Raw genomic sequence first — 144,179 nt, 5'->3', positions numbered from 1 at the left:
TGAGCAACCTCAGGGCCATCACTAAGAGGACATTGTTCGAAGAGAGCCCAGGAGGTTCGGCTAGGCTAAGAAGACTCAGGAGCCCCCCGAGCAATCTGAGAGGGCCTCAAGAGCGAGAATATGCCTGCACAGGCTGTCATCTACGGGAGCGGACCCCCCTGGAGTTGTACGGAACACAACTGTGAAATCACACCTGTTGCCTTGCACTCATCTCTCCATCTACTGTGCCCAGAAGAGCAGCCTCTTGATAAATGTTTGGTGAATAAGACACAGTGCTATCTACAAATAGGTGAAAACCCGCTGTGCGAAAGATGGAGCTGATTTGTATTGTTTTAGTTGCTGCCTAAGATGGCAGAACAAGGCTAGGGGATGCAAAGGCAAGAGGAAGGCACAACGTTTTTCAAACTTTGAATAATTTTCTATGAAGCAGAGTAGTCTAACCATGAAAATGACTGGGGGCAGCTCTGAGCTCCCTCTCATGGACACTTAACAAATAGAGAGGAGATGAGTGGCCTTCAGGATTTGGGGTGAATATTCCATTCTTAGAGGAGGAAGTGGAAGTTGGGCTAAAGCCCGAGGCTGCCTTTGGGTCCTGACAAAGAGCAAACCATTGTGAGCAGACCACTGGAAACTCCCAAAGCTGGGCAGGAGGTAGCACAAACCGACCTGGGAGAGTTAAATTTCTATTTGGCTCCAGAACATTTTAAAAATTATTTCTTGTCAAATCAAAACATTTCCAAACAACTCAGGTCAGATAATGCCAAGCTTACCACGTGGGTTTGCTCAGCAAGCAGAAGGGCCTGCAATGCCGTCCGACTGCATTCTGCACATAGGGGAAGAACTTCCCTGTCCGTGCCTCCTAATCTGATGAATCCTTGTCATAAATTCTGCCCAGGCAGTCGGCCGGGAGGCTGCTGGCACTGGGCTAAGGGGAGGGGCTGCTTTACGAGGGCCAGAGGAGACAGCAGGCCGCCAAGCCCTCTGTGAGAAGCTAGTAAATCAGCAGTCAGTGGAAGTTCTGTGAAGAAGAGGCAGCCCCACCTCGGAGTGCCAGGGGCCCAGAGCACAGGTGACATGGGCAGGAGCAGGGAGAGTGCTCTGGTCAGCTTATAGCGGTGGCGAGGGCACCCTGAAGCATGATTCCACAACCCCTGAGCCTCTCACATGCCCTGCTTCCAGGCATTAAGCTCCAAGTTGGAGGTTGGGAATTCAGGGCCAGTGACAGAAAGGATCTCCACCAATCAGTAGCTCACATTCCAGATGGGAGAACCAGTTGGGAGAAAAGAGCTTCCATTTGTCTGCTTGAGCTGCCCTAACAAAATACCATAGACTGGGTGGCTTGAACAACAGAAATGCATTTTCTCACAAGTTTGAAGGCAGGAAGTCTCAGATCAAGATCCCACAGGACCAGTTTCTGATAAGGCTCTTGTCGAGAAATGAACTAAGCCACTCCATGGAGTTACTGCCTCAGCATCCATCTTGTGTGGCCAAGTGGCCTGCGGGGACCTTACACTGACACTAGCCCCTCACGTCCTAGGCTGCAGCAGCAGAGTCATGAGCAAATGTGAGTTCCTGATTGGACTTCCTAACAGCGTTGTGAGCAACAGTCCCCCTGCCTCCCAGCGTCTATTTGCCTCGTGTGCCCCTTAACTAGGAATCCCGTGGGGCTTACCAATACCCTGTTCTTCTGGCTTGAATTGACGAATCCAGCCCTAGCCTGGAAAACAGTGTGCTCCACTCACAGACCCTAATAAAGATAGGAGCCCCAGGCCCCCCATCTCTGCACTCTGCCTTGACATCCCCATGTGACCCCTCAAGGCATGCCAGTTTCTTCCGTTAGGACCTGAGAGTAATAAAATCCTCTTTTTCAATTTCTCTTGTGGTCTGTTGTTGAACTGAGGGCCACTATTTAGCACCCTGTGCTCCACTCGACAAATGTTAATTTAACCCAGTCATAACAGCTCACGCCCTGTCTCGTAGATGCCTGCCTACTTACCGTGCCCTCACGTGGCAGCGAGAAAGGGAGTGACTTCTCTGGTCTCTTCTGATAAGGACACTACTCCTACTGGATCAGGGCCCCAACTTTAAGATCTCATTTAACTTTTTTTCCATAAAAGCCCTATCCCCAAATATAGTCATGTTGAGGGTTGGGGCTTCAACATATGAATTTGGGAGGGACACAAACATTCAGCACAAAACAGAGCTCTAGAAAACAAAGCCTGATAGAAGAGGTGAGACATGCTGTTAGAGAATTGAGCAGAATCCTGTGGAGTGACTCCTCTGACGGAGGGACTTGGGGCTGAGAGAGAAATCAAGGAAAGTACCATAGAAGAGACATCTGATCGGGGCCATGTAGAATAAGAAAGAGCCCATCCCTTGAAAAAACAAAGCAAGGAGATCACACAGGATCACCATCCTATGTGTAAGGAGTACAAGCCTTGGGATCAAGCTGTCTGGGCTGTAATCCTGCCTCTGATCCTACTAGTTTCTGTGACCCTGGACAAGAATTTTAATCTCTCTGAACCTCAGTTTACTCATTTGTAAAATGTAAATTAAAGAGTCTGTTTGACAGGTTGTTGTGAAGGCTAACAAATTAATTCCCATAAAGGGACTGAGCCAACAACACTAGTGAATAAAACATGGCATTCTAGGCAGAACATGGGGGAGAGCCTGTCAATCACACGGAGTCTTGAAAACAGATATCCTGTTGAAGGAAGGGTACGCAGTTCAATGTGGCAGCTTCAGGGACACCAACAAAGGAACAAGGATGTGGGATCAGTACAGACTGGAAAGTTATTTAATGAGGCACGAAGAGTTTGAACTTTCTTTGAGAGTTCTAGGCAGCCATTGGGAGACTTGAAGCAAAGAGTGACATGAAGAGGACTAGAGTTTAGGAAGACCACTCGGATGTCCATGTGAAGCAGGGGCTGAGGAGGAGGGAGTGCAAAACTAAGGAACAAGGCTAGGGTGCCCAAGGGTGGCAGCCAACAAAATGTCCTGGCAGTTAATTCCCCATCCCTTCAAAAGGTGTCTGCTGAACTTCCACAACATGCAAGGCCCACTGCCAAGGGCTGGCACTGTGACTCTGGTCCCAACCCCAATCTACTCGGTATTCAGGACCCTCCACAATCTTTTCCAACTCACCTTTCCAGTCTCTCCCCAAGCATTCCTCAGCAGGCTCCAGAAAAATGGACCGAAGGGCCTTTCCTAGTGGAATGAGCTTAAACTGTGCCTTCCCTTCGTGCCCTTTTTGTGGGAACCTTCGTCCCTGGGTTTGAAACACTCCTTTCCCACTTACTAGCACTGTGTGGCCTAAGGCAGATCACTTAACTTTTCTGAGCATCCATTCTTTCATAGGTGTAATTTAGACAGCGAGAGTACTTACCTCAATTGCATATTGTAAAAAATAATGAGTCCATTTAGCACAAAATCTGGCATAGTTGCTGCTACTTGCCTGCAAGACTCCCAAAGCCCTTGCCCAGAATCTCTTTTTCCAGGAGCCAGTTCCTGATCCACGAGTCTTCAGGCCCCACCACTGACCTCTATTAGTCTGTCCCCTTGCTCTGCTCTCAGAAGCTAACGCACGTTACAGCTTCTGGGCACTTTGTTTTCTCCACTCCCAAACACTCACGGATGGAGAGGTCTCACAAGGACCACGTCTTTCTCATCTATGTGTCCTCTCAACACTAAGTGTAAGAGATAGTGCACAAATCTGAACTGGGCAGATATCTATATGTTAGGCTATGAAGGATTAACAGCACAACACCAAGAATCCACCCCCACCCCACCCAACATGCCATGTCCACACTCCCTTGTATGTATGGGTTTTTTTCCTGCCAACAGTCTCTGATAATGTACCAGAAGAGGGCACAGACTCAACGGAAGCCTGCTAACAAAATGCCAATCACTGTGACATGACCCAACCAAAACTGTGAGCTGAGACAACCAGAGTCTCTGTTAAGGACAATGTTGGAAATGAGAAGATATTCAGGCATGGACAAGAAAGTGTAAAATTGAAAGGAGTTTGAAAGTCCTGATGTCAAGACAGTGTCATCGAGGGGAATTCAGAGTTGGAACCACAGGAGCCAACAGCAAGTAAAAATTACGAGAAACCAGAAATTATCAATAATAATAGAAATTACATGTATTGAAGATCTTCTGTGTGCCACCCACCAAGCTAGGTAATTCATGGATTATCTTCATGGATTATCTTATTTATTCCTTTTACAAAAAAAAAAAAAAAAAAAAAAAAAAACAATGCGTGGGCATTAATATTAGTCCCATAAGAAGAAGAAATCAAGTCACAGAATGGATATCCATTACCTTTATTGTCCCTCAGTTCCTTACAATAAACCCTCATGCTATCCCCCATGCCCAATGCCCATTACTTAAAGTAACCTGAGTAAATCTCTTCTCCTTGTAAGTAACAGGAACAGAAAGTTCTATGGAAAGAAGGTCTATACACAAGACATGAAAAATGTGCAAAAAGCAGAGGAAACAAAGAAGTACCCCAACAAACTCAGCCCAGACCAGCCGTACTATCCAGAGTGACTTCCCAGCCCCCAGCTTGCAGGAACCATTCATTCTCCTGGGCCTCAATGGTCTGTGCCAGGCATGACTATATGCTATCTAGTACTATTGTGCCTTTTCTTCCAAGCGAGCTGGTGAGCTCCTTGAAAACAGAGATCATGCCTTCTCATGTTGTTTGTCCTTTGGCAAATGAGGGTGCCATGAACACTTTCAGAAATCATCCCCCTGGCTCTGTTCAAAGTGCCAATGATTCCACCCATGTACACAGAATCCTTCGGGGCTCTCCAAAGTCATCAGAGCCCTTAGGTGTAATCTGAGAATCACTAGCAGAATAAATAAATCCCTGCCCTGGTGGCAAATACTTCCCTTTACTTCTTCCCCTATAAAAGCAAACTTCTCCAACCCAATCTCACAAGTGCTCGCTAATGGGTTCTTTGTTTTGTTTATGCCACTTAGTTCAAGCCAGAAGCAAACAAGAGAAAATGCACAAGGAACCACCTAGCACAGTGCATGGCATAGAGTCAGGAACTCCGTGTTTCCTCCAATACTGCCTTATTTGAAGAGTGCAAACTTTCGTGTTTTAAATGGACCAAAAAATGGTTAGGCAATAAGTGGTAGGTACCATTGCCAGGAAGCCTGCTTCTCAGCACTTGTGCAGACTTGCTACGTGTGAACAGGAACAATATAAACTTCAGGCACCCATCTTTGAGGCTTCCAGTTGGCCCTCTCAGCAATCAACAGAGTTACACTAGTCCACACCTCTCAAGAGGGGATCCAGCTCAGGATCATTTGCAGGATCAGCCTCAGAAGAAGCTGCTTCTGCAGGGCTAGGCTGGAAAATTAAGTCCTGTCCCCAGAAAATGGCAGATGCTTGGACCTACAAAGCTGAAAACCTCATGCAAGGTTCAAAATAGCATGAAGGGAATTAAGAGATCCCCACTTGCTGGGGTCAAGAACTAGCGATGAAGACTGGAGTACGAGCAAGAAGGCAGAGGGTCTACAAGGGCAGGGACGGTGGAAGCGAGGCAGAAGTGAAGGCTTTCAGAGGAATGGACAATGCAGCGTTTTGCAAACATTTTGAGTAGGTGATCTCTTTAAATATATGCAATCCTAACACACAGATGTTTTAATCAGTAATTAGGAAATTAGTACATTTACTAATTACAAAGACAACTGATAAGAACAGGAAATTCATTTTATTAAGATAAAAATCTAAAGTAGAGGATGACAGCTGCAATTTTCTATCATCCTCTCCATCTAATTTATTTCAGTATTTTGTCCTGGTTCTATAATTTCAAAAGAAAAAAGAAATTCTGGTCACAGCAACAAATTGTTGCAAGCGACAATAGCAATCTTTAACCAATTGTTTTATAATGAAGATAATCTTCAGTTAGCCAGCAATGGTAAGAAAAGCTTTATTCTGAAATCTGAAAAAAAAAAAAAAAAAAGAAAGAAAGAGTAAACGTGTTGAATAACAATTGCATAATCACTAAAAGAATGAATCCTTTAGTTTAAAAATCCCCAGCCAAGAACATCTACGAACATTTGCCACTTGATTTCACAGATTGGCATGGGCTGGAAGCATGGGCCAGTTGGCCTGTCTTAAAATTTTCTTTCTGTGTGGAGTGGACATAAGAGCCAAAGAGGCCTCTGGTGGGGAACTGATGAACAACCCCAGAATCCAAGTTACAAAGAAAGAAACTACCTAAATCCATACCACCAAATAGCTTAAAAGGGAAGTAGAGAGAAGCAAAAAAAAAAAAAAAAAAAAAAAAAAAGTAGAATCTGACAGGTTCAAGACTTAACCCCAGATATGTTATTTATTTGACTTTGGGAAAATTATTTACAACTTCTGAGCCTGAGTATTCTTATCCATAAAACTGGGATATTAATGCTCTTTAACTGAATTGTTATAAATATCAAACGAGATGCAATATGTACATGTACGGGCCTGGCCAGTTAGCCAAATAACTAGGAACAAGGATGGAGTAACCCTGATCCGAGCAAGGGGACACAGAGGCCCAGTGGTTAGCTCTGGAGATCCAGATGTGGAAGTGTCTCAGGAGAAGATCCTCATCAGGTGGAGAGGAGAGGGAGGAGACGGTGGAACTCACTTGGTTCCTCCTGCCACCATGGGGATTGATACAGGGGACAGAATCCACTCCAAATGAAGACTGGAGGATGTAGAGGCTGAGGGCCACAAAGACGATGTTAGCAATAAACACAGGCAAGTCCAAGGGAGGATACTTTTGTCCCAGCGACCACTCGTCTGTGATTTCCTGTGAATGCAGATTTTTGCAGATAGACACACCCTATTTGCCCTCCACCCAAAGTCTGCAGAGAAGGAGAAATTTCGGCACCCATGCCAGACTCTACAGCAGACCAGACAGAAAGGGGCCATGTGAGGGCAATGCTACTTGGAGGTGTCAACCCTAACCCTGCTCCCCGAACTTACACACTTCATCAGTTAAAGTTCTGGGTACCTCTCCCTGTTCAAAATCAAAGTTCTATATTCTCCTCTGTCTTCCCAAATTGAAGTAGCTGCTTGTCCCCATCCACATATATGAATCCCAGAGAAATTCCTCCTGTGTTCAACTCCATTGGGATTTCTTCTTTACATGGGATCCTCATTTTTCCTTTGCCCTATGATATTTACCACCACAACAGCCAGCTGACTCACTTAGTCTATCTCCACCTGGGCCAGGTCTGTCCAATCCTGACTAGAGATGGACCAAGACGAGATGCAAGGTAGATTCTTCAAGGAGAGGAAGAAAGCAAAGCCCCAAACACTGTAGTCTTCCCCACAATGTGCCAGAAGGAAGCACCCTTCAACTCAGGCAGGATTTGTTTAATCCATCTTCACTCCCATACTGCCAATCTGTGACTCAAAGCTTCAAGTCCTGTGAGTGAAGGCCTCGTAGACATGTGGCTTCTTGTTGGAACAATATACTGAAGGAGAGAGTCCATTCTCCCTCCTAATGGATCTCTTAACAAGCTTATGTAAAGATCTCAGAGATCATTGTTCTAGTGACACAGAGGTATAATTGATTATTATGAGTTGGATGCCTACAGAGTGATTCATTAGGGCCCCATCATCTCTGTCATTTTTAATGGGAAGGGTTGGGTGGTATGTAAACATGGTTATGACAAGCAAGGAAGAACAAACAGACCAGAAAGAAAGAGAACCACAGAGGTCCCTGTAAGGTGAAGCCTTTCTTTCCCAGAAGTTTAAGATAATTCTGTCAGAGATGCTCTTCCAACAGATGCCTTGGCCCAGTGCTACACCAACACCTAAACGATGCAAGCCCACACCTCCTTCCCAGACATCTCTGAACACCAAGCACAGAGCTCCACAACAGATACAATTAAATGACTGACTGTGGTATTACGGTTGCACTCTATCTGAAGTGTACTTGATTTGCCTAGAGGATATCTTACAGAGGACTTCAAGGTCATGCTAACCTTTATAGAGGGTGCACTCCAGGTCAACAACTGATGCACTCCATTCTTTATCCTCACTTTATAAATAAGATCAGAATGAACCTCCAAGGAGTTCATTATTATAAGGTTAGCTTTAGGGGTTAGGAGATCAATGAGTCAGAAATGGGCATCGGGGGGGGGGGGGGAAATAATTAAAGGAGAATGTGTATACACTGACAAAGATAATCTGCTCTAAACTGTGGAAGCATGGTTAATTTAAAACTTTAGATATTAAAAAATGAAGAAGGAAAAAGCAAAGAAGTCTCCATTGATTATATGAAATCATTTCGCTGTGATTTCTAGAAGTTATGTCTTAGTCATCTTGAATCCATCCCATTTTCTAGCATTATGCCTAGTATATAATGGTTACCAGAATTTTCTTGTGCAACTGGTATTATTACCAATTTCACTAAGACACTGTCATTTTTCTTCTTAACATTCAAATTGACCATTTGAGTCTCTATCCTATCCAAACTATCAGCATATCCAGTTTCTTTTTCTTTGGATTTCCTTTGCCTAGAATTGTCGATGAGTCCAATGTTTATTCAGACCAAAGGGGCTACTTCAACTTTCAAACTAAATGGAGAACCAGAGAATCAGACTTGTCCACAACTAAAAGCCCAGACTTTGACTGCCATGGCTTTTGTCTTTGCCACACTGATTTCTTTCAAAAATAGATACATCCTGCTGCACAGCAGTGATAACACCCTGTCTGGTCCCTATGCTAACAGTAGTTTCTTCAAAAGGCACCATCCCACCTACTCCAGAGTTGGGCTTGGCCAAAGATGTCCCGAGCTTGGCTTCCCAAGGTCTTTGCTTGACCCTCACATGCTCAACTATTGTTCCCTGTGACAGAAGGAGCTAGATAAAGGGAGGAGCTCCTAGCCTTAGCCTAGCTCTATGCCAGATCCAGCCCTGCCCCTCTCCTCCCTGTAGCACCTGGCAGTCTCCTCGCCCTGGCATTGAGCCTGGGTCAACAGACCAGACTCTACTGAGTTCTCCCTGGGAACATATGGTTTTGAGGAAACTTAGTCAAAACACCCTCAATCCAATCTCGTCCCCAAAAAGAAAACTTAAGACTTTCAATCCTTTCCTCCCGAAGGAGGATTTTTGCCCCTATACAAATTACCCCACAGCAACCCTATCTACCGATGCTAGGAGGGACTGACTTGGTGAAGCCACAAGAGTTGACCTTACATTTATATGTAAGAGTTGTTAGATGTTAGAGTTGTCACTCAAGTGACAAGGAATATGTATTTCCTATTTCTGAAAGGAATACGATTTGCTCCAAAATGTTTTCCTGATTCCACTTAGAAAGAAAAGCAGAGGAGTTGGTGACTTTTCAATGGAGACTCCTTTACTTTTTCCTTCACTTTTTAAGATCTGAAGTTTTAAATTAACCATGCCTCCCAGTCTAGGGCACATTATCATCATTAGCGTGCACATGTTCTCCTTTAATTATTTTTCCCCCTAATGCCCATTTCTGACTCATTGACCTCCTAACCCCTAATGCTAACCTTCACCCTAACCCTTCCCCCACATGAGGATCATTCTCATGTGTTTAATGCACATCCCCTTGTTTATGTTTTCTTGTAAAATATGCATTGTTTTATACACACATGGTACCATGCTATGGATCTTGCTCTGTTTTCTACATTTTAACTCTGTACTACATTTTAAGGTCCACCAATATTTAGTCCATCGTTTCTAACTTACAGCATACTACCACATCATACGCAACCCCACATTTTAACTCTCCATTCCCCCAGTGACGGACACTAGGTTGCCTTCAACATCTTCCCCCATGAGCAACACTACAATGCCTATTCCTCATGTAGTCACCTAGAGACCTGTATGCACATTTCTGTGCCAGATTACAGTATGTGTGTATATAACTTAGCCAACCACTGCCAGACTGCTCTTCTCAATGTCTCTCGCAGAACATGAGTGTTACTTCATATTCCTACACTCCCCAACACTTGGCATTATCACATTTTATAATTTTAGCCAGAATAACAAGTATAAATTTATATCTCATTACTGTTTCATTTTCATTTAATTTGAATTTCTTCATTTACTTGTTAGCTTTTGAGGTCTTTTCTCTGTTACATTGGTGATTCATATCCTTGGCCCATTTTTCCACTGAGATTCCCTCTTTTACATATTGAGTCATTTTTAAGAGTCCTTTGTATGTCCTGGATGTTAATATCTTGTCTATATAATAAGAATGCTATCTTGGTTATTAAACTGTTATCAACTTTATTCATGATGTCCTTAGATTTTACATGATCAAATCCATCAGCTTTTCTGCCTTGTGCACTATGTTTTAATGGTTTCATTTAAGAAGTTCTTCCTCCCTCCTAGGCCTTAAAAGTATTATCTTATATTTTCTTCAAGTAACATACAGTATTTCCTTCCATGCTGAAGTCTTTAATTCATCTGAACTTCACCTTTATATGTTATCACGTTTACTTCTCTTAAAATTGTGAGGCCTTTTTCCCAAATCCAACTATTAAACTATTTATCTTCCTGTCCCCACCCCTGTCCTTCACGTGTTGTGACTGTTTTATGGAATATTAAGTTTCTAGATGTAATAAATACATGTATAGGTGAATACATATACAATACATATAAATATACATGATATAGATATGCATATATAGAGAGAGATGATACAGATGTTCAAATACAGATGTTTCAGATAAATATAGATACATAAATATATAGATACATGTCTGTCTCTGAGTTCTCTAATCTATTTCATTGGATTATTTGTTTCTCTTACATAAATATCAGTCTTTGTAACATGTCTTAATATCTGGTAAAATAAGTATACCCTTTTCTCTATTTTTTTAAAGTTCACTTAGCTATTCATGGACGTTATTTCTTCCATATTTCTTCCATTATTTCTTCTATTTTTAAAAACATGTTTATCAAGTTCTTCAAAATATCCCATTGGAATTTTCAATGAAATTGCATCAGATCTGTAATTGAATTGGGGCAGAAAACAGCTTGATAATATTAACTCATTCCATGCAGGAATAAGGATTGTGTCTCCATTTAAATAAATCATCTTCTATGTACTCTAATAGAACTTAACGTTTTTCTATAGAAATCTTGTATACTCTTGAGTAAGCTAATGCCTGCATACTTTAGTTTTTATTGATTTATGAATGTTACCTTCTTATGTTTTTAAGTGATAGTTGATTATTGCTGATGAAAAACCATGTTAAATATACTTAGGCTGATTTGGGATCCAGGAAGCTTTTCTTAGTACTTATAAGCATTTGTTTTGTGGGGTTTTTTTCCTACTTTCTTTAAATGAAAGCTTCTTTTAATTTTGTTGTTGTTGTTGTCGTTTATCTTAACAACTACCTCACTGAGTTACAGCAAATATTCTTTCTTGGAATCTTTTTTTTTTTTCCTTCTTCCCATATGAAGATTATACATTCAAAAAGCTGAATAAATCATGTTTTAAAAAATAACTACATGGTGAATAACTGGAATCAAGAAGAAAGATACAACTGTATTTTAATAGGGAACATGTCCTTCATAGAAGCTAAAACTGGAAGTAGATACTCTCCTGGCTCTTAGAAAACCTGTGAATACTGTTTAGGGTAAACTTTTGTTTAACAGTTGTAGCGATGATGTTACAATTCAGTGAAAAAATTAAGACATAAAGTTTATAGCAGGGTTTATAAACATAGGTCTTTCAACAGCTTGTGTCAGGAAAATGTCCTGTGGAAAAATGATGCAGTTACACTCCTTATGCAGTAACACTGACAGTTGTACGCACAAGGACAGTCACTCAGACTAAGTCACCAGGGAAGGGTGCTAACTACTCCCAGAAAATGTCTGATGACACACTCTTTCTTCTTCCTATGTCCATAGTTCCATATCTTTCATCCTCTGTCCTCCTTACCCCTTTGGCTACGGTACATACAGGTTAAATTTATCCTGACTGGAAACATTTATGAAAAATGTTCCCAGTTCATTGAACTTTTGTCAGTTTTCAAACAGCAACAGATGTTTCCCCTGTGCTATTCATAGCCTTCTTCATGTTTCCACAAGCAGGAAGAACCCTCAAGTAAACGAGAGCTATCTCTCGCTAAAGGCAGGAATACTATGCACTGAAAGCAAATTCAGTTTGGAAGGAATATGTCAAAAGTTCCAAAATCCTTCTGTGGACTTTGAAATGATGGTAGTAATCTTGATCACATGGTGGTCATTTGGAATAGTCACATTATTTCACACCACCCAAACCTTTTCCTGATTCTTTACTTACAGCCTATCCAGGAGCAGCTGGAAAGCATCCAGGGCTCCACCCAACAGCAAACATGAGATCCCATTCCCATCGTGAATGAGGGGCTGAGGATCACCCCACTTTGGAATGAACTGGGTCCACCATCACCAAAGCCAACTCCCTGAGGCATGAGCTGGGGCAAGAGGGAAGGAGCAACTGGAACTGGGACATGAATCTTGCTCAGCTCTTTTAAGACAGACACATGCTGCCACCTGGTTCCCATTACTGCCTCGAGACAGGGAGACTTGCCCACTGAGGCACCCAGGTGGAAGAATGAGGCTGAGGCCCTTGTGCTTGGAGCCCAGAGAATGTTCCCAGCATATCACAATTACAGAAACATCTGTGCCCAACAGCTTTCAGCTGAACTGCTGTGAAAATTTACAGTGTTCGATTGCTTTCAGAATTTCTCACTTCTCAGCCTGAGGCAGGGTGGTCTCAAGGCTGCCAGTGAGTTGCTGCAGGAAGTGAGAGAGATCACAATTTCCAGTGTTTGGATGAAATGTGGCATAAGGGTGTGAGGGGTGATCCCGGAGCCCGGAGGGCTGTGGACCTCCACCAACTGAGCATTTCTTTCTTCCTTTCTATTCAATCAACATATACTTCCTGAGCATGAGGTGAACTGACCTTATGATGGATCCAAATCTGTGGAAGAGATGGTCCTCAAAGAACCAATAACTTAGTGAGAAATAACCAATGGTTAAAAATAATTCAAATAATATTTATGCTGAAACAAGATGAAAATAAAAAAGCTATACTAAATGTGAACATATTTGAGAGTACCATATAGAACAGCACTAAAGTCCTCAAATAAGCAACAATAGCATCACTTGGTATCTTGTTAGAGATGTAAAGTCTATGATCCCCTCCCCAGACCCACTATCTGGGAACAGGGCCCAGGAATCTGTATTAAAAAGTTCTGCAGGTGATCCTGGATTAACCTTCAGAAGCAATGATCTAGAATACAGACAAAACCAAAAACAAATTCTAGGCAAATAAATTACCCAAAACAATCCAACTTGGCTTTTCCAGGGGACCAGGGGAAACAGGCAAGAAGGACAGACTGCCTAGTGCAGTGTAGCAAAGGGTCACAGCACTCAATGGTGAAAGTGGATAAGGATTCATGGGACTAGTAGCAACAGCTAGCCAAGGGAGGAATCAACAAAGTCTTGGAAAATTACAGAGATTGCATGAGGATATTTTCTTAAAACACTTAGACATTGCTAATATACGATGTCATGCAAAGACCTCTCAACGACTAGAGGATAAACAACCAGAGGGTAGGACTGTGCACAGTTGGGAAAATTGGCCAAGGCCTCTCTCACAATTTATACAACACCCCCACAACCATCACTACCACCTTCTATGCTATGAACCAAGGATTTTCACTTTTTCCGAGTTTTAAATATTGTAACCCATATGACGGTTAACTTTATATGTCTACTTGACTAGGCCACGGGGTGCCCAGGTATTTGGTTAAACATCATTCACGGCATATCCACAAGGATATTTCTGGAGGAGATGAACATGTGAATTGGTAGACATAGTAAAGCAGATTGACCTCACTGACATGGATGGGTCTAATCCAATCAGTTGAGGGCCTGAACAGAACAATATATCAGCGTAAGAGAATTCTCTCTCTGCCTGTCCTTGAGCTGAGCTATCAGTGTCTTCTGATGCTTTTAGACTCAGACTCCTGGGTATTCAACTTACTGACTGAAGACCTTGGGACTTCTTAGTCTCCATAATCACTTGAGCCAATTCCTTATAATAAATCTATTTACGTACAAATATATATACATATAAACACATACGCATATATACATACATATACATATGTACATACTTATCTGTGTATGTATCTATATATGTATGTGCATGTTTGTGTGTGTACGGATGGATGTGTGTGTGTGTGTGTGTGTGTGTATATATATATATATATATATATATATATGTTTTTCTATTGTGTCTGTTTCTCTGGAGACTAATAACCTTTGTTAAAATATTTTACCTGAGATCAAAATGCACAGGAGACAGGTAAGCCAGCTTTTCTAGTTGAGAAGTGTATTGGGCCTTGAGAGGATTCTACAGAATTCCCAGGGATTTTAAACCATTAAGTTAAAGAAATGTGTGTGCTCTTCATTCTAGTTTATGGTCTTCCACAAGCTGACACATACTCCCTACCCATCCCAGGTCTATCCTGGTCAATCCTGTGGAAATGAAGGCTACCAGTTCCAAAACCATTTAAACCATCTCATAAAACCTCCCTATTAAAGCCAAGTGCTGCTACTTTCAGTATATTCATGTGCCTCCTTGGTAGAGTTCAATAATCCAATCTTGTGAAGACTGGGCTCAATTTTCTTACCTGATCCTGAGCTCTTTCTGAAGCCTGTAGAAGGCAGAGTCAAGACACCTCTGTGATGCAGGGAAGAAACTACACAAACTACACAATGTGCTTTCAAGAGTCTTCTACAACCACCGCTGCCACTCTTACTCAGGCATTACTCACTACCTATGATGCAAAAGTTCTTATCATAGCCACATGGCAATTTTATATTGAGTTGAACCTCTGACATTAGGGCAAAGTTGGATGCTTAAATAAGTGGCCAAAACTTAGACCTTCTGATTTCCCATTACAACACATTTTTCCTCCCCTACCCCTGCTTTATTAAGGTACAACTGACAAAAAATGTATATATTTAAGATGTACAATGTGATGTTGGGTTTTTTTAATGTCTATTTATTTTTGAGAGAGAGAGCACAAGCAGGAAAGGGGCAGAGAGAGGGAGACACTGAATCTGATGCAGGCTCCAGGCTCCAAGCTGTCAGCACAGAGCCCAACACAGGGCTCGAACCCACAAAACGTGAGATCGTGACCTGAGCCAAACTTGGATGCTTAACTGACTGAGCCACCCAGGTGCCCCCAATGTGATATTTTACATATGTATACACGGTGAAATGATTACCACAAATAGGCTAATTAACACATCCCTCACTTCACATAGTTAACCATGTTTTTTTGGTGGTGAGAACACTTAAGATCTACTCTCAGGAAATCTCAAATAGCAATATCATATTGACTATAGCCATCATGCTAATTTTAAATGACCTATCTTCAAGTTAGCTCATTCTTCTGTATGATCAAGTCTGTTATTGAAGCTCTATATTGAATTTTTCAGTTCAATCATATATTCTTCAGTTTCAGGATTTCTGTATGGTTCTTTTTTATGGTTTATATTTATCAAATTTCTTATGTTGCTCATATATTGTTTTCTTGATTATGTTTGGTCATCTGTGTTCTCTTGCATTTGCGTCCAACTTTGGCTCAGGTCATAATCTCACTGCTCCATGAGTTCGAGCCCCGTACCAGGCTCTATGTTGACAGCTTCAGAGGCTTGAGCCTGCTTCAGATTCTGTCTCTGTCTCTCTGCTCCTCCCCTGCTTTCTCTATCTCTCAAATGTAAAATAAAACATTTTTAAAAAGATGATTACTTTGAATTGTTAGGCAATTTGTAAATTTCTATTTCATTGTGATAGGTTACTGAAGCTTTATTCATTTCCTTTTATGGTGTCATGTTTACCTGATTTTTCATTATCTATATAGCCTTGGATTGTGTCTTTGGCATTTGAAGAAGGGAACACCTCTTCCAGTCTTTACAGACTGGTTTTGGCAGGTAGAGATCTCCTGTTAGATCTCTTGATGATGGGATTATCTCTGGTTTGCAGCTGAGTGGGTTTGGAGCCAGATCACATGGCTGCTGCTGGGTCTACAGCTAAAAGACCTGTTACCAGGAGCTCAGGGGGGTGTGGATCCTGCCTGGTCCCTAAGAAGATAGGACTGCCTCCAGGACCTTTGTCAGTAGGGTTGGCACTGGGACAAGGGTCTACTTCAGGATCTACAGCTGGGTCCACAGACAGGGGCTGTTACCAGGTATGAAGAAAGGTATGGTTCCTACCACATCCCTGAGAGGGTTCCTGCTGCATCACTGGACGGATCCTCTGGGGTAGGACTGGCCCCAGACCACAGGAGGGTGTGGCTCAAACCAAGTCACAGAGTTGCTTCAGGGTCTATAGTCAGAATCAAAGTCTGCAGATCTGCCTCTAGGGATACAGGAATACATCTCTTGCTGGGTCTCTGAGTAGGCAAGACCAATCTGAGACCATGGCTGAGAGGGTCTGGAGCCAGATCATGGGCTGCTTCAAGTTCCACAGCCAAGACAGGTCATCTGGTCCGCTACCAAGGTATACAGGTGTGTGGATCTTCCCAGGTCCTTTGGCAGGTAGTGCTAGCAGATGGCCTTAGCAGGATGAAGGACAAACAGGGCTGTCACTAAGTCCACAGAAGGATGGAGCTGTTTCTATGACTATAACTAGGACCAGGGTTGGCAAGCCTTCAGCATGAGTGTGTAGCTGCCCTCTCTGAATGGACTTCTTTGGTCTTAGGCTCTACTGGGGTTTCACAACATACTACCTACACCCCAAAGTTCCCACGAAGGCACTTTTGCCCATTGATGGCTGCCAAATTATTGTCGCTTTTGGAGAATATGAGTGGGTACTCTCCTGTTACACCACCTTACTGCCATCCCATTTTTCTGTTTGTTTCAGAGATCCCTAATCTGATAAAAGATAAGGTGAGGTAGGAACTGTTGACAACTGTGCAAGAAATTTTAATTTCCCCTGTGTAGTTCCTGGTCTAAATCAAAGGGTAATATTAGATTTGATAATATGTGTTGGCGTTCTTTTGTGGTGGTTTAGGTTTAGGTTTCCATTGGTTAGTTGGTTCATTGGTTTGGGGGAATTTTATTTTGTTTTGATTTGTTGTTGCTTTTGAAACCATCGACCTGAAGGAAAACATGAGTTAGAAACAGAGCAATGAAGCAGCATGTAAGAAATTATCCTAAAAATAAACTATGATCTTTGTAAAAACAGGAAGAATTTATATCTCCTAGGCTTTAAATTTTTTCTTGATTCTACCACCAGGATGGAATAGCAGAAAAAGAGAAGAGAGAGGCACTCCCATTGTATCTTTGACAGAAAACTATGAATTCTGGCCAGTCAAAAATATGTGTCTGAATTACAAATATTTGAGGAATAGAAATGAGGAGAAAGGAGATCTTACTTTTAACTGTCAACAGGAATTTAAAAATAATCAATGAAAGTCAAAATTCTCTTGTGCTATTCTATGGAAGACTTTTTCTGCATGGTCCTTGACCTAAGAAGGCCATGAACTGACATCAATCCGTAAGACGTCCAAGCATGTTTTAAAGAAAGGAATCCAACATGTGAAAGCAGAGAGTTAGCAAAATAAAAATATCAGACTTTGAGTCACAGAGCATACAACTATAAAGCCCATTAGAGGGCTTCCAAATAGGCTCCCATTTAATACATGGGGGAAGATGAAACTATAAGAGGAGAAATGGACCTAAAAAGCAGGGGGTGGGGCAGGGAGGACCAAACAGGAAGTTTACCTAAGAGGGGACTCAAATAACTATAAACATATATAAAGTTGTTCAATTTCACTAGAAATGAAAGTTGCCAGTTAAAACAATATGAATTTAAGATTCACCATACTGGCAAAACACTTAAAATTTGACAATACCAAGTATTGGTGAAGATGTAAAAATATGGAAACTCTCTACTCTATGAATCAGGCAGTAAATAGGTTACAACAAATTTAGAAAGCAGTTGGGCATAAAGTTGAACACACATAACTATGACCCTCCGATTCTTGGGTGTATACACCCTAGAGAAAATTCAGCAGATGGGCCCCAGGAGAAAGACTAATAATGTGCATGAAAGACTTCTCTGTAATATCAAAAGCTTCAATGACCCAAATGTCCACTGAGAAAAGAATGAATAAATAAACTGAGTTAAAGTAGCATTCCAGGGGCACCTGGGTGGCTCAGTCAGTTAAGCGTCTGACTTTGGCTCAGCTCATGATCTCATGGTTTGTGAGTTTGAGCCCCATGTAGGGCTCTCTGCTGTCAGTGCAGAGCCCACTTCAGATCCTCTGTCGCCCTCTCTCTCTCCTCCACCCCTGCTCCCTCTCTCTCAAAGATAAACAATCATTTAAAAACTAATAAAATAAGTAGCATTCCATTTAGCACTAAAAAGAGGTGAACTATAACTATATAGTTGAATTTCACAAATACAAGTTAAAAGTATAAAAAGCCAAAGAAAAATACCACACAGTGTTTCTCAGTTTAATAAAGTACAAAAACAATCAACACTAATCAACATGTTGTTTAGGAATGTGGTATTTGGGTGTGTATGCATATACAGTGCATGTATAGAAAAATAAGAAAATTTCAAAAAATCAAAATCCAAAATGATGGTTAGCTCTGGGGTTTAGTGAGGATGGCATTGTCAATAGGGGAGGGACATATGGAAAGCTTCAAAAGTATGGGAAATGTTCTACTTCCTAATCTGCCTGAAAGGTACCCAGGCATTTGTTTTATTAGTCTATAAACAATACATATGCTCTTTTATATATGTAATTGTCATCATTAGAAACAAAATTAAACCTGTAACTTTAATACAATCAATATAGACCAGTAGTCAAAGGTTAAGTAGTTTTCCCAGGTCACTCCACAAATAAATCACTAAATCTGGACTTGTACCCAGATGATATAGTTTCAGCATCCAAGCTTGTAATGACTATGTTATTCAGCCTACCATCCCACTACAGGATATATACTACACTCCTTACTTAACCTTGCTGAGTCTCTTTTAATCTGTAAAATGGAAATTAAATATAAGTTTGTAAAGCTCTAAGCACAGGGCTTAGCCCATGTTATGTGCTCAAAGATAATCCTAAGAATGAGGGAAGGAAGGAAGGAAGGAAGGAAGGGTAAAAGAAAGGGAGAAAGGAAGGAAAAACTGAGAAGGAAAGAGAGAAATACCAATGAGGAATGGCATCCTTAAAGAAACTGCACATGCCCAATTTAGAAAATGTACAAAGTAGAAGTGTAAACTAGAAAATCTGTTTTCTCTTCATTGCTGCAGGCCCCAGAGCATCTGGTCTCATTAAAGGTGCAAAAGTCGAATATCCTATTGAAAATTCTCTTTGGTGTAGGAAATTAAGTTAAATTAAAAACATGACCTTTCTTTCAAACTGGCAAAAGTGATCTCGCTCTCTAAGCATGATCGTATCCATCAGCAATACATCAAAACCAGACGTCGCTGTGGGACTTCTATGGCGGAGCCATCAACCTCCTCTGAGACTCCCATTTATTTGGCTCCATTCAGGCAAAGAGGATCAGGTTCTTTATAAAATCCAAAAGAAGAAGGTGATATCCGCCCAGGGAGGAGGGTTTCAGGTCTTCTCTAACATTTCACAGGCCATTCACTCAAAGGGAGAGCTGCTAACAGCCTGGAGGGTTGCTGCCCCCACTCTTCACTTTGGATACAACATTGAGTGGGACAGTGCAGACAGAATTGCTCTCTCTCGCAAAGACTGAGCCATGAATTTGATTGTAATCTTATAAAGCCCAGCTGGGAGAGCCCTGGAGACCCAATGGGGACTCTAAGCAGGAACATGCACTCAGAGACCTGATGTGCCCTCCCTCTCCTTGTTCTCTCCCCATCCATCTCCAAACAGAGACTACCCTTTCCCTACACCAAGATGCCCCAGGGCAGTGGGGCGTTATCAGTCCAGCTTCACCATCCACCCAACAACCCCAAAGCCTATCCTCTTGCAACCCCACTCATACTCGGGCCTTTCTGGAGGTCCTTCTGTGGTCCAGAGAGAATGCAAGGGGAAAGAGCTCTCCAAAGAGCAGAGCAGCAGTGCTGAGAAGACAGAAGCCCAGAGCAATGGCAGCCCTATGAGAAAGTGGCCTCCTGAAGCCAAACTCCAAAGAGATATTCAGAAATGCAGACAAAGAATTTATGCATAAGTATAATAACTGCAGTGTTATTTATAGGCCCAAGTAGTCTGAAACAATTTAACTGCCCAATTTAGAAGATGGTTACATAAATTGTGGTCTAATTATACCATATCACTTAAAATAGGCTATGACACATGAACACTCTGGTCCCCAACAGGAGGATATTTTTCCAATTAAGTTATTATTACTGATACTATAATAATGTGTATATTTAGTAGAACTTTACAATTTATAGTGAGCATTTCTTACATCAAACTTATTCAATTTAATCAGCACGAATGTATGAGCTAGTCATGATGCCTGTTTTTATAGATAAGGAAACAGATTCTCAGAAAGATTAAGTGATTTGCCCAAGGTCAGATACCTAATAAGAGGCAGAGATGAGATTCAAATCCAGGTTCTCGATGGGAGTTGGGGGGAGTAGATATACACGCAAAAAAATGTCAAGCCTTACTTGAAGGGGCTTCAGAGCATTGTGAAGTGCACCGCAAAATGTGCTTGACCAATATGAAGGGCCAAAAAAGACTTGTGACACTCTGTGCTCAAAGAGCAAAGATGTTTACAAGTCTGAAGAGGCTTTCATCTTAGACCCTTTACAGTCAGGGGTCACTAAATAACCTAAAAGGGTGGGGTAGCTGTGTCTACAATAAGTTGTAATAATAATAATAATAATAATAATAATAATAATAATAAGGAGGGGGAGGAGAAGGAAAAAGATGAGAAAGAAAGAGGAAACATGGTACTAAAATAATATTTATTTCATAATTTTCATAATCACCTAACAATTCCTGAAAAAGTCCTCAAGAATTACATAATGGAAAACCAGCATCACACACAGCTTATTTATTTCCTTGATACTTTTAATTGTTTTGATCTCCAAAAATCACTTTTCAGAGTGAAAATAAGTATAGAAAACTCTCCTTAAATATATTAGCTATATTCTGGTATTGTTCCTACTGATTAGCAGGGGATGTGAAGTCTGAGTCATTTGGAAATATGTTTAAAAAAAAACACAATACATATACATATATATTATACATACAGAGAATATTATTCAGGCATAAAAAATAAGGAAATCTTGCCACTTGTGACAACATGTTTGAATCTAGAGGATAATGTGCTAAGTGAAAGAAACCAAACACAGAAAGAAAATACTGTATGATCTCATTTATATGTGACATTTTTAAAAAGTCAAACTCAGAACCAGAGAATAGTTGTTGCCAGGGCTGGGGGACAGGGAAAATAGAGAGGTGTTGGTCAAAGCATACAAACCTCAGTTAGAAGTTGAGTAAGTTCGGGGCACCTGAGAGGCTCAGTTGGTTAAGCATCTGACTTCAGCTCAGGCCATGATCTCATGGTTCAGGAGTTTGAGCCCCACATAGGGCTCTGTGCTGACAGCTCAGAGCCTGAAGCCTGCTTCAGATTCTGTATCTCCCTTTCTCCCTGCCCTCCCTTGCTTGTACTCTGTCTTTCTCTCTCACTCAAAAATAAATTAACAAAAAATTTTAAACAAAGAAGTTAAATAAGTTCTGGGGATACAGCATAGAAGCTATAGCTACTGCATACTTGAAATTTGCTAGGAGAGTAAATTGTAAGTGTCCTTACAACAACAAAAAAGATAACTAAGTGAGGTCATGGGTGTGTTAATTAGCTTGAGGGTAATCATTTCACAATGTGTGTGTGTGTATGTATGTATATCAAATCATCACATTGTACACCTTAGATATATTCACTTTTATTTGTCAATGATACTTCAGCAAAGTTGAAAAAACACACAATACCTTATAGACATATTTCCATTCTCCATCATCATCATCAATTCTGGAAAAAACAAGCAAACTAAAACATGCATGGAAATACAAGCAAAGGGAAAATTATACTGTGGTAATACAACATGAAATGGCACGAGTGTGTATGTGTTTGTACATATAAACTAAAGAGAAAAGGGTAGTAAGGAAGAGAAAGGAAAAAATGAGCACTTAATTCCACCCAAGAAGAAAAAGATTAAAGCTACTGTACAAAACACTAGCAGGTTTCAAACAGACCCCTAATTGCTGGAGGTCATGCTCAATTCATATTTGTTCATCCGGCCCTTTCAATGGATCAATCTGCTACTCACGGAAACCTACAATTGTTGTTAATGAATCCAATGTTCTCTAAGTTTTTCCATAAACGGTTCTTTTAAATAAATGGAACTTGAGTAGCTAAACTGTTTTGAAAAGAATAGACCATAGACTGTGCAGTGTTACTTTCCCCACACTCCACCATGCACTGGAGTCTTAATTAGAGCCGTAGCTATCTGAACTATTTTTGCCTTTGACTTTATAGCACAACATGTAATTCCTATTGGTATAGTAAACCAGTAACTTCAGTATTTGTTAAAACTAAATAAAGTTTATAAGCCTATCAAAATACCTCTTGTTTCTTGTAAATGTTTAGGAAACATTTCTGAAATGTTTCTGAAAGTTAAGGTCTTAAGAGTTAGCAGGAACCAGTGACCTCACTTTGCACTTTTCTTCCTTCTGAATGAAGCAAGCCCTCCACTCTACAAGGGGCAAGGAGAGCCATGGCCGTCAGGGAGGGGAGTCAAAGAGGAGATGAACCACAGTAAGAAGGGTGGACTTCTTCCACAACCACACAAAGCCCCTGATGATAGCACGCTTTGTCTATTAATTGCCTAGCACCATCCATTACAAATGACATCTGTATTCCCAAGACCTCTGAGTAAGAAGTGAAGGAGGAAGAGTGAGGTCTCAATCCACATAGTAGCCCTTGGGGAAAACAGCCTTTACTTATTCCCTACATCACTTCTGAAAAGTTGTGTCACATCATTGTTCTTTGGCAGGGTCCTGAAATAATGCCTATATGCAAAAAAGTAGTAAAAATCAGAGTCTCACTAATATTTCAAAGGACTACACCTCTGCCTATAAACCACTAAGTCTGTAAGATAGGAATAACAGAGATACCAACCTCACTGGGTTGTGAGCATTAAATAAGATAATCCATGACACACATTCAGTATAATGCTTCACAGTAAGAACTCGAATATACTATTATTAGTTGTTGCTACTATTGTGGCTGTTCTGTTATTAAGAGACTCTGCATGACAAGCCTTGAGTTACTTCTAGGGAAGCTATAGGTGATGTAGCCTTTGGCTGACTCGACACCTTCCCAACTAGTTTTGCCGGATACTCACACCTGGATGTTCATTTCTCTTTTAGGCCAATGCAGTATTTGGAAATGTTAAAACAGCACAGCAGTAACAAAGCCATTCATGGTTTATTCATGTGTAGCCCTTTGAAAATCATGAGATTCCTTGAAATATTTCAAGTTACCTTGAAGGAGTTGTCATTATTCTGTCTCATTTCCTCTCTTCTTATTCTCTTTTGAACACGATTTAGTCAGGCTTTTGATTCTATTATTCCACCAAAATAGCTCTTACCAAGACCTCCTATGATTTCCAGAAATCAATTTTCAGCCCTCATCCCACCTTCCTTACTGAAATATATTTTCCCCTTGACACAGCTCACTTGGTTCACTTCCAAATTCTTCATCCTTTCCTATTCAGTCTTCTTCCCAAGGCTCTCCTCATCTTCCCACATTCTAAATGATGAGTGCCCCAGAACTCAGTCCCAAGAACTTTCCTTTTCTCTACACTAGCGATCTCATATAAACTTGTCAGTGAGTCCTGTGGCCAATGCCTTCAAAATATAAAAAGAGAATACAAACTGTGATTGCCTTCACTACTACCCTCCACTAAGTGAGACTGGAAGCTGTCAGGAGACTATGAGCAGAGAAATAACATATGACCTAGGTTTAAAAGGACTTCTGGCTGTATTGACAATGAACCGCAGGAGGTCTTTGGCACAAAAAGAACCAATCAGAAGCCTACCTTAGCAATCCAGACACTAGATAGCACTATTCATTGCTGTATCCCTACTAACTTGAGCAGTATCTGGCTTACAGTAAGTGCCTAATGAATGTTGTTGAACAAGAAATAAATATAGCACCAGCAGATCCTGGAGGGGCTGAGTCCAAGGTCAGGGTTTGTCATGATAACAGGTAGATTAGGCAACCTAATCTACTGGTGCAAAATGCACAACAGAGCACCAGAGTATATAAAGTGCACTAGATGCTCAATAATTACATGTTTGACAATTGGTTAGCTGGTGGATGAATGGATAGATGATGGAAGGAAGGAAGGATGAATTCACTGATGGGTAGACATTAGGAGGTAGGCTAGCCAAGCTGCTCCAACAGCTTGGGCCTTTGTAAGATGGTGCTTTTGTGAGCCTGAATGAGGGCTCACAGACAACAATATACCCAGAATCATCACCAGAATACCCAATGAAAGGAATGTGTGAGAGACATCTGTCCTTAAAACTTCCAATTCTCAAGAAATACTTACTACACTGAGAAGTGTGTTTTGATTTTCAATAGTATATGAAATTGACCACACACATTATAAGTAATACTTTCATTTGTTCTGTGACATTGTACAAATTACAAATATTTTATTGACCCAAAATGTTTAAGTATCTATTAAAATGTTATCTTAACCCAACTGACAATGATACCACTCTTAAACAAGCTCTACCCGCCCCCGCCCCCAGAGTTCTGCTGACTATCCAAACTCATTATTTACATTAACACATGCACAGCCCTCCATCACATAACACATCCTGTAGCCGCATTTTCAGCCCTGTCAGTTTGGAGTTTTTCCTTTGGTAATATAAATATCTAAGAGAAACAAAAATGTTTCTTTCTCTCCATAAGAATTTCCAGTGACTTATCCAAATGCCACTATTAGTCTGCCTCTCTACCATCCTGACCTCTTCATTCTACACTTCTGGCTCAGAATTTCTGGGAGAGACTGAGTAGCCATCAAGTGTGGCCTAGCATTAGGAGCTACAGCCATGCCCCATGCAATGATAGTTCAGCACTATGGACAGCAATGTGTATGCTTATGTGCACCACCCCCCAAGAGATTTTATGTTCTAACTATACTCAGAATGTGTACCCATATCACACCACCTCCTCAAAAAAATAGCAATAACAGGTGAGATTAATTGAATACCTAATGTGTGCCAAGCACTGTACTAATCTATTTTATTTGTTATTATGTTTATTCCTCTCAAGAACCCTACAAGATTATCTCCATTCATGGATGAAGAATCTCAGGTCCAGAGAGATCAAGTAACTGCAAATGTCAACAACTAATAAGTCTTCAGAGTGGGCCCTCGATCTACTTGCAATACCATCGCCACCCCCACATACACACATAATAAGGCTTCCTCTCAACAGCCCAATGAAGCCCCAGTTTAGTGGGCCACCAGGTCACTTCCTGATAATAATCAGTGAGAAGAAGGTCCTATACCAGAAAGGAAAATATAGCAACCATCAGGTGTCACCCAAGGAAAGTCACCATCGTGCAAGGGAGAAGGAAAGGGGCTCTGAAGACATGTTTTCCCCAGCCATATCTACAGGTTACTCACAAGGTCTCTGGGCACATAAACCACAACGATAGGCACATTCCATTTACAAATGCTTGCATGTTTTCATTTTCATGTTTCTGAAATCTACAGTTTTTTCCCAAGCATAGCAGTTTTCTAATCAATCCCGCATGTCTGTTCTCAACCATGTTTCTGAGGGCCAGCCAGACAAGCTGCAAAGTCCTTGGCCACAGAAGCACCTGGCTCCCCAATGATGTGTGCCTCATTGTCTTAAATCTAGGAAAGGCTCTTTGATCTCCCTACTTAGACAAGATTGCGGCCAGGCCTTTTTCCAGCATCTTTCCAGACTCAGCATTCCCCCTTCTCCCAGATCCTTTGCTACTCACTGACATCAAACTCCCTCCCTCCCCTTCTTCATCTCCCATAGCTCTGAGCAGACATATCTCTCTTTGGGTCCTCCTCTTGCCTCTATGAACCATCTCCTATCTTGTGGATATGCCCATGACTCTCTAACTAGACTGTCAACTTATTCAAGAATTACCTCTTAAGGAGGCAGACTTGATCCTGGAACTACCCCAATTTTAAGTGTCATTCCTTTGACTTTCTATGGAGTTATGTTCTTATCATAACTCCATAGAGTTATGCTCTTATCATGTTCTTATCCATGGATCCTAAGTTTTACACATAAAACATGGTCAACACTTTCACAACTTTGTATCTCCCACATTGAGTGTTGCCCTTTACCTTAGGACACTACCTCCCAAAATACACACAGGTGCACACACAGAGACACAAGCATATATGTATATGTATGCATGACTGAGTGCATACGTGTGTGTGTGTAGTACTTTCTCTGCTACTGAACTACTGACTTCCTAAGATTAGGGGATATGTCTAATTCTTCTCTGAATTTCTAAACTCTGATACTGTTCCACATAGAATGTGGCCAGGTATTCAAAAGGTGGATTGAAACACAGAGTATGGGGGCGCCTGGGTGGCTCAGTCGGTTGAGCGTCCGACTTCAGCTCAGGTCGCGATCTCACGGTTCGTGAGTTCGAGCCCCGCGTCAGGCTCTGGGCTGATGGCTCAGAGCCTGGAGCCTGCTTCCGATTCTGTGTCTCCCTCTCTCTCTGCCCCTCCCCCATTCATGCTCTGTCTCTCTCTGTCTCAAAAATAAATAAACATTAAAAATTAAAAAAAAAAAAAAAGAAACACAGAGTATGTGCATTAAATGGCTCAAATATTGAAATGTGAATAACTCTGGCATAAGCCATACCCAGAAGGAGCCTAGCCAGCTAAGTCTAACCTGTCTGTATGTGCTACTCAAGAGCTGGGAGATAGTGCTGAATCTCCAACCCACCAAGGGACTTGGACAGGAAACACCTTTATACTGAGCACCACAAACAACTCACTCCACACACTCCCACTGATCACCTTCTATGTGCCAGACCCTCCAGCTAGGAATAAGAAACTAATTGGTCTATTTTGAATTGCTTTTTAAGAATATGGAAGAAAACTGAATTCATAAAACAGGATATAAAAAAGGAGAGTAAACTGTTTTTACTGAATACCTCTCGTGTGTCAGGTTTATTGCACATATTACCTCATTTAAGTATCACAACCAACCCGAAACAGGGAAATCATTTTATCCATCTCAGGGAGCTCTAGAAATATCTGAGCCCTGATCTGCAGTCCTGGAATGCATGCTTCAGACCTGTAACCCTTGTGGGAGGCAAGATTGATCATGTAGGCATCCCTGCTCCACTCACTCACTATCTGTTTCCATTTCTTCTACAGCTCATCAGAGGTGGTGAGCCAATTTGAGCACATAATACAATACAGTTTAGTAATGTTTCTTTATGATAGAAAAACAGTAAAGATTTCCTGTCATAATATGAAATGCCACTTACAGGAGTACAGATGCTGACTCTGAGCTGATTAGCCAAATTACGGTATAAACTCCAGCTCTCGGAGTTGTGTCCCCAAGGCAAAGTAAAATGCCCAGTAGTGATTACCACATTCCTCAACAAAAACAGCTTTCTAAAATGTGATGCAAATAAAATATTACATTTCTTAAACTATGTTGTCTTTGGGTCAGTTGCATATTTTCTACCAGAGTTAATACCACATATTGAGGTATAGGAACTTAAGACAGGCTTCTAATAGAGTGAGCCATTTTAGGCAAACCCAAATTTCAAACAACAATATGCTCTGCACAATGTAACTTGTGTTACATTGCTTTTGGTCCTCACTGATCCTTTGCTTTGCAGTATGAAATTCTTTACCTCTGACTGCAGTTTTGGGAAGAGCAGAGAAGCATATGTTGGCCAAGTAGATGAACTTAGTACATGTCCTCCAGGCCTTGCCCTTTGGGGGGCCCTACCACTGTCCTCATGACACCACTCTAGTCCAGCTTTGTGTTTCCATCCTAAATCTTTTTTTTCCATCCTGTATCTTGAAAAGACATCCAAAACTCCAAACTTCTATCTTCCCCTGCCACCCAGATTATTCAGCATGCCCTCCCCATGTCAGAGCACGGCAGTTCCAAAACAGACAAGAGTTAAGCCCACTTTCCACTGTGTCTGATCTCCATATAATCAACTGATACTTATTGAAAATTCTGTTATGCCTGGCACTGAGCTAAGCTCATTATACAAATGACTGCATTTACTCTTCACAACTTAATTGAGGATATTCACTTTTTACCTCCACTTTACAAATAATGAAATTGATGCAATTCCAAAAGACAAATTCTATGAGGACTTTATCGTATGTTGCAACAATTCCATGGCCTAGAATAGTGACTAGCATATAAGTACTCAAGAAATAATGGCTGAGAAGAGTGATATCATCAACATGGTGGAATTAATAGTTTTCTACCATCTTTCTGTCCAAAAATACTCATTTAATTACCCATGAAGTAGAATGCCTTTGTGGAAGCCTGGGAGTCCAGTGGAAAGTTCTAGCATACAGATGGAGCAAAAAAAAAAAAAGTGAAATTGGATGCATTGAAGAGGATAAAAGCAACAGTTTCATTATACTCACATCATCCCTCTCTCAAAGTGGCACATCTGAGTGCCTGTGATTTCCCCAACAAGGGAGAGTAAGAGTATCTGAGTGAGTGCCCAGCTTCCCCAGCTGTGTGGAACACCATCAAAGAGATCCAATTCCTTCCCACTTCACCTAGAATCCTGAGATGTGCTGCCTGAATGCAGAGCAGGAAATGTCTGGGAGAACAGCAGTCAGGGCTCTTGGAGGGCACTGAAAAGACATACATCCTACTAAACGTGTTGCACACCCCATCAGGAGGTCCACCAATGAGCCAGTGGGAATATCTCACCTACACATCCTCCCACTGCTCCACAGGCACCCCAAATGCATCCCAACCTCTCCCATACTCTACCCTACCACTCTGTGGCCAGCTCCCAGAGAATAATCCCTATGACAACAAAACTGAGTCTTTGCAGAAAGTTAGTGAGCACATGTGGAAAGCCAGCCCAACTCTGCAGCACTGTGAAAAAGCACACAGTGTGAGCATTCAACCCTGCCCTCAAGAAAGCAAATGGGAGTCTGACAGCCCCAAGTCTGGTTTTGCAGGATCAAAAGAAGGCATGCAATCTTAAGAATTCACCTTGTAAGAGGGGACAAGAACTGTGGAGAAGAAATACAATAGAAAATATCTGAAAAAGGCTCAGAATCCCTAACATGGATGATGGAAGGTGTTTCCTGAAGCCAGTCAGTAAAGACTGGAGGAGGTGAGTGTCTCTTTAAATGTGAATGCAGCAACACAAACTTCAAGGAAAATTTAAAAATTATTAATCATAAAACCATCAAAGAAACAATATTTTCTAATAACCAACCTTAAAAAATGAGATTTCTCTAATAAAAAATACAAATAGTCATTTTAAAGAAACTCATTGAACTGTAAGAAAACACAGAAAGGCAGTTCGCCAAAATCAGCAAAACAATAATAAAATGAGGAGTCTATTACAGATATATAAATCATTTTTAAAAACAAGTTCTGGAACTGAAGAATGCAATGAATGGAATTAAAAATTCAGGAGAAAGGGGCACCTGGGTGGCTCAGCTGGTTAAGCATTTGGCTTTGGCTCAAGTCATGATCTCCCAGTTCATGAGTTCAAGCCCCGCATCAGGCTCTGTGCTGACAGCTCAGAGCCTGGAGCCTAATTCAGATTCTGTGTCTCCCTCTCTCTCTGCCCCTTCTCCACTCACAGTCTGTCTCTCTCTCTCTCTCTCTCTCTCTCTCTCTCTCTCAAAAATAAACATTTAAAAAAACTTTTAAAAATTTCAGGAGAAAGTGTCAGTAGCAAACTGGATCAAATAGAAGAAAGAATCTGTGAAGTAGAAGACAGATCTTTTTAACTTGTCCAATAAGAGGAGAACAAGTCAAAAAGAAGGAAAAGGATAAAAGAAAGCCATATGGACTATGGGATACCATTAAAAGAAATGACCGCGCATTACTGGAGTCCCAGAAGGAGAAAATAGGGAGAAAAGGGCAAAAGCTTTTTGAAGGAAAAATGGCTGAGAAAATCCTAAAACTGGGGAGAGATATGGACACTGTTGGTGGGAATATAAATTGGTACAACCATTATGGAAAACAGTATGAAGTTTCCTCAAAAAATTAAAAAATAGAAATGCCATATGATCCTTCAATCCCACTCTGGACTCATATCTGAAAGAAATGAAATTATCTTGAAGAGACAGCTGCATTCTAATGTTTGCTGCAGCATCGTTCACAATAGCCAAGACATGGAAAAAACCCACATGATAATCAGCAGATGATAAGTAGACAAAGAAAATGTGAATTATATATAATTTAGCCATTAAAAAAAGGAAATCTTGCCACTTGCAACAACATAGGTGAAATTTGAGAGTATTATGCTAAGTGAAATAAATAAATAAAGCATAAGAAAGAAATACTGTATGATATCACTTCATATGTAATCCAAAACTAAACTCACAGAAACAGAGAATAGAATGGTAGCTCCTGGAAGCTGGGGGTGGGAGAAATGGGGAGATGTTGGTTAAATGTACAAACTTTTAGCTGTAAGATGAGTAAGTTCTGGGGAGCTAATAACAGCATGGTGACTATAGTTAACAATACTGTATTGTACACTTGAATATTGCTAAGTGAGTAAACCTTAAATGTTCTCACCATAGGGGGGAAAAATGGTAGTTATGTGAGGTGATGGAGGTGTTAACTAACCTTTTTCTGATAATCATTTTACAACATACACATGTATCTAATAATCACTTTGTACACCTTAACTTAGGTGGGGCTAAGATGTCAATCATAGCCCAATAAGCCTGGGGAGGAGGGGGAAGAAATTATAAGGAAAAAAAAGGAATATTTGAGTATATAAATGAATGAAGATTAACAGAGTTGTTCCAAGATCGCACAGCTAGTAAGCATCGAGTCTAGAGAATACTGTGTAAAGTAGGACCTCCCACATTCCTGTGCTATGCCAATGCTGACATTCTCTAGGCACATCCAAGTTAGAGGTCAGCTTGGTAGCATAGTGTCGAGGACAATGCATGAGACTAGGAAGGACAGAGCTGGGTCCTGGTCCCAGTCCCACAGTTTACCATAGGCCATTAGACAGGTCACTTAGCTTTCCTTAGCTTCAATTTCCTCATCTGTAAAATAAAAATAATATCTACTTTTCATTGTGTTGGCAGTTATTGCATAATAATATTAACTTCACCATGCCTAAAAGGAAGTAGTAACTTTAACTGCACAGAGTTAATATGAAAATTAAGGGAGACTGTAAACTGTGAAATCACTCTTCAAACTAAAAAGATCTGTGCAAATGTAAATCCACAGAAGAAGCAATTATCTTCACAATTAAGAAAGACTGAGAAACAGGGAAGCACATTTCCCATCATTATACATGGTCATTGCTACCATGACCACCTGTCAGAGAAGCTTCAGTTATAAGATCTGCCCTTTGTCTATAGCACTCATTGACACTTGGGCCCACTAGCCAAAGCTTGGGTGAAGGATTTTACCTCAGGAAATTCCAGACATGGGCTTAACACCAGGATCCCGATGTCGCTGCATTCCTATCTGCAGGAGTTAGGAGTCAAACCTGGCACAGGACTTCCTGCTAGCATGCTACCCGTAGCCCAGCCAGCTTTCCTCATCTTTGCTGAAATCATTACACCTGTGTCATCTGCTTTTGGTTCAAGGCCTACCACTCTGGCTGCTCATTCAGTTTCCACTAAGAAAGTCACCGAATATTCTATACCCATTGTTAAATGTTAAATTGCATCCCCTAAAAAAAATACGAGAGTCCTAATCCCCAAGATGCCTCAGAATTTGTCCTTATTTGAAAATAGGGCTATTAGATATGTAATTAGTTGAATTCAAATGAGACTATATTCGAGTAAGGTTGGTCCCTAATCCAATATGACTGGTGTCCGCAGAAGCAGATGTCCATGTGAAGACACAGAGACACAGAGGCACAAGGCCATGTGATGACAAACGCAGACAATGAAGTTATGCAGCTATAACCAAGGAACCCCAAGGATTGCTGGCAAACTCCAGAGGCTAAGAAGAGGCAGCCAAGAATTCTCCTACAGGTTTCAGAGGGAGCATGGCTCTGCTGACACCTTCACCGCAGACTTGTAGCCTCCAGAACTGGGAAACAATGCATTTCTATTATTTTAAGCCACTCGGTTCATGGTACTTTGTCATAGCAACCCTAAAAAACTAATACAGCTTAGTCTACAATCCAGCAAAAGTGCAATAGCGCTACCCCCACCGGACTCATCAACAAGAAGAACTCCCAAACAAAGGTTCAAAGTAGCGTTCTGTCTCATTTACCCAGAAAGCAATGCTTTAGGAGACTCAACTATGTAACTGTGGCCAAGGACCAGAAAGGAGGCAATAAAGTGCCCCAGTCAAATACCTATGACATAGTTCACATTTTTAATTCCTAGAAGAGATTTTTGAAGACTCATTTAGAACCTACTGACCCTTATCTGAGAAACTGCCCTACAGCAGAGTTGACACATAAACTACTGGAGAGTAGGTATAGAGCTGATAGCAGAGGCGAGCAGTAGCTGAGGATGGAGAAGACAGACTTACAGGTGACATTTAAAAAACTCTCGGCATCCCGGGGCCATCTAGAGCAGAGGGAAACATGTCTACATTTTAATAAATGCTTGGGAAAAAATGATGAGTTTGATTCATCCAAAATGTATAAGTGGTTTTTTTCCAGTCAGTTTGGAGTGACAGGGACCATTTTTACGCCCCTGCCTGAAAAGACTAAAAAGCCAGACAAAATATATGAAACAATGGTATTCAGGGACATAGGATACCAGGCAACGAGGGACAGTGATTCCTCAGAGATGGGAAGCAAATGAGGTGAGCCCTACTGTTGCCCAAGAGCGCGTGCAGGCTTTGGAACTGGGGGGGAGGGTCCAGGCAGGGCCCAGGCTCTCCTGAGTGGGGGAACGGAGGGAAACTCCAGTGAGCTTCCAGGGAACTGTGCCAGCGAGGAAAGAGCTGTAGAAGGAGCACTCCTCCAGAGATCTAGGGAGTCTCCCTCACATCCTCATGGTGTCCGGAAACTACCCAAGACTGGGGAAAGAACCACCAGAAAGGATCAGCAAGCACAAGCCCCAGAGTTCACACACACCTGGAAACAATTCCTGTTGCCACAGCAGAGCAGAAAACCTCATAATTCATGAAGTGTCAGGCAGAGCACTAAAAAAGGTTTTTTTCCCTCAGCCATGGGACAAAATTGGCTCTGATATAAACACTAATTCCAGTAGCACCTAACAAGATTTAAAATACTTTAACAACAGTATGGTCTCAAAGTATCTCCCCACAAAATACTTATTAATTACAAACTGATAAAGGGTAAGTTTAGGGTGGTGAAGCTAGGCAGACACAAGCCCATCAAATGATCAAAAGTTGAGTCACCAGTAATGGACAAGTCAATGTGCCTCCTCATAGGATGCATTAACGGCATTCCTTTTGTAATGCTCCTGCCAAGAATGCATTCTCCAAATCAAATCATGGAGATACGTTAGGCAAACCCAAAATGGGGGAAGTTTTACCATGTAACTGGCCTATGACCTTAAAAAGTGGCAAAGTCATGAAAGTCCTGGAAAGACTGAGAAACTGAGTGTGAAAGAGACAAAAGATGCAAGACAACCAAACACAACCCGCAACTCTGGATCAGACCCTTTTTCTTTAAAAACCATAGCTGGGGACCCTGGGAAAACATGAGTGAGATCTCTGGATGACATGACAGTAATAGACAGATGTTAATGGCCTGATTTTGATTTTGACGGTAGCACAGAAAATCCTTCTGTGGAAGAATTACATACTGAAGTCTTCCAGCAACTTACTTTCCAATGGTTCAGGAAAACTGTTATTTGTAATATTCCGGCAAATTTTCTGTAAATATGAAATTTTATTAAAATATAAAAATAAAACTTTACTGAGGAACAGGAAGGAAAAATCTAATAAGTGAAGAGACATTCTGTATTTCTAGAATGGGAAGGTTATATATTTCAAAACCATCATTTCTTCCACGTAAATTTTATGAAGTCAATACGCTTCAAATTAAAATTCCATCAGAAATTTGTGAAAGTATTAGGGTAAAAGAGCCAATAAAATATTGGAAACTAAAGAAAACAAGGAGTAATTTACATTTCAATATATTTAAATTTACTTCAAAATGTAGTAATCAAAATGGCACACTATGGCACCAGCCTGCAAAATATTTGAATAATTGAACAGAATGAAAAGGCAGCAAAAAAGGTCAAGTTAATGGCATTTGAAATCAGTTAGGATGAGTTACTTATCAAATATTAGGCTACTGGTTAATAAATTTGGGGGGAAATTTTTAAATACGTAACATGCCTCATACTATATATCAAAATATATCCCATGTACATTGAAGTTTAAATACACATAATGCATCTATAAAAGTAATAGAGAAATGTAATCAACACATTCCTAAAATCTTGAGGTGCAAAAATTTTCTAAATACGACATCAAAGGCAGGAACAGAAGATAAAAATGCAATTGCGTACATATGAAGTTAAAACCTTTGTACATCAAAAAGTACACAAAGAAAGATAAAATGGTTGTAACAAAATCAGCAAAGAGTTATAATGTCCTTACTATTAATTTTTTTTTAACGTTTATTTATTTTTGAGACAGAGAGCATGAATGGGGGAGGGGCAGAGAGAGAAGGAGACTCCAGGCTCTGAGCTGTCAGCACAGAGCTCATCCCAGGGCTAGAACTCACAAACCGCGAGAACAGGACCTGAGCCAAAGTCTGACGCTTAACCAACTGAGCCACCCAGGTGCCCCTATAATGTCCTTACTATTAAAGAACATTATATATCAATTAGAAAGTAAACCCCAAAAAGAAAAGAAACAATTCACAAAGGAAGACAAATAGCTAATAAACACAAGAAGCTGGGTGTTGAATTTCATTAGAAATAAAGATGCAAATTACAAAATATCATTCTTCACCTATCAAATTAACAGAGGGTAGATGCTCACTCAAAAGCATCTCTTATAATAATAAAAAGTTAGACATAAACCCAGCCCTTTTTAAAACAAAGAAACTGTTAAATAAATTACAATATTATGGTAAGTAGAAGTCTAAGATGGCCCCAGGATTTCTCCACCCTGGTACACATGCCTTGTAGAATCGTGCTGACTATCAATATGATGGTTTACTACCCTGATTAGATCATGTTATATGACATAGTTATCCTTAAAATGAGGAGATTTTTCTGGTAGGCATGGCCTAATCTTATGAGCCCTTTAAAAGGGAAGAGTTTTCTCTGGTCACAGAAGCCAAAAAGTACAAACACAGTAAGGATTCAATGCACCACTAACTTGCCTGCAGATCAAGGGGGCCTTGCTTGCATGTCAAGGAAAACAGGTGGCCTCCAGCTGCTAAGAGCAGTCCTCAGCTAACAACCAGCAAATACAAGAGGACTTCGGCCCTATGACCTTGAGGAACTGAATTCTGCCAACAAAAATGAGCTTGGAACAAGTCTTCCTAGAGTCTTCAGAGAACTTAGCCCAGCTGATACTTTGATTTTGGCCTTTTGACATGTGACCAGAGACCTTAACCATGCCATGCCAGACTTCTGACCTATGGAACTGTGAGCTAATACATGGGTATTATTTTATTTATTCACTTTTTAAATGTTTATTTATTTATTTTGAGAGAGAGAGCACACGTGCACAGAGTGGGAAAGGGGCAGAGAAGAGAGGGAGAGAGAGAATCCCAAGCAGGCTCCAGGCCATCAGCGCAGAGCCTGACTCGGGACTTGATCTCATGAACTGTGGGATCATGACCTGAGCCAAAATCAAGAGTCTTATGCTTAACCTACATGCCCATGGGTATTATTTTAAATTGCTGAGTTTGTGGTAATTTGTTACACATCAATAGAAAACTAGTGCAAATGTATTCACACAAAGTATTTCAAGTATCTGATTGGTATTTTCACTAAAAGTACAAGAAAACTGGCAAATGTTTATGATATAGTATTTGGATTTTTTTTTAAAGGAATCAAGGGGCACCTGGGTGGCTTAGTTGGTAAGCATCTGACTTAAGTTCAGGTCATGATCTCATGGTTTGTGGGTTCGAGCCCTGCATTGGCTCTATGCTGACAGCTCAGAGCCTGGAGCCTGCTTCGGATTCTGTGTCTCCCTCTCTCTCTGCCCCTCCCCTACTTGTGCTCTATCTCTCTCTCTCAAAATTAAATAAACAGTTAAAAAAATTTTTAATATAAAATAAAGGGATCAAAACTAAATATACAATATAAGCACAACTTTAATTGATATGTATAGAAGGGGGATGCCTGGGTGGCTCAGTCGGTTAAGTGTCCAACTCTTGATATCGATTCAGGTCATGATCTCCTGGTTAGTGAGATTGAGCCCCATGTTGGGCTCTGTGCTGACAGTACAGAGCCTACTTGGGATTCTCTCTCCCTCTCTCACTACCCCTCCTGTGATCTCTCTCTCTCTCTCTCTCTCTTAAAATTAATAAATAAACTTAAAAAGCAAACAAACCAAAAAACACTGCATAAAAATACACCAAAATGGCATGAGAGGTTATATCTGGTGAAAGAACTAAGTATTTTAAATTTTTCCCTTCTATTTTTCTGATCCAATTTTTCCTAAATGAGGGTATATTATTTTAACAAGCAGAAATAAAATCAGCAATACTTCAACAACTGCCAAGAACAAAGCTTCTGGTTTTGAGAGGCAACTAAAGTATTTTAGCTAGTTTATCAATAAGATGGAAGAAAGAATCTTTATAGCATCTTTATACTAATATTTGAAATTAAGCTCTGTTGTGAAATAGTAATACACGAACACAGGCAAACACAATGAGACTGTTGTCTCTGACCGCTTCAGGGACAGTCCCCAATGTGACATTAATTCTGAAGCCTGTGCCTCCGCAGTCGCAGATGCTGTGAATGAACTTGGGGAATGCTGCAACATTAGCCTTCTCTGCTAATCCTGCTAATGCACTCACAATCTATTTGACAGGCTGCCCATCACATCCCCTCTGTCAGGGCGAGCAGCCTTCGGAGGTGGCTGTGACAAGCGGATTACAGAAAGGACGCCCAGGAGGACAGACTGGCCCTCCCTCCGCTGCACTCTGACTAGCTTTGTAGATAGGCTGCATACCACAAAGGCAATCAGACTCATCTTCAATACAGACCTCTTGGCACAGAGTACCAGAGGGAGACGTTCACCAACCCAAGGGAATGAGTGTTTTCTGACAGTCACGCCATCCTCCAGCCTCATCGTGGAGAAAGAAACAAGGCAATTGGAAGGAAAAATTCACAGGTTTCTGGATCATTCCTTAATAGCAGAGCCCCCCTCCTCTGCAGAGACCCTGCGTGCTCTAGAAAACTAGTAAAAGTTCTGGCCTCTCGGGATGAGTCAGAACACAGCTCTGCCCCCTCCTTCCCCTCTGGTTACCAGGTTCCTCAGTGAGTGGTTGGCACTCCATAAAACCTACATTTACAGCTTGGGCTTCATTAAATTAGCAGGATCATTTTATTTGCCTTCTAAATTTTCAGGGATTCCATTTTAAATGTTTCATTTAAATACAAGGCAAAATAGAAATAAAAGGCACAGTCTTCACACTAGCAGATTATTCTTTGAAAAAGTAACATAGGATTTGCCCAGAGCAAAGTTGCTATTCCTTCTTCTGCAAAAGTCCCTTCCAGCCAGCCCCCATCACTCTGAAAGTGGACAGTTCTTTCTACCTCAGTTTACACACTTGGTTCTCAAATGATGAGAAGGAGACTTTTCCCAGAAACAGTTAACTTAGTTACCTCCTTTTGTCATGAAGTGTTCCTCACTCCTGTAATCAGGCCAAGGCTCTTCAGCTTCCCGCTCATCTGGGAATATGTCCTCGGGCTCAGGAGCCGCAAAAGGCATAGAGAGTACTGAGACAAGCAGAACCGGCTGGGGGCCTCAAGGAGCCTACCATCTAGAAGAGATGACCAATAGTGACCCAGTGTTAGAAGTGCCATGAGTGAGGTTTCTGTACAAGAGTGAGGTTCCATACAAGCACCTGGGAGAGACTGCCAGACCAGACTGTGGAGGCAAGGTACTCTCACCACCTTCTCCAGCTGTATTTTTTTTTTTTTAATTTTCTTTAATGTTTACTTTTAAGAGAGAAAGACTGAGAGTGATCTGGAGAGGGGCAAAGGGAGAGGGAGACACAGAATCCGAAGCGGGCTCCAGGCTCCGAGCTGTTAGCACAGACCCAGATGCGGGGCTGCAACTCACAAACTGTGAGATCGTGACCTGAGTTGAAGTCGGACGCTTAACCAACTGAGCCACCCAGGTGCCTCTTCTCCAGCTGTATTTAAGCCACACTGATCATTGGTGCTTCTACTGTGAGATAGACCTCTGAAGGTTAGCTGAAAGTCTTCACCAAGTCCCATCAGGACAGTGACCAGAAATCCCCCACTGAGGCCTCACCCTCCACTCTGCCATCAGTCCTTGACACGCCCAGCATAGGTGTTCCAACATTATTCAGGCTCACAAACTTGCAGTGAAATGGACAGAAATGCAGAGGAACATCACACACACCGCCCTACCGTCTCCAACAAGCCACACCCTCTCCTGATGGAAAATAAGCACAATAGCTCTCATGCAGGCGAAGTTCAGCCACCGCTCCTGCTCCTCTTTCTCCCAGAAGGGGGTCCATCCTAAATGAGACCCTTGGCAGGTCGCTCTATGGAGCAGGAGCAGGGCTTCTTCCTTGTACCTGGAGGTGGAGGCTAGGACCCAGGCCTTCCTCATTCCTTGGCCTGTGCACAGCACCCCCTGGGAGGCCCAGAGTTTTCTCAGCCCACCCCTCTTCTCTACTCTCCCCATTCCCAGAGAGGTTAAAGCCTAGCACTCTTTGTCCTTCTGGGCAGGGCAATCAGAATTTTGGAGATCTCAGTGAATCTCAGCTGTATACAGGGAAGCGGTAAAGGGTCTTGTGAGTGCATGAATTTTGGAGTCTGAAGAACCTGGAATTGATTATGTTCTATGACATACTCTGTTACCTTGTGCAAATGTATTCTTTTGGCCTCCATCTCCTCATCTGAAAATATGAGAATAGTATCTGTGGATGTCAATCTCTCAGAACAGTGTTTTGCATATGGTAAGGGCTCAATAAATGGTAGCTCTATAAAATATTTTCTCCTAGAATATCTCCTAGGTCTGCATCTAAATATCAGCTCTCACTAACGAAGGAGGAAGGAAGGGATCTCATGAGAAAATGAGGGATTCCAGACCCCTGGGGAGCAGTCCAAGGTTTGTTTTCAAAGGGAGGTAGACTCTCATAGATGTCTCTGAAATCATCCTGCCAACAGAAGTACGTTCAATTAAGGCAATTTCTGTTCATCACTTAGAGGCATGCCCCCCAGGCCAGAAGGGGAAGTGTGCACCAAGGATCACTCCAGACATTAAGCCCACTGTGCCCCCAACTTTCTGGCTGCATATACATGGGGATTTTCTAGGAACCTCAAAGGACCTGGAGCCAGCCAAGCAGGCTGAAGACAATCACCCATTGTAAAAACAATGAAACCAACAAGCTGGAAAAGTCAGAATGGATTTCACCTGGCCTCCTCAGGCTGCACTAACAGATCCCTTCATGCTCCATGCCCTTCTGGCCCATGCCTACTGTACAGCTCAGAGTGATTTATATGACAGGGAAATAAGCCAGTAGTAAACACACACAAAGAAAACTCTAAACATTGCTTTACCTTTTTTCTGCCAAAAATGTGCTTTGCAGCCAGTTGTAAAGTGACTTTAATATCCACAGATAAAGTTCATGTAATATCTAGCTTTGGCTCACTCCCTAATTTCAGATTCTGAAGATTACAAAGAGTAGATAAAATTTACAGGGATTCTTTTTTAGTTTCTTGCCACATCTGAAAACCTGTCCAAAGATAGGAGAGATCCTGTGGGCTGCTGGTCTCCTACAGATGGGCCTTATGCAGAGATTCCCATTTTAACACAGCAATGTGCTTGGTGTGGTCTAACTACTATGAACACTTCACTCTGAAATTTGAAGTGAGTTTTCCTTGTTTCTCTAGAGATAACTTTATTATTCAAATCTTTGTGTTCATTTTTTTCAAAATGTGTGTTTTTGTAATTGTTCTTGCTTTTGAGGGCAGTTGGTTTACTTTTATTGTGCTTCTGGGGCAAGTCGGAATATCCACATGCTTCTTCATATTTCATAAACGTGAAGCTGATTTTCTAATTACAGCTATTTTGATCTGTATATGTCTGCTACACAGTTCTGTAACCCATATGCAAAGCTTCTGCCTGAATCTGCATGGGCGACGTAACTAGCTGTCTGGCAACTAAAGAAGAATCAGAGTATCCAGGAGAGAAAAATAAATTTGATTTCTCGCTCATAGCAAAAATGGAACACAGTCAACCCTGTCAATGAAGTCTGTAAACATTTTTATAGCTATCCCAAGCACTTTTCCCCCCAAGCACTGTTTAAATTCTCTTTGCTCAAAGACATTTTTGAAACACCAAAAGAAACTGAAAAGCTGGGAGGTACAGGTACTTTTTTTAAGGCTCAGTAGAAAGAAGTAGATAGTCTTTAGCAATGTTATCTATATTTATGGCACAAATGTAAATTTTCTCTAACCAAAACTGTACAAGTCAGAAAAGATAAGTACTTTTATCCTCATTGACAGGTAAGGAAATTGAGGCCCTCAGAGGTTACAGGATTTGACTAAGGCGACCCAACAAAGTTCAGCAATAAAATGTGTGCTGAGACACACATTTCCTACTTCCCAGTTCCTTTCATCTGGGTTATCTATTTAAGTTGCCCTGACTTACTGAAGTAAACATTATGCTGTAACAACACACATTTCCCTCAGTTTGCATGATGTCCACACTTAGCCTGTGCTCAGGAACTAGTTACAGGTCTTAATAAATAATATTAACTGAAGAGAAGGTTTTGCTTTAATAATTATTTCTCAGGGTGCTTGGGTGGCTCAGTCAGTTAAGCATCCAACCTTGGCTCAGGTTATTATCTTGCAGTTTTTGAGTTTGATCCCCATGTCGGGCTCTGTGCTGACAGCTCAGAGCCTAGAGCCTGCTTCAGATTTTGTGTCTCCACCTCTCTCTGCCCCTCCCATGCTCATGCTGTGTCTCTCTGTCTCTCGATAATAAGTAAAAGTTAAAAAAATAAATAAATAAAATAATTATTTCTCTCCCTGGGGTACCTGGGTGGCTCAGTCCATTAAGCATCCGACTCAGGATTTTGGCTCAGGTCATAATCTCAAGGTTTGTGAGATCAAGCCCTGAATCAGGCTCTGCTCTGTCAGCACGAATTCTTGGGATTCTCTCTCTCTCTCTCTCTGCCCCTCCCCTGCTTGTTCTTCCTCTCTCTCTCTCTCAAAATAAATAAACATTTAAAAATAATAATTATTATTATTCCTCTCCCTGACCAACTCAACACTAAGAAATCTGTAAGGCACAATTATAGAAGAGAAGGGAAAAAATCCTATCCTGTTAGGAAATATTCTGACAATGAAGGAAACTAATCTAATATTTTAGGAAAATTTAGACAGATTCTTGAAATTCCATTGTCAAAAATTTAACAAAGCTTACAATTCTATGGACATATTTATATTAAAAATTACAACGTGAAAACCAGACATGAGAGTAGGGCAAAAAAGAAATCCATGCTCCCAGCCACTAGATACATTTGATTTTTTTTTGTTTTCATAAACAAAATAATAACAGACTCAATTTTACTGAGCCAAAATTCAAGAGGTTATAGCTAATCTAAAAATATCGATTGTTTTTTTTTTTTTTTTTTTATCCACAGGGACGCTACCTACCAACATTTGAGAGTAGACAAAAGTTTTGTAACTTTACAATAAAATACCACCCCAGAGCATGTTATGTCAAAACCTAAAGTGAGAATTTTGTATTACAAAATTAAAAACACCACAATATATTAGAGCGGCAACCCCGGATCGGATCACCTTGGAACAATAAATGAAATGATCCCAGGAAATGGGAATTTGTGCAGAAATTTGTCCCGTAGTGGATAGTTCCATAAGGCTAATACCAGTTCACTTTTGCAACAAGATATTCAGAAGGCCACAGGTTACCAGTCAGGGAAGACGGTGAGAAGTCTGGACTTCTGTCTGCCTGCATGCAAAGGGAAGTTCCTCCACGTCCCATCCAGGTGTGTCTGAGAAGACTGAGTGGGCAGCCAAACTTGCACCACCACCCAGATGTAAAAAGCTTTCTGTGTACCCCCAGAAGAAGCTATGTGGGAACAACAAAAAGGACCTCTCCTCTCCTAGCGTAAATGCCAGTGGGGAGCCTGAAATCTCACCTCTACCAAGTTGCAATACGGCACCCGCTCCTCCTAAGGTGGTAAGAGAGGCCAAGTGGTGTCCTGGACATTCATCCCCACATGGTAGTAACAAAGTGACACCCCTTCCCTACCAGTATGGCAAGTCAGAGGAAACTTACCAAAACAGATTTCAATAAGAGTTTCATAACAGAATACCAAAAATTTCAAGGGTATGATCAGAAATTACATGTCAGACCAAGAACCAGGAAAATCTCAACTTGAAAGAGAAAAGATAATCAACACACATCAACATCAAGATCACACAGATGTTGAAATTATCAACGAGAAGTTTAAAGCAGCCATCATAAAAATACTGCAATGAGCAGTTACGAACCCTTGCAACAACTTAAAAAGTCTCAGGAAAGAAACAGAATATATATTTTTAAAAACCATTTGTAAATTTTATGGGTGGCTCAGTGGGTTAAGAATCCAACTCTTGATTTTGGCTCAAGTCATGATATCACGGTTTATGAGACTGAGCCCTTGTGGGGCTCTGCACTGACAGCAAGGAGCCTGCTTAGGATTCTCTCTCTCCCTCTCTCTGCCCCCCACCCCACTGGTTCATTCTCATTCTCTCTCTCTCTCTCTCTCTCTCTCTCAAAAATAAACTTTAAAAAACCCATATGTATATTTTAGAATAAAAAAAAAAACCATTGGAATTTTTTAAACCCTCAATATCAGAATGGAGGGGACCCAGGAAAGAATCACTGAACTGGAAGACAGAACAATAGAATTGACCCAAATTCACCAACAGACAGAAAACAGAGTGAAAAATGTGAAGAGAACCTCAAAAAACTGGGGAACTATAACATTTGTCATTGCAGTCTATGAAATAGAGAAAAACAGTAGAGATGAAAAAAGTATTTGGAGAAGCTGAACATTTTTGAACAGTATTTTGAACAGCTGAACATTTTTCAAATATGGAAAAGAAATAATGGCTGAAAACCTTTTCAAACATGGAAAAAGATACAAACCTATAGAATTAAAAATCTGAGAAAACCCCAAAATGGATAAACCTAAAGAAATCCATGCCAAGAACCATCATAATCAATTTCTGAAAATTAAAAACTTTAAAAAAACTAAAAAACTTTAAAGACATAGAAAGTACCTTGGAAGCAGCACGAGAGAAATGACACCTTACATGCAAAGGAAAAACAATTCAAATGAAGCAGATTTCTCATCAGAAACCATGAAAGCCAGAAGGAAGCAGCACATTTTTCAAGTGCTGAAAAGAAAGGACTGTTAACCCAGAATTCTGTACCTGGTGAAATTATCCTTCAGAAATGAAGGAGAAATAAAGACATTCTCAGATGAAGGAAAATTAATAGAATTTTTCACCACCAGACCTACCTTAAAATAATGGCTAAAAAAGTTCTCCAAAAAGAAAAGAAATGGTAAAAGATGGAAACCAAAAATATAAGAAGGAAAAAAAATTGAAAAAGCACAGACACAGCTAAATACAACAGACTTTCCCTCTTGAGTTGTCTAAATTGTTTGATGGTCAAAGCAAAAAGTAATGCATTGTCTAACTTGGATCTCAATGCATGTAAAGGCAGTATTTATGACTATCATGTCATACACAGGGAGGAGGACAAAGGGGCTTACAAGTTGGTATCTTAGTTCAAGCTGCTATAACAGAATACCACAGACTCACTGAGTTAAAGGACAGGCATTTCTTTCTCTGTGAGTCCAAGACCAAGGTGCCAACAGATCTAGTGTCTGGTGAAGGTCATCTTCCTGGTTTATAGATGGCCAGCTTCTTGCTGTGTCCCCACCACATGGTGTGAAGCAGAGAGAGGAAGCAAGTTTCCTCAAGACGCTTCTTATAAGGACACTAATACCATTCATGATAGCTCCACCTTCAAGACCTAATTAATTACCTCCCCAAAGCCCCATTTCCTAGTACCATCACATTGGGGATTAGGATTTCACCACAGGGATTTTGGGGGGTTACATTCAGTCCACAAGAGGAGTTAAGGTTTCACTCAAACTGCTAAAACATTGATATCAGTAGGTATCAATGTGGTAATTATACAGTTCTGTATCTTCATTATGGTGGTAGTTACAAGAATCTACCTATTCCGATTTTTGTGGGAAAATAGCATAAAACTAAATGCAAACATTGTACGAATATCAATTTTCTGGTTATGATATTGTATTACCATCATGCAAGGTGTAACTGTGGAAGAAAATGGTGAAGGACACATGGACCTTCTGTACTATCATTGCAATTTCCTATAAATCTGTAAGTAATTCAAATTAAAAAGTTAAAAAAAAAAAAACAGAACTCAGAGTGCCTGGGTGGATCAGTCAGTTAAGCATCCAAGTCTTGATTTCAGCTCAGGTCATGATCTCACAGTTTGTGGGTTCAAGGCCCACATTGGGCTCTGCGCTGACAGTGCAGAGGCTGCTTGGGATTCTCTCTCTCCCTCTCTCTCTCTCTGCCTCTCCTCTCTCATGTGCGCGCTCTCTCTCTCTCTCAAAATAAATAAATAAACCTAAAAATAAAAATTTTTAATTTTTTAAAAATTGAAAAAAAAAAAAAAAAAAAAAACCCAGAACTGTTCTAGGTTAAAAGAGGACAAGACATAAACGCAATGTGAAAAACTTTGGATTTTGATTTTTAAAAATTCAAAAAATGGGGGGTGCCTGGGTCGCTAAGGAGGTTAAGAGCCTGACTCTTAATTTTGGCTCAGGATTTGATCTCACAGTTCATGGGATCAAGTCCCGAGTCAGTATCTGTGCTGACAGCACAGAGCCTGCTTGGGATTCTCTCAGTCCCCCTCTTTCTCTGCCCCTCCCCTGCTCTTACTCTCTTTCAAAATAATTAAATAACCTTAAAAAAATCAAAAGGTGGGAAAATTTGGGGAAACTATAATGTAGATGGGACATTTGATGACACCAGGCAAAATTATTATTGATAATAATGTTATGGTAAAAGAATAACGCCCTTATTCCTAAAATACGTGTGCTGAATTATTTAAGGTTAACATATAATGAAGTCTGAAACTAACTTGCAAATGGTTCAGGGAGAAAGACAGGAAGAGAGAAATATAATAAAACATTATCAGCTGTTGACTCTATAAAGAAAGTATGAAAGTGTTCTCTGTCCATTCTTACCATTATTCTGTATGTTTATAAAATTTTCATTTTAAAAAAGTTGGAGGGGCGGAGTGGAAGGATATGTGATAAAGTACAGTAAAATGTTAACTGTGGAATTTAGGTGGTGGATAATTGAGTGTTCCCTATAAATTTCTATTGTGCCATAGGCCTGAAGTGTTTAAATTAATATATGGGGGGAGAGAAAGCTGAGGAAACATATCAAAGCCCAGCGCCCTCCTCCAGCACTCCCTATACTCCCCGGCCCAGTTAAATACATACTTATGATAATTAAAATAAAACATCATTTGCCAGAGACAAAACCTTGCCTGGCTTCCTGCCTGGAGAAGCCCTAGCAATGCCTCCCACTTTTCCCGTAGTGGTAAAACCCCAGCCAATGCCACAGTCCCCACAGCCACACTGAGGAGGCTCCCATGGGTCCCGCTAATTGTCAAGGAGAGACAAATCTGAATATGTTATATATACATATATATATATATATATATATATACATATATATATATATATGAACTAAAACAAACAAACAAACAAACAAACAACATTCTACCATTGTGGTGGGAGTTTTTAACACACTAAAGTACCCAAGTTAGGAATTAATAGACAAACTGAAAAATAAAAAGGAATATAGAAGATAAAAGATTTAGAAGCTACATCTATGGTGCCCAGATCCATGTAACGGTTAACAAGAACTCTTTGAGCCATGCCACCCACCTTAGAATGGGTCTGCTCAAATTGTTCAGCCTTGGCTGGTCTCCCCGATGACACCACCATAATAGAGACTGTTCTGGACAGCCATAGCACCACACCTGCTCTGGTTCTTAGTTATATAAGCTGTGAGATACTAAGAATATTCTGAATTCTGCACAAAATGTTCAGCTCTTGACACAGGTTAATAAGAAGTGAACCAACCCCCCCAAGTAAATCTCATTATTTAAAGCAAGGCCTAAATTCTCTGGAGGCTTGTTTTCCCTCTCTGGTTCTTTGAGAGGTGAAGAATCTAGCCATTCCTGCCCCATCTCCTCTAGCTTTCTTCCATGGCCCCTGTAAAGTTCCATCTACCTACAGTCTCCAGTGTTACCCACTCCTACCAGTGACAAAAAGCAACCCATCCCTGCCTTGTTATGACAAAACTCCTTATCTTATCCCACAAGCAGGAGTCCAATCAAACCAAACATTGAAAATAAATTATGCCTATACCTCCCCAGAGATGGCTGAACTGCTAAGAGCCATCTCCATGTTTAGAAATAAGAAACAAAACCTAGTCCATTCACCCATCCATCCCAGTTTTCTGAGCCCTTCTGTTTTCTGATAGCTGGGGCTAGAACTAGCACTGGCTAAGAAAAATGGCCAAGAGTGGTTGGTATCAGAGGGCCAGGGCTCAGGTGACTGGGTAAAAGGAACATTCCTGAAGATATGTCCATGCAATAGCATTGTATAACTATCAGAGAAAGCAAAAATCCAAAGAAGATTGTAGTTGGGTGTGTTTGTAAAGTCAGAGACCCCCTCCCACCTATTCAGTCACACCTACCACACATACAGCCCCCTGCCCTGCCCCACACCTCAGTCTGCCTCAAGTTGTCTCTTTCTTCCTACGTATATGCCACAAAGGAATGGTAGGTAGGGCACTTACATTTTGTCACCCACCTTCCTCTCTCAACCAAATACAACAATAATCTGTGAACTGATTTATCCATCTCCATGCAGTTTAAAGAAGGCTTCTTCCAAGTTTTCTAGAAGTTTCATGACCACCAGTCCAGGTGATATCCTTCCTCCATCCTTTTTCAGAATCTTTGGGTGATGAGAGTGAGGATGGGAAGATTCTCTTAGGAATAAGGCAGCTTGGGAGCTTCAGGATGCTGAGAGAAGCATTTCTAATGCTTTGCATGGTGCTTCATAAATGCCAAAGTTGTTCTGCAACACATTAGGGCCCGGTTTTGGTTTGAGTAGTGAATAAATGATTGAGAAAAGATGTATGACTTTGACCTCTACACCAACTGAATGAGGTAGGTGGGAAGAGTATTATTGCCATTAAAGGAAGAAAGGCCAGGCTCAGAGAAATGCAGGGACTTGGCCAAAGCTTGTAAGTGGCAGGAAATGTTAAGGACTGGGTCTTCAGGCCCCTTGCCTCAAAGGAAACACAGCTTCTAATTCCTCCTCTGCCACTGACATGAGGTTTGCCCCCTTCCTCCTATCTCAGTCCATAGTGAATTTTTTCATCTGAAACATGAGCAAACTGGACCCAGCCATCAGTCTGGCTCTTGAAGTGGCCCTCTAGAAAGCCAGGCCCAATGGGTAGGGTGGGTGACCAAGCCTGTGCCTCCAAGAGCTCCGCTGGTCTGGAAGCCAAGACCTCTGTCTCAAAGACCCAGCTTGAAAGGACTAGGGCCACACCGGATCTAGTGCAGGGCCTGGCCGCACCATCCCTGCCGGCTCGAATCCCAGGGACCTCCGTCGGACCATGGCAGTGCTGGATTCGGGGTGCCACAGGGACTCCAAGGGCCTCCAGCTCGCATGAACCCAGAGCTGCCCTCTTCGGCGTCAGCATCTCTAGTGCTCACAAACGCCCATAGCGGGAAGCGCCCGCTGTGCCAGTAGTACCCCACGTTCGTTAAGCCTGAAAGCGGGACACGGAAGTCGGCAGCGACCGCCCGCGACTGCCCGCGACCGCCCGCAACCTCCCGCCACTGCCCGCCACAGCCGCGGGACCGTGAGCTCCAGCACCTAGCGTTCCGCGGGAAGAGTTCACTCTGCGCCTGCGCGCAGAGCGTGCGCAGTGGTGGAGGCGGGGATAGAACCGGGTAACGTGGGCGGGGCGGATATCTCGCAGCAGCTGGTGCACTGGAAAGCTACGAGCGGAGAGGTTTATCCGAAGCCACCAGATTCCAGAGGGGGACGCTGCGGGGCGTTGGACCCCAGACCAACGCTTGGGGTCTGTGGATCCTGTTGATGGAGACGAACGAATTCTCGGCGCGTTTCTGGAAGGGTTTGCAGGGCGGGGCCGAAAAATGTGGGAGCCGTAGTATCACAGCCCACATGTGACGTCATAACACTACATAAATGAGATAGGTAGACCTGGCGGAGCCCGGGCGTATCTTGCCAGAGGCAAATGTGACGTTACAGCGCCTTAGTGCCTTGGAAGGTGGGATGGGATTCCTTTGAGCCAGCTCTCGAGACACCAAGATTCCAGGGGTGGGGTTGGGTATGTTATCACAGGTCCCACATTTCTTGGAACTGAGGTTATATCTAGGAGCCCTAGACCAGCCCACCACATTTCTTCTTTCCCCCACAACCCTATGCTAGCCCTGACTCCCGCGGCCAAGAGGTCTGAGGAAAAAACGGCCCATTGTACGCCCCAGACCCCAGGCTACATTTCAGAAGAAGGAGGTGGAAACTGAACCTCTTCTTGGGAAGAAACCCCTGCGAGCTTTTCTTTCTCCACGGTGTACCGATCTCCTCCCAGAGCACCTGGAAGCTCCGGGTTGCCTTAAGGGTTTCTCGCGCCTTCTACCTGTTCAGCAAAGAGATCCAGCCGAGTAGCCCCGCTCCCTTGCCCCTCAGAGAAACAGATGGCCTAGCAGCTTAGGGAAGGACTCCCGCTGAACTCTCCTCTCGCCTCCTTCACTCCCGAAAGCTGGGCACCTGAGACCACAAAAGCTTAATGTCTGAAGACTGGGGTCGGAGAAGGATGGGATCTTCTAGGCGTTTAGCGGGAGTGGGGGGGGGGGGGGGAATGTCCCCTTTGAAGAGTGGGTAGGCAATAAAACCCACCCAAGCATTTCCGGCATTCTCTTTGCCTTTTCTTGCGACCCACAGAGTAGGAGCTGGAAACTGTCCGCCAACCACATTGCTAGGAAAGGTAGCCTGTGTGATGTCTTGTGGCCAGAATCCCCAGATTGCCCTCCCACTTGCCCTTCCATTTGCTGTGCTGTTACTACATAGCGTATGAACAATCACTGTCACAGTATAGACAGCGAGCTATGCTGAGAAGTGGCTTCTGGGTCCATCAGGATGATAGAACCATGGTAGAGCAAGGCAAGGCAATGGCATTGTGAGTGGTGGAGGTCTTTGGGCAGTACCCTGCCCCACTCCCAGCCCCCCTCTATAAACCCTGTGCTGGGAATCCATTCTTCTACACTTGATATTATCGAAAGTCAGTTGCAGGGTCTAGGATGGAAGGACGGGGATTCAGGTTACCAGAGGTGGCACGGGCCAGAATGGAAAAACTCGCCTGCGAACCTCCCCCATTTCACAGCTTTCAGGAGGTCTTTGGGGAGGGGCTAACTGCAGAGGCTCTTGTTGTCCTGGAGGAGTAGGAGGTGGCTAACTTGGGGTGGAGTGCGTTGGGCGGGGGCGGAGCCGGGCACAGCAGTAGTAAATCCTCAGGAAAGATGGGACCCCAGAAAGAGCAGAGGAACTGAACGAGGCGCTCCGTCAGATCCTCAGGGGTGCCCAAAGCTCTCTGTGACAGGTGTATGTACTCAGGCACTGTCGTCTTGGAACAACCACGTCTCCCGACCTCCTGGGGCTAATGACAGAAACGATGTGGGCCTGCCATGGACCCTCACGTAAGCCATGGCCAAGTGCAGACCATACTACGGACTGCACTGGCTGGGCTAAAGCCAAGTCCAAAACCCACTGAATAACTCTCTCTCCCTCTCTGCGCCCAGAGATCACAGTTCTCTGGGATCCAGACTCTGGTCTGTCCCGGGTCGCGTCCTTATGAAGCTGCACAAGGGCTGTGATATTGCCGGACTAGCGGAGATCCCTCAGTCCGGTCAAGACCCGGTAGCCCACGGTCCTCATTCGCAGTGGGCTGTGGAACCGATCAAGAAGTTTTTGAGCGCAAGACCAGATATCCACAGGGGTGGTGGACAGGGGCTGCGGCAGAAAGTTCTGCCGAGTCCTCAGCAGGACGCACTGAGGTGCCCCAGTCCTGATCCGCCCCTCCAGGCCTGTCCAGCAGGGGGCAGCGTGGCTCCGAACGCGGAGGGCAGGGCTCTCAGCGCAGGCCCAGCCAAGGCCACCGGGACTCGTTGGGCCCCGGAACCGCGGAGTTCAAGCCCGCAAAGGGGGCGGGGGCGGGTATGCCCAGAGGAGGTGACGATGGTTCAGTGAAAGTCTAGAGCGTTTTAACTCGTATGGCCTGGGCTTCCTTTCTCAGGCCGCAGGGCTCTGCTGGAGGCTGGGACCTTGGGTCCCCGTTGCAGGGAAGCTCGGCCCATCGTTCTTCGCGGCCGCTGAGCTCCAGGCTCAGAAGCCCGAGAGGCCGAGCGCTCGGCTTGGGAAAGGCCGCGGGCGCTACCGCCTGCGCCGCCCTGCGGTCAGGACACTGGAGCTGGGGGAGCCCCGCCCCGCCCCAAGAAGGAGAGCCCCCGGCGGCCTGGCCTCTAATTGTGGGAAAACTAGACGCCCCGGGGAAGGTTCAACTTGTGGAGGGAGGACTCAGATTTCCCCTCCTAAACTTCCCGGGCCTCCCAGGGCGCCCGCCCCCGCCATTCCTGACGAGGCTTTAAAAACTGTAGGGAATCTTTGGGCGTGGAGCCGTACTCCGGGCAGGGGATGAGACCCAGCCAGAGAATTGTATCGGGGGGATCCTAACGGAGGGAGGGTTGTAGGTTTGGGGCTTTGGGGAAGCAGCGATGATTGTGCATTTGCAGCGGGGTATTGGGGCCCTGGGGACAGTACTGGTCCTGAGGCTATACGTGAAGGCACCTCCCCACCACCACCACCACCACCACCAAAGCAGATGCTGGAGGCCAGTAGGAAAGCCTTTGGTTGGAGAGGTGGGTGACATTCTGTTCCCTTAGTGGATCTTAAGCGACCCTGGCACCCGGAGACGTTGTGATTTTTTTTAAGGCCGAAGTAGTGGCTGCAGGCTGGGCTTCCTTGTAAACTACCAGCCCCGTGGAGGTGAGGGGTGGGGACACTGAGACCCTAAAGACCGAAGTGGAGGAGTAAAGTACGAAAATAAACATGTGGCCGGGGTAGACCAACACAGGGAGAGAGGAGGCTTCTCCACCCATCTCAACCCTATCTCCCCAAGAAGGCCGGTTTCCGGAAGCGGGACAGGTTGGAGCCGGCAGGGAATCCTGCTCCTCTGAAGGAAAGAAGCCTCCCAGTGTCCTGTTTGGGAGGGAGAATACCCATCCTGCAAGGCCTGTAAAATAACCGTTTATTTCATATTTTAAAAAACTCCAGTGATAAATGTCCGTTACCGATGGTCAGCATAAAGTGCCAATCGCAATACAATGCCCTGCTCCTAGCCGGCTGCTCTCTCGTGGTGACGGGACGGCGGAACAGGGGAGCCGGAGGCCGGGCCCGCTGCAGCCGCAGGGCTCAAGGCCCCCGCCCCGCCATCCGAGTCCGAGGGCCCACGGCCGACCGGCTGCGGAGCAGGGAGGGGGCGCTCCTCGGCCCCGCGGTCCCAGGGCCCGGCGGCAGAAGCAGATACACGGATTACACTTTTGCAGGCTCCCGGGGTGGGGATGGGGACGGGAGGAGGGGGTGGACTCTGCAAACGCACAGAACTTCCTTCCCTCTCCCCTCTCTCTCCGCAGGCAGAGTTACAAGCTTATATGGTCAAAGAAAAAAATAATAAAGTAAACGTATAAAATAACAATAGAAAAAGTAATACTTCTGGGAGAGGCGCCGCTGCGGCTCCGCGGAGCTTTCGTTCTTTTTTTAAATGCAGTTTCCCTTCCGCCACGTGAGTACCGCCTTTTGGCCAAGACTTTAGCCGCGTCCTGGGGGAGCCGCCCTGGCGGCTGGGGTCACGGCTCCGGGCGGGGCTCTCGAGTTCCGCGTGCGCCCGGGACCCAAGGGACAAGTCTGGGATAGGGGAAGGTCCCGGGAGCCCCTCCCGCTGCCCGCCAGAGTCGCCTTCGGCTTCTGGTCCCTCGGGAGGAGGGGGTATCGTAACCCAGGGTCCTGGTGACCTGGAGGCTCTTTTAGCATTTGATCTTGGAGGTTTTGAGCTCCTTCACCTGTGAGTGTAGCGTCTTGTGGACAGCGAGAGTCCTGGACTGGCAGAATCCTTTCCCACACTCTTGACACTTGAAAGGCTTCTCTTTGGAGTGAATGTATCTGGAAGCAAAAACAGAATTAATCTTTGCAAAATGATGTAATGTTATAAACAGTTATCTAAGATCCCCTCCCACTGCAACCAGGCGCTTGCCCTCAAAAGAAAGTGGGGGGTGGGGACCTAGCGTGGAGTGGGCAAAATTCTAAGTTTGTGAATAGAGTAGGGAGGTGAAGGAAACTGGCAGGCAATATCTGATCCATCTGATACGTCAACGGGTCCAGCTAGGCCCACCCCTGCCTTCCCCAGGAGGGGCAAGCACTGTCTCCTTATAAGGTCTGGGTTAACAATAAAGGTGAATGAGGGGACCCAGGGGCAGGGAGGACAATTTGCTGGAGCTGTGCTGTCCAAGCGGGCAGCCACTAGCCACATGTGGTTATTAACATGAAAAGTAAGTAAAACTAAAAAGTTAATTTCGCAGTCACACTAGTTGCACATTTCAAGTGCTGGGCGGTCACATGAGTCACGGGTCCCCCTGCCCGTCACCGCAGAAACTTGGACTGAACAGCACTTGCAGATGCACAGGTGAAGGAAGGGATGAGAAGGCTGGCATGCCTGTCTGAAGCTCATGGAGACCTGACTTATTCTCCCCAAGCTCTCTCCACCCATCCTCCAAGAACCTATGCCTAAGCCTTGTATGGCTTCCTTTGCGATGTTAGAGAATTCCCAGAAACTGGGAGGCCTGGAGAGCCGAAGTGGGGCTCAAGAACCACCTCATTAGGGAGGAGGATGGTGAGGACAGGGACAGGCAGCTTTCGGGGCGGGGGGGGGGGGGGGGGGGGCACACGCAGTACCTGTGGTCCCGTAGGTGGTCTTGCCTCCGGAAGGCTTTGTGGCAGATGTCACACGTGTAGGGCCGCTCATCAGTGTGCGTCCGCTCATGGATAAGGAGGTTGTAGGACTTAGTGAAGTGGCGGCCACAGAACTTGCAGACGAACTCCTTCTTGGTCTTGGAAGGCAGGCGTCCCCTCGTGGGCTTCTTTTCGGGGGACAGCTTGGTTACATCCAGGAGGGCACCCAGCCCACCAGTGGGGGAGCCAGGACCTTCCCCCCGGCCAAGCTTGGATGGATCTTCTTGCGTGGCGGCTAAGGCCAGGTTGGCAAAATCAAAGCGTGGCTTGGTCTTGAGCACAGAGGGGCCACTGCCTCCAACGGTGATCTCAGGCTTAGGCTGGATTACGTGAGGAAACCAGGGAAAGGCGGGCAGTTGGAAGCGTGTGTCCACGAGGCTGGACACGGCGCCCGGGACTTTGGAGAACGAGGAGCGCGGCAAGTGCATGGCAGGGTAGCCCAGCGTCCACTGGTGCAGGTGCACAGCGTGCAGTGCGCTGAAACCGTACAGATTAGGCAGGTGGTCCGAGGGCACCGTGGGCAGGCCATTCACCGCCTGAAGGAAGGAGTAGTTGGTGAGCTGCAGGGATGGATGAATGGGCACTGGCGCTGGCAAGGTTTTGCTGCCCATTGCGGTAGCTGCAGTGGGTTCTCAATCGCAATCTGCAAAAAAAAGAAGAGAAAAGAAGGGAGAGAAAAAGAGAAGTTCAGAGTAGGTCACCCTCTTTAGGAATTCCAGCTCAGCCACACCCTCTCTGTGCCCCAGGGCAGACGCTGGGAGTCTGAGACCCCACTGAGGGAACCCACTGCCCTCAGAGAGAAAATGGAACCTTCTCTGGTGCAAGGGCTCCCTCCAAATGGCCATGGCAGAGACAAACAACTTGCTACAGAAACCAGCAGGAAACAAATCCTATGCAATGCAACCAACTTACATGAGGGCCTACAGTGGAGGCAGAAGCTGGGGGAGACTGGTGTGTGGAAATTTACATCCACGCAAGCCTGAGTCAACACAGAATTTCACTCTCCGGCGAAGAGAACAGGAACTTGGAAGCACATTTACATGTTCATGTGCAGATAAAGAGAAATGCACAATGACAGATAAACACAGATTCACATGTTCTGAAGCAGAGATGACAACAAGGTGGCAAGATAAACTGAGATGATCAGTGTTGTGCTGCTAAACAAAATGCTGGCGTGAACATGTTCACATGTGCGTGTGCGCGCACACACACATGCACACATGGGATTGCATGGAACCCACGCAGGGCCTCCAGGGAGACAGCACACATACAAACACACACAGATCTGTACATCTCCCAGCTCCTCTGCATTTAGCTCTACTTAGCTGATCTTCAGTCTGGCTTCTAGAAGCCATGTCATCTTTCTCCTCAAAACTCTCAACTTTGACCTCAAATTTGCTTCTCTGCCTCACTATTAATGAGCCCTCTTGACACCACCCTCTGCGGCTGCTTTTGGGCTGACTTCTTACCTGAGCCCCTGGGAATTAATTGCCTTTGAAGGTGATGATACCCACCTTCATTTACTAATTCAGTCAAACATCTGCAGGCACATACAAGGGGGCTTCGGTGCCCTCCCTACTCCATCAAACAGGGTCCAGTGTCTCTGGGCTCTCGGATATTTGTGTGCGCAGTGACACCTGGGCAGGTGGGTATGCCTATGGGCTACAGTATTGAGGCCAATACAATCAGCTTCTATGCTCTCTGTGCCCTCCAACTGCAAGGCCAGGAAGCTGAAGTGACCAGCAGTCTGGCATCTGCTGGCCTCCTTGGTCAGGATCTCCAGCCTCCGTGGACAAGTCTGGGTTCTGCAGAGAGACCTTTCATCTCCAAGCCTCCCAGACACTCTTAAGTCAGTCTGTCCAGTGGAGGCAAAAACATGGAGAAGGAAAAGTAGAAAGTACATGGTGGGGGGGGGGTGGCTTGCGAGGCTCAAGTGCTGAACTCTCTCAGCTCTGAGCTGAGGGCTACTCTAGAAGTCACTAAGGGAACAGGGTGCTTGGTTCTTTGCCTGTCTCAATCCCCTGCTGCCCACTTTTCCGTTACCCCCATTTCCCCTCTTCTCTTCCTCAGATTGCTCCTCTAACCTTCAGTAAGCCCCCCTTCCTGGGTTGTGCAGGCCACGGTACCGCTCCTTCCCACTGCTGGACGCTGACACCACCCAGACAGTTTCCCTAGGCTGGCTTACCCTCAGCCCAAGGCCACAAGGCCCAGTCGGACTCGGCAGCATTTCACTGCAGCAAAGCTTCTCACGGGAGATAGCCCTGCCCTTTCAGGAAGGAGTATGGACAATCTCGATGCAGAAACCCTTTCCCCTGGAAGCTGTCAGAGAAGTCACTGGCTGAATAGTAGGCCCGCGGAGAAAGAGGTTCTGCAGGGGGTGGAAGGTGCAAAACACTGAAAGCCTGCAGAGATGTTCCCACTGCAGGTTACATTAGCAACCCGGCAAAAACCCAGTGTTAAGGCAGCAATTAATTCAGCCTGGCGCCTGAGGACTCGTGCGTCAGTAGCAGAGGGCCTCCCTACCAGTTTTCCCTGTGGCTTGGATCACTGGTGGTCCGGTGATCCCAGAGCCCCGAGATCATCCTAGAGCGCTAACACCCCGCGAAGCAAAATACGAACTGGGGCAGAGAGAAAGCAGGGGCGGATTGGGGTTGGGAAGGAGAGAGGAGGGAGAAAGAGGACTCTCGCCAACTTAAAAAGTTGGCCCAGACTTAGGTGATTAGGTGAGGTGAGCGCTCTTTGATTTGCTGTCACCTCTTTTTCCCCTCCTGGCACTGGAAATCAGATCCTTATTTCCGGCTCCCCGGGGCCGCCGGGGCCACCAGCACCTCCGCTTGCTTCTCTAGGTGCTCGGCCTATCGCCGGCCAAGAGAGCGGCGGTGACGGTGCGACTCTGGGCTGCAAAAGAGCCCGAGCCCTGCCTGTGCCCCGGTGGGGAACCCACCAACGTCGGGTACTAACCTGGCCTCTCCTCGCCTACCCTGCCTACCCTCAGGAGCCCAGAAGACCTTGGGCTCCATAGGGGGAGGGGGCTTTTGCAGCCATCACTGCTCTTGGGAGCCAACCTTTCCGGGCTATCTGCCCGATCTTGTGTCCCCCAACACTCAATTTATTTTCTTCAGCAGCACGGCCAGTTTCTTATTTTCTGCTGCATTCCGAGGCCAGGGCTCCCCAAGCTCTCACCAACGACTTTCCCGGGGACGAAATTCGTTCGAAACGTGGCTCCTTACACTAGTACCAAGAATGGGCCAAATGCACGATCCGGTTTCAGGCGGTCAACTAAGAGAAAAACACAGTCTCACACTCGCCTCTCCAGCCGGAGAGGATGAACGAACTCCCAGCCCCTCCGAGTCCCGTTGCCCTGACCCGGGGGGCCCTTGTGTGAACGTTTTAGATTTTTAAACGCGAGGGCAAACACCTCTCCCCGGGCCAGGCATCCGCTTGGCAAGGAGCTTGAGCCTCGAGATCTGGGAGGCGCGGGTAAAGATCCCGACTACAGGCAGCAAAAGCAATTCGCGCTTCCAATCCTGGGTCCCCCGCGCAGTGCAGGCGCTCCTTCCCTCGCGCGGTCGAGCGCCAATTCCAGGTCTGCAGCCAGCCCTATGCCGGGCATTAATGAAGTGTGCAGAGTCTATTAAAGTGGTTTATTCGGGGCTAATTGAGCGTGAGCGAGTTAACTGCTTGCATTAATGAGGACGGAGCGAGCTCCACGAGCTTTCGCCTGAAGGAGCCCAGCAGCAGCCCCAGAAAATCATCCTTGACATCGAATCCCCAACACGCGTGGTGACAGGCGTCCAGGCCCCTAGTGGGAGGACTAACCACCACCGGATACTTCTGTTGAATTCTCCCAACGAACGAGAGCGAACGAACCCTTCGGCTAGGCGGCCGTCCCGCGGCATTTAAACGCCCGCTGCGTCCTTAGCGGTCTGTTCCCCAGTCTTAATGAAACCGCAATTACTTCGAGGAGCCTCGGATAAAACATCCACCCACTGGTCGCCCCGTATCCCTGTCAGCCCTTGTCTTCTCTAGGAGGCCGTGAGCCTGGGAGACCAACTTGCTTTGCACGTGGTTTCTGTTCCCAAAAGCCAGCGCGCAGCTCTTAGCCCGGTTGAAATTTACCAAATTGTGGCAACAAAGAAACCCTCGCAGCTACTTTTCACTCTGAGAGCCCATCCCGCTACTGCTCGAGCTGTTGAAAAAGGACTGGATGTGGGTTTTCGTTCTTCTGAACCTAGACATTTCGGGAAAGAAAGTAGTTCTGCAGGCAGCCCCTCACTTCTTTCCCTCTCTCCTCGGGCTTCCCCCTTCTCTCCTGAAGGCTGAGTTAGGGGACAGTCAGGGGGAGGAAACGAATCCTCGCCTTATAAGCCCCAAGCCGGAGACGTGCACGGCACCCACAGCGTTTCTGCTACTTGGGCGTGCGAGTCTCCAATTGGGAAAGAGTGCTCGCGACCCCCTGCACTCTTCCCTGAACCGAGACAGTCGCAGGTTAACTCCCCAGGCCCTGACTACACAGAGCAATCATCCTATAGAGAACACCCCGAAGTCAGAGCAGAAGTGCGAGGCTGGGTCAGGCACGCGGCCCTGCGCTCCGGGTCCAGCCGGCCAGATACCCGAGCGCAACTACGCAAAACAACAAACTTGCACGAAAAGCGCGACCCGGCTGGGGCATGCACCTGTCCCTGGCGCCGTCGGCTGCGGCCGTGGCCATCCATCCATTCTCTCTTCCTTCTTCGTCAGCTAAAGTAGGTCAAACTGCGCTAGGCGCGCGTTTCGGGAAAGTTTCTGCCCGCTGAAGTTTCTTCGGTTTCTTAGAGGGGGGCCCACAGGCTGACTCCCGAAGTCCGCGGGCATCTCGCCGCGGATTCCTAGGAGCCTGGCAGCGCGAGGGCCAGTGCTGGAGGCCCGCCCCCTCCTTCCCCGGAGGTCAGAGGCCGAAAGACCCCGCTCGGGAAGTCCCTGAGCCAGCACCCCCAACCACCCTGGGCTGCAGCTGCTCTCACTTTCACTAAGGTCCTGCAGCCTCCGTTTGGCAGGAGGAGCTTCCTTCTGGGACACAGAGAGAGGAGACACCCGCCGCGCTGTGACAGGGGACCCGGGAGCGCTGCCCGCATTCCCCTCGCCTAGCAGGGGCGCCCGGGGCTGCAGTTACCTTGTTCCGCGGCGGTCCCGGGCTGAGGGAGTCTCTGGGGCTCCGCTGCGGGGGACCCGGGAAGCCAGAGGCGCTGGATTCCACAGGCACCCCCGGAGCTCTTGAGTCCTGGCCCCTCTCCGGCTGCGGGGACTCCGAGCGCCCGACGCGCGGGAGCGCTCCACTGGCCCGGAGCCCTGCCCCCCCGGAGTACAGTGAGCCCCGCTCGCAGCTCCCTGGTTGGGTCTGAACCGGGAGCGGCTGAGAACTTGCTGGGGAGAGACCGAGCTCCGACTCACTCATCCCTTAGCACCGAGCCGCCTACTTATTTTAATCCACCACCCTCCTCCCTCCCTCCCTCCTTCTCCCTCCCGCCTCCCCTTGCTTCAGGATTCCTCCCCTCCCTTGCCTGTCCCCCAACCATGCCCTGCGCCTGCGCACTGAGAGACAAAGTTTTGCTGACCCGGGCAGCCGGCTTTGGCAGCTGCGTCGCTTTGCCACGGCCTCCCCGGACCTGCGTCCCCTGCTTTTCGGTCCTGTGCGACCCCTTTTGCATTGTTAGGCTCACGGTGGCATCCCTGGAGTGCTAAAGGAAACAATCTCAAGCAGAGGAGAGCAGGCTGAAACTGCACACCTCGCGGTCCTATTCCTGCTCACCTGGGACACAAGCCTGTGCAGGGGTGGTGGGAGGTACCCCGGGATACCTGCGCCGAGGCTTGGACTCCAGTGCCCTTCGGACCCTGGCAGAGCCGCCCTTTCTTCCAGAATCCTTTCCTAGAGGCGGCTGGCCCTGGGTATCCAATAGCTTCTGGACGTCCAAGAGCGCTCATTGCCAGGGCAGTAAACCAGACCTGAATGCCTATGGCTGACCCCAGACTTTGGCTTGTGGAGTTCAGTGGAAAGATCAGAGGTGGAGGGCAAGAAAGTTATTGGAGTCCCAAACCCTCTGGGATTCCACTCTTACTTACAGTCTGCCCCTCCAATCAGGTACTCATTGGTTTGGGGAGTTTGGAGAGCAAGCTGCAAAGATCGTCAGCTCCAGGACCTCTAAGCTCAAGGAACTGGTTCAGGTGGCATTTGGGACCTACAAGGGGTCAGGATTCTGGCTTCGAAAAATTCTGCCTTCACTCCTTCTGCCTTAGAGCAGCATCCCTACCTTACTGACTAATGGGCTCCGGGAGCTGCCCTCCAGCTGACCCCAGCCCTGACCTCTCCCTGCCACCTCTCTGGAACACTGGGCCCTGGGTTCAGGAGGAGGCAATGGTTTCCCAGGACCTGGGTGGGTCCAGATTGACACCACTGCACTCCCAGTGTTTGCACCAAGGTCGCTGCTGAGTGACTCACCCAGCCCTGGGAGCTGGATCCTGGACTCAGTGGGTCTCTAGCATATCGGTACTGTGTCTCTGGGAAGGGAATGCTGCCAAGTCCAGCTTTCCTCTGAAAATCTTATTGCTTTTTAGGGTGTCAATCCCTGACCCAGGGAAATGATAGTGGAAATGTCCCCCCAAAAGACATAGTTGAAGAAGACCCTTGTCTTATCCACAGGACAGAACCTGGCCTCCAGCCCCTAGGTAACTTTGACATGGGTGGGGAAGAAGAAGGGGGGGCGGGGAGGTGCAGTTTTTGCCCCCAAGGGATTGCACTCATCCCCTGCCACAGATTAGTGCTGGAGTAAGGGACCCACGTAAGTTTGCAGTTGGAATCTTAGCAGCTGCCAGCATGGGGTGATATTCTGGCCGGGGAGAGGATCCTTGGGAGAAGAAAGGAGCTGAGATCACTCCCTTCCCTGAGATTCCAAGGCAGCAATACCAAGAGCAGGGGAAGGCCTGGAAGGAGAGTCCAGCAGGGTATTCCTGGATTGTGCTTGCTCCTACCTGGGTCAAGGAATTTCCTTGTGCTAGTCTTGGGCTCTCCTAGGAGACAAAACTCAAGAACCTCCATTAGCAGCAATGAAAGAATCCAAGAGAGGTCTCCACACTTTGGCCCTCTGGCTGTCCAGATTGCTTAGGAAATGTCCTCTCAGAAAATCACATTCAGGTGGGATGGAGCCTCCTGGGGTGTGCAACCCCATCTCCTGCTCAGAACTCCACACAGCGTGACTATTTCCTCCTTCTTTCCACTTCCCTATTTCTTATGAATCAGGGCCCTTGGCTAACATGCTTCAAGGACTTGTAGAAATCTCTAGATAGTAGGATCCCTAAAGAGCTCATGGAGAGTCTTTAGGAATGCCAAAGAAAGGACCATGAAACTGGGTTGTTTAACGCCACTTTTTCCAGGTTATCTGGAAAACTGATTTGGACTGAGGCCAAATCCTGGAATCTAGCGGGTGTAGGGCAAGATGAGGATGTAAGGTTGGAGCTAGCCCCTCATGGCCCAGCATCCCAGGCTTTGCCTCCCAGACTCTGGCGGTGTCTCCTGGAGCTAGTCTGCAAGGCAGAATGAGACAAGGTGAGAGATGTGGGACCCTGGCACAGCTGGGGCAAAGATGGGCCTGTTTCAAATTCCCACCTTGGAAGATGATCCTGCTAGGTCTCACGTGACAAGGAACAACCCCAGAAACCCCAGGAATGAAATTAACAATTTGTTAATGGCTCAAGAGTCCTCCACCCCAATCTGAGCTCCCAAGGGGGTGACCCACAAGCTATGGCCTTGGTCTGCATTGCAAGCCAACCAAGTTCAGGTTCCCTTTCAGCACCGCAGGCAGAAGCAGCCCAGGAAGCTAGGAACCCCACTGCCCTCCTTCCAGGGGGAACAGGGGCGCATCCCCTCCCCCACCTACTTAAGAGAAACCGATCAGCCCAAAGCATAGTCGCAGTGCTGCGCCTGGATTCCAGCTTGAATGAATTGCGGAAGGAAGGACCCAGGACGTCTAAGGGCTTCCAGGTGACTTTTTAGCGAAGTCAGATTCATTTAGGACTCGCAAGGACGTCACTTTTCGAATTTAGTAAACTTCCTCAGTAGCCAGAACCCAACCGTCCTATGGCCCAAAAGCACATCGCAGGTGACAGAAACTATTGTCTGGCTTCGCATCCCGTTCCAGGGCGTCCAGAGCACCCCGCCACCCGCGGCTGCAGCCTCTGCTCACTGTCGGCTCCCGCCGGAGACTAGACCCTAGCAAACTTGCCACCGCTCCTTCTGGCTCTCTTTCTCACCCACCGCCTGCAGGGCGGAACCGCCCGCGCCCAAGGAGTCCCTGTGTTGTCTGGAACGGAGCACCCTTGGGAAAAGGTCCCCAAACTAGCTCCCGGGCTTCCAGGTCCCGGTTACACCCCACCCCGCAGGTGGGGTCCGGCAGGGATCAATACCCCCCCGGCTGCCTGCCGAGACATCCTACCGCCTTGCTCCCAGTCCCCCAGCGAGCCCTGCACGCCACGTTCTGTGGGCACATTGGGGGGTTGTGACAGCCCCTGCTGGTCTCCCTGCCCCAACCCCAGCTCCTCTGGGAACATCTGCTTACTGGGAAGGAAAGAGCCCCAGCCTGTCTTCCGAGTGAAAATTGAACAGCTTCCAGAAAATTAACTAGAACATGGCCTCTATCGCTTTGGGGTGTTTTTGATAAAAAAAAAATGAACCCCACTTCTCCTTACTCCCCAGCCACACAAAAATGACCTCATTTTTTAAACATGGAATTTACTTAGCACTTTCGGAGTTTTTGCTTCCAATGCAATCTTTTCCGTAACTACTTTGTGGACAATTGGGGCTCTGCTCATTTGACCCCCCTTTACGCATGTACAGAGCTTTCAAATAATCCGGAGATTTAGGTATCCCTCTGTAATCATTTAGATGATGGATTGTAATAGCTCAATAGTTCCTCTGGAACCATTACGATCAATCAGGTCAAAATCCAGCTTCGGGGAGAAAGTTTTTAAGCGGGGGAGGTAGGTAACACGACATCCACACACACTTGTACAGATAACACGCTCTGATAACGTACAAACAACTCCAGAGTCTTAAGAGAATAGATCCCAGGTGAACCCAAGAGCCGGTGTTTATTGTGACAGCGACAGACAAGTTACAGTATCAAAACTGAAAGGGAAAGTGAGCTGTTTCCAGGCAGTTCCCGTTTCGTAAGTTCTTTATGAGACCCTACGTATTTTGTAACGATTTGTCACCTTAACAAATGTAACAATGCACATAGACACAGATCTACCCTTGGTTTATAAGATCATGTATGAAGCACGGGTATTCATGTGAAATTGCTTGGGTTCTGGGCATACTATCATCTGCAAAATGAAATGATGATAATGCCTTGTATTGTGAGGAGCGTGTGTAAAATGCGTTTGAATGGTGTGGTGAGTTTCGACTTTTTGTACAAGTATGAGTTGTCAATTATTTTAGACAGTTAACAAATCTATGTTCTAAGACTACTGAACTTTTTCTCTTATCCAACGGTGGAAATAAATGTATTAGAAACGAAGCAGTGTCTAACCAAATTGAGGATGACGAAGAAAAGTTATGTTAACTGAACTGTGTATAGTCCGGGTGAAACACTTCGGAATAGAATTACCTTACCATACCCGCGGCGCTGCGTCTTTAACGGGCTACTTCGGCGGCGGTCGGCGCTGGAGGAATCCGCGTTCGCGGTAATTAAACATTTCCAGACACTGGAGGGTTATTATCTGCATAGCGATTTCCGGCGAAGGGACTCAGAGCTTGTCTGGCCGCGAAGTTTTATGCAGATTCGAGGAAGCAATCCTAAAGAAAACGCGCCACCTGCTGGCGAGCACGTGGCATCTCCCGGTGCCCTTGCCTCCAAAACTCTCAAATCCATTCTCTTTATTGAATCTTACCTACCAGTGGGTTCCTTCCTCTTTTAATTTTCTTTTGTGGGTTACGAAATTCGCCTTTACTCGTTTAAAACTATGCACACTCTTATGCTCCCAAAGAACAAACAAAAGAGGGATTCCCTTTCTCCACAGGGTTACTGGTTTTCCCTGCTCCAAAAACCAGATTTGTGAGTTTTTGTTTTGTTTTGTATTTAAGTAATCCGAAATCCTTGGCAACTATCTACCACCATTAGTTTCTGGTCCTGGGAAAAACGATGAGCCAGGATCTGTGAGCCTTTTCTGCAGCCTTCGTCAAAGCTGGGTTACTCTACCTTGCAGGTAGCTCCCAGGTTGCCTGAGAGGTGAGGAGAGGAGATTCCGTTCGCGCACCCCTCTAGCCCCTGTGGGGAGCTGGGCAGTACCGGATCCCTCCGATTCTGATTCTGGCTTTCTGAAGACCATAGGAATGAAGAGAGGGGGTCTGCTTCGTCAATCGGTTTCCCTTAAACCCGTGACGCTTGCTACCCCTGTCCTTCCTCCCAAGCCATTAGATTCCAGCTCCTTTGTTTCTCCCTTTCCGTCTGAATTCCCTCACAGAATATTATAGCTACACCCTCTCTTTTCCTTGGCATCAAAGATGCATCTTTTAATTTTTTTTTTTTTTTAATTTTGGGGGACAACTGGGTGGCTCAGTCAGTTAAGCGTCTGACTCTTGGTTTCTGCTCAGGTCATGATCTTGCAGTTTGTGAGTTCAAGCCCTGCATGGAGCTCCACACTGTCAGTGTGGAGCCTGCTTGGGATTCTCTCTCTCCCCCTCTGTCTCTGCTCCTCCCTTGCTCATGCTCTCTCTCTTTCTCTCAAACTAAATAAACTTAAAAAAATTTTGTTGACAAGTAATTGACATACAACATCGTGTGACTTTAAGGTGTACGAGCTGTTGTTTGATACATTCACAGACTACAATATGATTGCCACCATAGCCCTAACACTTCTATCACTTTACATAATTATCATGGCTTTTTTGTGATGAGAACACTTAAGATCTAGTCTCTTAGCAACGCTTAAGTTTATAATGCAGTACTGTTGACTATAATCCCAATATTGTGTATTAGCTCTCCAGAACTTACACTGGTTGCAAGTCCCCAATTCTTCCATCCCCCAGCCCCTGGTAACCACTACTTTCTGTCTTACGAGTTCAACAAAGATGCATCTTGGATGCTTTCCTTCCTTGCCATCAAAGCTCCAGCTTTTCAGATAGGGACAGAAAGAGAGAAGTCTTCAGAATACATCTGTTAATTATGCTGTTTGGTCTGTCCTCTGCCTATAGAAGAAAGTAGGGTGTAGGAGATCCTTGGGAGCTTCAGCTACATTGCTCTCACAGGCCTCTGGCCACCTTCCTTATGTTTGAGAACCTATATAAAGATGACAAGCTAGGGATTGAGGAAAAGACGGACCCCTTGATGCTGCCCCAGACGGTTAGAAAAAGGCTCTGCTCACCTAGGACCCATCACTCTCTTTGCTCCAGTAAGAGGTAGGGTCTCCCAGTTCCTTATCCTGACCTTGCAGTGAGGGGAAGAAAGGAAAGGGACCCAACTTAGACACTCCAAAGAACTGCCAAGGCCACCAGCTCTCCCCCAGGCGGTGTGAAGCTATGGGGTGCCTCACCTTGATTCATGAATGAGGACACTTACTGGGAGATCAGGGGCTTATGCCTCTTTTGGGTTCAAGGCAGGAGGTCTTCCTGAGTGCAGACTATCATGCTGCAGTCGTGCTGGCTTCCCAAAATGGTGGCCTAACTGGGAGAGAAGAGATTGCCTTTGGGAACCTGAAAGGCATCTGGATGCAGCTCTAAAAAGTGGCGATCCTCCTCCACCTGTTATGACAGAAACCCAAGTCCCGACTTCAGGGAGGCGGTGGGGTGGGAGACTGGAACTGAGAATGTTCCAGGACATTAGTCCCTTGACCAAATCCACAGTGACAAGCAAACTGTGAGAGGGCCATGCCCTCTGCTAGAAGAACCCCCGTTTCTCTGATTTCTGTCAAATCAGACTTTATAGGAGGAGAACAAGTGGTATTTGTGGATGCCAGTGTAGTGCCATATCTACACAGAGGAGGAAACCAAACTCCCTATTTTAGCCAACCACAAGGACCGGGCACCCTTCCTCCACGCTCTTAGCCAGAAGTTGGTGTGGACGATGACAATACCAGCTCCTGCCATAGCTCCCTTTATTCCCGGATGACTCTAGGCAAATCCCCTTGTGGATCATGCCTCCACTTCCCTATGTGGGAACCTTTCCTCTGATGATAACAGCATCTGCTGAAACACTTTGAGCAAATACAAAATAAAAAAAGGGAAAGATTTTTCACTTCACTGAATGACTAATGGCTGGGTTCCTTTGGTATATTAGGTGTTAGTTTGCATATCGCATGTCAACAAGAAAGAGGTGGAGAGAAAATTTAAAACTAGAGTGTTATTATCAGTGTATTCCAGATAAATAATTTTCAGGAGTCATGACTTGGTTTGCCAAAAATTAGGTCTGTAACAAACATTTTAGAAGATTTATCTAAAAAAAAAAAAAAAAAGTCACGTATTCTAATGGGGCCTGTTTCTTTCCTAATTTTCTGAGAAGATATCCAAAGGGGGAGTCGCCAAAAGCCCCTATGAATGGAAAAAGCGTGGTTCTCAATGCCTGGGGTCCAGCATAGGCAGCAAGGTGACTGGGAGCCTGGAACACCACAGCAGAAGGCTTGACACTGGGTACCTGAGTCTTAGCCTGAAACAAAGCCCACTCACTGGGGAAAGGAAGGATAAGAGAACATCCCACAGCTCAGTTTCACAACTGGCCAGTCAGCTAATTCCTGCTGGAGTGGTAACCCACGGTTAACGCACTATTGGGTTAAGAAGCTGCTTTATACAATCCTGTGGCACAGTCAGTCCCAGAGTCTTTACACAATGCAGATTTCTGGGTCCCATCCTCAGAGTTTCTGGTTTAGGAGACCTGTAGTGGGCCCTGAATATCTGCATTTTTAAAAGCTCCATAGATTATTTGGATGTAGGTGGTCTTTTGAGCAGATATATACTGAGGGCCATTGGTAAAGTATGACTGTGGCCCACGGAAAATGGGTCTTGCTAAGGAGAATTCCAAGAATTGAAAAGTTATCCAGAGTCAAAGAAACTGCTCTTCATTGAAGTATCTTATACACTTGAGTAGGCATTTCTTTTTGTAAGCCCCCTCTTCTTTATTTGCAAGAGAAGAGAACTGTATTGGGTATTTAACAAAGACATTCTCACTTCCTCAATTTTAAGATTCCACTTCACACATGCTGTAGATGATGAGAGATTTGGGGTAGGTGCTTGGGTCCTGACACTCATATGATGTAGGGAGCTCTGTACTGCCCACATGTGGGATTTGTCCCAGGAGAGAGCCAGCCTGGGTCTTGGAAAAAAAAGACTCATCTCAGCCCACAGAGAAAAGGTCACTCTGGCAGGAGAGCTCCTTTGGGAATACAGATGCCCCAGACAACCAACAAGCAAAACTACCCTCTAAAGTTGGGTATGCAGAGTCTATAGTTTGTTCTGTGAGTGTTACCAGAAGCTGCACAGAGAAGGAAAGTGCTGTGGGCTGAGTGGGGAATCCTTGGTCTGCCCATTCGCCCTGCACATTCCAGATTTTGTAATAGGACTGATGGTTATTCTCCACACAGAAGCAGTCTAGACAGCTGAATGGAAACACTACGATAGTTCATTATTCCCTGTGTTACTTGGGGTCAGGACATCAGGTCATAGCCAATAGGGCTTTTTTTTTTTTTTTTTTTAATGCTCTTCTTTCACTTTGACAGTACTTTGCAATTTGGGGAGGGGGGGTTAAAAACTCACTTCAAGTGTCTCTTAATTTTAAAAACCGTGGGAATCGTTCTACATGAGCATTAGCAATTTTAATCACTGATCACGTGTGTAGGTAAGGTAACATACGTATCTCGTTGAAAGTGTTTATATTAGGGGGCGTCTGGGTGGCTCAGTCGGTTGAGCATCTGACTTTGGCTCAGGTCATGATCTCACAGTTCGTGGGTTCGAGTCCCGTGTCAGGCTCTGTGCTGACAGCTCAGAGCCTAGAGCCTGAAGCCTGCTTCAGATTCTGTGTCTCCCTCTCTCTCTGCCCCTCCCCCACTCACGCTCTGTCTCTCAAAAATGAATAAACATTAAAAAATTTTTTTTGAAGAAAAAGAAAGTGTTTATATTAATTTCCTTAAGTTAGGTATCTGTAGGGCCCCTGGTTTGATGGGAAGGACCTTTGATTTCAACCACTAACACCACTGGACTAACTTCAGTGAAGAAGGAACTCTGTGTGGGGCCTCCAGGAGGAGGCATCATTCCTGTTACTCTTGATTTGCTAACAGAGAAGTGAGGTCCAGAAGCCTTCCAGTGCACGAGGCCAAGGCTCCTTGGTGCAGTCCGGGATGAAGCCTCAGAGGGTGCAGCTGGACACAGTTTTCCCAGGGCCCTCTCCTCTCGTGAGCTTGTGGGCCCCACACCCCGCATCACCTGCCTGAATCCCTACAACAAACTGGAGAAGTCGGTACAACAATATTCTCACTTTCTGTCAATTAGTCCCAACGTTTCAGAGCTGCATAAGTCTGGAGCCAGGACTTAAAAGCAGTTATGTCTGATTTCAAAGCCCGAGTGCATAATGAAGCACACTTGGCCCTCAAGGTTGTGGTCTGATGGTGGCATCGGCATCCCTGGCGAACTTGCTAAAAACGCATAAGCCCAAGTCCCGTCTCCAAACTACCAATGTGGAAGGTGCATTTTAGCAAGACCCCAACCCCCAGGCTCTGTGCTTGCTGTCTTTGCCCCAGACACAGGATTTAATCTCTGCTTCTAGAATAGAGAGGAAAAGCTCCTGGATGTACCAAATTAAATCAAAGAGCCACAGACTCAAGCTTAGAAAAATGGTAGCACCAAACCACAGGTTTAGACCCACAAACCCTGCTCTGGCCCAAGAGTAGGCAGTGTGGGCCGGCCCGCCAACAAACTGGCTCTGGCCCTTCCTGTGGCCACTGTCCTGTCTCCAGAGGTTAGGGTGCCTGAGCAGAGCTTCCGCTGTTAAGCTGGGCACAGCCTCTCTCCAAGAAAGGCAGGCTTCGGAGCTTGCTTGAGGAGACGGGAGATGAGACATATAGCGGACCTTGACGGTATTTTGGGAGCAAAGGTACTTGCCTCTACCTCCCACCTCCTAGTTGACAAGAAAATAAAAAGGGGCTCATAGGATCTTCTTGGTGAGACATGAACTTACACAGTAACACACGCATTACTGGTGATATCTACACATTAATAATGCATAGTTGATGAGTCATTTTGGCACAGATAATGTTTTGAAATTCCAAAGGAATCCACAATTAGGGATGGCGTGTTAAAATTACACAAAAGGTCCATCTCTCACAAATCCCAAAGCTCTTAAATATGCACGTTCGTTTCATTATCTCAATCTCTGCCCAACTCAGTATAATCATCGTATCTTCCTCATCAACACTCTGCCAACAAAAAGGAACCGAGTTTCAGCAAGTGTGCTCAGCTTCTCTTTCAACTCCCTCTTGAAACTCAAATGCAGAAGATGTCTAAGTGGAGGTGCGGCGGCCCAGGGCCCACCATGCTGAGTGTCAGCAGGGCAGCACAGGGTCATCAGGGCGCGTGCTGGCACTATCCTCTCCCTTTCCAGGTGTCTTCTCCTCCAGGAGCCCAGGGCTTTCGGCTGGCCCTGTTTGACTCTCTCCCTTATTCTGAGGTTGGAGGGGTTGCAAGAATCACCACATCAAGGGAGATGTGCCTTTTAAGAGCAGGGTCTGGAAAGAATCATGTTTAACCTACAGGATTGGCATAGAAATGATGGAATTTGCCTATTCCAAAAAGCACAGAGTATAAACTCTTGGAGGAGCCTTAAACGTATCATCTTTGACACCTCCATTTCACAGATGAGAAACCTGAACCTCCAAATATGATGTACCCAGTAACATGACGGTGACTCGGAGCTGGGTTTCGTGACATCTGGCGGGTACCCTTTACATTTTTCTCCCTACTCCCCATTGTTGTGAGGGAGGCCTGGAAGGGAGGTGTCTTACAAGGGCCTCCCTTTGTTCTCCATCTTCAGAGGACAAAGCCTGTGTTAGGCATTGACATCCCGGGGTGGAGGCCCTCGGTGAACTGGGCAGGCGCGCTGCGGTATACGGATGCACCGATGGATGGCCGAGCCTGGGCTCTGGATGATTGCTGCTCAGTGCAGCAGCTTTATGAAAACATTAAATGTCATTACTTATTTCTTCATGTCCAAAATGTATACTTCAACATTTTTTCTCTGTAGACAAGTGTCACTTTTACTGCAATCTTCAGGCCAGATGTTCCTGGTATAAGTGGTAACAGCTGCCATGCTGGCAGACGTGTGGCTCCAGCTAAGTCACTTTCCAAAGACCCCAAGGCCCTCTCTGCAAAAACACTGGCATGACAGGAGAAACCCATACCTGGCCCTCCCAAGCCGCCCCGGGAAACCACGGGGAAGGCTGGAACAGGGCATTTGGGCGGGCAGGCTGCCAAACCACGACTGCATTTCCCTCTTCCTCGGTGATGAGCTGGAGTCCCTGGATAGAGAGAGCTGCCCGTGCTCCTTCCCTTCGGGCTCCCCTTCAAAGCAGCGTTTATAGTGCCATCACCCATTATCCACGTCCTCATTTGTCTCGGCACCAAGTCATTTCCCTGGCTTTCTGTCACCCTCGCCATAGCCTGCTATGATCTCAAGTTGATGTTCTATTGTTTTTGAATTTTGCTCAAGTTGTAGCCGCCTGGTAGCATTTATCTTCTCTGTTCCCTTGGGCTTTGGTGAATTCCTCAACAAGGTCCCATCTCAGCGTCAGCGTTTCCAGAAAATGCAGGCACAATTTGCTTCCATCTTCAGTGAAGACTGGAGACTTGATTCAGCCAAAAAATAACTCTTGCCTTTGCAATTTTTGGCTCTCTGGCTGAATAGCCTATTATTCAAGAATGTCATCCTGTTAAGTAAGGTTGAATTTATAAGACATGCAAACATAAGGACAGACACACAGACACAAACACTCTCTGGACATCACACAATGTATCTATGGGTGGCTGCAGCAGGATGCTCCCTCCAAGAGGTGGCGAGCTCATTCAAAGTTCTGGCTCCTTCAGGCAGGACTGAGGCCAGCACCGGGCAGGAATAAATCCCTTTGGTGATGCTAGAATCTGGCTAGATAAGAACTCAAAGGACAGAAGTTCTCCTAGGCCCGAACTGTCAAGAGGTCATTGGTGGAAGAGTGGTCCAGCCACTGTCCCTCCATCCAGGATCCTGGGTCTCAGCCCTACAAAGAAGCACCTTCTACCACAGAAAGACCAAGAAGTGGCAGAAAGGCTGGGCTTCGGGTCCTGACCTTACCTCTCACTAGCTACTTGGTCTTGGGCAAGTTACTTAACCACCTGAAACTTTATCTGTAAAACAAGATGAACACCTGTTCTCTGAGGTTATTATGATTAATGAACCAACATCTATAAAGCTCTTGGCACACAGGGAATAACTGATCGATGTCATTTCCTTCTTCTGCAGGGACCAGATCATGGTTTTGTCACTTCTTGAATGGAGTGGTCATTTAGGTGAATTCCCTCTTCAAAATCAGGACCATTTTTCAAGCCTGCTGCTACAAATACAGTCAGAGCCGCAGTGTCAGTTATTACACCAATGTCACTCAGCTTCCAACCCACCTTTCTACACCCTGCTCTGTGGTGCTGGGGCTGGGAGCCTGCAAACTATAATTTTCCCCGCCCAGCTGTTAGACTTTGTGACTAGGTGGATTCAGGGGGAGACTGGAAGCAGTCTTCTCGCTGTTTCTGTCAGTCCCGCCCTAGGACTGCCCTTCACTCAGCCTCCCCAGGTGGTTTCCAGCTTCTTTCTGCACTCCCAAACTCCAGCCTCATTGTGCCCTAGACAGGTGCCATCACCAGCTGGCAGTGCTTTCCCAGGGACTGGGAGAGCTGAGCCCCTGGTCCATGGATTTCTTCTGAGTTCTGAGACTTCTAGAAGCAGTAAGGGAGTGCTACCTCCCCAGAGGGCTGAGTCCCAGGTCTGCAAGGTCCCTTCTCCAAGCTTCTAGGTTCCGATAAGCCCAACCTCTGCCTTTGTTTCCCCACCCCTATTACCGTTGTGTTACTGCGGTCCTCCTACTGGGCTTTCTTAGACTTCTCCACCCATTTAACCCATTCTTTCTTCTAAATTCTCTCTGTTGAAATGCCTAATATGGTTACGGTTTTCCTAACTGGACTCTGACTGATACAGGGACCACATATCCCCCGTTTGCCTAGACTCTCCTGATTTACACTAGTTTTCCTGGCATCTTGTCTTGTTCAGCATTTATCTCATGCAACATTGTCTTGGTTTCCAATGTAGACTGTAAGGTCACCTTAGATGTAGTTGTCCCCTTTAACAGGCCCCTTTGAGCACTGTGTGTATCAGGCCTGTCCAAATAGATTTCTACCATTTCTCTTTGATCCAGAGCCATATTCATATTTTCTACTTTGAAATAGGACACTGGCATTGACTGTTAAAGAAGGGGGAGCTTCTTGGACACAGCTTAGAATTGGAGCTACAGAAGCATTGTCCATAACTTCTCTTTCTTATAATTCTACAAATTGGCCCCCGGTGGCTGTCTTCATACTCCCTTCTGAGCCTGATCTACTAGGGAAGCAATGGCTCCCTTTTGGAATGCTTTACATACAAAGCCTGATTTTTTTTTAAGTTTATTTACTTATTTGGGGGGGGGGTGCAGAGAGATGTAGAGAGAGAATCCCAAGCAGGGCTCTGTGCTTTCAGTACAGAGCCCAACCTGGGGCTCGAACCCACAAACCATGAGATCATGACCTGAACTGAAACCAAGAGTCGGCTGTTTAACCAACTGAGCCCCCAGGTGCCCCTAGATCATCCACTTCTGCTCAAGTATCATACCTCCTTTAACCCTTCCCCCAGGCACGTCCTTCGTTCTCTTACAAACCTCTTCCAGGAAATTCTCTACCTTACTTTTGGCACTTTACCACTTCTTAAGGAGCTTGGTATCTTTTACACTGTGGTCTTAGATTGCCGTAACTCTAAATGCATCTTTGACTTGCAGTTTGGCCAGTTGGTAAGTTTCCTGATAGACTGAATTCCTTACAGCCCTCATCAATCTTTTCTTTCCTGGTCTAGTAACAACGCACTTCTACTTGGTCCCTTTATGTCCATCCCTCTCTCTTCTGTCCTTCCAAACTCACATGTGTGCTAGGATATTTTGCACTCCTGCACTTTTGTTCAAGTCGTTTCCTGTGCTTGGGACTCTCCTCCCCTTTCATCCAACTCATCCCTCCAGACCCCTGCTGAAGCTTCCTCCGATACCCCAGGCTGAGCTGAGTAACGTCCTCTCTACTGCCATCATTCCTGTTGCAACCTCTGTCATTGCACTTAGCACATTATACTGAAATCACCTCCTACATGCCTGTCTCTTCTGATGGGCTTCTCCACAAGCTCCAAGGATAAATGATGTGTCTTGCGCACCTCTGTGCTCACAGGACGTAACACAATGCCTGTCACATAGGAAGCACTTGATAAATGTGTGTTGACCTAAACTTAATACATTTTTGCTGAATGATTGAATGACATTGAGGCGGCAAATCCATGAGCTGCCATTTTTCTCCCCTGGACACATATTTATCTCCTTCTTCCCCTGCCAAAACCCCAACGATTGCTTCACTATGCCGGATAATCTTTCTGTCAGGTCTCTGACACACAAAACACATGTAATCGTTCCATTATGAGGGCTGGCACTAAGTTTAAGCTGAGTGTACAGATTTATTAGATCTTGTACCAGGAAACTAGTGAGGCAGAGAGTTTAGGGGGATTTCCAAAGGGGATGTAAACTGTTCATGAGCCCTTGTACTTCGAGGCAATTCTATGTTCCTGTGGGGGCCTCAGCTGTCCTTGCAGATTGTGTTTCTCCATCTTCCTTTGCAAAATGCAGGCAGGCTACTGCTGTACACTGATGTGTAGAAGAAAGGAAGGGCCAAGGGCAACGAGCAACTTGCACACTCAATACTTGCCATAGCCACACATAGTAACTGGAATGTCCCCATTACTGGCTCATTGTTCCTGTGCAAAGACAAGTTGCACACAGTTTAGCCATCTGGTCACTCAAAGTGCATTTTGCACACTGGCTAGTTTGCTATGCTGATATGATTGTGAGTTCCTACTCTTGGAAAGGAAAGGTACTGGGTGCAGATGGCAGGAATGCCTAGCAGGGGTTCTAACGGTCCCCAAGTGTTTGCTGTCCCTGTTGCCCTGGGAATCCAAACTTTAAGGTTCCACTTAAATCCCATCTCCTCTAAAAAGCTTCATCTACCATTTTGGCTTCTAGGACTCTCTCTTAAAGCTCTGAAGACAAGTGGTTCCCAGTGTGGTATTCCATTGCATTATCTTAAAAAAACAGTGTAGTGCAAAGAGCCCTGGACTGGGATTTATAAAGCTCACGTACTGATTCTAGGTCCCTTCGCGATGTTGGCTAGATCCTTTCACAGCTCTGAGTTCTCCACCCCTCCCTCCTCCTCCTTCTTCTCTCCTCCTTTCCTCCTCCCCTGATCCTTTCTTCCTCCTGCTCCTCCTACTTTTCCTTCGTCTTTGTCCTCCCTTGTTTTCTTTGCCTCATCCTTCTCCTTCTCCCCTTCCTTCGCTTCCTCCTCCTCCTGCTTCTTTTCTTCTGTGATACAGAACAAAATACCCCTGCCATGCTACATTGCTAAGTTTACAGGAAGGATCTTTATGACACATACGTGAAAATAGTGTGCAGAATACAGAGTGCACGAGAGCAAAAGATGGCATCAGAAGGGAAGGGCTGCAGATATTTTTATTTCATGAACCCTGGCTGCCTACAGGAAGGGGGTGACAGCAGGAGGCAGGGGCTGGTTGCAAAGGGTCAAACAAATTTGGGAAGAATGAATTCCAGAGATGGAGGTCAACTTTGAGTTGAATGAGTAGTCACTGCCATAGTATTCCCCAAGGGGGCCTGAAAACAAAAGATGGGTCATTGGTATGGTGGACAACAAGGGAAACCGTTGATTCTTTCATTCATTCAGTGTATAGCTCACAAATTTCACTGAGTACCAGACGCTGGAAGGCACCAGAGACATGGTGGTGAGGAAGGCATAATCCTTGTCCTTACTAAAGTTTCTAGTCGACTGGGGGAGACAGACAGACGTGGCAAAGCAGCATGGCGGGTATTACAAAAGAGGTGCTATTGCACAAGGTGTTATTGGAGGACACAGGGTGGGCACCTAGCTTGGTCTTGGGCATTCAAGGAGGGTGTTCCGGGACAAGGTGACATCTGACTCAGGAAAGCAGACTGCAAATAAGGAATAACTACTAAGAAGCCCGAGAGCAGGGTCTGAGGCCACCACTCGCTGGACTCTCCAGAGAGCGATTTGCCGTGAAGCTGGCGAGGATGAAGCATTAGGCCCCTCATTTGTCCAGGGCTTTTCCACGGACTTGGCAGCAGTCGAGCAATGTACAGTCTCATCACATGTTTTTGTAAATTTTTGAAAAGCAAGATATTTAAGTGAGATTAGTTAAGATTGCTGTTTCTTTCCATTTTTACTTTCTATCAGCCACTTCCCCTCATGGACGGGTGGCTTCCTATGCCCACTTTGCCGAATGACCAGCTACTGTACCATGAAGGTGAAGACGAGAGGTGCTAACAGGATATGCGTGAGTTCCAAGGGGCCCCCGCCCGAAAGATGGAGATAGTGCAAACAAAGAAACCAAACCACATAATTAGAGCTAGAAGCTAGTCTGTGGCAACTTTTTTTTCAACTTTTAACTCTTATATGAGACACACTGATGGAGGTTTTCTTAAACCTTAAAAATTTACAGTATTACCAATAGCAAGCTATAGAACTAAAATAAAGTTGCCTAAACTGTAAATGGTATAAAGTAAATTTTGGTCCATCATGTTAGAAGAAAGACTATGTTATCTTTTTATTCTCTCTCTATCAAAATTTTTCTTATATGAAAAAGTCATCAAAGAGTATGTAGCCAAAAATGTTGGGATAATCCACTACGCAGATGTATCAGGCAATTATTAAAAATTGTTATTTTTCTGGATTTTGTGATCCATGTTGTATTTGTCAGTTTTTTTTTATAATTTTTTAAAGGTTTCTTTATTTTTGAGAGGGAAACAGAGCATAAGTGGGGGAGGGGAGGAGAGAGAGGAAGACATAGACTCTGAAGCAGGCTCCAGGCTCAGAGACTGATGCGAGGCTTGAACTCAAATGGTGAGATCGTGACCTGAACCGAAGTCAGATGCTTAACCAACTGAGCCACCCAGGCGCAGCTGGTATTTGTCAGTTTTTTAAAAACATGTAATTTTTGTTTCTTTTTTCTTATTCCAAATAAATATCACTTTCATATCTAATTTTGTTTTTGTAATTTTGAATTCTTTTTCTTTTTCTTTTTTTTAAGAGGGCTTCCCAAATCAGACAAGCTTCAGGCTTTTCCAAACCTAGATTTACCCCGGTTGACCAAGTGAGTTCTTTGAACTGGTGGGACTCATCTCTTCTGTAACTGACAGTTTCTCCATAAATCCTAGTACTTCTGGCTTGCTGTGCAAACTCAGTGCCTGCGGCATGTAATGTGTCTCTCCTGGATGCTGTGTCCCACTGTCTGAGAGCCACTGGCTCCCTAACCCCAGAAGTGAGCCTTTAAGGGCCTGAGGAATCCAAGGTCCCCAGGAAGGATGCTGTCAGCTGGGAGGATTTGTCGGTGAAGAAGAGAGTCTGCTAGGGTGTTGGGAGGCCAGGAGAACTTGGTGGCGTGTGCACCCCCACAACACTGCCCTTCAATAAGGTTTTGGGAAAGCGAGGTAGGGAATGTAAGGGGAGGCCTGCACTAGAATGGGACATACGTGGCCTCAAAGGGGTGGGAGAAACAGGAGCGGTGCTTTTCAAAGTCAGGCAGAGGCCTTCATTGCAGAGCCTGCAGCCACTTTCACGTGGTGGAGAAAACGAGGGAGGTCCGCTTGGTGAGGCTGCAGATGGCAGCTGACCCAAGCCCCCAGGAATGGTCACATTCTTTACACGATGACAATTGGAGACAGCAAGGGCTTAGGGAAGAATGAGGGAACTATCAGACAGAGCTGGGAAGGCTGGAAAAGCTGGAAAAACTGGAAAGGCTCGGTCCACACTGGAATTGGTTGCCTAACTGCAATGAGAGATACTCTTCCGTCCCTCTAATTTTCTTTCTCTTTGGGCAGCTGCCTAAAATGTGCTTTGTACATTGATAAACTAAAGGATATGACCCGTGTGTTAGGGTTCCGCAGAGGCAAAGAACCAATAGAAGATACGCACACATATACATAAATACATGTATGTACTATGCATGTGTAGGTTTGTGTATATGTAGTTTCAGGATAAGGAATTGGCTCATATGATTATGGAGGCTGAGAAGTCCCAAGATCTGCAGTTGGTGAGCTGGAGACCCAGGAGCTGACGTTTAGTTTCAGTCTGAGGCCAAAGGCCAGAGAACCAGGGAGACACACAGATGGTCTACATTCCGACCCGAAAGCTGGCAAGCTGCAGACTCAAGAAGAGCCAGTGTTTCAGCTCAAGTCCAAAGGCTGGAGAAGCCCACCCAGTGTCCCAGCTCAGTCAGACAGGAGGCAGGGGCAGGGGGGGGGGGTTGGGGGGGTCTTTTTACTCAACCTTTCTGTTCTGTTCAGCTCTTCGACTGACCGGCTGAGACCCACCCACATTGGGCAGGGCAATCTGCTTTACCTAGCCTAAGAATTCAAATTTTAATCTCATTCAGAAACATCCTCACAGATATACCCACAATAATGTTTGACCAAATATCTGGGCACCCTGTGGCCAGTCAGGTTGACACATAAAATTAACCATCATAACTTCCTGCTTAATTTGTCTTATTTCCTGGAAAATGTTAATAGTTGGAAGAAAGTGAGGGAAGTTGCAAAGCTGACCTTTTAGGGCCTGGAGAAATAAACGTTACCCCCCCTCACCCTTTTGCAGGGGCACGGTTTACTTCTGGGGATGTTATGTAGCCCAAACATACTTTTAACTGTTTCTAACTGTTTCTTGATTTCTTCTTATTTTCCTAATTGGACTTAAAGTTCTCTGAGGGCAGAGGACTTTCCCCTTCCCCCCAGACACACACCAGTCACCCAAAGCTGACCTTACTAACAGCGGTTTAATTTACAAAGTGCCAAGGTGTCAGGTGGCATTGTTCCCTGAAACATTTGTTGTGCTTTTTCAGGAGGAATAGTCTCCTTCTTCTAGAACAGTCTAGAATTATATTCTATAGAGGATGTATAAAATACGTAAAGACCCTAAAACAGCTAATTTCTACAGTAAGGAATAAAATTAATCAAATCTACAAGTCCATTGCAAAAATAATCATTCTTTGTTTAAGTGTGGTCTTGTGTCTCATTATAGGGAATACAAGGCAGTGTTATCTAAGCCTGGATCCCTACACTGTGAGGAGAAATTCAAACAAGCTCATAAGAAATCCAAGCATATGGGGCACCTGGATGGCTTAATCAATTAAGCATCCAACTTCGGCTCAGGTCATCATCTGGCAGTTCGTGAGTTTGAGCCCCGCATTGGGCTTGCTGCTGTCAGCTCAGAGCCTACTTCAGACCCTCTGTCCCTCTCTCTGCCCCTCCCCTACTCCCTCTCTCTGTCTCATAAATAAATAAACATTAAAAAAAGTTTTTAAATGTACTCTATCAATATTATCAGTATTACTAAATCATCTTATTATTATCAGTAAAAAGTTGAATAGTTATGTTTAAATTAAAAAAAAAAATTTAACATTCATTTATTATTGAGAGACAGAGAGAGACAGAGCATGAGTGAGGGAGAGGCAAAGAGGGGGAGACACAGAATTGGAAGCAGGCTCCAGGCTCTGAGCTGTCAGCACAGAGCCTGACGCGGGGCTCGAACTCACAGACTGTGAGATCATGACCTGAGCCTAAGTCAAACGCTTAACTGATCAAGCCACCCAGGTGACCCAAGTTATGTTTAAATTTAGAACAGAGTCCACACACACACAAAAGAAATCCAAATACATAATATGTGGGATAAAAGTATTAACTATTTTAACAAAGGAATAAGAGTTTAACTTAAATAGGTGATTACACTTGGTTATAAAAATCTAAACAAACCCTGTGTTAATAATTTTATGTTTTTCCTGTCAAAAAAGCTTTAGCTATGTAGATACATGAAATATATGCCATTTGTTGAAATATCATATATCTTAAAAATTTTTAAATCTTGTTGTTGATGCATTTATATATATATATTTTTTAAGTTTATTTATTTTTGGGACAGAGAGAGACAGAGCACGAACGGGGGAGGGGCAGAGAGAGAGGGAGACACAGAATTGGAAACAGGCTCCAGGCTCTGAGCCATCAGCCCAGAGCCCGACGCGGGGCTCGAACTCACGGACCGCGAGATCGTGACCTGGCTGAAGTCGGACGCTTAACCGACTGCGCCACCCAGGCGCTCCGATGCATTTATATATTAAAATACCCATTCATAACAAGGAAATTGAGATCAGACTTCTATTCCATTTCTTCTAGATTTTATAAATCCAAAAAAATAAAATATTGAAGCCACGCTAGAGGTGACTCTGCTCAATGTTTACCAGAAGAAAAATTATTTGGGAAAATTAAGTTGAGGGCCACAGAATGAAAAAAGTTACCAATTCAAATCCTTATGTTTGTGTTTAAAAAAGAAAATCAAATATTTTGGATTCTATGTGATGCAGAAGTCTCAGAGTGGCTAAGTGCCTCCAAGATCACATGTAGGCACTAAAATTTTATTTTATTTTATTTTATTTTTTATTTTATTTTATTTTATTTTATTTTATTTTATTTTATTTTATTATTTATTTATACAATTTATTGTCAAATTGGCTAACATACAGTGTATACACTGTACTCTGGGTTTCGGGGGTAAGTTCCTGTGATTCACTGCTTATAAGCACTAAAGGAAGTTATGTGGAAATTCTTCTTGGCTACCAAGGAATGATCTCTGTCCAGCACAGGTAGACACTTACTCAGAACTTGGGATCCTGAGGCGTAAACATCATGTTCTGACCCCCTTCTGCGAGCTCCCTCATGTCTATATTGTGCCATGGGACCAACAGAAGTAGATGCATGGGAAAGAATGGGATTCTGGTCCCAAATGGCCCAGGTCAGGAAGTACCCTTCTCTTCTGACTTGGGCTATTCCTCGCCATCAGCCCTGATTTGCTCTCCTGCATTCCTGGCCTCACTCTCTGTTGGCTGCACTCTGTCCGCTCAGAGCCGGCCTTGGTGAGTCCTACCTGAGGGTTGCCTGCATATGCCCTCTTCTTGCTGGTCTGCTCTCACGGGCTCTAACGAACTCAGCAGCCGCTCCTCCTCTTAGCCTCCTAGCCCTTCCTATGGGTGCTGTGCCTGCCTCTAAGAGGGGAAGCTGGAGGACCGTTTGTCAAGAAAAAGCTGAATTATAGGCCTTCCTTATTTCCCTGTTTTTCCCACCTAATGGCATGGATACTGGCCCCACAGCAGCCAGAGACTGCCCAAGTCAGAGCACTTGGGCACTTCCTGGCCACTCCCTGATGTGGCCGAGCTGGTGGCATAGGAAAACAAAAAGGAGTAAGGGAAATAGCCACTCTACAAGGCTCCCTGTGGATGGCTGCCCTGCGGCTCGCTCACCTCCAAAGGGTTTTGCTTAATGGAAAAGCTCAGAACATCAGGTTTTGACAGGACCCTTGAGATTTTATTAACACCCTAATTTTATGGTTTGGAATACTAAAACTAAGAGAGAGATACTTTCTAGAGTTAGGATGTTAGAGACTGGCTGAGCAGGCCCTGCAAGCCTGGTCTGGGTGACTCCCGGCCCAGTGCTCTCTCTACTCTATCAGGCAACACCCTCAAAGAATTATTGCCTCAAGAACATCATCAAACCAACTATGAACACTCACAATGAGCAAGGTACTGGCTAAAATGTCCCTTTGTCCAAGGACTTGAGAACTGTTTTGCGGTCTCCCCACTCAGCGATTCACTCTGATGCACGCTCTGTTTTCCAACAGACGGAGAAATAGGTGACTGATGTCCCAGGCTGGGGAAGCACCTGGGGGTATTGCTTATGCAACACCGCAGTCGACAGAAGCCTCCAGCCTACTTTGAATCTCCTCCCCTTTTAAATAACTTATGTATATTTCTAATGCGTGAAATGGTTAACTCGGTAGAGGAGAGTCAGAGACGGTACCTAATCCCAGCTTGATGCAATTACTTTAACATGAATTTAAAATAAAATTAAACTTAACAGTTTAAACTGATGTTTGAGGGTTTTAAAAAGATTTAGTTTCCTTTGGAACCACTGTGTTATTTGATCCAGTACAATCTTTTTGAGCTCCATGCATAACATCTTTACCCAAGTACCATTACTACTAGATTATGCCCATAGGTTGAGTTACAAATGTCTAAAAATCTTAAAATTATTAAGCTCAGATTAGAGCGTTCAAAGACTATGGTGTTATTTTAGTCTCCTGCCATATCCTCCATTTACTATAAACTTGTTATATTGGCATTCAAATAAAATGTCATAAAGCAAGTATGTAAGGAGGTGTTTGGGGTTTGTTTCAGGCTTCTGCGAGCCAAGTTTGCATGGCAACCAGGATGTATAACAGAAACACTCAAATAGTCTTCGTAAAAAAAAATGCTGAGCAGAGCTCAGGCGTGGGACAACTTCTAAGTTGGGGCACACCATCAAAGCTGGTCAGAGCAATGGCGGGGTCTAGATAGGGACAGCATGTCACCCGATATTGTCTCAACAGTACACTGAGGCCCCTCTGAGCAGTTGCCAAGGGCTAAGGTATCAGAGGCCAAGCCCCTAGAGATACAGCTTCATGGAATTTGCAGATGTTACAGTTGGAAGGGCGCTTCGACGCCATTTAACCAAACCCCTTGTTTTATAGGTGAGGAGATGGAGACCCAGAGCTATGATTTCTCTGCAGTCTCAGAGGTCTTCTGTATATCCATCGCAGAAGCAACATGAGTATGCTCACACCCATGTTCTCTCATTTAGTGAATTCTTTTTTGTTTTCCCAACTGAACATAAATTGCAACTGTTCTGAATTAGGAAAAAAAAAAAGGAAGGGAAAAGGCAACAGGCTTCCATTTGGAAGCCTAAACAGTACTCATAGGGAGTCTTTCTGGGCTTCCCAGATCAATCTGCCTGGTAGATCTTTCCCTAGAAGACTCAACTCATGAAATCGGATGGATGGTACTTTGTTTCCACGACAGAGAAGGCATTTGTCAAGTTGAGTTAACCCACCTGCTACCATGAGGAAGGGAGAATCCCTCCTTTCTGAAACCCACATGCAGGGGGCAAGAGGCGTAAACCTGGAATGAGGCTGCCCACAGCAGGGTGAGGTGGGGTCCATGAACTGGGAACTCAGAAAAAGCTTCAATCTATCACTAACCACCAAAGAGGACGAAGCTTACGCGGACAGCATGAGAATTGACTATTGACTTCTAAATCTTCTGATAGCCCTATGGTTTCTTCACCCAGCATGCCTAAGAGATGGACCAACTGAGGCCAATGGCACTAGCCTGTAAGCACCTCTGAGGCCACAAACTGGAACGGGAAGAGAAGCAAGAACATGGATGTTTGGCACTGCTGGGAAAGGATACTTCATTGTACAAGAATCTATTGCATAAAATATTAAAAAGAAACCCACATTTACACCTTCTCAAATTAAAAATCATTAAAAGTTTCCCCTATCCTTGTTTTTTTTTAATTCAAAACTAATATTCTGCAATGCCCTACCCTCACCCAATTTCCCTAAAGGCAACCTAGCAGAAATTCCTCTAGTTTCAAAGATTTATGTATTTACACATATGTACAAAAATGGGCTCCTAGTATATATCTTTCTCTGGATTTATTTTAGCCCCTTTTGTCCCTATAATTCCAAGAAAATCTCTATTTCTTGGGGCGTCTGAGTGGCTCAGTCAGTTGAGCGTCCAACTTCAGCTCAGGTCATGATCTGGCGGTTTGTGAGTTCAACCCGTGTGTCAGGCTTTCTGCTGACAGCCCGGAGCCTGGAGCCTGCTTTGGGTTCTGTGTCTTCCTCTCTTTGCCCCTCCTCTACTGGCATGTGCTTTCTCTCTCTCTCTCAAAATAAATAAACATTAAAAAAAAAGAAAAGAAAAATCTCTATTTCTCTAGCTTTATGTTTTCACATGAAACAATGTTCATGACAGTAATCTGGGGGCCCTCTGCACAGTCCTGAACTCAACCCTTCCCACCGCCAAGAGGTGAGTTATCTGATTAGTGAGTTTGAAAGATAAAATATTGTTGATATCTCTCTATTTGGGTGGTCAGTTTTTGCAGGGTGCAAGCGATCAGCTCACCTTCCACCATGTGGCAGAGGGTGGCCCTTTGGCAAAGAAGGCCCACGATTATGAACTATGCCAGCAAACTACACAAGACTGTGTAGTTTAGATAAAAGTGATAGGGAGATCAATTAGACCAGTGAACAAAACCACATTCCTCCAATCAGTTATATTAGTGATATATAAGAGATACATTAGATAAAGAGCTTGAGGATTTTTTCAGCCCTACAAACACTAATACTGAGGAAGGTGGAAAGAGGTTGTGCAAAAAAAAAACCCATGAGTATGGTTAAACCAGATCCTCAGGGAATTAAAACAACAGCCATAGAAAGGAAAGACTGGTGGCCACTGAAATAATAAGACACAAGTTTCCAGAGTCCACATGATTTTGTTTGGTGCAGCTAAAAGCCCGAATTTAAAAAATAAAAATAATAAATGAAACAGGTTCTGGGGCTTGCATTCTGGTAATCCTTACTTGAAGTGAAGTGGGATGGGAAGGCAAGGACACCTAACTATCTATCTAGAGTAGGTTTTCCAGAGAAAATACAGGACACCCAATTAAATGGGAGTTTCAGAGAAACAAGAAATAATTTTTAGTATAGTCCAAATATTATATGGGATGTACTAAAAATTATTTCTTGTTTATCTGAAACTCCCATTTAACTAGGTTCTTAATTTTTTGATGTCTTTATTGAGTAATAATTCATATACAAGAATTCACCCAGTTAAAGTATACTATTTAATGGTTTCTAATATATTTGCAGAGCTGTGCAACGATCACCACAACTTCTGTTTAGAACATTTTCATCGCTGGAAGGTAAGCGAGGACCCATTCACATGCTCACCCCCAGCCCTAGGCAAACACGAATCGACATTCTGTAATCACTCGTCCACCTGGACATTTCCTGTAATCGAGTCACACGATCTGTGGTGCAGCCTGTATTTTTATTTTGTAAATCTGACAGCCCTAGCCTAAGCCAATTGTCTAGAGCAATGAAGAGTAATGGCAACCGAAGAAAATACAAAGGGAAGAGAAACAGGCTGCAGCAGGTAGGGAAGGCAGCACGCTGAGAACCAGGGGGACCTGGTCCTCCTCACATGATGGACCCTTATCGCAGGCGCCCAAATCTGAGTGCAGCCAGTCTCTGAGCCCGTTTAAGGAGGAAGTTTTTTTTCCTAAAGGAAACCCACAGCAGCTGTAGGGAAGCCAGCCGGAGAATGAGACTGGCTGCTAGGCAGTCTGGAACAACACCCGTGCACATCGCTGAACCGCTTGCAAGCGGGATCTCCTTATCTCCGCGTGCAGGTGCTGCGGGACATCCCCCCTCACCCCCGCCCCCGCGGGCCCTGCACCACAGGCGCTGTCGCCAGGACCCCTGCCACCTCTGCCTCTGGAAGCCCCAGGCACCACGCTCCGCTATCCTGCCAGAACAGGAAAAGAGAGCCCACGTGGAGTGTCCTCTTGCCCAGCATGCAAAAAATGTGGCAAAAGCACAGATTTCACTCCGAGGTCCTTCTTCAATTCTTGCTGCCTGGGGTGGTGCCTATAAATGGCAGGCACTGGAGTCATATTACGGTGCCTTGGCTGCTTAAAGATTAAAACAATTAATTCCTGGGGAACCTGGGTGGCTCAGTTGGTTAAGCCTCTGACTTTGGCTCAGGTCATGATCTCATGGTTGCTGAGTTTGAGCTGTGCTGACAGCTCAGAGCCTGGAGCCTGCTCTGATTCTGTCTCCTTCTCTCTGTGCCCCCACATGCCCCCGTTCATGCTCCCATTCTCTCTCTTTCTCTCTCATAAATAAATAAATAAATAAATAAATAAATAGCAACCAACCAAACAAACACAATTAAGTCCTAGTTCCCACAGGGACCACAGGGAGACAGGACCCATAATGTGTTAAAACTACAGGACAGGCTTTCAAAAGATTCAGGGCCACCCTAAGTACAACATATTTGCCATTTCTTTTCCCTGGCTTGCTTGGGACAATGTAGAAATGGCTGTTGGCATCAGAAAGGAGAAGCTGGGTAAGGGAATGACACCACGTAACTTCCTGACTGAAGCAGAGGATCCAGGGTCTTTTGACCGAACAGAGAAAGTACCTGCAACCCAAGAATACTGGGTGGGACATTTATGATGCCTGCAGCTCACAGACACTCTTATCTTTGGAGTCTCCACTCCAGGATAACAAATGTGTTAAAATTCACCCGCATCCCCCATTAAACATAAATTTTGCCCATACATTCTTTTGGGAAATTCTTTCACCTTTTTGCTTTTAGAACTATTTTTGCTTCAAGTACTTTATTCCATTTAAAAATTGTAATGACTGATTCATGATTATCATGCAAGCTCAAGAATCCTTACAAAATGAGAAAGTTGAGCGTGCAGTTCCCTTCAAGTACAGTGAACTTTCTTTTCTTTTCTTTTTTCTTTTCTTTTTACTAATATCAAACTTAACAATGAAAACATTTGGCATAATGTGACATTTTAATGACATCCATTAACAAATCCTTGTTTCTGATCTTTCAGTTTTCTGTTTGTCTTTTGGATAGAAGTAATAATTCCCGGTTTCCACCCTTTACAAGGAGAACTGACTGAGAAGCTTAATGGATAAAACAATGCCGTGAGGCTGTTTCTATACAAAATTATCTGTGGGATTTGGTGGGAAACATGGTTTCACAAAACCCAAGGTGACAGGATAGAATCCAGCTGCAAACCAAGGCCACACGTAATGCTGGCTGAGGGTTTTCTCAAACTGCTGACCCCTCTTCTCCCTTCTCTGGTCATTAGGTTACAGAAAAACCCACCTGAACTTCACCTTTCGAGGGAAAGACAATTCTCAGATAGGACTTGAAAAGAATTTACCCACATTAGGGGCACCTGGGTGGCTCAGTCAGCTGAGTGTCCAACTTCACTCAGGTCATGATCTCGCTGTTGATGAATTCGAGCCCTGTATTGGGCTCTGTGCTGACAGCTTAGAGCCTGGACCCTGCTTGGGATTCTGTGTCTCCCTCTCCCTCTGCCCCTCCCTCACTCATGCTCTGTCTCTGTCTCAAAACTAAATAAACACTAAAAAAAAAAAAAAAAAAAAAAAAAAAAAAAGAATTTACCCACATTGTATCAATACAAAGAAAAGAATGCTAGACAGAGCTGCTCCCCTTAGGCATGAAAAAGGCCAGGGAGAGCTTGAAAATATGTTACAAAAAGAGAAGATGATGAGGTTGATGATAATATGAGAGACAAAGGGGCACCACATGCCAAAGAAAGACGAAGGATCTAATCCAGATGACTTCAGAGATGAGATAGATGTTAAAACAAAAATAAAATGAAAAGGGAGTTTTTAGAGTCAAGAAAACAAACCAACGACCAAACACCACTTAACACTAATTAATTATATTTTCTATATCAAAGATATATAGACACATATGTAGATAAAACTATAGAGATATATATCTGTGATATGTATTTCCTGTGATATAGGATTTATTTTGATTTCTGTGACATAGAAAATATAATTAATTAGATTTAATTAGGTTGTAACAGGGGCACCTGGGTGGCTCAGTTGCATGATCTCATGGTTTGTGAGTTCAAGGCCCACATCAGGCTCTGTGCTGACAGCATGGAGCCTGCCCATGATCCTCTCTCCCTCTCTCTCTGCCCCCCACATGCCACCATCAAAATAAATAAATAAATAAACTTAAAAAAAAAAGAAATATGTTGTGACAGAGGTGACTACTTCAAAGTGAATTTCTGATATGTAGGAAGAATTTAAAATAATCCCAGAGAATATGGAGGGAGAGAATATTACAACCTAAAAGCGATCAGAAAAGGGGAGATGCAACCTAAACTAAGGGTGACTGGAGTCTCTGAAATGGAGAATACTGTAAGTAAAACAATATACACTGGGGCACCTGGATGGCTCAGTCTGTTAAGCGTCTGACTTTGGCTCAGGTCATGATCTCGCGGCCCATGGGTTTGATCCCCACATCGGACTCTGTGCTGACAACTCAGAGCCTGGAGTCTGTATCAGATTCTGTGTCTCCTCCTCTTTCTACCCCTCCCCTGCTCACGCTCTCTGTCTTTCTGTCTCTCAATAGTAAATAAACGTTAAAAAAATTATTTATTTATTTTTTTTTATTTAAAAATTTTTTTTTTCAATGTTTATTTATTTTTGGGACAGAGAGAGACAGAGCATGAACGGGGGAGGGGCAGAGAGAGAGGGAGACACAGAATCGGAAACAGGCTCCAGGCTCTGAGCCATCAGCCCAGAGCCTGACGCGGGGCTCGAACTCCCGGACCGCGAGATCGTGACCTGGCTGAAGTCGGACGCTTAACCGACTGCGCCACCCAGGCGCCCCTAAAAAAATTTTTTAAATAAACATTAAAAAACATTAAAAAAAATTTAAAAAAAAACCCACAAAACAAAACAAAAAAACCCAATATATAGTGAAGTCCTAATAAAGAAAACATTCAAGGGATTAAGGAACTACTGAGTCTATTGATTGACAGTCACACTATTTGCAAAGAAAAACAGAACTGAATTTATGCCACAGTCAGCTTAGGTAATGGATTTCAAGGAAGCATTAAAAACTAAAAACATAAGATGACAGAATTAAGACAAAATATGTATATGTATGTATATAATATTAGTTATACTAACACATGTAAATATAACAAACTGATCTAGTAAGCGTTTCATGGATTATGTCACAAAAACTAAATCCAAACATATAGCATATAAGAGAAGCTTCATAAAACAGATAACAGGAATCTCAAAAGTAATAGAAGAAACAAAAGAACCTCATAGAAACCCTACACCCAAGTTATAGAGGAATCCACCTATGTTTTTTGTCTGTACTTGTAAAGTTTCTTTTTTATTTACACTTACATTTTTTATTCTTTTGGAACTTGCTCCTGTGTATATTGTGAGAAATGGATCTAGTTTTATCTTTTTACAAATGACTGTCCAGTTTCCCCCAACATAATGATATAAAAAGCTTACCTTTGCCCCAGTGATCCCGGGAACCACCATTATCATACCTGGTTTCACTTGTTTCTGGACTTCCTATTCTTGCCACAGGTTTTTCTGTCTATTTCCACACCTAACTATTGCAGTTTTAAGTATCAGGTTTTGGGATATGTTTAGCTATCTGGAGGGCTAGTCCCTTCTCATGACCCTTTCTTTTCAGTGCTTTCCTACTTATTCCTACAGGCCTAGTTTTCCACACAAACTTTGGTAATCACCTTGTCCAGTTCTAAGGAAGCCTTATTGTGATTAAATCAACTTTACAAATTAATTTATAGAGAACTGACATCTTGATGATGTTGAGATGTCCAAGCAAAAACGAGCAGTACCTTTCCATTTATTCAAGTCTACTTTTGTATCGTTCAAGAATGAGTACAGTTTTTTTTTTTTTCCCATACAGGATTTGAACACTTCTTCCTAAATTTATTCCTAAAGTATTTCATTTTCCATTGCTATGATAAATAGGTTTTCTCTTTCATTACATCTTCTAGATTGTTATTATTTGCACATGTGAAATTTATTGATTTCTGTACATAACAAAGCATCTCAGAACACAATGTGCTGAGATCTACCCTACCCCACCCCCATTAGTCATGCTAATTACCATCACTGAGTCCATGTGAAGAAAGAGGAGTTGATTGAGGGACAGATCCAGGTTAGGGCACAGGCCTGGCATTTGCTGACTCAGCACTGGTTTACTTGCTCTGATCAGATCAATCCCTACCATCCAGAGGAAGGTACATGTGGTGAAGGTAAGTAATGATCTTTTCTGATTCTATGCAATCTGACCTGCTTCTCAGAGGATAGGAAGTCCAAGAATATTTTTCTCAGTGCATCACCATTAGAATTTCATTTGCATAAATTTGGCCTGGAATTTTTTTCTATGGAACTTTTACATTTTAATTTCAATGAGGTTTTCCGGTATTAGCTTCCTATTGCTGGTGTAACCACCATAAATTTAAGGGTTTAAAGCCATGCAAATATTCTTGTCTTCTATATACAGGTTAGAAATTCAACATGGGGCTCATTAAGCTAAGTTCAAGGTGCCGGTAAGGCTGCATTCCTTCTGCGGGTTCTATGAGAGAAACACTTCCTTCCCTTTTTCAGATTCTACAGGCCAGCTATATTCCTCAACTCACAGCCCCTTCTACTTTCTTCAAAGCCATCACTCCAACCTTTGGTTCAGACTTCACATCTTCATCTTCTGACTTTGAAGTTTTGCCTCCCTGTTATAAGAATACTTGTGCCTTGGGCCTGCCCAGATAAGCCAGTATAATTCCCTCATAAGAGGATGCTTAATTAATTATTTATTTATTTTTATTTTAGAGAGAGAGAGCGCACACACTAGCCAGGGAGAAGGGCAGGGGAAAAGAGCGAGAATCTTAAGCAGGCTCTGTGCTCAGCATGGAACCCAATGTAGGGCTCCATCCCACAACCCTGGGATCATGACCTGAGTCGAGATCAAGAGTCAGACACTCAACCTACTGTACCACCCAGGCACCCCTCAAGATGATTAATTTAATCATATCTGTGAAGTCTCTTTTATCATGTAAGAAACATCTTTACAGGTTCTAGGAATTAGAATGTGAATGTCTTTGGGTGCCATTATTTTGTCTACCACATTCTTCACTTACATTTTTTTCTATAGTTCTATGGTTGATGGACTATCTGGGAAGCGATGCCTTCTGGGAAGCAGCAGAGAGGAGGAAAGAGCCTGGACTCCAGACTCTGATAGACCTGGATTTGGGCCCTGATGCTGGGTGAACTTGTGGAAGTAACTTAATTTTGTTAAGCCTTTTGTCTTTTCAGTGGTGCTACATTAATTTACTACTTAACTTAATTGGGCACTCAGGTTTCAATTAAGCAAACCAGTCTTTTGGTAACCCAAACTGGTTGCTGGTTTTACCAGCCCAAACAGGGCATACCATCAAGGAAGACATTTATCAGGGTGGGCACACACATATCCCTCTATGTGGCACTCACAGGAGTGTCACAAATTATTCCAGCTGAGTGGCAAAGACAGTGGTGAGCTTTGCTGTCTTAAGTCAGCACCTGAATAACTAACCTGCAGGGCGTTCCTTATTGACATTGCTATACTTGGTATTTCAAATATTTGTTATGCACTCCTGTAACTATACATAGATTCATCCAAACATCATATCTAATCATATTCTGGTTTGTTCTAGTCCCTCTCCACCTCCCAATAACTATTCTCCTGGGGCAGCATGCTATTAGAAAGACATTCTTTTCATGGTGTGGTTCCAGCTTTTGTTACTTTATTTTGCAAGCTGAACTTGGTAAGTCTGTCTGCCAATGTACCCGCTCCTACATCTGCAATTATAATTGAATCCACACATTTTGATTTAATCATACAACCTCATATAATACACTGGTTGCCATAGTTTTCTGCTACTTTAAGCATATTTAATTTATAAGCTACTGTATTTCTAGTGACTATTTCTGGCAAAGGATTTTATTGGTATCTACCATACTCTCTTCGTTCCAATTGGATCTAGTTGACATGTATGCACATTTAGAAATGCATGCAAAAGAAACAAGTTAGAATGGTTCAATTTTCTTATTCAATAAGACAGTATGAAGAGATTAGGCATATTCTGATCTCTTCGTGCCTTACCTGGAAAACAAACTTGTCCATTATCCAGCTCTCAGTAATTTCAGAATTAAAAGTCTTTGAATTTTATTAATACAGATGATACATTAGATAGAAGGTACTCTGTTATTCTATGTGCCATCATAGTTATTTTTAATTCTTTGTAGGCATATATTTTTATCTTTTTTTATTTTTTTATTTTTATTTATTTTTTTTTTAATTTTTTTTTTCAACGTTTATTTATTTCTGGGACAGAGAGAGACAGAGCATGAACGGGGGAGGGGCAGAGAGAGAGGGAGACACAGAATCGGAAACAGGCTCCAGGCTCTGAGCCATCAGCCCAGAGCCTGACGCGGGGCTCGAACTCACGGACCGCGAGATCGTGACCTGGCTGAAGTCGGACACTTTACCGACTGCGCCACCCAGGCGCCCCTATCTTTTTTTAAAGTTTACTTATTTATCTTGAAAGAGGGAGAGACAGAGAAAGAGAATAAATGCAAGTGAGGGAGGGGCAGAGAGAGAGGGAGAGAGAGAGAATCTGAAGCAGTGCAGAGCCCAACTTGGGGCTGGAACTCACAAACCATGAGATCATGACCGGAGCCAAAATGAAGTCAGACGCTTAACTGTGTGAGCCACCCAGGTACCCCAGCACATATTTTTATCTTGATCAGCATTTGCCTAGAATATTTTGTTTGGTGAGAACCTAGTAATGGAGTAAAACTCAAACAAATAGTTGCTAAGAGACTTTTCATGGCACCATTATCCTCTAGTTTGCCTAAGGTTTCCCAAAAAACATCCTGACAATTTTTCCCATCGGGTCGGGTCAGCATATAGCAAAGATTCCATCTTGATGCAAATGGACCCCATTTGCTGGAAGATCATATCAACTGTAGCAGCAGAGCTCATTCCTCGGCGACCTCCATTACCATCCTGAGCCACAGCCCCACATATATCTCATCCCCCTTACCATTTCCCATAATCCATTCAGGTTAGTGGGTTGGGTCTGTTTCCTGGGTGGACCCCCATTTCTGCAGCCCTCTCCTATGCTAACCCAGGGTCCATTTGCCCACTAAGGGACTCTCTTCCACCAGAACAGGAACTCCCAGCTCAGAGATGGTATTACCTGCTTATTTCCCCTCACTGGATCGTTTTGCATGCATCCAGTCAGCAAGTTTGATGGTGGCATTTATTTGACGTCCCCAGAAACCCAATAAAACTCAGATAATATCCTATGCAGGCTGCAACCCCAGGCTTTGTTTCCAATGAGAATACATGGACCCTGGAGGAGCTCTCAAGGGAAGCGGGGAACTTAAAATGACGTCAGAGCCCCAAAAGCTCAATTCAGGCCTTGGATGTATTCTGTATGTGAAATATTTTTATTTTGTTTTGTTCTATATTATCTAACTTGACTTAAAGGCTTCAAGATATCATAAATCCCCTTAATAAAACCTCAAAGTCGACTTAAACTTTTAATATGACTCTGTAGAGAAAACAAAGCATTTGTGTTAAATGCTAAAGACATTAGGAAAATACACAAGTAAAGGAAAGTCATATCCATATCTGATTTCAATGGAAATGAATAGTGTAAAAGCTATTATGGATACCACTTACATAAAAAAAGAAATATAAGAATCACATCCTATATAAATGCAGAACATTGAAAGATGATAACCATCATTTAAATGCAATAGCAAACATAATTAGGATAAGGCTTCAGAAAAAAAAAGTTGCTGATTGTATTAAAAATTCACAATCAATTGTTTGTTCTTATGTGAGACCATTAAGATCCAGAGTGATGTCAATCTAGTAGATAGATGTGGGAGTAGATACAGTTTCATACAGAGATCTAGCGATTGACACAGATAGAGAAGCTGATGGCTTTCTCTGAGAATGAATAAAATCCATAGCAAAATACTTTCAAGAAGACAGTCACGGCCAAAGATGTGGTGAGAACACGTGCACTAGGTGTTTTCCCCCTTACTATCCTAGGGAATGAAACAGAGGAGGACAGTAATTAACAAGGCCTCCTGGAGTTTGTTGTCAGGCAGGGTGATACAAGTTCACTAGCAACCAGTGTCCTAATATGTGCACTTTGGGTTAACATAGTTAACCGGAAGCAGAGACCTGCCAGTAATTTTCTAGTGGTTCAGATTCCAGGATTTTCTATGATGGAGATATTCGGTAGTCTGGGTATATTTACCAAGCAAAGACACCCTGGCCTACATAAGCAGCCTCAGATGGCAAGATATATCCACAAGAAAACGTCCATAAATTGCCACAAACAGTACTTTAAAGGTTCCACAGAAAACATTGTAAAGCATATTACTAACTTCTGTGAGTAACACTGACCACACTGTCAAAAAAACAGGATCGTTTCCCACCAACTCATAAATCATATGTGTGTGTGTGTGTGTGTGTGTGTGTGTGTGTGTGTATAACTTCACTGTTTAAAAATTCATTTTCATTTGACAAAACAATTAGCATTCTTTCTGAAGTTGAGATCAACATGTGAAAATGTTGTCTAGTTCTGTAAACCAAGATGACAGATTGAATACACTGTGCATACCTCACAAAATCCTAAAAGGGAGAGAGGGCACATCACAGGGAGTTGCTCAGAGTTTGTTTAGAATGGCCCGCCAACCTCTATTGTAGGTGTATATGGGGATTCCTTTTCAAAGGAATTAAAGGAAGGCTTGCTGACATGGCTATCTTCAATATTTTAATTGGAGACGCTTTCTTATAGGTCTAGACATGTAACTATGTCTTCATTGTCTACTAAACCCAGTTTTGCTTTAGTGCATCCAGGATGTTGATGAAGTGTCTTTGAATCAATGAAAATGTCTAAAAATGAGAATAGGGAAGATGAAGCCATTTGCAAATGGTTAACAAAAATACTTTATCCAACTGCCAACCTCTCACTTAACACTAAGCACTTGTACCACAAAGGCTTTGCTCATTCTTTCTTTTTCCCGCATTCTTTCCCAAGGTTTGCATGGGCTCTGTAACATGTTATCTGCATGCCTGTGCAGGCCCTTGCATGGGCTATCATGAGGAATTTGGGGTTTGGGTACAAAGTGGACAAGTTCCACATGTCCATCAACTGAGTGAGACCCAATGTGATGGTTTGTCATTTTCATACATGCTGAACCTCCAGAGCATTTATGGCAGCTGAAGAAACCTTGGTACCTGTGCAACTGAAGTATCTTAGCAATTCCATAATGAAATTCACATGGAATCTCCCAACCCAGCCAGATTTGTGTCAGCTTTCTTAACATGTTTCAGATGCATGAAATACTAATTAAAGGCACTCATTGTTAACTGATATAAATAGTCCCCACTTAGCCCATTATAGGTATGGGCTGTAAAACAAACAATTACGTGACAGATGATACATGTGAACATAGAGAAATTCTGTAATGACGTTTCTGTAACTCTGTAACCTCTTCAACCACCATATGTTCCACATTAGGAGCTAAAAGGGGTGCTGATTGCGAAGGTGACGCACCCTCCTGCGTGTGACTTTTCTTCTAAGAATAGAAAGCACCTCTGAAGGATTTATATTACAAATGGAGTTGAGGCAATGAAATCATTAATGGGAGTTGGTTTTTAACTGTTCCATGTGCTTGGGATTCTGTACCCTGGTGCCAAGCAACGCCATCAGGCTACCTACAGAATTCTCCAATCTGAGGAGAGGGAAATCCAGGGAAGCAACGGTGTGCAATCCAGCACGTCTGTCTTCAGAAGGCGCTAATTTATCCCTGAGCACTCAACTTTAAAAGAGATTTTGACACAGTGCAAAATGAAGTTTGAAATGTGTTATTTTTCTCCAAGAGATAAGGCAATTGCATGTCAAAATAACTAATGAATGCATTCATTGATGAATTGCCATGAATATCATAATCCTGGCAATCAAATAAATACACAAATTAATTAAACTATGCAATAGCAAACCATCTCCTACTTTCTTGTCTCTATCTTACTCTCCTAACACAAATTACAGGTTTTTCTTCTGAAATCCTGACTAAAGAAGGATTGTATGACAACTGAGCTCATCAAACAAGAGAAATTGAAATACTCATTTTAGTTGAACAGCTACTCTGTTTAAAAGATTGTCGGGGCGCCTGAATGGCTCAGTCAGTTAAGAGGCCCACTCTTGGTTTCGGCTCAGGTCATGCGCTCATGGTTCATGAGTTCAGGCCCTGTTCGCGCGCACTCTCTCTCTCTTTCTCTCTCTCTCAAAATAAATAAACCTAAAAAACATTTTAAAGAAGATTGTGAACATTCTATTAAATTATAAATTTTTCATAAACAAATGGCACATGATCTCTACATATGCAACCTTTGGTAACTCTGAAAAATGGCATTTTTGATTCCATGAATTTGCATTTCCTGGTTTCTTTCTATTTTCTAGGTTTTATGTTAGAGGCTTTATAGGGTTCATTCTTGTTTACTTCTTAAAAGCCTGTAGGGCAAGCATTATTATTATTCACATCTTATAGACAAAGTAATTTCAGCATATTTGAGGTTTCTTCCTCAAAAAAATCTTAAGGTTTTTAATTTATTTTGAGGGAGAGAGAAAGCACAGGAAGGGGAGGGGCACAGAGAGACAAGAGAGTGAGAATCCCAAGCAGGCTGCACTGTCAGTGTGGAGCCCAATGAGGGACTCGAACTCATGAACCATGAGATCGTGACCTGAGCCAAAGTTGGACACTTAACCAACGAAGCCACACAGATGCCCTCTGCTCAAATTTCTGATTAGCTACTATGAGCGAGACTCTGTGATGAGAGGTGGGGATAACAAAGGTAACAAGAAAGGAATGGCCCCTATTCTCACAGAATTTAGTCCAGTAAGGGAGATAGATGTGAAATCATTGGTAACAACTAATTAAATGAAACTGTGCTAAGTGCCTTGGAGGGAAACTTTTGAGACCTTTGAGGACATACACAAAGGGAGGTGCATCCCAGTTTGGTGTGTCAAAAAGGACTTGTCTGAAGACATCTGCTCAGTTTGGGACCTGAAGTACGAATAGGATCCAAGCAGGCAATGTGGGGGTAAAAGAGCTTCCCGGGAAACGATGCCAGGTGTCCTGAGAGTGGAAAGAGATAAGCGTATTTGCAAAACAGAGCGGAGGCCAGAGGGCTTGAAAAAGAATAAACAGGAAGAGAGTAGAGCACGTGAAGTAGGGGGTGTGGGGGTGGGGAGGCCAGGCCAGGTCACCATGGCTTCTGCTAATTTCACCAAGTTTTGTGGACTTTGTTTGAAGTGCAAATGGGAACTGCTGAAGCAAGAGGGTTGTGGATCAAATTTGCTTTAAAAAAAAAAAATTCCCTAATCAACATGAGGAAAGAGGCAAGTCTAGAGCATGGAACATTACACTATACAACTGGCGTATTTTCTCTAGAAATTCAATGTTACAAACAAGGTATATGTGGGGTTAGGGATGGGAGAGGTTTTTAAAAGAAATCCTCAATATTGAGTCTTTAGAAAGACTCATAATCAATGCAAAGAGTGATACTTGTTTTGTTCCTGGCTTCATCAGGAATGGCGATAAAAGAAATTTCAGAGACGATATAGGAAATTTTACTATAGATTAGTTACTAAATTATGGTACAGTATTATTTTTTAATTTTATTAGGTATAGAAATAGTGTTTGGTTATGTAGGCGCATGTTCTTATTTTTCTGGTCATGTGTGCTGAAGTATTTAGAGACAAAATGTCATGATGCTTGCAATTTTTTTTCTGAACCATTTCAAAGTAACACACACATATACACCTAAGTACCTCTATATGGTTTTCATGTTATTATTCATTTATTAATACCTATATGGTATTCATTTTATTATTATTTATTATTTCATTTTTATTTCATTTTATTATTTATTTTCATTTATTAATAATAAATAATAATAGTAATTATTATTATTGTTATTATTATTTGTAATATGAAGTCAAAGAAAACAACCAGGCTTCTTGGTAAGCGTGGTTGCCATTGGGTGGAACTAGTAGACCCAGAGATATGAATTAGTAGATTATGCAGAAACATGGGTAAAGGATGAGAGAAGCTTGGCTAAAGGGTTTGCATTATGGAGGGAGATACATGGATGCATGTGGAATATAATTAGAAAGTAGACTCAACAGCATTTGGTACATTGTGAGTTATGGAGGAAAAGAAAGGTATCAAGGTAACTCCCAGGTTTCTAGATAAACAACTAAATGGATGGTTGTACCACTTACTGAAGTAGGAAACAGTAGCAGAGGAGCAGGTATGTGGGATAAAGATTTCAAACTCAATTTAGGGCATTTTGAGTATGAGTACTTGAAGACACCAACATGTAGATGCCAAGGTGGCAAATATATATGCAGATCCGGACCACAGTAAGGAACACACACACACACACACACACACACACACACACACACACCCCACACACACCACACTCTGTTAAGCTGTGATCTTTTTCTCCAGCTGGAGTCTCAGATCAAACAGAGATGTTTGAATTTAGCAGTGGTAGAGGCTTTGCCAGCAGGAATAAATAAAGAGAATAATGCCAAACAAATCAGGATATTGTGAAGATGATTAAGGCATTTGTATGTGGAAGTTAAGCATTACAGAAAGGGAAGTAATGAAAGGAGAGACCTGTGGATGGGAGAAAGTAAATTATTCAGTAGGGTTGGAGGTCATGTTACAATCGAATAACAGGTGAAATGGTATAAGTTGAAGAGACAAAATTGAAATAGTATGAGATAATGTATGGAGAGGAAAATTTTTGAGAAAGTTTGAATGGAGATGATAAGACTCAGAGGAGGACTGTGGAATCAGTAATACAGGGGGGATGGATTAAAAAGGAGGCCACTGCTGAGTTAGAATTAGGTTTGGTTGCTTGACATAGGGTGCCCTAAAATGCCAGTGGCTCAAAAAGACTGAAAGATTATTTCTCACTCTTATAAAAAATTTCAGCATTAGGCAGTCCAGGGAAACTACCATCCTGGTCCTGGACTCCTACCTTACTGTAATAGATTCCTATTGCTGCCTTAGCAAATTACCAAAAACCCGGTGGCATAAAACAATATAATTATTATCTTATAGTTCCATAAGTAAGAAGTCCAACTTTCATTGGGATAAAATCCCAAGGTTTTAGCAGGGCTGTGTTCCTTTCTGAAGGATCTAGGGAAGATTTCATTTCCTTGCCTTTTCCAGCTTCCAGAGGCCATCTGCATTTCTCAGTTTAGGGCCCTCTTCCTCTATTTTCAAGGCCAGCAGTGGTGGGGTGATTACTTCTAATGTCTCACCACTCTGATCGCCTCTGCTGCCTTCCTTTTCCTTGTGATTATACTGGACTCACTCAAATAATCTAGGATAATTCCTCTTTCAAGGTACTAAATCACATCTGGAAAATCTCCTTTGCCACGTAAGGTAATTTCTACACAGGTTGCAAGGATATGAGTATTGTTTGGGGGTAGGGGGGAAATGATTTTGCCTAACACACTTACAAATTCCCCAAGCTCATCATATGATTTCCATTCTCAGAGTCACTTTAAAATGTAAGATAGGGGTCCTGCACTTTAAGGTTAGCATGTAGAAAGTAGTGATAGATCATTACTCACCTCATAAAAGCAATGAAAATTGATAAATTACAAAAATAATCTTCTAAAAAGACACAGGAGAGCTGTGAGAGCAAAGAGGTTTACAAAAATTCAATTCCAGTGAGGGCTTCCTAGGTGAGAAGAGATTGAGGGATGTTTTCCACCTTAGGGGAATTTACTGAGTCTGAGCACAGGGTGAAGATCATGCTTGATAGGCAGCAGAATTCGACTGGATAAAAAGAGAAACCAGCAGAGATTCTCACGCCTGTATGGGCTGGAAGGGTGAATTAGAATCTGGAGATTTTAAATTTCAAACATAGAGCCACTTTCCCCCATGAAACTAAGTGCTAGGCTAATGAGGAAGACTGATGGGCTGCACTGGAAAAGCAGAATAAGATTTCCTATTGGGTCTTGAAGCTTACACTCCCAAATCCTGAGAGACACCTGAAATAAATTCTGACATGTCTAACACTCATGAAATTTGAAATGAAAAATGAATTGATTCTAATTAAAACCCCAACCCAGCCTAAGTTCAATTATTAATGGAATGAGAATAATCAGTCCCTCACTCTGTCTTCCTAACAAAGAATGGGAAAGCCCTCTCTGAGACAAAAATAATATTAACTCAGTATCCATGGTTCTTTCATGCACATGTCCAACATGTAATTAAAAATTGAGAGATATGAAGGATAAAAATGTGATAAATAAAAATGTGACTGATAATCAAGGGAAAAATAGACAACAGAAGCTGACCCATGGATGACTCACTTGTTGGAATTAGCAGAGATAGATTTGAAAAATAATTATTATACATACACTAAATAAATTAGAAGAAAAGATTGACAAAAATAAAATAAAATCAGAGAATTTCAATAGATCATGAATTAAAATCTATAAAGGGAACCAAAATGGACATTGTAAACTTGGAACATGTTTATATCTGATCATCTCATATTATGATCATCTGATCTCACTGGAAGAGCTTCAGAGCATACCTGATTGAGGAGAGGACAGAATAAACTAAAATACAGGTCAACAGAAATTATCAAAATTTAAATACAGAGGAAAAATGAATTAAAAAAGAAAAAACAGAATCAAGCTTGAGAGATGCATAGAACACAGCCAAATGGTCTAGCGTGCATGTAGCTAGAATGCCTGAAAGAGAAGAGATTGGGGATAGAGCAAGAGGGATAATGGCCAATTATTTTACATAACTGATATAGGATATTAATCCACAGAAGAAACTGTTGGAAACCAAAGACACAGAGAAAATTATAAAAGCCACCAAAGGGGAGGATAAAAAGACAGATTACCCTCAAGAAACAATGATACAAATTATAGTAGACCTTTGGGAAAAACCTATGGAAGTTAGCAGACAGTGAAACAATATACTTAAAGAGCTAAAAGACTGCCAACCTATAATTCAACTTAGCAGAAAAAACCTTCAAAGGTAAATGAGAAATCAGATACTTTCAGGCAGACAGAAGTCGACAAAACTTTCTGCCAGTAGACCCACAGTATAAGACATTAAAGAAAGCTCTTACAGCAAAGGGAAAATGATCCTATAAGGCAGCAAAGAATGTAAAGAAGCAGTGAGAGGCTTCAGAAGGGTTACACTCGGGGAGGGGGGAAAATAAAGGACTCTCAACTCTTAATGTTGCAAAAAAGTTGTTATAGCGTTCTGTGGTTTTAAAAATATGTGTATAGGGGTGCCTGGATGGCTCAGTCGGTTAAGCATCTGACTCAGCTCAAGCAATGATCTAACGGTTCATGGCTTTGAGCCCTGCATCAGGCTCTCTGCTGTCAGCACAAAGCCTGCTTTGGATCCTCTGTCCCCACCCCACCCCCGCCCCGTCTTCCCCTCCCTCTTCCCCTCCCCCACACATTCTCTCTCTCTCTCTCTCAAATAAATATTTTTTTAAAAATTTAAGTAAACTTATTAAATAGTCCAATTTAGTGGCAATATTGTCATACTGAATAAAAATCTAAAAGACCCACAACCATATACTGTTTATATGAGACATACTTTAGATGTAAGAATATACCTGGATTGAACATAAAAGAATGGGAAAAGATGCTCTCTGCACACACTAGTCAAAAGAAAGCTGGGATGACTGAAATTATTTAAAGGCAAGAAGCATTAATAGAGCTACAAGTGGTTTTTTTTTCCATAATGATAAAACAAGTCAATTTATGATAGAGACATAACTATTCTAAATATATATGTATTTAATACACATCTTCAAAACATACGAGACAAAATTTCCAGAATAAAAAAAAAATTGCAATCATAACTTCAGATATAAACATACCTAAGTAAATGGCAGAATATGTCCACAAAAATCTGAGGATACAGAAGATATGAAAAACATCATTAATCAATATAACCTAAATTACATTTAGAACACTGAGCTCAAGAACTACAAAGTAGACATTCTCTAAACTATGCAATTCTCATCAGGAAATACACAGTATGCTCTCTAACACTGAAATTAAACTAGAAATTGATAACAACAAAAAAAAATCTAGAAAACACACAAATGTTTAGAACATAATTAACACAACTCTAAGTAGTCCATGTGTTGAGCAAGAAATCACAAAGAAGATTAGGAAATAATTTGACCCAATAATGTTAAAAATATAATATTCAAATTTATGGGAGAAAGATTTACAGTTTTAATGCATGGATTAGAAAGGAAGAAGGGCTTACAATTAATGATATAAAATTTCACCTCTAAAGAGAAAAAGATGAACAAATTTAATCACCCCAGGGCGCCTGGGTTGCTCACTTGGTTGAGCATCAGATTCTTGGTTTTGGCTCAGGTCATGATCTCGTGGTTCATGAGTTTGAGCCCTGCATCAGATTCTGTGCTGGTGGCACAGACCCTGCTTGGGATTCTCTCTCTCTCTCCCTCTCTCTGTCCCTCCCTTGCTTGCACATGCACACACTCTCTCTCTCTCAAAAGAAATAAACTTAAAAAATTAAATTAATAATAATAAAGAGCAGAAATCAATGAAATAGAAAATAACAATGAAGAAAATCAACAAATCAAGAAATTGAGTCTTTTGAAAAGATTGATAAAATTGAAAAAAATCCAAGCAAGATTGATCTAAAAAAAGAGAAAATGTAAATACTCTGTCAGAAATGAAAAGAGAGATATTACTACAGATCCCAGGTTATTAAAAAGAATAATCAAAAGATATTATGAAAAGCTTTATAGTGTAAAATGCCTTCAAAACCCCCAAACATCCTAAGCTCATCCCAGGAGAGCAGAGGCAGGAAGGAAAAAGGGTGTATCGCTCTGTGTCATGAAGACTTTCTGGCCGACCCACATATACTTCTGCTTAACCTTTTTTGGACAGAATGCAGTCAAATGGCACGTGTTCTCTGCTGCTCATCAAAGAAATGGAGAGGATGCCCTGATTCAGTGTGACCCGTGACTAGATGGGTAAATCATTAGCAAACCCAAAGGATCTTTCTCACACCAAACTGTATCTTTCCACTTAGTCTTTATTTAAAAAAATTTTTTTTTTCAACGTTTATTTATTTTTGGGACAGAGAGAGACAGAGCATGAACGGGGGAGGGGCAGAGAGAGAGGGAGACACAGAATCGGAAACAGGCTCCAGGCTCTGAGCCATCAGCCCAGAGCCTGACGCGGGGCTCGAACTCACGGACCGCAAGATCGTGACCTGGCTGAAGTCGGACGCTTAACCGACTGCGCCACCCAGGCGCCCCTCCACTTAGTCTTTATTATAGGCGATGTTTTGTTTCTATAGCCACTGATTCTTTTGTTCCATTTGTTTTCTTGATTCTTTTGCTTCATTTTGAATCTAGATATGAAAGAAAGTTGTCACTGGTCGCCCACATAGAGACTCAACATCTGTATTCCAGAGAAGAGATTCAGACATCATTCAATCTAAGCCTTTCTTTACACAGATAGGAAACTGGCCCTCAGCTGCCACGTTCACATCTTGAGAATGACAAAACTAGAGTCACAATTGAACTCAGGCTATCTAATGTCATATCTAGTGCTTTATCCAGTAACTATTGAGGGCTCTTTGGTACTTCTATGAGAAAGAGAGGAGAGGAAAAGAAAATGAAAGGGAAGGGGAAGAGGAAGAAAAAGGGGGAAACCAAGGAACAGAGAGGTTAATTAATTTTCCCAAAGTGACACAAAATCAGAATCCAAATTTGGCAGTCTCCAAAGCTCATGGTTATGCCCAAAATGCTACGTTCTGGACCATTTTACTAAGAACCATTTCCCTCTAGAAATTCATTGGAATTTTTAATAGGATCTTCCATTTCTTAACCACAAATAAGTATTTTTTTTAAACTTCATATTATGAAAATTTTCAAACATGAGCAAAAGTACAAAGAATTAGTATAATGGATTCTCTATAGGCATCATCCAGCTTAGATAATTATCAATATTTTTCTAAGGAAATAAGAGAGTCTAATGGAGCAACTTCAGTATAAAGAAGAAAGTACTAGGAAAGAGAACAGACTTTTTTTCACATAGAAATAGTGTCTTCTGCCAAAATTTGTCACCTCAAGGTACTATATTGAAGTATCACAAAGAAATCCTCTAGCTAAAATCACAAAAGCAGCAAACTGATAAGAGTGCATTATTTTCTTTATTCAGTTAGATAAGACAGTAAGTATTTGGCAGTATCCTCTGCAAGTGAAAATGATTTTGGCTTCACCTCTTTGAGGCATAATTGACATTTAGAAGTTGAATGTCATAAGCTGAATTTCCAAAAACTGAAAGCAAATCTGCCTTTGTATATGAACATCATGATTTTAAAGATAGTCTCTCGGGTTCTTTTGAGGCCAACTTTTTGACATTTGGGAAATGTATTTTACCTTAAGGTTGGTTGTGATGTAAATGCTAGAAAGTACTATGTAATCCTCAACGATGATAGCAACACACAAATGGTTTTTAAAAGTTATATCTACACACACACAGTAGAGTCACATCATAAGCATATGTAATTGACATGAGTTATCTCCCTAGAGAGAGAATAATAGCCTATGATGTTCTCGTACCATCTCCCCAGGAATGCAGAGCTTTAGAAGAGCCCAGAAGTTTTAAATATGTCCTACTTTCACATAATTCCAAAGTTGCATGCCACTCAGATATAAGCATCATATTTAAAATCTAACACACAAAGAAAAAGAAAAAGGAGTCAGTCGAGTCCTATTCTGAGATAAACCAGATGTTAGAACTAACAAGGATTTTAAAGTCACTGTAATTATGCTCATGAAGTAAAAGAGCAAATTTTCATGAATGAAAATCTCAGCAGAGAAATAAGAAATCATAGAATATAAATAGGAACAAAAAAGGAGGAAATTCTATATCTGAAAAACATAATTCTGAAAAAAAATCACTAGATGAATTTAATGGCTGAACAGACATGGCAAAAATATAAATAAGTAAGCTTGAAGAAAGAGTAATAGAAATATCCAAGGTGAAGAACAGAAAGAAAAACATTTAAAAAGAACAAGGCCTTAGGGATCTTTTAGATGGAATCAAACAGTCTAACATACAAACTTGATGACAGACAGAAATTTGCAGAAACAAGATGCTAAATGAAAATTAAAAATTATAAACCCAAAGAAGCCCATTTTTAGGCACATCAATGTCAAACTATCCAAACTGTTCAAAATGGCTGTCTTGTTTTTTGTTTGTTTCAAGTTTTTATATAAATTCCATTTAGTTAACATACAGTGTAATATTAGTTTCAGAGTAGATAGTAATTCATCACTTACATATAACACCCGGTGCTCATCACAAGTGCCCTCTTAAATACTCATCACCTATTCAAAATGGCTGTTTTAATATACCTCTCTCAGATCCAGACAAATCAACTGGATACAAAATTAGTGAGAACACAGGATATGTGAACAATAAAATTAAAACTGTGATCTTATAGGTGCATACAGAATCCTGTACAGTAACAAATATAGACATTATTTTTATGTATACTTGAAACATTTATAAAAATTGACCACATATTGACCCTAAAAGACTGAAAATACAATAAAAACTTGAGATCATAAAGGATCACATTATCTAAACATAATTCTGTTCAATCTGAAAATGACATTTAAAAATAATTTTAGGGACACCTGGGTGGCTCAGTTGGTTAAGCATCCAACTTCAGCTCAGATGATGATCTCACAGTTCGTGAGTTCAAGCCCCACGTCAGGCTCTGTGCTGACAGCTCAGAGCCTGGAGCCTGCTTCAGATTCTGTGTCTCCCTCTCTCTCTGCCCCATACCACTTACTTTCTCTCTCTCTCTCTCTCTCTCTCTCAAAAATAAACATTAAACAAAAGTTTACAAAAATAATTTTAAAATTTATGTGTATTAAAATTAAAAACACACTCCTGAATTACTCATGGATTTAAGTGGAAAACAATGGTCTACATAATGAAATATTTACAACTAAGTGACTAAAAAGCACACCCTATCAAAACTTGTGGTTTGCAATAAAGGTGTACTTAGAAGGAAATTTATACATTCAAATGATTTATTAAAAAACAAGAAAATAAAAATTATAGGTACTCAAAAAAAAGCAATAGGAAGAGCAGAAAACTCAAACAAACCAGAAATTTACAAAAAATAAAATAAGAACTTAACAAACAGAGGGGTGCCTGGGTGGCTTAGTCGGTTAAGCGTCCGACTTCGGCTCAGGTCATGATCTCACGGTTTGTGGGTTCGAGCCCGGCGTTAGGTTCTGTGCTGACAGCTCAGAGCCTGGAACCTGCTTCAGATTCTGTGTCTCTCTCTCTCTCTGTCCTTCCCTTTCTCTCTCTCTCTCTCTTTCAAAAATAAATAAATGTATATATATTTTTTAAGTTACAAAATATATTAAAAAAATAAAATAAAATTAAAAATTAAAAATTAAAAAGAACTTAACAAATAGAAAGTAAATTCAGTATAACAGAAATGATCAACAAGAGAAAATGCATTCATTTTTAGAAGGCATAAAAATGGCACATTTCTAACAAAATAGAATAAGAAATTATATTATATAATTATATTTATAATTATATTAAGAATATTTATATTAAGAATTATATTAAGTTTGTAGAGATTCAGGGGAGATATAAGTAATCTTGGAATTTTCTGAGAATAACTTTGTACCATTAATTTGAAATTTTAGATGAAATTGACAACTTTCTGGAAGAAATATGAATGAAAATAATTTACTAAAGAAACAATAACACTTCAATAGACTGATAACTATCAAAAAAAAATTGAAGAGAAATTGAGTCAGTAGTCAGAAATACCTCTTCCATAGAGGCATACAGCTGAGGCTACTTTGAAGACCACCAAAAATATTCAAGAAAAGAATAATTATTAGACAAATTGTTTCAGAATATAGACAAGGAAAGATATATACCCAAGATCTTTTTTGAGCTTAGCATAACCATGACACAAAAATATGATAAGAATAGTACAAGAGAAAGAAATCATAGGCCATCTAACTTATAAGTATGATCATAATGGTTCTGGATTAAATATTAACTAGTTAAATGCAGCAATATGCAAAACTAACACATGAACAAGTAGCGTTTTCCCCAGGAATACAAGAATGGTGTAGCATTAGAAAATATACAGATATAAATAACCTCATTAAATAATTAAAGAGAAAAATTACATAATCATCTCAATAGATAATCATTTAAAATTTAATACTCATTCATGTTAAACAGAAAAAATGTTGGCATAACAGAATGTGATACTAGATCTTTCCTGTTGTCACTGGATTAGGGTTGAAGCCCCAAAAACTTAGAAAAGAGAAATAAATTTTAAGGATTTCACATTCTAAAAGCAACCTGCTCGATTCACTACTGACAGACTTGGAAAAGGGATGATCAAATTCCTTTTCTGTCCTTTTGAGAAGGATGAAAAATCAGACAGTTGTACCATGTAACCTGATATGCATGCATCGGGAAAAGGAAGAAGATGCTCATCTTCACTCAAACCAAATGCGAAGACCTTCAAAAGAGCACCTGGAAGGGGCACCTGGCTGGTTCAGTCAGTCGAACATGAGATTCTTGATCTCAGGGTTGTAAGTTTGAGCCCCATGTTGGGTGTAGAGATTACTCAAAAAAACAAAATCTTAAAAAAAAAAAAAGAGCACCTGAAAAATCTGAATGTGTCCTTTGATTTGGGAATTTATGACTGGTACCTATCGTGGATGTTTGCCTTGGGAAGTCTAAAAGCAAGAAGCTGTATCTTGAGGTGCCTCAGGTAGCAGAGATAATACTTCATGGGATAAGCTCCTGTTCCCCAATGTGGTGAGAATAGGAATGAGAGGGTGTATCTCATGGGCCATTTTAAAGTCCCACAGAAGGGAAACAAGTCTGGACCATCCGAAAAGGAACCCTGTCTGCAAGGGCTGATGGAAGAGGTGAGGATATCCCTAGTGAGTAGTGGACCACTGGAAACCAGCAGCCTGAGGGTAGACTCATAAAAGACTGGGTGGTAAAGACTTTGCCTGACTGAAAATATCTAAATGCAAGAAACCCACTGAGAGGGTCACTTCAAAGAGCTATGAAAGCACTCCAGGAAAGGAACGTCAGCTTTTCAACATCCACCGTATCCAGAGAATAGCAATGACGGTCAAGGAAGACTTCCTAACTTCTTCCTCCCATGTTAGACCAATCCTGGAAAGGCCCAAATACCAGTGGTGAGTCTGAGAAAAGGAATAGTGAAGAAATAGTGAGGAAACATCCAAGCCTCTTTCTCTCACTGTGAAGCTTGCAGCCTGAGATGCACCCCATGTACAGCAGGGGAATTTTAAGTTGGATTAAAGTCTGGAGTTTTATTATTAAACTAGACTTGACCATTTATAACCTTAAAGTAGCTGGAGAACATTTTATGACCTGAGACAACTGGCAAAACTAGGGAATCTGACTATGCTTTCATCCCAAGCAGGAAAGAACTATTATCAGAGCTAAATTAATCAAGAGTGATTGGGAGTGGGGGGAGAGAAAATTTATTTCTGCCAGCATAGTGCTGAATCCAGCCTGTTCAATAAGCTGGTTACACTAGGAAAGGAAGGTAACTGTATTAACTTGTTAAATAGAATCTATTCCAAACCACAGGGAACACATTTAATGTGATACTTTGGATGTGCCCTTGTTAAGTCAAAGAAAATAGCAGGATGATTACATTTACTGGCTCTATTCATCATTGCATTGCCCTTGGAAAGTGTAGCCAATGCAATAAGGCTAGAAAAGTGTATATACAAGGAATAGTAAGTGGAAAGGATGAGAAGAAATGTTATTTCCAGACAATGTGATGGTCCATTTTAAAACGCTAATATATTATAAACTATTAGTTTTAATAAGAAAGATTAACATTCAGGAATAAATAATTGTCTTTGTTGTGGTCTGATCCCACGTTTGTATAATAGTTATTAGGTGTAAAGCTTCTCCTCTGCTCCTAGAAAGTACTGCTATAATTGAATTGTGTCCCCCCCACCCCATATTTATACAATGAAGCCCTAACTTCCAGCAACCCAGAATGTGACTGTTTGGAGACAGAACCTTTAAAGATGTGATTAAGTTAAAATGAGGCTGTTACTATAGGCCCTACACCAATATGATTGGTGTCGTAACAAGAAGAGGTTGGAACACACATAAAGAGAATACCAGGGATATTCATGCACAGAGCAGAGACCATGTGAGGACACAGTGCAAGATGGCCATCTACAAGCCAAGGAGAGAGGCCTCAGAAGAAATCAAGCATGACAACCCACTGAACTTGGACTTCTACTTCCAAAACTACAATATAAATTTCTGTTGTTTAAGCTACCCTGTATGTAGTATTTTGTTATGGTAGCCCTAGCAGACTCATATAGTCTTATAAATTAACAATGTCTAATTAAAATGTAACAGGAAAAAAATACCCCATTTAAAATAGCAATAGGGGCACCTGCATGGCTTAGTTGGTTGAGCATCTGACTTGGGCTCATGCCATGATCTCACAGTTCATGAGTTCAAATCCCACATTGGGTTCACTGCTGTCAGCATGGAGCCCACTTTGGATCCTCTGTCCCCCTCTCTGTGACCCTCTCTTGCTTGTGCTCTTTCAAAAATAAATAAACATTTTTTTAAAAAAATAAAGCTTCTGCTGTTATTGTTTAAAATAAAATAAAACAGCACAATAAAATTACAAAATACTTAGGAATAGATCTAACAGTACATGTTTATGAAATTTGTGGGGAAAATTATAAAGCTTCCTAAATAAATGGAAAAATAGAGCAATCCATTCTTAGGAAGATCATATCATAAATATTCCCATTCTTCCCCAAATTAATCTATTACATTTAGTGCAATAACATCAATTCAGCTCAAACAGTTTTCATGACAGTAGAAAGAGATGAAAATAACAACAAAAACATTGATGAAGTACATGGAAGAAGACACTAGATTCCCCTATCTGGCTATGATTTAAAAGTCTTAGTAATGAAGACAGAGTAGTCATTATGCATTTAAGAAGTATTATTTTAGGGGCGCCTGGGTGGCTCGGTCGGTTAAGCGTCTGACTTCGGCTCAGGTCATGATCTCACGGTCTGTGAGTTCGAGCCCCGCGTTGGGCTCTGTGCTGACAGCTCAGAGCCTGGAGCCTGTTTCGGATTCTGTGTCTCCCTCTCTCTCTGCCCCTCCCCTGTTCACACTCTGTCTCTCTCTGTCTCAAAAATAAATAAACGTTAAAAAAAAATTAAAAAAAAAAAGTATTATTTTAGCTTTCACTATGAAATATATTAATTATTGTTGTTTTCAGGTTTTATAAAATCATGTTAACAATTGTCTGCTATTCAGGTTTCCTAAAAGATTTTTTTACTGTTATAGAAATAGATATTGTGACGATGCCTTTTCAACATCTCAAGAAATGACCATGTGGCTTTACTTATTTCACCTAATAAAAACTGTATTCCATTGATTGATTTCTTACATGGAAACACCCTTTTGTTTCTGGAATAAACTCAACCTGGTGGTAGAATGTAGTTCCTTTAACATGTAGCTAAATGTACATAGCTAATATTATATTTGGTGTTCGTGAGTGGATATTCACAAGTAAGATTGACCTATAGCTTTCTTTTTCTGTTTTCTATTTTAGTATTGAAGTTTTCTGGTTTTAAAAATGTATAGCAACTTCATTTTTACCTTTTGGAATAGTTTAGATGGGATATTAGAAAATCTACTCTTTGTTTTTTAAGTTTATTTATTTTGATAGAGAGAGTAGAGAGAGAGAATTGTAAGAGGGGGAAGGGAAAAGAAAGAGAGATACAAATCCAAGCAGGCTATGCACTGTCAGCAAGGAGCCTGATATGGGGCTCAATCCACAAACCATGAGATCATGACCTGAGCCAAAATCAAGAGTTGGATACTTAACTGAGCCACCAAGGTGCCCCTAGAAAATCTATTCTTGAGGGCTTGAAAGAATTCACTTGAAAAAACTCTGGGCCTATGGGCACTTTCCTTTTAGGTTGGTGGTGTTTGTTAAAAACATTTTACATGGATTACAATGCTATGCCTGTTTAAGTTTTCTACTTCATCTGGAGTTAGCTTTGGAACTTAATTTAGAAATATTTTCAAGATTTTTTTGCAAGGAGTTGTAGATTAAAACAACAACCACCAGGGCGACCTAGTGGCTCCGTCGATTAATCGTTGGACTCTTGATTTTGCTCAGGTCATAATCCCAGAGTCATGAGATTGAGCCCCACATTGGGCCCTGTGTCAAGCATGGAGCCTGCTTAAGATTCTCTCTCTCTCTCTCTCTCTCTCTCTCTCTTTCTCTCTATCTCTCTTCCCCCCCCCCCTTTGCCACCCTCCTGGGCTTGCATGCTCTCTCTCTCTCTCTCTCTCTCTCTCTCTCAAATTAAAAAAAAATTTTTTTTAATTAAACACACACACACACAACAACAACAATGAAACAACTCTATGTATCAGGTTCAGGTAGGGGAGAAACAGCTGCCCATTAAGTCATTAGTCTCTGAGTTTGGGACCTTGCTCTCTGAGACGGGGAACAGAACAAGGTTATAATAGGAAATCTCTTTTTAACTTTGATCAAAACATTTTTTCATGAAGTGAATTGAGCGTGTCAAATGTTAAAGTCTAAGTACATTTCCTCTGTCTAGCTTAGGAGGATACAGGTAAACAATAGATCTACCTGATTCTCCAAAAGGGCTCACCTTCTGGTTACAATTTGCTTATCCAATGAAGAACACAATGCACAAAGGTAACCAACAGCTGGGTAGTGTGCCCCTATAGAAACTAATTCTTCACTGTCTCCTTCCACCATTGTAGGGTGTCAGCCACACCAGATCACTCAGTCCTTTGACTAATTCTGTACATTCCATTCTGTTTCAGGAAGCTCCGGTTAATTTCCATTTCTCTGCACACCTGTCACTCCCTGCACTTTCTGCCCAAACCCCCTCTAGCCTGCCATTAACCCAGAAATGCACGCATTTCAAATTTCTAGGTCTAAATTCTGAAACAGAATTCTGTTTCTTCTCATGAAGAACAGCAAAGAAGCTGCTGCCAGGTTTAAATTATCGTGGGGTCCCAAGTTTTGGTGCAGACCCACGTGGGTCAATGTCAGTACAGGACACCCAGTAGCCAAGAACCGAAGCTTCTTAGGAGGCTGGCATCTTGGGGCCAAGATCTAAATGCAGTGATCTTCCCTCCCACACCCACTATCAATTTTCCTCTTTAAAGGATTGCCATTCCTTCTTTAAATAATTTCAGATCCCTGAGCTCAGGTAATAGTTGAAAGAGAGAAGAAAACGAGATGGTAGAGATAAAGGAGATGAAGGAGAGGGGAGGGGAAATTATACACATGAAATTTTTGTTTTGCCTGTAAATGGAAAAAAAAAAAAAGTTTGGCAAATTTTTATAGCTTTTGCATTTAAAACCAGAGCAGAGAAAGATACTTCTGAAGCACATAGGCAAAGTTCCAAAGCAGAGCTGCTAGGAAACAGCAATTGAGGGAGGAAAGTTCAAGGGCCATCTGTATGTCACCAGTGCTCTCTGAAAGCCCTGGGAGGTGTTGGAGGGAAGTGGCATCCTGAGGCAGTTTATTTTATGGTGAGTCTAAAAATATTGGAGAGGACCATGAGGACCACATTTCATCACACAGCCTTCAGGGGCCCTGCAGTCTACTGGCCAGTGGCCACCAGGAGGTGGAAAGCCAGTGAACAACTGTGATTTCTCTGTCCTAATGATCTGGAGTATCACAGTAACCTTATTTTTGGAAACAGCCCCAGAATTGGAAGACCTTTTGCCTGTGGGACCCTCATTTCCACCTTGAGTACAAACAGAAGTCAGACAGAAAGTTGGTCACTGGCCATTGAGGTGCACACGCCAAGACTGGATGGAGCTAAATATGAGTCTTGAGGGGTTAGTGCATAAGGTAGACATGGGGAGCACCCCACACCTGGGGCAGGTCCCAACCCCTCCCTGTTGAGACAAGAAAGAGAAAAGCAACTTCCTAAGTTGAGAAACTTGTTGACCAGCTTATAAAATAGCCAACTGGCTGTGCCTCGGCTGTCCACTCTGAGGAATAGGGACTGAAAGACCCAATGCCCATTATGTGGCATCAAAGGACATTACACATTTGCTTCCCTTCTGCTGTGGAGATTTCAGTGGAGAACCCACTGTCACACTCCAGTTCCTCACCTGAGAGGACAGAGAAAGTAGAACACACAAGGGAATGAGAATGTTGATCTGGCTATACAGGCAGTATGTGGGGCCTCAATCTGTTGAAGCAGGACTAGCAGAACAGAAAAGATTCTCAGACATTACCTGGGTTAAAAAACAAATGCCGAGAAGAGAGGAGACTGCCTGAGCTCACAGAGGAAGCTAGTGGTACAGATGACAGTAGAATGGTTCCTCTTTCTCTTGGTTTACTGTCTGTGATAGTGTAATTTATAATATATGTGTGGGCATTCAGATGATCAAAGTATATTTCTCACATGTATTTGGTCTTCCTAAAGCTCACAGTTCCTAAAATCCTTGGAATCTCCGGTGATAAGGGCTCTTAAGGTGTCTTTTGTTATGTTAGTACAAGTGACTTTTGTACCTCACCCAAGAGAAGGGAAGTTGGGGTTAGTTGCCAGGAGGTCCAACCACCTGATTAGAGGGTTGGAATATTCAGTCCCACCTCTAACCTCCACCCATGGGGAGGGGAGAGGAGCTGAGGGTTGAATGCCAATTATGACTATGTAATGAAGCCTCCATAAAACCCAAAAGGACTGGGATTGGGAGCTTCCTGGTTGGTAAACTGGTGGAGGTTGGGAAAGTGGTGCACTCTGAGAGGGCATGAAGGCCCTGAGCCTTTTTCCTATACTTCACCCTATGCATCTCTTCCATCTGGCTATTGATTCATATCCTTTAGTAAATGGTAAACATGCTTCCCTGCGTTCTGCTCTCTCTAGCAAATGAACCAAACCTAAGGAGGAGATCATTAGAACTTCCGATCCGCAGCTGATGGGTCAGAAGCGCAGGTAATGGCCTGGGGCTTGTGTTAGCTTGTGAGGTGGGGATGGAAGACAGTCTTGTAGGACTGAGCCCTTAACCTGTGGAATCTGATGCTATCTCTGGGTAGATAGCATCAGGACTGAATTGAATTCTCATACAGCCTGCTGGTGTTCGATAATTACTTGGTGTTATGGGTAGGGGAATTCCCTCCCTCAAAGTTGGAATTGGGTCCACCAACACTAAAGAGTATCCCTCCAGTCTCATCATACAATTTATAAGTGGCTCATACACATATACCCACACATTTATTGAACACCCTTTCTATGCCTAGTTCTCTCCTGGGTTTTAGGGAATGCAAAAGGATGGGAGGGGATGTGCTATTGGGAAGTGGAGGAATGTAATAATATCCTACATTTTCATAATCCTTTACAGTTTTCAAAGCACTGAACATAAACTAGCTCATTTAAATTTTGGGTCTTTGGGTGGTTCAGTCGGTTAAGCCTCTGACTTCGGCTCAGGTCATGATCTTGAGGTTCGTGAGTTCGAGCCCCGCGTTGGGCTCTGTGCTGATAGCTCAGAGCCTGGAGCCTGCTTCGGATTCTGTGTCTCCCTCTCTCTCTGCCTCACACTCTGACTCTCTCTCTCTCTCTCTCCAAAACAAATAAACATTAAAAAAAGTTAAATAAATAAATAAATTTTAGTCCTCAAACAAATCTGAGAAGTATCCTCAGTGTATAAGTGAGAATGCAAACATTGCTCAAGGGTATACAAGAAGTGACATTGCAAGGATGCAACCCAGATACTTGACCTTTAAGATTTTCCATGTAGCTAGAGAGATAAAGCACAAACAGGTGAAACAATTAGTAAGTTACATATGATAGCACGATAGCTAATTTAACTGATTCTTGTATGATTTAATGAGTTCCATCCATTTGAGATGCTTCTGAGTGAAGATGTTCAAAAGATAATAGAATCTAGGTGGAAGGAATGTAAGACATATAGATGGCAACAGAAATGGAAGTTGATGTATTTGAAATTGGCCCTTTCTGCAATGATCACCATTTTATTAACAGTATACAGGAACAAAAGAGAGGTAGTAGAACCGTTGTAATTATGAGAGCTGCAAATGGAGGCTACTTCATTGGAAGTCATCATTCATGAAACAAAAATATACTGAGGAATTGGCTCATGGTCTCCACTCTGGTTGGAATTCACATTCTCACAAGTCTGTCTGTGTGAGCTCTGGAAATTATTCAACCAACAACTCTCCAATAGTTGTTCTTTGTCTGTCCTCATGGCATCTTACCTCTATGTAGCTTAGTATTCAGGAAAACATTCAAGAGAACCCCTGTGCACATTTCTGCAACTTCTTCCATCTATGGTTTTGTCCTTTACTGCATTCTGCCCATTGGATTCCAGCTCCATCAGCTTCCACTACTCCCATCTGTGTCTCCTGAATCCAACAAAATCACCACTCCCTCCCGTGCTTCAGGACATAAAATGTCTCCAGGGAGAAAGCCAGGATCCTCCTTGTTTTCACTTTGTTTCTTTTCTTTCTCTCAGGGAACACAATATGGTTCTGAAAAGAGTTATTTCATATATGCTGTCCAGGTTTCTAGCTGTTTATGATGTGAGGGAAATTTCACTACCACTTAAGCTTCCAATATGGCTGGAGGCTTAAGTGTTCCCACGTAGTTTTGAAGTGATGCAGATCTGCTATGAATGACATTTTAAATTAATCATGTATGTTAAAAATTTTAAGTATAACCATCTCAAAAATAAAAATGTAAAATAAAACTTCCAACCCAAGGGAGCATGAGGCAAGGTAGAATAAAGAAAGCGTGATCATTCCAATAGTAGATGGGAAGGGAGAAAAAAATGAAGAAAAGAGAATTCCAGTGCCAAGAAAGGAAGTCAAGAGAAGCAACAGATGGGACTGTTTACTCCTGACAATATAGAGATGATTGAGGTATTTGGAAAAGACTTTAAAATAAATACTGGATGTTTAAAATTCTCAAAGAGCCAAAGGAGAAACTAACATCATGGAAGAATTAGAAACTATGAAAGATTAAAGGTAGACATTAAAAACCATTAGAAAATTAGAACTGAAATAAAAAATTAGGAAAAGCTAGACAGGATATTCTGAAGAAAGAATAATTCTTTGGAAGATAGAACTGACAAAATCTACCAGGGTATAACAAAGAGGGATAAAGAAATGGGCAATTATGATATTCCTATCCAAACTTGTCCAAAATATATAAAATTCAACATGACTTAATTTTACAGGAAATTTTACCAAAATCTATCAGAAAGGGTGATTTTAACATACTTCTCTCAGAAACTATTTTGATCAAAAAAAAAAAAAATGCAAGCATCTAGGATTCTTGAATAACATGATTCTAAAGTTTTATCTACCAAAAGCATTTAGAATGTTGTGTAGAACAATAAAATGGGTGATACACCAGGTATTGATACATGTATCAATCTGTCTCTAGACTATTCTCTACTCTGTTCCATTGTTGAATGTGTCTTTGCTTGTGCTCATGCCACAGTCTTAATTACAGTGTATTTATAATCCTTTCTTGTCTTCTACTCTGGAAGACAAAAGGTTAATGTGTAGATACCCTCCCCAACCTGTGCTTCAAAACTTCACAAATATATTGAGGGGTGATAAATCATGATCACCGGATGATCACCAAAACATTTGTTGCTTTTCTGTCCTCTGTAATAGACTTCCACCAGAAACCAAGCTTGGATTTCAAGCTTCTCTCTGGGCCAGAACTGATGAAAGTCCCCAAGGAAAAAGAGCCTATGAGTGCTAGTGTTAATTTACCACTCCTTCTAAGTGTTCTACTCCTGCTGGTTTCCTTTTCTAGCTAACTTTCCTCAGTAGCTCTTTGCTTCTAAGAACCAGAGACTGAATTAGTTTCTAACATTCATAAGCTTTAAGATTTTTTTTTAACTTTCCACATTGCCTTAAATTCATCAAGTGTGTTATGGGGGGGAAGGCCATATATCTGAAGTCTATCAAGACATCAGCCCTGTTCACTTCAGCCTCACGAGACCACAAACAGCTTTTCTGGTTTTTCTTCATACTAGCAATGATGCCCTGATCTTTAGCCATGAGCCAGCACCAAGAACTGATACATCCTCCCTGGGGGGAATGAAGCACCTGCTGATCTTCAGCTCTGAATGGTTCTCTACTGCCCCAAAATTCAGTCCATCCAGTCCTCACTGTTTACAGACCTATCCGATGTCTTTAAAACATGTTTGTACTCTGTGTGGTTTTTCTAAGTGTTGTCAATCAGAGCACAGGCCTGTCAATTAGACTAGGATCCACTTCTCATGAAGGAAAAAAAAAATGGCATTTTTTACTCTGATTAAAAAAGTGTAAGTAGGTTGGTAAGGGCCCACCATAGCTAAAGAAATTGAGAGAAAAATTGTGTGCATTTCTATGTTAGCAAAGCAAGTTGTCGGTTACTTAGCATGAGTGGAGAAGCCCAAGGAGGTTCAACCCCGATACCCTTTCCCACTTGTCCGCCATGAGAGTAATCTCTTCTACTACAACCCAGCCTCTTACCTATAGACTCAATACTTTGGGTTATGAACAAAAAGCATGTTTATTTCCTTTGACAAAACAGGGAGGCCTCATTTTCTTGGTTTGGCACAAAGTCCTCAGTTGGTGGAGAAAGCAGCTTCTCCAGATCTAATTAATACAGGACATATAAAATTAGCACCAGCATCTAGCACACTTTGAAAGACATGAACAGTCTAACAGTGAGGATCACAAATTAGAAATTATAAATGTAAGCAGGTGTGGGAAGAACTTAGGCAAGGTCTCCACCAGCCCCTGTGTGTATCCAGCTTTACGTAACAAGCTTGATATATGGGAGGTGTTACTAATAGCCTACTGAATATTTATTCCCCCCTCCTCCTTATTTACAAAACCCCAATTTTGTTTGGGGAAGCAGGAAACAATAAACACAGATAAAATGCTTTGTCTCTCAGGCTCATTTGCCACTAGGGTTGACCAGGTGGCACAATTGTGTTTGGTATTTAAGGGGAAACCTGTCGGATACGGAAAGTTTGTTCTTCTGATTACAGAGATAACCCCAGCTGGCATATGCCTTTTGTCCTTCCCTCTTTATCCTGCTCCCACCTAGAACACACTTCTGATGCCTGAAGATGAAGCAGCCATTTTGAAAAAATACCATAAGGGATATTTTCTTGAGAAGCTGCACTACCCCAAACCACCAACCTCCAGACTTCTTGTTATGTGGAAAAAATAAACCTTATCTGTTACATGCAGCCAAAGGCAATCCTAGTTGATGGGGATGAGAAGTTTTTACAGGTTTATATAAACGTACAATCTAGTAGAGTTTCTGAGAATTTGAGGAAGGTATTTCAAAAATGAGGACTGATCAACCGTGCCATAAAGGAAAACATGGAAAGAAGAGGGCCTTATGGGAATAACGAGGAAAAATAGTGTTAGGTTATTGGGGGTTCACTGGGAACATTGAGTGAACATTTTCCAAACCCATTCATCACACACTACAGAATTATTTATACTTGCCTTTGCTATCTACACCCCGAAGTCCTTCTCATCGTAGTTTGTGTTGCAGTCTTTCTGCCTCTCTTGCAAAATGTACCCCCAAACCTTTCCAAAATTTGTCCTGAGCAGGACCTTGTTATTCTTGCCTATCTCCTCACACCTTTACAATCTATTTTCTTCTGCAAGTGCATCTTGGCCCTTTCCAAAGTAACTCAACTAAATTGGTTTGGTTGCTTTGATTTCTCCTTCTTACCCATTATCCACATTTGTACAATGACACCAGGAATAGAACTTACAAAAAACAAAATTATCTTTAGCATGAAAAGGAACATGGGAGTCCTTAACATTCCCTTTTTATTATTTTTTAATTACACATGGATATGCATAATAAAAATACACTCTTACACACATACATTCGTGTGCCTTTGTTAACACGTAGTATCCAGAAGAATCTTACTCAAACAAGACTTGCTCTAATAAGGATCAAATGTCAACTCCCACCTTGGCCCACCCCTCTAATTTAACATGGCTAAACTATAATTTGTGTCACTCAATCCCTAAAACGGGAGCTTAATCAGCACATTTCATGACATTCAAAGCAATTCAGAAAACTACTTTTGAAAAATAACATAAAGCACCACACATTCCATAAATCCTCTCTCCTTCCTGCAAATCTGGAAGATGGGAACACCCTTTCCTCTCCCTGAGTATGTCCAGCCTGCTTCCCCGACTGCCATGTTACATGGGAAGCCCCAGTGTCAGTCCCCTTTGAGCTCTCAAGGCCACATCCCAAGAAACACTTCCTGCATTAGGAAACAGTGCCCTTGCCTCTAAAGCCACATCTCAGATTTTATTTTTGGTTTCTGATGCCCTTTTTATTGTCATCTGTCTTTCATCAATCTCCCATGGAGACTTCCAGCTACCAGTACTAACGACATTATACACAGTACTACCATTGATGCCAACATGAAATGGAAATACATATTTTTTTTGTTAGAGTGTATAAACTTCCTGGTTTAATGAAGCAAAGCTACATTGAAAGTTTATCTAACTCCGTTTATAATAAGAAAATGCCTTGGTGCATGTATTTGTGTTGTAAAGAAAAGCTAAAATTAACACTTTTAAGACCACCTCCAACACACGAGTAAACCTCGTTAGAAGCAAAAAAGAAAATCAAGGTAAAAGTTGATTAAAACACCAAACCAAATTAAATTTGATCTAATAGTGTTTACTTGTTTTAACATCTGGAAAAGTTTGGGCATACACTGCAAACATTTTTAACCTAATTTAAAAATAAATTATGCTTAGTTTCCACAGATGTATTTAAGTTAGGTCCTTTTAAAGAAATCATTCTTTAGGATTTTTTTTTTTTTTACATTTAACAGGCAAGAATTTGGATCATAAGGTGCCAATGGAAAGAGTATCTAAATATCTCCCCTAATGGGCCCTCAAAAGAATAACCCAATATTTAAAAAATACAATTTACAAAGATCCTATACCCTCTGCTGGGTGAAAAACAGACATATGCGGAGGATCTCCTCAGTAGGGGTTGCACAGGAGTATTTTCACCTGCGGAGAAGGGAAAAAGAAGTAGCTGACGGGGCCTCCCCACCGATCCTGACTACGAGGATATGCACTAAACTCCAAGAAAGTGGAAGACTCCTGTACAGTTGAGGGATTTAGCTGATATTCCTATGGGCTCTAAGGAAAGGAAAATGCTATGTCTCCTGCAGCCCTTATAGGCTCTGCTCTTCCCATCTCTGCCCAACATATATTGCCCCCCCACCCCCGCCCCAGTGGCCAAAGTGTAGAAACTATTCTCCCAAAGCCCATGGCTGTTTGGTGTTAAAGCTTGCAGCCCTTTCACCCCATCTCATATACCAAGGAAGCCTCTACGTGCTACTGGGTAGGAAAGAGTGGGGTAGGTATTTATGGGAACAGAATTTATTTAGGTATTTATTGGGCAGAAAATGGTGAAAAGGGAATTCGAAGACCTACTATCACCTTGATCAAGTCAAAGCCTTGCTCTTCTGTTACCAGAAATGTAAAGATTTGCCTCATTTTTGGTTGGCATCAGCTTAGCTGTTTACAGGAATCCAGTTCCCCAACACCCTACTTCTCTCTCTACCCCTCCTCTGCCCTTGCTTTGTCAGCTCCATCTTTCCTGAATTCAGAAAATAGTCTGTAGCTTCTTGATGGATGGGGTCATCTCTTAGACTTATTTTTCATCTTCCCAGTCATAGCCTAACATAAGCCTTCCTGAGTACACAGCAGGCGGTGAGTTCTGGGGGTGGAGGGTGGTATTGAGAAAACACAGGGTTGATTCATCTTTTGTCTGTGGGCTTTTTCAGCACCCATTCAATATCCTAGAAGAGAGTTATTACTTGATACAAACAGTACATAAAAATGTAAGTTGTAAGTAAGAGAAACGCCCCCACTTTTCCCCCTCCTCTGTTCTCTCTTCCCACGGCAGTGCACCTTCTGAATGCAGCCAAGAGCTTGCCCTACTAAGGGTTCAGGCAAGGGCTGTGAGCTTTGTGTGTTTGGTAAGGGCCGTGGTCAGCAAAATTGGCTTTCTTATTAGAAAAGTCTGTTTTATACTGTGATAAAGCTTCACACTTGTGATTTAAAAAATTCTGTGGCAGAGACATAACCTCCCTCTAAATTCTCATCTCATGGCGTAACTTCATCCACAAACTCATAACTCAGAGCAGCCTGTGGTTGAAAATCATGTACACATTTACTCCTTATTTCTTGTTGCTAGAGGGTAACATAGGTTAGCCACAGAATAATCCTTAAAACAGTAAGAATCATAGTTACACCTCTCTTTTCTCAGCTGAATAAGCGTCCATAAACTTAGTGCATACCCCTTTAAAACCTAATCAATTCTGGGGCACCTGGGTGGCTCAGTTGGTTGTGTCTGACTTCAGCTCAGGTCATGATCTCACTGCTCAGGAGTTCAAGCCCCATGTGGGGCTCTGTGCTGACAGCTCAGAGCCTGGAGCCTGCTTCCAATTCTGTGTCTCCTTCTCTCTCAGCCCCTCTCCTGCTCACACTCTGTTTCTTCCTCTCAAAAATAAACAAACATTAAAATAAGAAAACACAACAAAACTAATCAATTCTATTTTTTTCTACTCCCTTTATCATTACGTTTTTTGCTCTTCTACCTGGAACACTGGTTGTCAAAGTATGGTCCCTGGACCGCCAGCATTAGTATCACCTGGGAACTTAGGAATGCAAATTCTCCAGGTTTTTTCCCAAACCTATCACATCAGAAACTCTGGATGGGGCCCAGTAATGTGTGTTCTAACAAGAGATGATTCAGATGCATGCTCAAGTTGGAGAACCACTGACTTAGTACCAGTAGCCTGGCTTTATAGGAACTAAGTGTCCTGGGCATCTCAGAGAAAACAGTTGTCACCTTAGCCTTCACACTTGTAAAGGTAGGACAGGAAGAAACACATGAGACCCTGGGGCACGCCTCCAGACAGCATCACTGTATATAAAGCATAGTCTGGCCAATCCACATGTTAGCACTGCTATCCTGATTGAAGGAAACACCCCAGAAGACAACTGACTTGGAATTTGAGAGGAAGTGATTGCACATCATAATCAGTAAATTGCGTGGGGATGAACAGAAGCATCTGCTACTAACATTTTCAAAGCTACATTTTTCACAGGTACATTCCAGAGTGTAACAAACCATTTCCACATGTGGGGGCTGATCTTTCAACTATATATCTTACCTGCCTTTTGTGTCATCACAGATTTCTTTAGAAGTTAAAGTTCACTTCAAAGTCATTGTGAAGCCAAAAACTATTCCAGGTGCAGTGATGAGTCTTCAGAGATGTTGGTGATCAAGGGCTAGGCAGAACTGTGAATTAGGGGAGGGCTGCTGGAGCTAAACTGCCTTACTGCCCCTCTTCTGAGATGCCCCTGGCCCACTTCAATTATATGGATGCATATTAGAATCCTTGAGGGACCTTATTAGCATATCGATGCTTAGGCTCCACTCCTGGAAGTTCTAATTTAGTTATTCTGGGTAGGGTCTATGCATTGGTACTTTTAAAAAAGCATTCCACGTTCTTCTACTGTGCACCCCAATTCTAGGACCACTGAATTAAATGAGTATTTCTTGAGTACTTACTATGTGTGAGGTCCTAGTAAGGCAATAGAAGATTCCAAAAAGCATAAGGAAAGAGGGTGTGTCTTCAAGAAGCATAGAGTGGTGGGGGTGCCTTCGTGTCTCAGTTAGTTGAGTGACCGACTTTGGCTCAGGTCATGATCTCATGGTTCGTGAGTTCCAGCCCCGCATCGGGCTTGCTGCTGCCAATGCAGAGCCCACTTCAAATCCTTTGTCCCCCTCTCTATCTGCCCCTCCCTCACTCATGCTTGCTTTCTCTCTCTGTCTCTATCTCTCGAAAAAAAAAAAAATTATAAATGAAGCATAGAATGGTGAAATGTGGAGCAAAATATACACACCTAACTAGAACCCACAGTGGTCTATAAGTGCTGCATTAGAGTTACTCAGTTACCCAGGTTAAAGACAGGGTAGAGTTAATTCTAGACTTGCTTTTAATTTGGTTTTGGAGGATTTTTATCAAACAAGGGAGAAAAACCATTTGGGACTGAGAAAATGAAAATAAACAGAAGTGTGAAGACAAGAAAGTTCAAGAATTTTGTAGGGATCAGTAAATACTACATAGCCACTGCATATAGGGAATGAGGTTGGCAAAGTCATTCAGGCCAGCTTTTAAAGGCTTTTTGAATGTCATGGTAACAATTTGAGTCTTATTGTCAATGAAACGTAATGTTATGATATGTGTTTTAGAAAGAGATATCACTTAGAAGATAACTACTATTTCTACCGATAAAACTGTTGTATGTTTAGCCAATTAAACAAACACTCATTGATCATTTCATTTACTCCATTGCAAATTCCTGCACTAGATACTTGGAGGAATTAAAAATGCCCACGGCAACTGTTTACAATCATAATCGATTGTTGAACCTTACACTCTTTTATAAATCTATTCTACCTACAAAATAGAATTTTGTGGGATAAATAGCCAATTTCTGTTACTGCTAATTCTTATTTCTAAAAAAAGTCATTTGTTTATGGCAAAAGTAGCACACTGGAGCCACTTAGAACATCAGCCCAGATCACCTGGCTGACGTAGTATTTGTCAGATTTCTCTGCTGTAACCTTTTCTCCCTTTCCATGTGTACACTTTGAAAGGGAGTAACTATGCACACCTCCTTGAGGGCAGAGTGCCTACATAAATAATTGGGACTGCTACATGAGAGATTTGTCTACTCTCCCTCATTTGTTTTATTCAATCATTAATTGATATTGCTATAAACTCAGATATTTCTTTTATACTTTGTATTAGAATCCAACACTGCATTATTTATTGTGGCTTTTTTTTCCCTTCACTTGTCTGGGCAATTTTCCATTCTTTTAAATCATAATTCTAAAAACATGGTTATATAATTAAGTATTCAGGTTGTTATCAATTTTAAGCTGAGCTCTTTCTATATGAACTATGGTATAGGGATGTTTGTGATTGCAAAGAACAGAGCTAACATCACTTCCATTCTTCAAAAACTAATTTCGGAAGGAAGAAGTAGGTAATGTGAGGTACTAATGCCAGCTGTTATAAGCAGTTATTTGGAAATCCAGGAGAATCGGAACATCCTAGAAAACTAGATATTCAATAAATGATTCCCTTCACCTAACCCATTCTACCTCACAAATGTTCTTGGGTTGCCTTTAACAAGAAAAGAGCACTCATTTCTCTCTACTTTTGCCATTAATATCAGCATTAATTACACCCTCTGCCAAAATATGCAGAATATTTAAATTGTCACTAACTCTTATGATTCTAAGCAGACTCCCAACACTGCCGTGGTGAAATCTGGGAGGTTGGTCAGGATGAGTCCTACAGTTTCAAGCTGACTTTGGGGAGAGATCCGATTTACCATGTGCAACCAGAACATTGCTCCTTGATTTTCACCAAACGTCTGCAAAGAAAGCAACTTGTTTAAAGTCACTGTGTAAGAAGTGGAAAATAATAAACCTCTTAAGATACATATTACCAAACCATGACCGTACCCATATGTCAGTGAGGGCACAGAAGAACATCTTATCCTTTCTGACCTACTGTGCACTGCCCATTGGTCTTCCTTCAGTTCACTAGGCTCACCTTCACCACCTGTCAAGGGCCCGCCATGGGCCTCTCCACTCACCTTCAGTAGACGTTCCCAACTACTCATAGGATTTTGTTGACAAGTGTACTTCCTCTCCCAACTTCTGGAGTCGAAGCCAGGGGAAAACGTTAAGTACCCCTTGATCTCCTTACAAAACTAAAGGAGAGCATGACTCTAGACTTCCACGTATACTTCCTCTTCTGGCAAAAGAGCTTCTTTGCCATCTGTTTCTGATGTTTTTTTCTTGTCTCATCTTGCCAAGCAGACTCACAAGAGCTCTCCCCTACTTCTCTGCTGCTTTGTGAATTCTCTCCCAAAGTGTTTACTGAATCCTCCTACCACTTAAATTGTTCTATTCACCTATTAACCTACAGACCCCAGGCCTAACTTCAAGGCACAATTCAAAATTTACCTACTCCTAGGCCCCCTGTGAGCTCCCATCCCAGAAATTTCTCCTATCCTGCCCACATGGTGTATCTTCTCTTCTGTAGGAATGGTCTGTTATTCTTCCTCTGAAGGCAGAAAGTGGGTCCTATGCATCCTTTATATCCCTGAAAGCCATGAACATCAGGAATCATTTTCTAATGTACGTGTGCATGAGACCTGTTGGTGAACCGCAGAAATGATCCTACAAGGGATATGGAGCTGATATTTTCAGCCATTTCAGGTACATGGATGTGGATGAAGAGCAGCATGTGGATGAAGAGGTTTGCTGAAAGTCAAGTCGGTACTTATCTTTGCTCCCTTCTCCAACATCATAAAAGATATGAACCCCAAATGACAACTAAAGTGAAAGAGAGGATTATAGATAGTCAACAAAATTTAGGAAACAAGAAGAAGATAAACAAGTAGTAACTAAAATCTGATAGCCAGTCAAGGGTCCATGGAGCCAAAAGGTGCCAATCGATTCACCCATACAACTCTGGAACGGCACAGAGGTGGGAGGGTGTCGAGTATCTCCAAATGCTGAGGTGTAGATTGAGCCTGCTCACACAACCAATCACCTTTCCTCTAGCCAGGCACAAAACAGCTTTCCCCTCTGGAGACACTTTGGACTTGAGGTCCCCAGGTTCAGTTAAAGGCAAGGGCAAGGTGCCAAAATAGAAAGGGAAGAATGTAAGTAAACATCTGCATGTGAAATGATGAAACCCACCATCTTTCCCTGCCCAGCAGCCAGAACACAGGAGCCAGACTTGTCCTTGTTCTCCCCAGGCAGGGAGCTGGAGAATCCTCCCAGAGAAACTGGCCAGCCCCATGGGAAGTGAAACCTACTGATCCTGGGGACCCAAAGAAACAGCCAGGTCCTCACCCAATAATCCCAAAGCAAAGTCTGCAGATTACTGAGCACACCTCCTTTCCCCACCCCAATCATAGCTACCAAACACACACACACAGGTTCACATCAGCTTTTTAGGGACTCAACTTGAAAAGGAATCTTTGACTGTATGTTAACTATACTGGAATGAAAAAGAAATTGAATCTCTGTGCCATTCACTTGCACTAAGACATCTGTACTAAGTTTCTAATATGAGTCTAAACCAAAAAAAATAAAATAAAATAAAAAAGAGAGAGAGACAGAGACAGAGACAAAAAGAAAGAGAAAAGGGCAGGGTGGGGAAATTACTCAGAGGAAGTAGAAGCAATTAAGGCAACTGAGGAAACATGAAACATTTTTTTAAAGAATATTCTTAGATATAAGAAAAGATATTAAATCAATGCAGAAAAGAATAAGTGCTAATAAAAAAAACACTAGATAAGAACTCTGAGAAACTCAAAGTCTCATGGCACTTAAAGTTATTATTTAAAATTCAATAAAATATATAGAGGATTAAATTTAAGGAAATCTATAAAGTATAACCAAAAAATGATAGAAAAGGAAAACAATAAGCTAGAAAATTAAAGATAAACCCATGAAGACTGACATTCAACTGACGAGCTAACTGGAAGGAAGGGTCAGAGAAAGAAACTATAAAAATACATACTGTATAAAATAGAAACTATATATTTATATATGATATTCTTGAGCCAAGGGATATGGTTTTCCAGATCAAAAGGGAATATAGCCTGCCCAGCATGTTGAATCAAAAAGAGGATTCGTCAAGTCATGTCATCGTAAAATTTGGGATAAAGAGAAGCCCTAAAAGTTTCCAGAGAGAAAAAGCATACAGACAATTTTTCCCACACAAAGAATTAGGAATAATGTACTGCCTCATACTTTTCAAAAAATAGCATTGGGAGCAAGTTAAGAGTAGAGAAATGCCTTAGAATTCTAATCTAGAAATCTATACTCAAACTACACTCAAATATGCAAGTAGAGGAAAAATATCATCAGACATGCTAGGTTTTACAATATTTTTCCACCGTGTATTTTTTCTTAGGACACTACTAGAAGATATGATTTCCCCCCAATATTAGGGTTTAAACTAAGAAAGAGGAAGAAACCAGGGATCTAGCTTATGAGGCAGACGAAGGCAATTCCCAGGATGACGATCAAGACAAATCCTAGGATACCAGTGATGCATCAGCCCCAGAGCATAAACAATCCTGACTGGCAGAGGAAGACAGGACAGATGGTGCTAGAAGGAATAACTCTAAGAAAAAACAAAGCCTGAAAGATTGCCTGAAGTATTTGTTCATATTGAGAAGTGCTCGATAGCCCTGTTAGAAAAGCTAGGGAAGAATTAGTTGTGTGGATAACAATACGAAACAAAAGAAGGAATTATTGACTACAAAAACTTGTAGAGAAAGATAATGAACAATCGTATACTGTAAGGCTCATCTTTGATTAATATTTACATAATTATATGACATTAAATACTGAATATTGGTTTGACTAAAAGTGGTGCTTAAATATAAAGGGGGAACGGGGAGATGAGATGTACATGTGTTTGTGGCAGGGGCAGATGGGTGATATCGAGAGAGTGAAATTTTCATCTTTCATAGAATTAAGTCAATAGGTAACATCTAAAATTGAAACACTGCGGAAAAAGACAGCAAAAACATGATATGGAGAAATATGGAAGAACATTCCAGATGAAAAACAACAGCAAGGAACACAGTGGTTATTCCTGAAGGATACAAGTCAGAGGTGGGGAAAGGTGGAATAAGGAACTGCTGTTTTGTATTATAAGATTTACAATGTTATTTGACTTTTGCTTTTCAGTGAAGCGGTATGGTATGGTGCTTCAAAGCCCAGACCTGGGTTTGGATTTCATCCCTGACACTTGCCGACTGTGTGAACCTGGTCAGGAATCTTAACCTCTCCATGCCTCAACTTCCCCTTTCAAACAGGAGTACTAATAATGCCTGAATCAGTTAATAAATTAAAACACTGAGAAGAGTCATGTTCACTGTTTCAAAACTATTTGTTAGTGTGATTAAACTACCTACCCATGTTACTTAAAAACTAAAATTAAAATTGAAAAGAATCAAGCACTATGCAAATTTTACTTCTGAAGACTGTTCTTTCTTCATATAAAGTAACAGTCAGAATCTTATGCTCAATTTTGCTCTAAATGTACCAGTTTCTGTTGCTTTCCTTTTCTACAGAACATGTCCAGGGACACAGAACAGCAACGACTGAGAGGGGTGGGGCTTCCAGAATGGAATGGCTGTGTAAGGAGCGGTCGACACCATCCCCACCATTGCTCAAGCCCTCCCTTGGCTTGGAGATCACAGCATCAGTCCAGAATGCACCAAGTCTGACTTTGGGCTTGTGCTTTTCAAGGCAACAAGTCATAAATCATCCTAGATCACTGCGGTCATCCCGAAAAGACTTGCTGTCCTGCCAGGGTCTCAGACAGAGCTCTTTGTGTTTCAGAAGTGAATGAAAGAAGCATGCAGACACATTCTAGGAACCAAAGCCTCACTCGTTCCTCGAGGGCAGAAGCAGACCCTCCCTTACCGTCCACTCTTCTCTGCCCTGTGCCTTCTTCTGACATCACCCTGTAGAATCAGTACACAGTGGAAAAGCTAGAAGTCCTCTGCTGTTTCATCCACGCATACTTCTCTCTTATTCAGCTACAACCCAGACTCTTATCAGCACCCACGCAAGAGGAGAAACCAGGGTGACCTGCTCCACAGCAGAGCACATATGCACGCCACAGTGAAACTAAGTGCTTTCCTTACAGAATGCATGCATGTGAGTGTATGCATGTGAATGTGTGCACGTGAATGAGTCTGCTCATAGCTCTAACATCTACTCACTCTGGGACCTTGTATTAATATTGTCAGTTCTCCTGACCTCATTCTGCTCTGCTATAAAATCTGAGTCAAAGAATCAACACCCCCATTTCCCCTAGGGTTAACAAGGCCTGAGGCAATGAGGGGACTCATACAAGGTGACACTGAATTAGAACTGGGGCTCAAACCACAGTCTACTAAGCCCAGAACATTACTCTTTCCATGGTGCCTGATCACTGCCCAATGTCCAAATTATCATCTCCCAATCACAGACTCTTCTATGTGAAAACCGGAATCCCATACAGAAATCCACAGAAAGAAAGATAGTATCATTTTTTCATGATATGATAATTCCTTTCCAAGGCTCCAGCATTAGATTTTGAGCTTACCAAGAAATTCCCAACTAAAATAACAAATGGAAGATTAAAAGCTCCAAATCAGTTTTAAACAACCCTATACTTGCATGTACAGTCAAATTGGCAAATCTGACAGCAAGTTCTCAGACAAAGTCATAAACTCACCCTGCTGCAGACCCGCAATACCAGCCTCTCGGGAAGGGAGCTGCTTCTGAACAAGTAACTGAGATGGAGAGCCAATGCTCCCCTCCCTCCCCTCCCCTTCCCTGCCCACACCCACCCAAAGGCCAGTCTCTACCAAGCTGTTTGGCAACTCTGTTCAAGACAGCTTAAGGTCCAGGAGTGGATTAGGAACAGCTAACACTCTGGCAATCATTCTCCTTTCCCTTGAGCCCAGACTTCAGTGGGCGTGCAATGTGGCATTTTGCTTCTGATTTCAACCACTTCCCCAGCTATTCAGCACGAGAAAAATAAGAGCCAGTGCCAGCACAGGAGCAGCCAGCCTCAAGTCCTCCACCTCCCGCCATGGAAAGACCCTTGGTGACCAGGCCATCTCCCATCTCAGGACTTCAGGAGCAGGCCACTGATGGCCTGTAGGATGAGGCAGGAAGGTTCATCCTGTGCTGTTGCCTTCCCTTCAAGCCAAAGAAGCAGATGGGCCTTCCATCCTGTTGAAAGCAGCCTGGGAAATCTACAAGGATGGACAAGCCATTTTGCTTTTAAGCCACTCATGGCAGTTGTTGAAAATTAACATTACATATTCTGTGTATCTGTGGAATTGCCAGAGTTAGGAAGTCTAGAACACAAGCTAGAGAGACACTGGGCACATGATCTTCATTCGCTAGTTCCCCCTGGGTTTCTGGCCTTGCCTCCCTTGCTCACCTTCCACTTAAGTGACAAACGATTCAGAACACATCTCTGAACATATCAGGCCCTTCACGTGAAATTACCCAGGGCTCCTCGGAACCTTCGGCATAGAGTCCCATTCCTGGGCATGTGCCTTCAGATGGCCCCACCAGCTTCTTCTCCTGCCAGTTCTCTACTGCATCCTGGGCTTCAGTATTGCGAAGCCATGCATAGCCCAGGGCCTCTCTCACCTCTTAATTGTTGAACATGCATTTCCCTGTTCTCAGACAACCTCCTCCCCCTTTCCAATAGCCCAACACCTCAGTGGAAATGCCACCTCCCTCCAGAAAACCCTCCTTGGCTCCTCCAGTACTCTGAGTATTGAATGTTCCTCCATGGAAGATTCACTATGTTCCTAAAATGACCTCTATCAAGACCATTTTAAAAAATCTGTTTCTCAGGCTGGTCTCTGAGCTCTTTATGAGGGATAGTAACTTTCTCTTCTGAGTGCCTACATCAGCACCTAGTGAATGGAATGTGTTCAGTGACTGTGTGTTGATTCAATAATTCTTAAGGGCAGAGAATATGCTGTATTCCTTTTTTTGAGCCTTTAAAAAACAGATGCTTCAAGTGGTTCGTGCATGACAGAATAAACCAAAAAACTATATTTCCTCAACCTAAAGAATTTGTGCTTTGTCTTCAGACAAATGCTTGTCTGAGAGTCAATGATGTCAACCTGCGGCTTTGTCTCTAAGTAGATTGTCATGCCTGTACTCTCCAAGAAACAGTTTGCTACTTGTGTTCCCTCCCTGCTGGCCTCAGGCACTCTGCCTCCCATTCCATTTCCTCCTTCAGGCTGTGAAACACCGCCCTGCAGCCTTCCTTTCCTCCAGGTGACCTTCCATGGAACAGGAGTCCCAACCTACCTTGCTTGCTCCAGATGTTTGAGCCCCTCGGGGGACTCACAGATAGAAAGCACAGGAGAAGCTTGCTTACCTTTTCATTTGGATAACTGCACCTGTGACCCATGGATGGTATAGGCTTGTGGAGGCCCTCCATGTTTCTCACGCAGTTCTGTGAAAAAAAAAAAAAAAAAAAAAAGTCCTCGTTATTGTCTAATGAAGGTAGACACAACAGGGGGGTTATAAAATGAGGTATGATGAAATAAGGGGGTTAAAAAGGATTGTTACTTCACTTCCTTATGCCAGTTCTGCCTCCTGCAGCCTAGAATGTTCACTTTGCAGTATATAGAATGGGCTGACATGTATATAAGCTTACTAATGTGAGACTGAGGTTTCTCTAAAATTGTCAATAATCACCTTTCAGGAAGAAGCAGTAGGCTTTAGCCAGCATCTGACATGGCCTACAAATTTTGGAATCAGCCATTTCTGAGGAAGCCCATTTTTGTAAAGGGGCCACCAACACACCCAATAGACACTCTCTGGCAAGTTTGTGAATTGCTACAACATAAAAAGGCAGGCCCGGTTTGAATTACCAGGCTCCAATCCCTCACTGGAACTCTGGTCACACTCACTACACAAACCATCTGGAGCCTCACTCTGGCACTTTGTTATTTACTCGGGGTCCCAGGTGGAATTAGAGCCCATAATTCACTGACGTCCGCCCTCTTCTCCATGGACAGCATCATACCTCATCTCAGCAGTCGCTCCCTGGCCATCCATCAGCCATTCCAATTTGTGAATCCCTTGCCAAAGTAGATGTTTTTCTTTGGGGATTATCATTATAAATTAATGTTTTAAATTTGGGGACTAGTCTGCCATTTTGCAGAGCATCTTGCCTTTTTTCTCTTAATCTCACATGTCTCAAACTTATAAAGGACCCACTTATTCATCCCATTTTTCCTTCTTCCCTTCATAAAGAATTCTGGTCACCAGCTCACCATATGCTCCAACCTCTTTTACTTCTCTGGGAATTCATTACTAAACCAACCAACCAACAAGTGATGAAAAACTCCTACCAGCTCAAGGTCCTCAATGAGAAGACCACTGCTCATCAGTTAAGACTGAGCATGTTACTGAATGTCTCTGTGCCTCAGCTTATCAGAGGATGAGGCATGAAGAAGTCTAGTCATAAAACATGTACTGGTCCATCCTGGGTGGTAGCAAAGGAAGGGCCCTCTTGGTGAGCAAAAGTCAAAAGAGAGGGAGAGGTATGATGTGTCCAAGAATTGGAGAAGTACAATTGGAGGGTCTTCTGGAATGTAGGGAACAGGTGAAGGAGCAGAAGAAAATGAAACTGAAGAGCATGTGGGGTGAAATGATGAAAGCCCTTGAATACAATGTATAGAAGTCTGGATTGGTTTTTTCAAAGTGATACAAAGTCATTAAAGGTTTTAAGAAGGGATATCATGTGTTTAGACTGTTTTTAGAAATACCATTGTCAGAAAGATGGAGGCAGCATTGAAGACATGCAGAATTAAGGGGAAAAATCCAGTCAGGGGACTGCAAGGCAGGTGAGAATAGACGCAAGCCTGAAGGTGGCAAAGGGGAGACTTAGAGGAGAGAACAGAGCTAGGGGATCTTTAGAAAGATCAAGGGGAATGAGGGAAGGAATTATTTGAGTAAATGCTCAAGTTTCTGATGTGGATAATTGGACTGACATTGCAACAACAATGGCATTCACCAAGGTAGGGAATAGAGGAAGTTTATCAAGAAAGCGGGATGAGAAAAAAAAAATTATTTGGGGACATTTTGAGTGAGTGCCCGTGGGACACTCAAAAAGAGCTTCTAGGTGCACCTGGGTAGCTCAGTAGGTTAAGCATCTGACTTTGGCTCAGGTTATGATCTCACAGTTTGTGGGTTTGAGCTCAGCATTGGGCTTTCTGCTGTCAGCACAGAGCCTGCTTTGGATCCTCTGTTCCTCCCTCTCTCTCTCTGCCCCTTCCCAGCTTATGCTATCCCTCTCTCTCAAAAATAAATAATCATTAAAAAATTTAAAAAAAAGAGTTTCTAGTAAGCAAGAGAATTTTCAAGAAAAAAGGAGATTCATCAGTATATACAGTGTATGAAAACTGAAGACACAGGGAAGGTAAGATTATCCAGGAAGCAGGTGTAGTATGAGCAAACAGGAAGGTTGGCCATGAGACCCTAGGGAATCAATAACTAAAGGAGGACAGAGCTTCAAGGACAGAGTGGTCAATTGTGTCAATTATACCATGGCAAGTAAAGTCATGGAGAGCAAAAACCAGAAAGAAGTAGGCTTGGGAATGAATTGGGAGAGATAGTAAATGTGAGCAGTGCATATTGTATTTTGGTAGGCTTAACTATGAAAGGAGAGAGACAGGGCCAAAGGAAATTATTGATTGGTTGGTGGCTTGCTGTTTTATTTTTAATAACGTTTTTGTTTTGGAGTAATTTTATTTATTTATTTATTTATTTATTTATTTATTTATTTAGATAGTGTGCTAGCACATGCGCAAGTAGGGGAGGGACAGAGAGAGAGAGGGAGAGAGAGAGAATCTCAAGCATGTTCCATGCTGTGTCAACACAGAGCCCAATGCAGGGCTCAGTCTCACAGACCCGAGATCATGACCTCAGCTGAAACCAAGAGTTGAATACTTAACCGACTGAGCCACCCAGGTGCCCCTGGAATAATTTTAGATTACAGAGAAGTTGTACAAATAGTCCAGTTCCCCATATTAACATCTTACATTACCATGGTACATTTATCAAAACTCAGAAACCAACATTGGTACATTACTACTAACTAACTTCTGGAATTTATTTGGACTTCATCAGCTTTTCTGTTGATGTCTTTTTCCTTCTCAAGATCCAATACAGAGTACCACATTGCATTTAGTTCTCATATCTCCCCAGTATCCTCTGGTCAGTCTTTATTTTTCATGACCTTGACAGTCTTGAGGAGTACTGGCCAGATAGCCTATCGAACGCCTCACAATCTGAGTTTTTCCCATGGTTAGATTGGGGTTATGAGTTCCGAGAAATTATACCTCTTCATCAGGGGCCACATGAGATCCACATGACAACACTGATGATATTAATTTTGACCATTTGATTAATGTAGTAGCTTCTCCACTGTGAAGTTTCTGCTTTCACTTACCCAACTCTATTCTTTGGAAGTGACTCACCACCAAGTCAGCCCACACTTGGGTGTGAGGTGGGGGTGGACATAGGATTAAGCTCCACCTCTTGTTTTGTTTTTAAGATGAAGAAGATCCTCCTAACTCAGCCCATAATCCTCATTATTTCTCCTTTATTTGAGATAAAGCTAAACATCTGGAATCTCAAGTATGCAATATAGAACTTAATCCTGTGAGATTTTATTTTGTTCATTGATCATTTTACATGTGTTATTCAGGGTTCCAGGCAAAACAACTCAACACCTAGTCTGGGACTCATACTATACTTCTGTCTCTCCTCAATCCATTTGGTGACCATGTCCTTTCATTTTTACCTGTTAAACATCTCATATTTAGTCACATAATTGACAATTTGTCAGATCAACTGAATCCTAAGTTTCTTACCTTTTCCTTCAGGTAGAACTATCCTCATCCCCAACTCCTGGTAAATGCAGAAAGGCAGCAAAGGAGATAAAACTTCCTCTGTATTATCACCATACTCTAGTGTGGTCAATATGAATATAGGATGATTTAATAGCTTAGAACTTGGGCTTAACAGCTTAGAGCTCATCCTAAGGAAATGGCTGATAAGAAGCCTCCTTCCTGGCATTTTTCACAGAAATTCCCCAAGAATATGTGTTTGAACAAGAACCATCTGCTTATGGGATGCTTGTAGGATGGGTCCAATCTCAGGAAAGGGCAAGCAGGGGATTTGGGTTCCAGGATTGGTTCTGCCACTAGCTTACTCTGGAAACCAGGGTTCACCATTCCAACTTGCATACCTCAATTTCAGCATTAGTAAAATGAAGGAGTTGGGCTGATTATGATGAATTTAGTTCAATCTACCAGCTGCTTTATTAAACCACTTACCCCTTGATTTCCTTGTTGGGGCTTCTTTGTTAGAGTCACAGGACAGCATGATTGGCCTTGGGAATGCTCTGTGGAAGCCATATCTCAGAAGAATCACATGGAAAAGGGATTAGGGCTGCAGAGGTCAAATTCCAGCTTGGTGAGTTGTGTGAGATAAATGTGGGGAAGCCCAGTGGAAAGAAGGGGTTCCTAACCTCTTGAGAGACAATGCATGCTTCTTCCCAGGGGGCTGGAGGCTTGGCAGCCCTCTGTTGCCTCCAGCCCCATCCCATCAGGTGGGGTTAGCTTGCTGTTGAGCTCACATGACAGATGGCTCTTTCGGCCTCCAGAGTGTTCTCCAGCCATCACCAGGTTGTCAAACTGCAAACAAAAGCCATTCATTGCCCTCATCTTCTCTCCTGAATTCTTTCTAGCTTTGTAACCCCAAAAGCACAGGTTATGCCATAATCATCTGAGGGTCTTCCACTCCTTGCTTATCTACATGAGCCATATTTTTCTGAAACTCAAAAAATCAGCACACATCACCCGACAAAGTGTTTTTGCTATTCCTAACTGCAAAAACAGTCGAGGAAATGTAGTTTGGGTACCAAGATATTATTATTATTATTTCCACATTACTGCAATGGTTTCTAACATCTTTTCCAGGACTAACCAAACAGAGTTGTGATTACAACTGCCTTAGAAAGTTTGGATGCAAGGTGCCTTATACATCCTCTCTTCTTCCTTTTCATCTCACCATTACAGTCACTACGAGAAGGAGCTCGCATAGTGTCAAGGTGAAAGGTGAAAAGAGGAGTAAGGAAAACACCTGGCCAAACTCACCTGCAGGCAGCAGAAACTGGCACAGAAAGATTGTGACATAGTGCCACTGGCCCCAGCATTTGATCTGCTGATACTTAAAATCCAACTATCACAAATATAAAACTTTGACACCAATTTTTATCCATAATTAAACAAAATGCCCAAGATTATCTGGACTCAAAGTTTTTTTCAATTATTTCCACCTTCAGGAGAAGGACTTGAGGGCAGGTGGGAGATTACTGGAAGGTGGTAAAACATCATGTGTCTGAGATGAGAGTTGGCATGGGATCCTTACTTGCTGCCTGCTACAAGTTCTTTAAGAAATGGCAAGCAACTTGCTCCCCAGCAGAGTCTTGGAATGGGAGATCCTCTGACTCCCCATAATCCCAGGGGGAGAGCAAGAGACACCAGGGGGAAATGGCCAGTCTTATGGTAGGGACATTCTCATCCACTGCGTCAGGAATAACTGGGCATCTCTACCATTATTCAAAAGAGCCTAGCCTGGGACCCCAGGACCTGAGTTCTAAAGTTGGAATCTTCCACTGTAAAATTAGAAGGTTGATAGCATAATCCTTAACATCTTACCCAACTTGAAAGATCTATGGTCACTTTAGATTAAGCAGGTATTTCTCCAGAATAACACGAAACAGGAGAGACAGGGGTAGTATGAACATCTAATCATGAGGAAAATGACGAGAAGTGCATTGAAGTTGTAAAGGTCCGACCCACATGTGATCCATACAACTTCTCTGAATGGTTCCAGGAAAAACATCTCTCTCTCCTTTGTGCCTTATACTTCCGGTAAAATAGCTCACGTTCTATGTTGCCCTGGACTCTCTCAAAGGCTTAATTTAATAGCAGAATCATCTAAAATCCATCATTTTATTCGATTTCCCACCCCATCAAAACAAACAAACAAACTATGAACTTGGCAGGAATTCCTATCTTCATTTCGTAGGGAAAAATTCTGGGCTCACTGACTTAGAGAAGGTGCCACATATGCGATTTCTTGAGACCAACTGAAGCCTGAATCTCATCTACACCAGTTCTTTGGAACTTTAGAGTTTCTTGAAGGTATCTGCAAGCAAAGCCTGCAAAACACTTATTTTTCCTCTCTCACCAACTGGCCAAACTTCCGCTACAAAAGAAAGGATCTTGATAAAGCTCAGAGTTAGGTTACCTGCTCTGTCACTGATAAGACAGTAACTTTCCAACCATGCTTCTCATACCTTAGAGGTTCCACCAAGCCTCTTTTAGGCTTCTGAGTGTCTTTGAGCTATGCAGCTGAGGCTGTAGGCTCTCCCCCTAATTCAATCTGAACAGTTCCACTTTTATCTGCTTTATTTATTGGTCTCTCTCTAGGTATTAAAAAGTATTTGAGAACCACTGTAGGGCAAGTTCTAGTCCACAGTGCTATTTCCAGCCTGAACCCAAGTTCCCGTTTCCTTACATGACCTGCTAATAAATCTCTGCTTCATCCTCCCAACAGAAGAGGGAGGACAGAAGCAGCCCACTGGTCTTCAAGACATACTGTCATGTGTCACATCGGGACACCTCCAGGGGGTCTTAAATCTAGAGAAACATGAGAGTAGTCATTTCACATCTTAAGACCCCTCTGATGAGAGAAGCCTCATTACCACGCGTGCACAGTAGCTAGTATTTTACATAGACTAACTGGCCTGTTTTCATTTCTTTTAAATACCCAAAGGCATCCTACCTACACGAGGAGCTGAAGGCCTACAAACCATGGTCGTAAAAACTGTTTGCACACTACGCAAGTGCTAAAGAGCACCTGAAACCACTTTGCTTCTATTTGTTTTGCCCCCTAATATGCACACTGGTATATTAGTGTTTCTTTTGAGTCCCTCTGGGTTTGGATATTATACACCCAAGTTTTCCTTCAAATTGGGTTTTCACAGCTGGATTATAAACCAGTGGAAATGTTGACCCAGCACCAACTATATCATTCCAAACAGGTGTTGCCTTAATTAGCCTTATCGTAAAACAAAAATTAAAAATTAAAGGAAAACATTTTAATGTACCTAAAGAGTTTCTGAAGGTCTTAAAGGGAGCAGGCAAATTATTGAGGACTTTTAAGCCTTATCTCTTTTTCTCAGAGGCGCTCTTAAAAATTCAGGAACACTTCTGAAGCTGCAATAACACCCCAGTGTTTTAAGAGGAAAAAAACCCTGACTTCCCTGGCATGTTTTTCAATGAAGAAGGAAGTTTTTAAGTGAAGGGAGAGGGGCTTTGAAAATCCATTCACCTAAGTCCCAGATGTTCTCATCTCTGGCAGGAAGAAGACAAAAGGAACAGTCTTTGGATGTCACTTCTGAACTTCAAGGGGATTATCACTATTTTCCATGCAAAAACAAAGGAGTTTTACGTGACTGCAATTCAGTGTAGAAAACATACCTACTAGGTACTTAGAGAGACATAGAAGAGAGGTTGCAAAAATCCTGCACTCAAGGGAGAGCCAAGCTCACTGTTTCACACACATGAAACCACTTAGAGAACAAGTTAAAACTGGGTACGAATTAGCTCGGATGTGTTGACATTTTGGCAAGACAACACAAACTTCCTTTGGCCTCAGGAAGTTTATGATGACTTCCCAGAGAAAGCAGAGTGAGAAGCTACTTCAGAGATTGGATATAGAGGGAGAAGCCAGAGGAGCACCTCAAGCTGGAGAAACTCCATCAGTAAAGGTGCAGAGCCATCGCTCTCCAGTCTGAATGTACACTAGTCACCTGCAGGGTTGGTTAAAACTGATTACTGGGCCCCCAGAGGTTCTATTTCAGTGGGTCTGAATTGAGGGTACAAGAATTTACATTTCTAATGGGTTTCCAGTTGATGCAGCTGTTGTTGTTCCATGGACCACACTTTGAGAACAACTGACATGGAGAAAAGATTGCACACAGCTGTTAGTGGTCCAGAGTAGGCTCTGACTTAGCTGTAAGAGGATTTGTATACAAGAGTGGAGAATGAAGTTACTTAGAAAGATGCTTGTTTTTTGATGGTGTGAACTAGATCATTTTTATGCTAAGAAATTATTCATTTTCAACATAACCCTCTTTTTTTTTTTTAGTTCATTTGTTTAGTTTAAGAGAGAGTGTGTGTGAACAGGGTAGGGGCAGAGAGAGAGAGGGAGAGAGATGATCCCAAGCAGGCTCTGTTCTGGGGCAGGGTCAAACCCACAAACCATGAGATCATGACCTGAGCCAAAACCAGAGTCGGATGCTTAACTGACTGAGCCACCCAGGCACCCCTCAACTTAGCCCTCTTTCAAGCCACCTTAAGTCCTGTTCACTTTCTTTCTTTCCTTTTTTTTTTTTTTTTTTTTTGAGACAGAGACAGAGCATAAGCATGGGAGGGGCACAGAGAGAGGGAGACACAGAATCCAAAGCGGGCTCCAGGATCTGAGCTGTCAGCACAGAGCCTGACACAGGGCTCGAACTCATGAACCGCGAGATCATGACCTGAGCCAAAGTCGGAGGCTCAACCGACTGAGCCACCCAGGCACCCCTCACTTTCTTTCTCAAAGGAAAGAGGAAAAGAATTCTCCGGTGAGTGTCACATGTGGAACCATACCTGTTCCTACTAACTTAGCCCTCATAAAAAATAAATGCAAAAAATTATCAAAGCAATAACGATCATGATGCACTTTGTACTTACATTAAGCACTCATATGTCTCTGCTTGTACCCTTGCAGGCACGGGTGGCATGCTTCCTGAGATGAAGAGAGGTTCTGCTGGTCTTAAAAGTCTTCTCTCCTCCTCCTCTCCAGGAAAATACCAACTTCTCTGGTCTTTTCTATCACTCAGCTCTTCTGAAGTACAAGGAACAGAAAAACACCAAGGGACCTCAAATGACAGGACTTAACGTAAGACTATGTAGGGAAGAAATAAAAGATGGAAAACTGGTCCTCTTGAAAGCACAATGACACTCATAAGTTAAAAGCAATTCTGATGATTCTCTCAGCCAATTTCCTCAGGTGTAGCCATCCACTGTTCCCTACCCTGAAAGCCTATAGCTCTTCTGGCCCAATTTCCTTTTATCTGCATGCTTCCCTTCCTTGCTTTTCTGTTGTGTTTCTGTGTGTGCATGCATGTTTCAAAACTCCCCAAGAGAAACAATCTGATTGGCTACTAGTCTCCAGTCAATATGGGTTCCTCTACTGGGCAAAGTCATTGCACCAGGGTTTCTAATGAGCTTCTGGTCCAGATGATAGAGCAGCAGCATTATCCAACAGAAATATAATGCCAGCATCAAATGTAAGAGGTGTATGAAATTTTAAATTGTTCTATATTAGCTACATCAAGAAGGTAACACAGGAATGCAAACTGGTACAACCACTGTGGAAAACAGTATGGAGGTTGCTCAAAAAGTTAAAAATAGAACTACCCTATGGTCCAGAATCACACAACTAGGTATTTACCAAAAAAGTATAAAAACACTAATCCAAAGAGATACATGCATCCCTATGTTTATTGCAGCATTATTTACAATAGCCATATTATGGAAGCAGCCCAAATGTCCATTGACAGGTGGATGGACAAAGAAGATGTAGTGCATATATACAATGGAATATTACTTAGACATGAAAAGAATGAAATCTTGCCATTTGCAACAACATGGATGGAGCTAAACAGTATAATGTTAAGCAAAGTGAGTCAGTCATAGAAAGCAAATACCACACGATTTCACTCATATGTGGAATGTAAGAAACAAAGCAAATGAGCAAAGGAAAAAAAGAGAGAGAGAGGGACAAACCCAGAAACAGACTTTTAACTATAGAGAACAAATTGATGGTTACCAGAGGGGAGGTAGGTAGGGGGTAGGGGGACGGGTGAAATAGGTGATGGAGATTAAGGAGTACACTTATCACAAAGAGCACTGAGTAATGTATAGAATTGTTGAGTCACTATATTGTATACCTGAAACTAATATACCACTGTATGTTAACTATACTGGAATTGAATAAAAAATTTAATTTAAAATAAAACAAATGCTCTGAAAACAACAAATAAGAATGTAACACAAAAGTAAAATAACATTTTATTTAATCAGTGTATCTACATTATTAACATTTTTAACATGTAGGGAGTAAAAATGTATTCAGATATTTTACCTTCTTTTTTCCCATATTAAGTCTTTGAATCCTATGTGTAATTTGCACTTGGAAAATATCTCAATTAGATTGGCCATACTTCCGGTGCTCATTAGCCACATGTGGCTAGTGGTTACCATATTGAATAGTATACTAATAGATGGTTACCTTTGTCTAGAGGACTGATCTTTTGTTGCTATCACTATTGGTCAGAGTAACAGGGTTACATGATACAATATATTAAAAGAACTACCCATCACTATTTACTTCACAAAGTTACGAGGGACAAGGAGGGTGCTCAGAATGCAATAGTCCATTCTCCTGAGCTTGTCCAAAGATGGTGTTAGTAGATCTCTATTATCATTTGATATAAATATACTTCTACCTAAGCTATAAGATATACTGGTACTCTACTCTGGTGTTACCGAAGGGTTAGTGACTACCTTTGTCTTTTTACTATCTTCCAGTGATCTGGTGACTACTTTTATGTTAACGGTATTGAGTCTCATCTTTGTGTCACTGCTATAGTCACCTTAACCAACCTTCTCATATATACATCCAGACTCATATACATTTCTCATATACATTTATTCTCACAAAGTTTGTGATATATTTACCATATTTTATAAGCCTTCTGGCCATAAAAGATTATTCAAAATAGGCCTTATATCTTATATACACTTATTTGGTACATCCATCTATGATATCATTTGTCATTATTACATATATTTTGGTATGAGTTCATTCATTCCCACCTCCAGACAATGTAATCTGTGAGGTCATTCTTTTTTTTTTAATTTTTTTTTTTTAACATTTTATTTATTTTTGAGACAGAGAGAGAGAGAGCATGAACAGGGCAGGGTCAGAGAAAGAGGGAGACACAGAATCCGAAACAGGCTCCAGGCTCTGAGCTGTCAGCACAGAGCCCGACACGGGGCTCGAACTCATGGACCACGAGATCATGACCTGAGCCGAAGTCGGACGCTCAACCGACTGAGCCACCCAGGCGCCCCTGAGGTCATTTTTTAAATGAATCTATCAGCAAGCCAAAAATCAGCATCCCCAGTGCTTAGTAGAGTATCTTATCCTTAAGTATACTAATAAACATTTGATAGTGGAATAAATAAGTGAATCAACATGCTAGTTGCCTTGAGGATTCTTAACTGAACTTGGTTGTGAATGTGAAAAGATTTCAGAATGAAAGAAAATCCATACAAAAGCTTGCACAATCATCTGTCTCGTCTTTTTAGCTTATTTGAGGGAAGAGATTGCATGCTTTACTTCAAGACAGAATGGGCTCAAAAGGTAACTGAAGTGTGCAATGTGGCATAACAGGAACAGTACTGGATAAAGAATAGGGTGCTTTAATCCCTGGTGTTACAATTAATTTGCTTTAAAGACATAAATAAATCACTTCACCACTCTGAGCTTTAATGTCTTTGTGTTATGTTATATTTCAATGTTAAAATCAAGCACTGCAATCAGTTGATTTCAAAGGTCCTGTCCCTTTATCTCTAACTTTTTATGATTTTCAAGAATTCACAAGTTCTAGAATAATATTAAACAATCTGTGTCAGGGTTTTTATTACTTTTATTATTTTATTATTGCAATGAGAAGTATCTCAAGTGATAATGAAGTATTTATTGCTTTGTTCTGCAGTTATTTATTTTTATGTCTGCATCTCAAATTAGATTAAATTCCTGAGAATAACAACAGTGTCTTGCTCGGTACATGCCTTGGTACAATCAACAACTGAACCAGGGAATGCATAAAGTGGCTTTCAATAAATGTTGACTAATTATGAAGACATGCATGAATAGTCATTACCCATATCAAATATCCAAAATCACTTTTGCTGAACAGTTAAGGATGAGTAGGGTGATGGCCTCTATTTGGGATACCTACACTTCAGATTTAAATGTAAAGATCATAGATGAGAAGTTCTAATACTTCCATTCCATGTCATAAGGGTAACAGAGGCAGGAAATCCTCCCAATACACTTAGAATTTTCTGAGAAAGGTGTTTTGATGTCTTCCATGATGATTCTGAACCTGCACATGTCTCCTTTAGATTCTGTTAATTTCTGTTTCTTATTTTTCAAAGATCTATTATTAGGTGTTTACAAATTTGAAATTGTTATACCTTACTAATCACTTAATCACTTTATAATTCTTAAGTGAATTTCTTTACCCTTATAATGCCTCCTGCATTAGAGAAAATTATTAGCATAACCGCATCAGCTTTCCTTTAATTAAGGTTTGCATCAGTGAGGACTGGTGAACTGGCTCTCTGAAAATTAAAAAGCCCTGATTTGTCAATTTGTGACATTTGCCGATTTACATGGGGTGAATGCTCCCACCATGGCCAATCTCAAGCAATCAAACTTTTAACAACTGACTTGCAAAATTCCTGAATACTTAACAATCAGTCCTTGTAAGTCCTTATGAGATGGTGCCAGGATACTACTGGTTTTTCAGTACTTTTACTTTCAGCCATTTGTCTCCTTATATTTAAGGTGTTTCTCCTTTAAGCAGACTATCATTGGACATTTTATAAAATTTAGACAGATTCATCTTTCAATTATAATATATACACCATGCATATTGAATGTAATTGCTAACATTTGGGGGTTTATATTTGCCATATTAATATTTGTTTTCCATCTTCCCCATTAATTATGTTCCTTTTTTCTTCTTTTTTGTCTTCCTTTGGCTTAATCCAATATTTGTTATTATTCCAAATCCCACCTCATTAGCTCATTAAGTAAACATTTATTTACACTTGTTTTAGTAGTTATCTTGAGTAACATACATTATTGATTTATTAGAAACTAATATGAAATTGTACTTTCACCATTTCCCTGACATTGAAAGATCCTTGGAAACCTTGAAACTTGAAGTTTAACAGAGCCTGTTACTGGGGTCCCCAGGATCATCCTTGGTATCTGTGTTTCACTAAGAGGACTTATGGGACTCAGCATATAGTTACACTCACAGGTTCGATTGATTCAAGTGAAAAGAGACAAAAAAAATCAGTAAATGGAAAAAGAGAATGTGGTAGTTTGGAAGGAACCAGGCACAAAATTCCAAGAGTTCCCTCCTGGTGGAATCACACAGGATATGCTTAATTCCCACAGCAACGAGTTGGGACATCTCATGTCAAATGCTTGTCCACCAGGGAAGCTCATCAGGAACTCAGCATCCAAGAACACATTGGGTGTTATTATAGACACTTAACAACATTCCAGACTTCAAGAAAGAAAGCAGGTGTTCATCATGAACCATATTGCTTGCATGAAGAGTTTGGGTACAGTGAGCCGCTCTTCTCAGTTCAGGGAATGGTGGTGACCTTCCCCACATTTAAACTCTCAGATGCCTATGTAGTCAACCTTGCAAGTAGGTCTTTCTAACGAGAGCAGTCTCGGACCTGCTGTGTTAGGTCCTATTTTGTGTTATTGTTACCATATGTTTTATTTCTACATATCTTTTAAATCCCATAAGGCATGATTGTTCCTGTTTTTTAGGGTAAATATTTATTTAGATTTACCCACATACTTAACCCTTCCATCGTTCTTCCTTTCTTCCTGCATTTCCCTTTAGTATTTTCCATAGGTCATTTCCTGCTGGGAATGAGATCTGTTGGCTTTTTTCAGGAATGTCTTTATTTCTTCTCCATTTTTGAATGATATTTTTGCTGGCTATAGAATTCTAAGTTGGCATTTATCTTTTTCTCAGCACTTTACAGATACCATTTTACTGTTGCATAGTTTCCTTCATTTCTATTAAGAAGTGAGCTATTGGTCATAAAGTGACTCTTCAAGAGTAATGGATCTTTTTAACTCTGGCTATTTTTATGATTTCCTCTTTATTTCTGGTTTTTGGCAGTTTTACTATGACATGTCTAGGTGTTAGATTTATAACATTTTTTTAGTCAATTCTTGGCCATTTCTCTACAAGTATTGCCTCTGCCCCATTCTCTCTCTGACAACATACTTATGTTAAACTAGTAGCTCTCAACCAGGGATGATGTATTTATTTGCAACAAGGTAAATACACCCTCAAAAAAATAAAAATTGTTTGATTCAAAAAAATGTCAATAGTGGAGAGGTTTAGAAACACTGTGTTAGACTTTTCACCAGATATGTGTCTCCTACATTCTTCTCTACAATGCTTATCTCTCTCTCTCTCTCTTTTTGTTTTGCCTCCATGCTTCACTCTAAATATTTTTTACTAACCTATCTTGAAGCTTACTTAGCTCCTTTCAGCTCTATCTAATCTGCTATTAAATCCATGTATTAATTTCTTAATATCAGATATTGGAATTTTCAGTTCTAGAATTTCCATTTGATTATTTTATATAGATTCCAATTCTATGATGAAATTCTCCATATTCCCATCTATCTTCTTGAACATATTCATCACAATTATTTTTTTTTATAATATA

At 42.5% G+C, this 144,179-nt stretch overlaps 1 protein-coding gene and 1 long non-coding RNA gene across 5 annotated transcripts; both read right to left on the bottom strand.

Moving 5' to 3' along the window:
* Window positions 1-51,846: 51,846 nt before the first annotated feature.
* On the bottom strand, window positions 51,847-63,392 carry OSR1 (odd-skipped related transcription factor 1). Of its 3 annotated transcripts, none has more exons than XM_045447649.1 (3): window positions 63,259-63,392; window positions 53,564-54,263; window positions 51,847-52,774 (listed from the first exon to the last, which is right to left on the bottom strand). In XM_045447649.1, exons 2-3 carry the CDS (start codon window positions 54,229-54,231, stop codon window positions 52,639-52,641), a joined length of 804 nt encoding a protein of 267 aa, XP_045303605.1. In that variant the 5' UTR covers window positions 54,232-54,263; window positions 63,259-63,392; the 3' UTR covers window positions 51,847-52,638. The 3 variants fall into 3 exon arrangements, with proteins under 3 accessions (XP_045303605.1, XP_045303604.1, XP_045303603.1); XM_045447648.1 differs by having other exon boundaries at window positions 63,264-63,392; XM_045447647.1 differs by lacking the exon at window positions 63,259-63,392 and adding an exon at window positions 58,773-59,045.
* Window positions 63,393-74,422: 11,030 nt separating this feature from the next.
* On the bottom strand, window positions 74,423-138,447 carry LOC123581514. Of its 2 annotated transcripts, none has more exons than XR_006703777.1 (5): window positions 138,300-138,447; window positions 134,440-134,443; window positions 133,827-134,186; window positions 129,854-129,931; window positions 74,423-74,599 (listed from the first exon to the last, which is right to left on the bottom strand). It is a non-coding gene; the product is annotated as an uncharacterized LOC123581514 (long non-coding RNA). The 2 variants fall into 2 exon arrangements; XR_006703778.1 differs by lacking the exon at window positions 74,423-74,599 and adding an exon at window positions 123,078-123,287.
* Window positions 138,448-144,179: the final 5,732 nt, after the last annotated feature.

The sequence above is a fragment of the Leopardus geoffroyi genome, chromosome A3 (genome assembly GCF_018350155.1).
Source record: "Leopardus geoffroyi isolate Oge1 chromosome A3, O.geoffroyi_Oge1_pat1.0, whole genome shotgun sequence".
NCBI classification, from domain to species: Eukaryota; Metazoa; Chordata; class Mammalia; order Carnivora; family Felidae; genus Leopardus; species Leopardus geoffroyi.
Note: the sequence above shows the minus strand (reverse complement) of the source record. Positions and strands in the feature narration are given on the sequence as shown.

Excerpts from the sequence above, each read along its gene's own strand:
- OSR1 (XM_045447649.1), bottom strand. The coding sequence starts at position 54,231 with ATGGGCAGCAAAACCTTGCCAGCGCCAGTGCCCATTCATCCATCCCTG. Across the intron at positions 52,775-53,563 it reads GACCACCTACGGGACCACAG|ATACATTCACTCCAAAGAGA; the intron begins GTACTGCGTGTG and ends TTTTGCTTCCAG.